Raw genomic sequence first — 117,645 nt, 5'->3', positions numbered from 1 at the left:
GCACGTCCTTACCCGCGATCATTCTAAGCACTGTGAAACTGGGGATTCCAATCAGAGGTTAATGTTGAATTTGGCAGGTGGGTGAACGATGAGGTTTGTCTTTAAATAACTTCCAAATTGATTTGTTTCTGTTTGTTTCTTTGTGAACAATCTGTGCTGCTGCTGCTCCGCGACTCATTCTTCTTTGGGAATATAACAAACTGTATTCTACAGTATACCAGCAAATGCTACATGAGCTGTCATGCTATGATTGATGCTTTCCACCTGCTAGAATAACAGCAACAGCTCCCACCTGCCTATTCACAACTTGTCTGCCTGCTCTCCACCTGCTGATGGTCTGCAACTCTCCTGCCTACTCAGTTCTTCCTTCTTGCTCTCCTCGCCCACCATAACAAGTAAGACGGAGTCAGACACTTACACAACTCACCACTACAACACTTACCTGTTGGATCTAGCTAAGTGCTGCTCTCTTCTGTGGCAGAGCTCCTGTGATCCAATTCTCATTGAGGCTCTCCTTTACTCCCAATTCCCTGCTTGATAACCGTTTCTCCTTCTCTGATGAACCCTACTGCAAACTTAGGTCTGAGTCTGCTCTTTGAGTCCTGCCTGATTCGATCCCTGGCTGTATTACTACATAACAGTAACAACTAAATATAAGCATATGTGCATGAGTGTTGGTAGGACTCAAACATGTCATAACTCACTGGATGTCCACTTTTGTGATGTTGAACGAGTTTTCACTTCAGCTCACTTCTGGACAAATTGCAGTAAATCTCTTGCATCCTGCCTCTCATTAAACACAACTAACATCCCTTGATGGTTCTTGATCTTGCATCCAACTATCTTTTCTATGGAGGTCCCTGATTCTTAATCTATAACCAAGTGGGAATAGTAAGTGGAGCTGTGTTAATGTTGGTCCCATTAGTCCCAATCCCCATCTTCTGCTCAGTGAATGTATCTTCTGACAGGGACAGCTACGCATTTTTGGAGTTTGATTGCAGCCTCTGATCTCCAGCACTAATAGTAGCCTCCATCTGTTGATATTAGAGCAGCTAAATGGTTCAGTTCAATTCAATTTTATTCATATAGCACCAAATCACAACAACAATTACCTCAAGGTGCTTTATATTGTAATGTAAAAATAGTAGAATAATACAAAGAAATCAGAACAACCCGTAAAAATCAGATGACCCCCTATGAGCAGCACTTTGGCGACGGTGGGAAGGAAAAACTCCCTTTCAACAGGAAGAAACCTCCGACAGAACAAAGGTCAGGGAGGGGCGGGGCCATCTGCTGCGACCGGTTGGGGTGAGAGAAGGAAGACAGGACGTGCATCATAGAAATCCGCAAGCAGTCTACCTAACAAGCCTAATCTTGGGGCAGAGTACAAAAAGCTCAGTTTTATCTGAAGTTACAGGAAGGGAATTATCTTTGCCTAGACCCTTATGTCTGTCTAATACATTCCTGCAGTTTAACTAATTGGTGTGTGTCATCTGGAGGCATGGATACATAAAGCTGGGTATCCTTTGCATAGCAATGAAAATGTATGATATGTTTTCTAATAATACTACCAGCACGTGTAATGTAAAAAATAATATTGGTCCTGGCACAGACCTCTGTGGAACTCCATAATTACCTTTAGTGTGTGAATATAATTCACTATTTACATGAACAAACTGGAAACTGTTGATTCTGACTGATATGATTCAAACCACTGCAGCACAGTACCTTTAATCCCTGTGACAATAGGTATTCACTCGTACTCTACCAAAAGCCCCTCCAGGGACAAATAATGATCAAGACTCCAGACTCAGATCAGCAAATTCTTCCACAGGTTAATGAACAGAATCTTTACTGCTTCACATTAAGGGGATTGTGGGTTTGAACCTGCTGACCGACTGGGGCCTTTCAGTGTGGAGTTTGCATGTTCTGTGTGTGTGCCTCCAAAGACATATACGTTGGGGTAATAGGTGATTCTAAATTGGCCATGGTGTTGTTGGTAAATGGACCGGTTCTTGTGGTTTTCTACCCTGTCTGAGCACTCAAAGCGCTTTATACAACGTGCCTCATTCACCAGCACCCATTCATACAAGCACTGTGCCTTCCAAGGCTTTGGAACATCTTACCACTCACTCTTCACACTTTAAAAAACAGCTTGAACTTCATCAGTTTGGACAAATGATGTTATTTTTGCTTAACTAAAAAGATTGCGCACTTCTTCCACCACTCACATTTTAGGAAAAAAAACTGCAGCCAAACAACAAAGCAAAGCAAAAAAGTACTTAAGCTGAAGAAGTTTGGAAAGCTTATCCAATAACCCAAAGCTGTTTCCTCATGTGGAACCATCGCAACATACTCTTGTAATTGTTCAGTATATAAACTTCCATCATGACTGTTGCTAGAGAGAACAACATTCCCTGCCCATTACACACTCAGGAAACTTGTAGACCTCCTTCTTTATGAGGTGTACCCCCATTGAGTGGGGTTTCCCTTCAGTAACAAGTGCCTGGAAGCAGTGTGGAGCTGTCCTCACAGCTGCAAGGAGCCTGAAGGACCCCACACTGGAAAATGAGATTCCACCAGGACACATACAGAGAGGAAGACACACACACACTGTTGTAAATCTAAAACAGGCTTACAGTATGGTATTTTTTTAATTCTATTTATTTATTCATTTCTGCATTTGGGAAAACCTTGACCACCAAAGTAAAAAAAATTTTTTTAAAAAAGATAGATAGATAGATAGATAGATAGATAGATAGATAGATAGATAGATAGATAGATAGATAGATAAAAAGCAGATACCCTCTGGTACGATATGATATGAGTGTTGGTGATGGATTTACTGTCAACTAAAGAACCTCATTTTTAATGGCTGACATTTTGGAACATAGTGACAGGATGTTTAGGTTGTAAACAAAGCAACCAATTCATTGAACTTATCTAAATGGATTTAGATTAAACACTGAAAAAACAACTGAGATGACACTAATAATTTATAATCACTCATTTTTTGCTTTTCCTCCAAACAACTTCTCTGACTGTATAACTTTTTGGTTTTTCCAGCAAGTGAGCCCACAGTGGGCAGGTGTAGGTGAGATGTGGGGCTGTGTGGGCTGGGCAAACCCACATTAATCCCATGGATGTCCCAAGTGGGTGTGCCCAGTAGCAGTTTTTGATACGGGCGACACGGGCGATTGCCCGGGGCGGCAGCGTGGTGGGGGCGGCATCACGGGCATCGGCAAAAAAAAATAATAAAAATTGCTCGCACTCATGCTGCCCCGACATCAGCCAGCGCATATCGGGAATGGCATAGGCACCGATCGGTTTTCTATCGCCCATTTGCTGGGAGTAAGGGCGCCCTCCGTTTGCGAGGTGCGCCTGCTGCTTGCGGCACAGGGAGGAGAGGGCGGGGCGGCGGGGAGCAGCATCTAATAACCAACTCGCAAAATAAAACAAAAGAAAAACAAACCAACAAACACAAAAACACCAGACATCATGATACAGACTGATAATTTGCACCGATGTTTTTTCAAAATTCTATGAAGTGAGCGCGAGAGCCCTCGGTGCGCGTGCTCGCTGCTGAAGTCAAAGTAAACTTTATTGTCATCTCCGCTACATACAGTCCAGCATATAGAGAGACGAGACGACGAGGCTCCAGTTACAGCAGTGCAAGGAAACAAACAATAAAGAAGAGTAAGAAAATAAATATACACTTTGGGACCAGGGGGGAAGGGATCAATAACAATTTAAAATTTACAGTTTGGTGATTTAAAGTCTCACACAACCCGTCAAAGGAGAGGGGGGCCAGCTGCTTCCAAATAGAGCACATTTCATTCATAATGTTGTAAATCCAAGCCCATCATGTATTCATGATTTGAAACCTTGGTTGTGTGAAATCCCAGAAATAAACCTTAGACAAAGTGAATCTGTGAACACAGGTGTAGGTCTATTAGGTTAAGTTGTGGTGATCCTCGGGTTGAGGGATGGGTGTTCATACTGGAGTGCAAAATTAAAACCAATGGAAGATGGACAAGAAAAGTTCAAAGCCATCAGGTGCTCAGTTTAGAAAAAATAGAAAAGAAGAGGAGGAGAAACGAGCAAAAGATCCAGGTAAGCAGATGTGTGATTGGATGATGGCAGGTCATCCTGAACCAATCAGAGTCAGAATACTTTATTAATCCCTAAGGAAATTATGTGGGTTACAGTTACTCCAAGAAGAAATGGTAAAAATAGTAACTGTAACAGACTAAACTGCAAACAATATATTATGTTACAGATTTTAATATTAATTAGTCATTGTCAGTTGTTGATTTGTCCTGTTGTCATACAATGCATACTCTCTCTCTCTTCATGTGTGTGTGTGTGTGTGTGTGTGTTTCTCTGGTGAATTTCGACAACAGTTTTATGTTAATGTACAATCCTTAATATGTTTTATGTGTCTGTTTGTGTGTGTGTGTGTGTGGGGGGGGGGGGTTCACCCGGGGCGCCAAACAGGCTAGGACCGACCCTGGGTGTGCCCACACACGGCAGTTTTGCCTTTTGTGGTCGTTATTTGGGATTTCTGATAAGAGCTGGCTTGTCCACAGAAGATCCCTGTGTGGTCAATGTAAGCTACATTTGAAATGTGTTGTTTTCTTCTCATAGACACTGTCAACAGAACCCAAGCCAACCTGAAATGATAGCTTCAATGAACACATGGTTGAACAATGCTTGAGGCCAGTATTGGGGAAGCAGCAAAATACCTTTGCAAAATTTGACTTTTTATTTCATGTTCAAGAAAACCTTATGGGATTACCAGAATTTCTCAGCATCTTATGATTTGTAACAGGAAACAGCTGCTAATAGTAAAGAGTGTTCAATGTTCACTTTTTCAAGCCTGCTCTATAACGTTATTACTCCTTCTTGTTGAACAAACACATGACCAGTACAGCTTTTTGCATGTTATTTCTTAAGTCTGATAGTGTTTGTCTACAATGGGGGGGGGAGGGCTTCAAAGCTGCTTGGAGATGAAGAGTGGCTACTACATTGCAAGGAACATCAGACCAAGTGGGAAACACATTGTTAGAGTTGTAGAGTTCGCAAGAAATAGCAAATTGAGAGAACCCTGAACATATCAGCTGCTACTGGAGTGAAAGGAAGTGAAGGTCAGTGATTAGTTGATGCCAACCAGGTATCTGAATGCAAACAGTATCAGTTCCTCCAGGAATCCATACGCACAAGAGATATGGATGAGAGGGCGTGAGAGAGAAAGCAGTAGGCTCCGACCGAAGGCATGAGCAGATGGTAAAAACAAGATAAAACAGCGCACAATCCATCCAGCTGGTCCTTGTTAACCCTGAGGCGTCTGCAGCCCAGATGGCTTATTATTCTGCACTTCCTCCAGTTCTACCTCAGAGGCAGATAGACTAGGGCCTGCATACAAACTTAGATTCATTTCAATGTTATTTATATGCTGCAGTATCAAATCACAACAACAGTGAACCGCGTTATAGTGAGGGACCGCTGTAATTTTGAAGGTAAGTCACAACATACCCTTCGTAAATACTAATGTATAGAAACCGTTACCAGCAATCGTTCATTTTTTGTGTGGCTTTTTTCACGGTTTGTTAACATGCTGTGTAGGTGTGTACTTGACTAGCTGATATCGACATAACAGGGAAGCATCTGGTTTGACTATTCTTCACCTGTAGTTTGAATGCTGAACATTTGCCTGTTTAAATCTTAATATCTGTCACTATACAGAGATGTGCTTCTGAATGTGGACGATGTGTCTTCTGCTGCAGTGATGCAGTTCTGCTTGTGTTGAGTGATGTAAACAACTGATCGATCTAAACTCTTTAAACGTCAAAATTGATCATTAGATTTTTTATGACACAACAGTGGTGAGTGTTCCCACCTTCTGCTCTTTGTAACTTAACGCGATCTTTCCGTTTTCGAGTTTTGGACATGATTGTGGAGGATATCGTCGCAGTAGCGATTGACCGCAAAGTAAAGCTACCGGAAATGTACAACCCCACATCCGGTCTCAAACCAGGAAGTTAGCATTTTCTCGTGCACAGGGTCAATTAACCCTTTAAGACCTACCATAGAACCAAGTCCACCACAGCTTATCTTTATATTTTTAGATGCTGTAGTGCCATTTTGGGAGTATTTCAAGTTTCTATACATCAAAACAATCGTTATATCCCCAATTTTAATAATATGCATGCATTAAGTCCATAGTAACTACATAAATTGCAAAAAAAAAGTGCAATAAATTACAAAAAAATTGAAAATCATCTTTGGTTTTTTACACATATTTCTAGTTAGAGAAATTTCAGAGGTAAAAAAGTTGCACAAAATAATTTCCAACCACATAAATTTATTTTGAGTGTCTTCATAGTTTTATTTTTGAGATACACCAATTTTTATATACTGCAGGAAAAACAAAAGTAAATATTATAATGCATATTTGCAAAACAAAACCAAAAAACAGCATGTGCATCTAAATAAGATATATATCTTTGTAATTGCCCTATAGGAAAAAACAACATTTTCGGCAAAAATGATGTCACGTCCAGTTTTGGTCAGGTAATGGCGGACATCAGATAGAGGTGCTGACGTTTAGTAGGAAGTGTTATGAACAGCTGATCAGATCAGAAAGCGTGTTTCTGGAATATAATATGTTTGTTGCTGCAGATGCTTTTTACACAATTTTTGCAAAGCCATATGTGGAAGGAAACTGTGACCTAGGACAAGCCGAATGCGTAAGATGTAAGTAAGATTCCTCCGGCTTCTTATGCAAAAAAAGAATTATTGCGCTAGCTCATGTGGTTGCAATTTTACTGGGCTTTAAAAATAGTTACGCTAAACCAAGAGTGTCCACTCCGATCGGCCATAAAGGGTTAAAGTGTAACTAAGGGTCAGGGTCACCACTGCGATCCCTATAATCTTTATCAAAAAGAAAAGTTTTAAGCCTTGCTTTGTCCACTAACCTTTTGGCCTCTTCCTAAAAGTGAGCTGCTCTCTCTCCCTCCCGTTCCAGATTACCACACCTGATTGCTACAGCGGAGCAGCATCAAGATCGTCTGTGGAACAGCATATAGAGCTCCAGCAACAAATGCTTTGCTCTTTCTTTTGGCGCTTGGAAGTGTGTGCCTGCCTGCTATCGCTGTTTTGCTTTGGTTACTGGAAGCCAAAGGTGGGAAATATGTGAGACCTAGTTTGTGTTGCTATGTAGTCATGGTATTTTGAAGTTGTAGGGGTTCGCTGCCATTTCTTTTTTATGTAAACCGTTTCTTTAGACTCTACAATAATACATGCAGAGAGAAACACAACAATCACACGACCCCTTAAGAGCTTGGCGACATTGGGAAGGAAAACCTCCCTTTTAACAGGAAGAAAGTAGCTGTTTATAAAGACATATCTGTGGGATATTATGAATTATTTTTTCTCTAATGGTAAAAATTCTATTACTAGTTGAGTTTAAAGGAATGCTTGGTTCAACACAACTCTTTTTTTGGACTGACCTGACGGATCCAAACGTATAGTGACTGTCATGGTTCTGAGTCTTGGATCCAGATCACAGTTTGTTTTGTATGTTGCCGATGACATTTTCCACTAGTTAATCTTGAGTTTATTCTTTCCATGTTCCTGAGTTCCCTTTGTTTCTTGTCCTTTAGGTTGCACTTGTGTTGCCTGTGTCTCTTATGTCATCTGTGATTATGTCTCTTCCTCTTTCTCTCTCCCTCCATGTTCCTCTATGTTTCTCTGTGTTCCTCGCCCTCTTGCTCCATGCCTTAGTCATGTCTGTGTCTCCCTTACTGGTACCCATGTTCTCTTCCCTGTGGTTCATCCTTTGTCTCCTCAGTCTGTCATACACTGTCTTTCCTCTGTTCAGTTGTCAAGTGTACATGTCCTTGTCTGGGTTTCAGCCACTTCCTGTTTTATTTTGACAGTCCCTTGTCTCATGTGTATTGTGTTCACCAGCTCGATAGCAGACCGGGAGGTCAAGGATCACTAGAGCCCGGCGAGAACAGCAGACTCCCGCACATCGTTTTCAAACCCCCCACGGTCTTTCACTACTCAGGTTAAACATGATATATAAGCCACTTAGATAACTTTGAAATGTTAATGTTTGGTTTGTTTCAGTGTTTATTTGTTCCTGAGTAAATCGGTTTGGCTGAGATTAGCTGACTCTGGATTAAATCTAACATTAAAAATATTTTAATTCAGGAAACATTTTCACCGGGAACAAAAACAGCATCTTAATACGTGGAGATTCTGAAGGCTGCTTCAAAAATGATCAGATTATATTTTAAATATTTTTTTCAGTTCTCTTCCCAGCAGCTGTCTGTTGTCATTTTTGAGTGTCCACTAAAATAAAATAAAAGCGTTCTAACATCTCACCTGTTTGTTTTTATTAAGACATACATGTACACTGTTTTTATTAATAGAGAGATTTTGCTACTGAGGTTAAACATGATATATAAGTCACTTAGATCACTTCTAAATCGTGTTTTGTGTTACATGTTCAGTGGATCTAATTCTGGATACAGTACGAGCAGCTGTATTTTTATTTTGTTTTTTCCTGTCCCATTTGGTTCTTTAGCCGTCAGAATTGTTGTCTGAAGACCAACAAGGAGACCCAGTGGATTTACTTTGCCAAATGGATCATTACGGCCTTGCCGTATTGGTCCATTTGATCGACCTTTGTTGTTATTGTTTATTTTATTTTATTTTCAGTTGTTACAGACGGGACAGACATGACTGAGGGATAGGAAAGGGAGAAAGAAAGAAAGAGGAAGGGAAAGAAAAACAGAAGGGAAGAGGGACAGTGAGATAGGGCACTTAAAAAGAGAAAGAAGAGAAAATCTCCTGGATCACCTGTTGAGAGAAAAAGAAGAGAAAACAAGCAAAAAAAACCAGAGCAACATACTAAACACAACACCATCACGTTAATCTAGCTCAGTGTAAACAGCAGTAAATACTAAATATTGAATGTTGTTGTGTAGCAAGCAGGACCGACAGCGCACAATGTGCTTGGAAATAGCAGCCAATAAAGGTGTAGTTTAAGTCTATGGACAGTGAACACCCGTGTGCACACCTGTGTGGATCAGCGCGCTTGTATTCAAAAGGTTTCCCCATGTAACGGTCTGCTAGAGGATGTAGAGAGCCATAGCCCCGCCCCCAGGGCATGAAGCAGGCATGGAGGAGATCCAGGCTCCAGACATCCAGAGGCCCCAGAGAGCGAGAGCCCAAGGAGGACCACCGGAGGGGCATCCGTGCCACCCTCCTGGGAAGAGCTGAGGAGAGCCCCAGATGAGGGGTCACCCAGTAGCCACGGAGCAGCAGCCAGAGGGGGTTGCAGTGGCGTGCCCGCCGGCTCTGCCGGCAGCCAGCTGTGCCAGAGTGAACCGAGCCGCAGGCCCAGAGGCCGGAGGCCCGAGGGCCCCCTTTGCCCCGGAAGAGGCCTGACCGAGCAACAGGCACCAGGCCCCGCCAAGTAGTCACCAGGAGTGAGCTGGTACATACCTGAGCGCCCAGCCCCGGACACCAAGAACCACCAACGCACCGACCCCTGAGGGCATCAGTTACCGGCAGGGAGTGTGGTGAGGGGAGATAGGCCTTTGGAGGGCCGGGGAGTTCCCAGAGAGGTGGAGTGTAAGACCCGACCTGACATATAGACACAGACAAACAGGCACACACAGACACAAACATGCATTCCCACCCTCATGCACACATATACAAATACTCAGCACTCACCCAACGTAGGGATAGACATACATGGACACTGTACACACAATCACACTCCCCAAACAAACTCTATACCCCAGGTCCAGGTACCCTCACCCCTGGAGGGGGAAACGGCACCTAGACCCAGGAGATGTTACCCTTTCCCCCGGGGTGGAGGCAAGCAGACCGCCCCAGGCTCCACAGCAGCAGGGAGGCCCCGCATCCCAGATCCCAATCGGACAGCCAACACCTCCTCCCAGCCCCCCCGCCCTGATGGCCAGTAGAGAACAGGGGTGTGTGAAGACCCCAAACCTCCCTCCTCTCGCTCATGTGTAGTGTTGCTGCGTGTTGTTCTAAGGTGCATTTAAAACACGGGAGAGCATGGTGCTGCTGCCAGAGAGCAGCAGGTGTTAGCACGGCCCCTCCCGAGAACCCTCAATGTCTACATGGATTTAAAATTGAGAGGTGGGCACCGGCGCCAGAGGTGGGGTTGAATACACAGACCGTCCTCTATATGTATGTGTTATGAGAGTGTGAGTAATGTGAATGTCTAAGTTGTGGAATAAAATTGAGGCACAGGCAGCCAGAAGGGGACAGTCTTTCATTATCATTGATAATTCTGTTGTCAAACCCTCCCCTCAGGTTAAGAGTCTTGGTGTCATCCTTGATAGCACTGTGTCCTTCACAGCACATATAAATAGAGGACGCTGTCAGTGGTTTCCTGGTAAAACGATGTGAGGATGGGAGGAGGGAGATTGGCCTTCTTCAGTTTCCTAAGAAAGTGAAGACATTGTTGGGCTTTCTTCATGATGGTGGTGGTGTTCAGGTTCAAGGAGAGGTCATCTGATCCGGAGTACGGGTTATGTGGCCTGTGATTAAAAACCATTTAGTCCTTATACAACCGTTGGAGGAGCCTGGTTCGCATTGCTAGCAATAAGTTGGACTTGTGTCCGGTGGATGTTGGACTCCACCAGGCCTGCCTTTTGTCATTGATTTTGTACATAATTTTTATGAACAGAATTTCTAGACATAGCCAAGTGGCAGAAGGCTTCAAATGTGGTTCTCTTGCCTTCATTGGGTGATTGCTTCCAGCTCACACTGGAGCGGTTTGCAGAAGGAGAATCAGCACCTCCAAGTCTGAGGCCTTGGTCCTCAGCCGGACAAGGGTGGTGTCTCGCTGGTCCAGGAACGCCTTGGTGTTCCCCCAGATAAACTAGAGGAGGTGGCTGGGGAGAGGGAGGTCTGGGCTTCTCTGCGTAGGCTGCTGCCCCTGCGACCCGGCCCCGGATAAGAAGAAGAAAATGGATGGATCAGAGAGAAAAAGGTTTCAGGGAATATTGCTAAATGTTCAGAGAGAATGCTGCAACTCTCCTTCCTGGGCCAGTAAATCAATATATTGATCACTTAGTAAATGGTTTAGTAACATGGAGTTAGAACAGAGAGACATGACATAACATAACATCACATAATCAACATTTAATTTAACAGTTTTACTCTTTGGTGCAGTGAGTCAGGTTATATTGTTATATATTTATATTAAATTGTTTTTTGATGTTTGTTTTTTGCTGGTCTGAGTTCATTTCTAGAAATAAGAGCTGCTCCATCCACAGTGGGATGGATGTTGTCTCTCCTAAAGAGACCATTTTTTCCCCAGAAAGTTTCCCAGTTATCTTTAAAGCCCACGTTGTGTTTTTGGACACCACAGGTCCCTGAGTAACCTCACAGGCCTGGCAGTCATCAGCCCCAAGGGTCTGTTACTTCAAAGGGCTGGAGTGGAAGAGCTATTCATACTAATGTAGATAAAACTCGGGTTTTTACCTTTGCTGTTTCACAGAAAGTTAAAAAAGGGAATGTCCACAATATACTTTTTAATGCAGGAGATTTTAAAAAAGTAATTTAGCAGTAGCAAGGCAAAAACAGGATCAAATATGAATAAAAACGGAGTCAAATCATCTGAATTATACTCAACATGTTTTTCGGAGTATAAGGCACACTTAAAATCCTTTAATTTTCTCAAAAATCGAAAGTAATAATAATAATAATAATGGATTGCATTTATAAAGCGCTTTTCAAGGCACCCAAAGCGCTTTACAATTCCACTATTCATTCACTCTCACATTCACACACTGGTGGAAGCAGCTACGGTTGTAGACACAGCTGGCCTGCAGACTGACAGAGGCGAGGCTGCCATATCGCGCCATCACCAGTTGCGCCTTATGTATGAATTCTGGTTGTGCTTACTGACCTCGAACTGATTTTATGTGGAACACGGCGCTCAGAAATCTGTCAAAAATGTTTTAGTAGCACTTTGGTAGCTATGAAGCCGCACCACTTGATGGACTGTCGGAGCATTACGGCTACCATAGGCAGGACCAGCACCTGTTAAGAGATGCTTACGAAGCGGATTTCAAACTCTATCAGTCACACAGTCGAACATGGGAAAAGAGCAGCTGGAGAGAATTCAACATTGATGAATCAGTGGTGCAGAAGTGGAGGAAGCAAGAAGATGACCTGCACCAAGCAAAGAAGATCAAACAGAGTTTCGGAGGGACCAAAGCGAGATGGCCACAGTTAGAGGACAACATTGAACAGTGGCTTATTGAACAGAGAACACCAGGTAGAAGCGTCTCTACAGTCTCTATTCGACTCAAGGCAACAGCGGTAGCACGTGACATGAAGATCAGTCACTTTCGAGGAGGTCCTTCTTGGGCGTAACAAGAACTACCCTCTCGCAGCAACTGCCAAAGGATTACGAAGAAAAGCTGGTCATTTTCTGCACCTACTGCAAGAATAAGATCACTGAAGAACACATCACCAACATCGACAGTAATGTGCCTTATAGTGCGAAAAATACGGTACCTAATTACTCTGAGCTGATGCTGACCTTGTTCTGATTTTGGGAGCAGAAAGGTTGGAGAGGACGAGCACACCGGGATCCAAAGGTGCACTTATCGAGTGTGCTGAGCTGATTGGAAATCCAAACCTCTCTCATTCATCATATTGATTAAACTTGATTATACGTTGATCAGTATTAAGAAATTAAGCATAATTAACTATTGTCGAAGCTGTAACATGTCCATGTACACAATATCTACATATTAAAACATTTTCATTACTCAAACTGCATTTCTCATTTAACATGTTAATCATACTTGCAGTTTCATTTATATCTCTAATTAAAAATATATTATTCACTATTAGCAAAAGCACATACAGAGAAGCTCTGTTCTAGCGCTCTGTATCATTGTAAAGATAAAAGGCTGGATGTTAAGACGTTTTACCGTCTCTCAGATGTAATGAGAGGAAATCGCACCTTTCTCATCAGAGTAAAACTTTAAGAACACTTGACTGTTGCTGCTGATTGGAGCTTTCTGAACTGTTGTGTAAGATTCACTGTGAATAAATGCACTGTCGTTCACATGTCGCCATGCGTTGGGTCTCTTTGACATTCGGATGAACACACGAAGGTTACACTATGAATATAGAAGTTTTATAAAGGTTTGTAATTGCATGAGCTACACAGATTGAACCACTGAAAACACATCTGTGCATAGAAACAGGAACAGGCAGTGATACAATACCACTGTGATCTAAAAGCAAGCCACCACCAGGAACGGTAACCTGTCAATCAAATGCAGCTGTGAGACAAATATTGTGATACACAAATTAAGTCTTAGTAGGAATAAAATAAAACATGTTTATTATGTAAATCTTGTTACGGGGAACAACAAACAGGTAAAGCAGTTGCATACACCGACTATGAGACAGGAGAAAAGCCAAAGTTATTTATTACGTATTATTGACCAAAATGGGTAAAAGCCAAGGAAAAGCCCGGGTTGTGGCTGAGCTAATGGCTGAGAGCCGGACGAGGGGGAGGATGAACTGGCTGGGGGCTTTGATGGGACAGTCTTAGCTCACTAAATATGTCACTATTTTATTACAAAAAGAAGAAAAGGGAGAGAGGACAGAGTCATGCTGCCACCTTTAAAGTCTACACAACAACTTGAAAACTAAACCACCACACCAACCACCCTGCTGCACTCTTCACCTCTCTCACCAGCTTTTAAAAATCATGGCTACCCAATGGCGAGTCCACTGAAGGATTACTCCAAGAGCGCTGAACAAGTATTCATAGGAATGATGTGACGCAGTGTGATGCGTGGGCCCTTTGTGCATTCCTCTGTCAGGTGAGCAGCATCTGAGACAGAATGAGACGTCAGATCATAAAAGGTTTGGTTTAATGGAGTTGCTTTCATTTAGTTCTCCAACCCTCTGACTCACTGTGTCGCTGACCTGAGCCTGCAGCTCTCAGAGCTTTCTTCTTGTTCTTTCATCCAACTTTGCTCAAGTGCTTGTTCATAGTGAATCTCTGCATAACTGATGGTTTATAAATACAATTAGATTGTTTTTAAAAGAATAATTGAGCAACGTTATTTGTTGTTTGTTTATGCATTTCTCTTGCAGTCGTGTCAGAGGGTGAGCATGAGCCAGTTTGTCTATATGGTCACAAGATTTTGAGGATGTTGAGCTAAAAAACAATGTTTTGTAACACAACAGTGTTAAAGTAGATTCTTAGTAAAGTGCAGTTACCATTGACTTCAATGCTAATTTTGGCTGGTATAAAATATGTTGTGGTGCTGCTGAACTGTAATATAGCTGACAGCTGCTTCACTGTCCTCAGTGTGATAAATCAGTGTCTATGTCCAGATCTGAAGGGGTTTTTTCAGAGTTGATGATTGGACCCTTAGGCACCTGACACAGGCTGAACGAGTTAAAAAACAGATACACAGATGTACTCAGAGTCTCAAGGGAGGAACTATTCCCAAAGGAGAATCCACTGCACTGTGATTGGGAATGGCTGAATTATTAATTGAATTAATTGAGATCAGTGTATAGAGAGAGACGGGCTTCAGATATTTGTCATTCATGTGATTCAGTCGACGTTTATGCTTTGCTGAGACTGTAATATTCCTAATATTGCACAGAACGCCCGTCTCACATCTAGCAGAGCTGCTTTTAGCAGTGAGGTTTTTCCTCTATATTAAATTTGGTTGGCACTGTATCAGATTTACAGACTGACTAATACAATAGCCTTTTGATGCTACATTACTCTTACAAGTGACAAGCCAAGCCATCAGCTCATAGGCATGCAACCCACACGGAGGAGAACACATTTATCTCTTCAGCTGATCTTTGCCTGTGACTGAAAAATGTGTCGCATTTGCATATGTTCAGCTCAGTATGATCCATTATTAAACCTCAGGTGAAACGACCTGGCTTTAATAAGTGATAAACCCCAACGCTTGTCATTTAAATTCATCATGTGAAGAAAAAAGACGTCAAACTCAGATATCAAAATGTCACTCAGCTTCACTATTTGTCTTTTAATAAAGCTCTTACACACATATGAAAACACACATATCTATGCAGCAGCTGCTCGTTGTGTTGTATGGTGTGTCACTGCCATCTAGTGACGGAGTCAAAGCTCTGGTTTACTTTTGTGTCAGGTCTGAATTAAATGACACTTGTACAGAGCTACACACACATACCATTACAGAGAAAGCAAACAGAAGTGCACTTGATTGGAAGCAGCGTAAGAAGGATGTGACGCTAACAACCTGCAGTCTTGATTTAGGAATCAGCGATCATGTGGTCCTGAGATTAAAGGAAGAGGATCAGTTGCAAAGGTCGGTGCTGCAGCATTGAGCCACACCAGGTGACGTAATGTAGCCCTGACACAACGCCATGTTCATGCACTGACGGAACGAAGCGCCTAGAATAATGAAACACAGAGTGTACGCTTAAAGTGAGCGTGTGAACATACTTAATGAGCAGGCATAAATTCACACATGATTTAGAGATTCATTCAATCTGTCTCAACACATTTCTTTTTTTGGTATCATTCCTTACCTTTATGCAGTATTTAAAACCCTCAAATACACATACAGCTGGGTGATCCTGGTTCATTATGGTTTTGTTTCAATCTTTTGCATTTAGCAGGTTTTCATATTCTAGCTCTGCATTAGTTTGTCTTAACTTTTGTATTTCCTAATGCATCTGAGTCATTAGATCATTTCTTATTTCAAGTTCCTGGTTTTTGTTGTGCTACGTTTAGTTTCTGGTCTGTATCTTGTTGGAGTCTAGCTAGTCTCCATGTTTTGGTATACTTTGATTCCCTGCTCATATTCCTGTCTGTCTGGTTTCCCTGTGTCTAGTTCACATATCTCAGTCTAGGTCTCAATGTGTTGTTTGTTTCCTGTTTTATTTTGATACACCAGCCTCATGTGTATGATGTTCAGTTTTGCTTTCCTTGTCTCATGTGTTCCCACGTTGCTGCAGATCTGCTCGTCTTTGCCACCATGGCCAGTCCACACCTCACCTGTCTCTTTGCTGGCAGAAAGAGGAACCTGCCCCCGCTGCCCCCTCAGTTTCCTTTGGTTCCCTCATCAAGGAGGAACCGGCACTCCCAACACCGTCAGAGCCTACAGCTCCACCTGGGTTTGACCTCAGAGCATCTAAACGCTCCTCCGGGGTGAATTAGAAGAACCTTTTCTCTTGTGCTTTCTCCAAGCCAGAGAAAATTAAAACAGGGGCTTTAAATTTGACTGAATTGTTTGTTCCTGAGTCTGTGGATTTGTCTTTTTTAATGAATCATGTGATGTTCAGCGAGCAGGAGCTGAGTCAGTATTTTGTGCTTTCAGTGTCGACCAAAGCAGAAGTTTCTTGTTTGTTTCTGAGACTTTTGTTCCAAGCTTTTACAGTTTGAGGTCTGACCTCAGTGTGGCTAAGATGGCACAATCAAACACTGTGTTTTCAACCTCAAAGCCAGCAAAAAGTAAGACTGAGGTTTTTGTTCCTGAGACTGTCGACACGGACAAAGTGCGTTCCAGAACCAGCTGAAAATAAAGGAGCAGATTTCTGTGCAATTAACGAAGCACTGTGGTTTCTGAGACAACTATAAACAAAATACTGCTCAGTACTCCTGAGCTGGTCGATAATGACAGATGCCAGCCTCTTATTTCTTTTCCCAGCCGGCCAGTATTGATAAGTGTGTGTTTTCTGCTTCTGAATCCTCGGCACTGCTAAGTGTGCTTCTACACCGGCTCTGTCTAAAACAGTTTGCTTTGCGTCTGAGTCGACTATCTGAGGACTTTGAACTTAAACACAGATAAACCAAGCTGGTTTTCTCTAACACTGTCAGCATTTCTGAGCTCGATGATTCAGGGACACTTGGTTATACAACAAAACTGGTTCCTCTGTTATGATTCAGTGTTATGGATATTTGGGGGGTTTTGTCACACCAGAGTTTGACATAGTTCGTGTCCTGTGTTATTGCTGCTATGTGAGTCTCAGGTGGAGGCTGACCATTGGTGGAGGACTGGGAGAGGCCGGCTATAAATGAGGACCCTTCTCAACCGGCACGCCCCGCCTACTTCCTGCTCCCAACAAACTGTGCGTGTGAATTTGTATTCTGGAAGCTTTTGCTGTGTTGTAAATAGTTTGTTGTAAATAGTTGTCAATATTTTTTACTCGGTAGAAGCCATTTTCTTTGGGAACCTTTTCTCCTGTCTTTGGTTGGGGAGGCAGGTAAGACACCTGTAATTCTCTTTTGGGGTTTTCCGTGTAGGTGAGCCAGTTGCATGTTTTTGTTGTTTTGGCCATGCTCACCCTGACGCCCGCCACCTTTTGGGACTTAATAAACTGACTGGCTGTGGCAAAATCCGTGGCAGTTGTTTGGTTTTTTTTGTTTTGTCTTCCTTGAGAGCAGCATTTTCCTTTTTTTATTTTCCTTGTGTTGCACGCCGGTTTCCCCTGGGCTGGGATGTAACACCTCTGACTGATGTTTGTTTTCCAAAGCTGGCAGCCGTGAGTCAGCTATGAGTCCTGCGCAGCCCCAGTCGTTGAGCATCCTCCCAATCTGCAGGTTCTCACGCTGCCACCTGTGAACTCCACATAGCTGCCACCAGCTTCCATATTGCCTTCAGCATCTGGGACAGAGCCTGGACCGGCTTCCCCAGCACCAGTGTGTGCACCCAAGCCAGGGGTCCCCGCATCGCCTTCACCCAAGTCTGATCCTGCCCCGTCTGGTCTTTAGTCAGCCTGGAGATAAACTGTCTGCGCCTACAGCCTCCCAGCCGGGCTTCCACAGCTTCCCTGTTTCTAGTCTCAGCTCCTCAGCTCCCCAACATTGGACACTTTTAAAACCCGTTTGAAACCCTACTTTTATTCCTTGGCTTTTAAATCAGAATGAGTTTGTATTACTTTTATTTATCTTATTTCTCACTCAAATCTTTTTCTAAGCTCTTATCACATCCCAATGTTTTTTTTTTCTTTTAATTATCTTAATTGGACAGCACCTTGGTCAACAGTTGTTGTTTTAAATGTGCTATATAAATAAATTGGACTTTGACTAGATTAAACATCTAAATCTACGTCTAGTTTGTCACCTTACAGTAAAGGTTGTTCCCAGTCACTTTAAGTTGTTCTGAGTGATCAGTATTATGGTGACAATCTTCTATTCTGGGAGGGATCTCTCTTTTTAATTGACTTTTTTTATTTCTTGTATGATCATTTTTCATAATTAAACAATAAGAACAAGAAGTCTGTCTTGTATTTATTATGTATGTATAGTTTGAAATACACTACTTTGTATTTAAATTTCAAACACATTTCATTTTTGTACAAAGTATCGATATCGGATCAGTATCGCTGATACCAGCCTGAAGTTTACAGCTATGGAAAGGAAATCCGTGGCATCACTATTTGAAAGGAAACTTCTTCAAGCTGGAAAAAATATTTTGATGCTACCATAGGGTACTTACTGACGCCTCGAAATATAACATCAGCACAGGCATTTTGTCCTGCCGGACAGGTCTGGATGCTTGTAGGAGTACAGAGGTCACTCTGCCATGAGAAACAAAAGTGACACCTCAGTGCCTCTCCTGGAAACCACACACACACACACATATTACAATAATGCAGATATAAGAGATCATTCTGAGCACTTATAGAGGTCTTTTTTTGTCATTCTTCTTGAATTCTTGAATTGATAAACAAATTGTATGAAAAAGAATAAAGAAACATACCCTGATACAAAGTCAGGAAGAAAAGAAGGACACCCAGTGCAGCTCTCATGTTTTGGTCTGGAAGTCAAAGAAAACAAAAGTATGTTTACACCGCGTTTCAAATTATTATGCAAATTGTGTTTAAGTGTCATAAAGATTAAATAAGTTGTTCTTCAATTAAACCCATGGATGGGATTGTGTCTCAGGACTCTTTGTTTCACTGAAATCAATCTCGGACACCTGGGATCATTAGTTTGCCAGCTGAGCCCAACATAGGAATGAAAGATGATCTCTGCTGCTGAAAAGTGTGAAATAGTTGAATTCCTTGGACACGTAATGAGATATTTCACAAATATTTCAGCGTGATCACCATCATGTTAAGAGATTTGTGAGTCAGAGCACACATGGGTCCGTGCAGGTAAAGGCACAATGATGAAGGTTTCAGACAAATACATCAGATTAAGAGAGCAGCTGCTAAAAGGCCATCACAAAGCAGCAAACACATGTTTGAAGCTGCTGGTGCCTCTGGAGCCCTGCAAACATCAAGCTGCAGGATCCTCCAGAGACCTGCAGTTGTGCATAAACCACCTCTAACCAATGCTCACAGCAGAAACTGCTGCAGTGGGCCCAGAACTACAAGAAGACTAATTTTCAAACAGTGTTGTTCACTGATGAGTGCAGCGCAACCCTGGATGGTCCAGATGGATGCAGAGGTGGATGGTTGGTGGACGGCCACCATGTCCCAACAAGGCTGCGTCGTCAGCGAGGAGGTGGAGTCACGTTTGAGCTGGAATCACGGGGAGAGAGCTGGTCGGCCCCTTTAGGGTCCCTGAAGGAGTGAAAATGACCTCTGCAAAGGATGTGGAGTTTCTGACTGACCACTTTCTTCCATGGTAGAAAGAGAAGAACTGTGCTTTCTGCAACACAACCATCTTCATGCAAGACAATGCACCACCTCATGCTACAAGGAACACCTCTGCATCATTGGCTGCTGTCGGCATAAAGGGAGAGGAACTCATGGTGTGGTCCCCATTCCTCCCTGACTTCAATCCTATTGGGAACCTTTGGAGCATCCTCAAGCAAACAAATATGAGGGTGGGAGGCCGTTCACATCCAAACAGCAGCTCGGAGGCTATTCTGACATCCTGCAAACACATTCAAGTAGAAACTTTCCAAAAACTTCCAAGTTCCATGGATGCAAGAATTGTAAAACTGCTATCAAATAAGGGTTCCTGTGTTAATGTGTAACTTGAGCTGTTAAGATGTTTCTGATTTCAGTAAATATGTCCTAATGCTGCAAATTCAACAAATGACCATTTTCAATTCTCTACAACCTATAAAACCTTTTGAAACTCTGTGTGCGTAATAATTTGGAACAGAGCGTTTCAAGTTTTGTATTTTTGAAAAACACTGTTTTCATTGGGAGTTTTGTTCAGTAACATCTGAATTATACTCTAATGGCTGATGACTCGAAAATTATGCCGACTGTCATTTGAATCGACTATTTAGGAAAAACAGAGAAAAATATCATAATAATTTGGAACGCGGTGTAAGCTCCTGTGCCCAAGAAAATTACTCGACAGGACTGATTGCCCCACTACCCACAGGAAGAGCTTGTAGGGGTTTGGTGCTTTGTAAATAAGGAGGCAATCAGGGGCGGAGCTTGTGGCAATCCAATCCTTAGCTTCCAAAACTGGCTTGTGGTACATGGAATATCAGTTCTTTGTGGAAAAGGAGTCTGAGTGAGACTGAAACACATGTAGATGTAGTCGGGCTCACCTCAGTGGACAGCTCCCGCAACCACCAAGGGTGACTTCAAAGGATTCGTTTGACTGTTGGGGTTTTCTTTGCAGCTTCTTTAGGGTCTTTACCTCACAATATAGTAGTGCCTTGAAGCAACTGCTGCTGTGATTTGGTTTTACATGAATTAAATTGAACTGAATTGAATTGAATTACACTTGCATTCCCCGGTTCGCTGTGTTTGGGTTTTCCCCAGTGGATGCCTCCATGTACCTTCTGGTCACGGAACAGGTCCTGACTGTTGTGTTGCTTATGTGCCAAGTGACAGTTCCCAGTATTCAGCCTTCTTTGAGTCACTGGACGGGGTGCTAAAGAGTGCTCCATCTGGGGACTCCATTGTTTTGCTGAAGGACTTCAACTCTCAATGGGTCAATGACAGTGTGACCTGGAGTGGTCTAATATGAAGTAGTGTTCTGTTATTGGACTGTGGAGCATAAGGATGTCAAAGTGCACTTGGCACCAGGTCATCCCAGGTCACAGATCAATGATCAATTTTGTAATTATCAGATCTAAGGATGATCAGACATCCTTAGATCAAGACGAGGAAGATCATCTAATCAAAGGCTGTTGGTAGTCCCACAAACTTGTTTTAAGACCAGAGGAGATAGATCTTTTAGAGCGGTGGCCCCGGGTTGTGGAATGCTCTGCCTCGATCATTACATTGCCTTGATTGTATTTATTCTTTAAAACAGCAGCTTAAGACTCATTTATTTAGGTTGGCTTCTACCTAGCTTTGTGCTGTATGTTCGATTGTACTCTTCAATCTATATATGCACACATACACACACACACACACATATATATCTATATATCTATATCTATATCTATCTATATATATATATTTAATTATCGTAGAAAAATAATTGATTTCTGTGCATTTGTTTTACACATGCATTAAATTCGAGACATGTTCTGGTTGTGCTGCAGGAAAAGTCCTTGAGTGTGTGCGGGAAGGGGAGCAGGAGTCTGTTATTGTTCTGGAGCAGGAGCGTGAGTTGTACCAGAGGACTCCTCGGGATTAAGGGCCCATCTTTCTGTACCTCCTCAATAAACCGTGGTGAGAACAAAACATCTGGTGCTTGAGAGGTTATAGGAACGTTACAATATGTTAAAATAGTGACATCTGTTGGTGACAAATATAAAGAACAGCTTGAATCTACAAATTAAAGTGCTTCATGATTACTGCTCACTCTACAGAGTGGAGTTGATAATTCTGTCTGATATTGGGCCACCCTTGTGTTGCTTTGAACATGTATTTTTAGCGGGTGACAAAATTATGGGATAATGACGTGGGGGTAGAATTGATTGTGAACTGGAAAGGGAAAATGCTAATGAACTTGTAAAGTAAAAACATGATGCATTAAAGGTTACCCTGTTTGGTTTTTATTTAAGAAGGGAATGTGTTCCTCTGTGCGATGGCCGAGTCTGTTTCTTTTCTAGGAGATCATTTCTCCTGCCTTAGAGAAAATCCTCACATGGAACAGAAGAGGCTGGAGCGCACAGAAACTGCAATGCAAGTTGGTAGAGATGCAGGTATACAGGCGTCCTGGGACCACAGTCTGTGGGACCCAGGACGCCTAAAAAGAAGGTCAAACAGCTGCAAATCCTTGTTGCAAACAACAGGCATACTGAATTTTACAGTATTCATGCAAAATATGTTTGTCTGTGTCATCTTTTAATAATTGCAGCTTTCTTTATGAAGTTATTCACTGACAATGCGTTTCTCACCATTACATGCACTCACAGTGCTGATAAGTTGTCTTTCTGGCCTAAAGAAAAACGTTTCTTCATTTTAGGAATAATTTGAATGTCTTCTGTCAAACAGCTGCAAATCCTTGTTGCAAACAGCAGGGATACTGAATTACCTCAGTGTGATAAATCATTGTGTCACGGTTCTGGGTCATTTTGACCCAGCATTGTGAGTTTCTTATGTTTTGGTTTATTTTTGAATGATGGATTGTTTTCTGTTCTCTGGTGCTTTGTTGATTATTATGATAAATCTGTTTCAGTTATTCTGGTATCTGTATTATGATTAATGTTCTGGTTGTATTTTGTTATTATTGCAGGTTTAGTTCAGTGTCTAGTCTGTCTCTCTCTTTGTCTAGTCCGTGTCTTAGTTAAGTGTTTCCTGTTTTACTTTGAAGGTTCATGTTCATGTCTGATGTCGGTGTTTCTGGCTTTGCTGTCTCGTTAGGTCTCATTGCTTCCTCAGTGTATTTAAGCTCAGTGTTTCTTTGTGTCAGTGTCGTGTCGAACCCTCAGAATTGCCTGTGTGTGTTCCAGTTTGTGTGTTTGCAGTTTGGTTTCTGTTTTTGTCTCGTGCCAGCAATAAAGCTGAGGTTTCCAGTTACAATTCTGTCTCAGAGTCCTGCATTTGGATCCTCATCCCCGCCTGCCCCCACACAGAGCCCTGACACATTATCTGTGTCAAGATCTGAGTTTTTTTTGCCAGAGTTGATGACTGGACTCGTAGCCACCTGCCACAGGCTGAGCGAGTTAAAAAAAAGGACAAAAGTCCAACTGCACAAAGCTTATACAGATTTATTTTACAGTCTCAGAAGGGAGGAACTATTCCCAAAGGAGAATCCACTGCACTGTGATTGGGAATGGCTGAATTATTTCCTGTTCAATAGGTATTAATTGAGATCAGTGTATAGAGATACAGGCTTCAAATATGTCATTCTCCATATGTGATTCAGTTTATGTAACAAGAAAGCGCGTGTGTGGGCTTTTTGTTTTTTTTCCTCTTTATTAAACGTGGTTGGCCCTGTATCAGATTTACAGACTGATGAGTGGCTGCTCGCGGTGCTGTATAGTGTACCACTGCCATCTAGTGTCATTCAGAGTCAAAGCTCACTGGTTTATTTTGGACCTGACACAGAAGACACCAAATACCATTACAGAGAAAGCAAACAGAAGTGCACTTGATTGGAAGCAGTGTAAGAAGGATGTGACGCTAACAACCTCCAGTCTTGATTTAGGAACCAGCAATCATTTGGTTGTAGACTTAAAGGAAGAGGATCAGTTGCAAAGGTCGGTGCTGCAGCATCGGGCAATCACACCAGGTGTTGTGATGTATCCCTGACACACCGCCATGTTCATGCACTGACGGAACGAAGACCCTACAATAATGAGACACAGACGCTTAAAGTGAGCGTGTGAACATACTTAATGAGCAGGCATATAATGATACATTAGTTTAGATCAGGGATGTCAAACTCCATTTACACTGTGGGCCACATACAGCCCCTTTTATCTATATTTTAACTGCTATTGATGATATGATGCTTACTTTGGTGTAGTGTGAATTAAAACAGTAAAAGCTACGAAAATACAGTAAAAAGTCCAAAATCAGTGCCCTCCATCAAATTTTACAAAACTGTCCAGTGGACCGGATTGGAGTCTTTTGGAGACCGATTCTGGTCCCCAGGCCATACGTTTGACATGTGTTTATATATTCACGTAAAACAATAAATAAAATAATAAAAACAATCAGATGCACATGCAGCATATGTAATTTTTGTGTGTGTTATCATTCCTTATCTTTATGCAGTGTTTAAAAGTCTCAAATACAAGTATAGACGGATGACCTGTCGAACCTCTCGGAGGATCTGTGGCTCGGTTACTGCTGTGGGTTGTTTCAAGTAACGTCCAAATTGTTCTGAGTGGTCACTGTTATCCTGTGGTGATAACTTCTATTCTGATGGGAGTAATCTCTTGTATAATTGTACTGTAAAAATAAATATTCTGGTGACACGCTACACCTTCCACAGAGTACTTACTCAGAGCGCCTTGGAATATCACAGCACCACAGGCGTTAGCCCGTCCCGAACAGGTCTGGATGCTTGTAGGAGTGCAGAGGTCACTGTCGTCTGAGAAACAAAAGTTGCATCTCAGCGCCTCTCCTGGAAACGACACACACACACACACACACACACACACACACACACACACACGTGAAAATAATGTAAGAGATCATTCTGGTTTGAGATATAAAACATTTTGCAGTATATCTAACACATTATACAGGATTTAAATAACTAATGTGGACTCTTCAATAATAATAATAAAAATAAAATGTTAAAAAGGTGAAAATGGAAAAGAGACATTTTTTACTCCCATTAAAGCTTCAAAGTCGCAATAAAAAGTTGGTACTACTTGTTTGTATTTCTTTAAATGATAATTTCTCTTGTTCTGTATTCTCTGTTTTGTAATAAATAACCTGATTACTGTTATGCTTCAGTCTTTAAGTGCAATTAATAAAATGCATAAATTGCATGTATGCCAAGAATAAAGAAACATACCCTGACACAGAGTCAGCAACAGAAGAATGGCACCCACTGCAGCTCTCATGATCTGCAAGTCAAAGAATTTATTTATAACCTCCTGTGCCCGAGGAAACGACTCTTCATCAGAGATATGACTTTTCAGATGAAAAAGAAAATCTGTTTGTTGAACAGTCGTTTTGAAACAGCTGACCTTTTGTTGTCAGAGACACACCAACACAAATCAAATACTCACTGTCTCTGTTCTCTTTAAAGCATCAACATTATTTAAGCCTTTAAGTGTCAGAGTTCTTTGCAGCTCTTTAAAGTCATTTTCATATCAGCATGTCAGATGCTTGAAATGTGCAAGTGAACTATCGTATAAACAAAACAGAGTCTACTTCACAGTTTGCAGGTAAGAACTAATCTGCTTGTGAGTTGTTACCTTGTGCTCAGACCCTCAGCTCCAAATATATGTTGGAAGGAAGTGTGCGCTGTCTTTTATAACCATAGCACAAAGCAGAAGAGCCTGTCTGTTGTGTAACGGTGCGTCAGGACAGGGTTCAACAAAACACACTTTCTAGCTGTGTTGCAAGAAAGAAATTTACAAGGAAACTACATCCCACTGATGGATCATGTACCAGAAGCTTTTTCTCAGAAGTGCAAACCTGATTTCAGATTTGATTGCTGAGTTAAAGTGAGTCTTAAAAAGAGGAAAAACAAAGAACAGCTTTCATCTATTAAATGTTCTTTTAATTATCTTCCTGTTTTTAGATGCTGCTTCCCTTTCTTTCAACAGTTGCAGCAGTAATTCTTTCTTTTGGTGGAGAGTTCATGTTGCAACAGCAGCGGCTGAAGAGTGTGCAATGATCTAAAAGTACACAGATGGATGGATGGATGATAGATCGCTCTAGCAGCACATGCTATAGTGTAGTGGGGTAAGACACTGGAAGTGTAAAGTGTAAATCAGGAACTTACTACTGGACATTATGTTGAAGCTCAAAAATTTAAGTGCAGGTACCATTTAGGTCACTTCAGCATTTTACAGGACAGCCCACTAAAGTCACCTATGTGTCGTCATGCTTGATGCATTGTGCTTTTCTGATATTTAACATGTAAAGCTTTCTTGCAGGAGTGTTGTACAGACCTTCAGGTGTCAATATCCTGAAATGAGAAGAATAATGAGGCAAGAGTTAGCACTTTGCACTATCCCAGATACCATAGGGCAGGGGTGGGGAACGTCAAGGGCCGGTGTCCTGGAGGTTTTAGATGTGTCCTTGATCCATCACAGCTGATTCAAATGGCTAAATGACTCCTCAACATGTCATAAAGTTCTCCAGAGGCCTGGGAATGAACTAATCACTCGATTCAGGTGTGTTGACCCAGGGTAAGATCTAAAACGTGCAGCACATCAGCCCTCGAGGCCTGGAGTTGGACACCCCTGCCATAGCGGTACACCTTGGACAGACTGTCAAGCTTATGCAGGGCTAACACAGAGACTCATTCACACCTATGGGCCATTTAGAAAGGCCAGTTGCCTAACCCCACTATCTGCATGTTTTTGGACTGTGGAAGGAAGCCAGAGTACCTGAGACAACCTGCACAAACAGGGACAATATGCAAACTCCACACAGAAACACTCCGGCCAGCCGGTGGAGTTAAACTCAGAACCTTCTCACTGTGATGCAACAGTGCTAACCACTGTGCCCATCAGCCATGTCTTACAGGTAAAGTGTTAAACAGGCTAGCTACTGTCGACAGTTTGAGAAGCTTTAACTGAATAGAGTCCAGTTCTGCCATTGATGTCAATGATTTTATTTCTTATTTTTAGTCATATCATTATAGGCCTAAAATGTGCTGCAAACACCCGTGGCAACGATTTATCGTACTCAATAGTTCTGGTTTTTGTTACCTGTCGACACAAACGACGCTCTTCATTTTATCCTCCCCATCACCTCATTATGACAGTCCACGTCAGACTGTGGTCCTCCTAACAAACCATCAGACAAAACTTGGTTTGTTGCTGTTCTGTCTTTTATTGCAAGGAAAATAGGAATAAAATAACTATAAACTAACAAGTTTATTGTCCCACATCTTTGCTTTTTGCATTAAAAGCAAATTAAAACAGTCACATGTGGCTGTTGTGCTGCTTTTGAAGGCAGGTGCAGCCCTGACACTCCAGTTTGTTTATGACTGATTGCAAAATAACAGACTTTTCAGCACTGACGCAAGAAAGGACTCTACCCAACGTTTTCATCACATTATTGCCACGTTAGAAAGTTCAGAGGACAGGAGAAGGTACAAAATGACAGTAAGGTCAAAGACATTATCCTTCTTTACATGCTTGTAATGGCATCGCCAACAGTTTCAGGCAGCTCTTTGGACTGTGTTTGTGTGGTTCCTGCAACAAGCTACAAAGCTGCATTTGTTTGTTCACTTTAATTCAGTTGAGTTTTATTTATGCAGCGCCAAATCAAGGTGCTTTATATTGTAAAGAGGAGACACTACAATAAAACAGAAAACCCGAACAATCAGATGACTCGTTATGAAGGAAAGGAAGGCTCAGGGTTGAGTAATCAGCATCATGGGCTCATCCAATTAGAATAAGAATAAGCAGTCATCTAATCATTCACAGGGCTCTCCTTTTATTCTCAAATCAATAAAGCAAAGAAGGAAGGAAGGAAAGACACATGGACTGCCAATGCTGAAAGAAAACAGATTTAAGTTACTCATTACCTTAAACAATACATAAAATAAAAAACCCAAACAGAACCTCACCTCAGCTGCCACCCTGTGTGGGAGTGAAGAAAGAGTGAGCCAAAAGTGAATGCAGTCCTTATATAATGTGTGACAGGTGAGTGCAATTGAGGACAAGCACCACACCCAATCAAAGGTGAGAGAACTAAACAAGGTGCATCTGGTGAAGTGAGTGGGTGTGCTGGGATGTGCTAAAAGGTGGGTCTTTACAACACTCGTCTTGGTGCATTCTCACTCATCCAGGTAAGTAAATCTCCAAAAGTTGATTCTGTTCATCTGGATGTTTTCAGTGGGAGAAACGTTTCATCATCATCAGGTGACGTCTTCAGTCTCAGCTGTCTGCAGGTTTCAATCTTATAAACAGTACATTTGCATAATGACTGAAACCAGCCCACTGAAGGAACAATGGGCTGGGAGGTCAGTTCCTTAATCTTAATTATGCAAATTCTCATGACCATTGATCAACAACCACTGATCAATAACCATGAGTCCCATTCACAGAGAGTTGGGGAATGGCTGCAATCACAGCATGTAAGATGGTGACAGATGTACCCTTAGGCCCTCTCCTCCATTCAGAGATGGTCTTTCTCTTTTCACGTAAATGGCCTCCTTGACTCCGCCCTCAAACCAGCGTTCCTCCCTGTCCAGGATGTTACATCCTCATCCTTGAAAGAGTGTCCACTGGCCTGTAGGTGTGAACAGACTGCAGAGTCCTGGCCTGACGAGGTGGCTCTGCTGTGTTGTGCCATCCGCTACGCCAGAGGTTGTTTGGTTTCCCCGATGTATAAATCCTGGCAATCCTCCTGGCACTTAACAGCGTACACTATGTTACTCTGCTTGTGTCGGGGGACCCGATCCTTGGGGTGGGCCAATTTTTGGCGCAGCGTGTTTTGGGGTTTAAAAGCCACAGAGACCTGGTGTTTAGAAAAAATGCGTCTCAGCTGCTCTGCTACTCCTGACACGTACGGGATCACTACAGGTTTTCGCTTGGACAGCGGTTGTCCTTCTCTCCTGGATCGGCTGGAGCTTTCTTTAGGCGCTGTGTCTGTGGGGATGGTGTTCGCTCTGTGCTGTAATGCTTGACCTCAGTGACGCATTCAATACTGGTAAGCATGAAATTTTGTTATAGCGATTAGAGCATGTTGTAGGACACATGGACCCTGTAGAACTGTGAAAAATCTATCTGTAATAAATATTATGGTCAATACAATTGAAAGCTGCACTGAGGTCTAGCAGGACAAGCACAGAGATGAGTCCACTGTCAGAGGCCATAAGAAGATCATTTGTAACCTTCACTAAAGCTGTTTCTGTGCTGTGATGAGCTCTGAAACCTGCAGAAGAGGATTGGGACATTTTAGGAAATGATCAGACAGGAGAGGGTTTCCAGGAAACACCGTTAAATGTTCAGTTTCTATGCCACATGTTAAAACAAGATCTAGAGTGTGATTAAAGTGGTGGGTTCTTCTACATTTTGAGAGAAGCCGATTAAGTCTAATAAAAGATTAGATGCCGTGTTGAGGCTGTCATTTTTAGCATCTACATGGATGTTAAAATCACCCACAATAATTATTTTATCTGAGCCGAGTCTCAGATCAGACAGAAACTCTGAGTAAGGGGCAGGTGGACGATAGATGATGATAGATAACAAATGGTGTTTGAGTTTTCCAATTAGGGTGGAAGAAACTAAATAAAAGCTCTGTCCAGGTGTACTGTTGACTAATAAGCCTGAGTGGAGTATTGCTGACACTCCTGCTCCTCAGCCTGTGCTCTGAGGAGCCTCACAGTTAGTATGATTCAGGGGTGTCGATTCATTGAAACTACTATAATCATCCTGCTGTAACCAGGTTTCTGTCAGGCAGAGACAAATGTTTAATAATCCAAATGTAACTGTTCTACTCTTTGGTGTTACATTGTTCTTTTTATTTAAATTTTTGTTAATTTTTGGCTCATTTATTCACGGTTTGTGAGCAGACATCGTCTCAATGGGGTTGCTGGGGATAACTACCTTGTAATATTAAGGGGGGGGGGGGGGGGGGGGCTCTGAGACACCTTCTAAAGTACCCTAGACAGCATCATTAAATGCTGGTAAGATGGCAAATGGACCGGCACTTATACAGTGCTATTCTAGTCTAACTGAGCACTCGGAGCAGTCTTTATCGACTACAAGGCACGTTCACCCAGGGGCGGTCTGCTTGTCTCCACCCCAGGGAAAAGGGTAACATCTCCTGAGTCTGGGTACCATCAACCCTGGTGGTACCTGGACCTGGGGTATAGAGTATGTTTGAGCAGTGTGAGTATGTGTACAGTGTCCATTTATGTTTGTCTCCATGTTGGGCGAGTGCTGAGTATATATATTGTATATTTGTGCACGAAGATGGGAATGCACGTTTGTGTCTGTGTCTATATATCAGGTCGAGTCTTAGACTCCACCTCTCTGGGAACATCTCAGGCCATCCCAGGTGTGGGGGCCTATCTCTCCCCTCATCGCACTCCCTCCCGGTGGCTGATGCCCTCAGGCATCAGTGCGTTGGTGGCTGGGCGCTCAGGTATGTACCAGTTCAGTCCCGGTGGCTGCTTGGCGGGGCCTGCCGCCCATAGCTCAGTTGGGTCCCTTCCAGGACATGAGGGGCCCTTAGACCTCGGGCCTGGGGATCGGTCCACTCTGGCACAGCTGGCTGCCGGCACAGCTGGCTGCCGGCAGAGCCTGCGGGCACGTCACTACAGCCCCACCTGCTGGGTGGACCCACGTCCGGGGGTTTTCCTCTGCTCTTTCCAGGAGGGTGACACGGTTGCCCCTCTGATGATCCTCTTTGGGCTCTTGTGCTCTGGGGGTCCTATGGATGTCTGGGGCCTGGATCTCCTCCATGCCTGCTTCATGCCCTGGGGGGCGGGGCTATGGCTTCCCACACCCCCTAGCACAGCCGCATGCGGCTCTTTAGTCCTTATAGTGCAGCTCCACGTGGTTTGAGAAAATAAATTATTTTTTTAAGTATTTAGCTGAAGTGTGTTTTATTTATATTAGTTCTTTTTTAACTTGTAGTTCTAAATTGGAAGATTATTGTGATATTGAAATATAAAAATAAAATTATATTCTATTATTTGTTCATCGCTCAAAATAAGCGTCACACTCGCGGAAGCCGGTGTACCCGCCGAAACGCCGTGCATTTATCGAGACTTTCAACCCCAGGTAGGCCAATTATGGCTCTTCGGATCCACATTATGTCAGCAGCTGTTCTTCACTGTGAACTATGTTAAAAACAAACACCGCTCACGCCTCACAGATGACAGCTTACAGTCCTGTAAAGATGAAAGTGACTTCGTACAGCTCCGATCTGCAGACGCTGTGCGCAGAGGTTCAGGAGCAGAAGTCCCATTGTAAACACATCACGGCAGACCCGACGATGTTTGCATGAACACGCTTTGCAGCATCTCTTTATTGACCACTTTACACACACGGTTGCTGTATGCACACAGCCGGCTGTAGCTTTGCAGCTCACAGCCCGACACACACCAACACAACAGCACAGACGTTAAGGCGGCGAGGCGTGATTGCGGGTGCCGCTCAGGTGCGTCTGACTCCCCTGCAGCGGCGCTGCAGACCACGCCCCGCCACACACATTAACCAGGTAAAATGCATATTTAGGCAGAATTTTGCAAATATCTATTTTTCATTTTTTAGCAGCATAGAGCTTTTTTCCAATAATTTCAAGTCAGGTCAACGCTCCAAAAGCCCAAAGGCGATATGAGGGGGGCGGCTCACAACAGTTTTTGTTTGCTGGATCATTTTAGTTCAGCTGGGTGTCTTTGCTTTGGTTATGTTTCTTTAAGAGTTCAAAATGTGTTAATTACATAAATAAAATGTAATTTTCTCTGTAGCACTTCATGGATTTCATAAGCAACACACCTTAGTTGTTCACACAAAGCATAAAGGTAAAAACAATATATACAGTGTTATCTTCATTTTAGATGTCAGAAAGTATTCGTGGCTCCCAGTGTTTTTGTTTGCGTGGAAACTGGGTCCAAATGGCTCTCTGGGTCTTAAAGGTCGCAGACCCCTGCTCTAGCAGATCGTTACATGGAGAAACCTTTTGAGCACGCTGAGGTGCTACAGACACAAACTACAGCTTTCTCGGCTGCTACCTCCAACAACATTGTGCGCTGTTGGTCCTGCGTGCTGCACAATAACTTTCAATATTTAGTATTTACTGTTAGTTACAGTTACAGTTACCCAGGTTATTGCTGTGGTGTCGTGTTTATTGTGTTGCTCTCCTTTGTTTGGGTTTTTTGTTCTCTCTCAGCAGGTGATCCAGATGATTTTTTTTTTTTTCGTGCCCTTCCTCACTGTCCCTTTTCCCCTCTGTTTTTCTTTCCCTCCCTCTCTTTCTTTTTCCCTTTCCTTTCCCCAGCCATGTCTGTCCCGTCTGTAACAAGTGAAAATAAAATAAAATAAAATAAAATAACAAAGGTCAGTCAAATGGACTGAACGGCAAGGCTGTGATGATCCAGTTGGTAAAGTAAATCTGTTGGGCATCTTTTTTGGCCTTCAGATAATAATTCTGACGGCAAAAGAACCAAACAGGACAGGCAAAAATAAAAAAACAGTCCTTACACACACAATTATCCTTTTGTTATCCTTTCAATCCTTTTTATTGAAATGAAAGGCCAGACAGTCAAAAGAAAATAAAACAATGGTTAAAAGTGACTCCATGTCTTCTGATATCATTGCGACATCTTCATGCAGAAGTTTCCCTCATCAGTTGCACCTGTCATCAGTACATGTGAAGACGTTATAGCTTCGAATAGACTTCAAAGCAAAGGCATCAGCTCTCCTCATGCATCTTTTGAAGTACGAGTATCCTGCAAAAGAGCAAAGTGAAAACTCAGACTGTACAGATTTGAATTAAAAGAAACACCATCATCAAAAATAACATGAAATAACAATAACAATAATAACTTGGCCTCAAATTAGGAGAATATTTACAGAATGTACAAAAGATGATGTTAATGTTTTATAAGTGTGTGTGTGCGTGTGTGCGTGCGTGCGTGTGTGTGTAACCATACTTACTGGGAAATGTGCTGATGACATAGGCACAGACCTCATCAGGTCTCTGGCAGGTCTCCACTTTGTTGGTGCAGGTGCCACCAACTGTTATTGGAACACAGCGGTTACACTGCAGAGCCTCTGATAGAAGACAAAGACAGAGATATACACATGAATATGACTGTTCATATTTAATATTAGTGAACACTGATGCCAAATCTACTGAATTAAAAACAGAAGAGAAATATGTTGAAGTCCAGCTCTTCAGTGTTACTGCCCCTAACAGAAGATTGGTGGCACTGGCTCGTTTTCAGTCACATTTTGCAGTTTTAGTTAAGTTCAACAGTTGCCTCGATGTGCTTTATACGGTAAAGTAAATATACAACTCCTCCGACTTTGAATTGAACAGAACAAAAGCAATCTGTAAATCTAACTTACCACTGCTGATGAAGATCATGAGGAGGATGACAGCAAGTGCAAAGGCTTTCATTTTCTTCTCTTGCAGGAGAGTTGGTCTCTGCAAATATTACTTGGATTACAATATACTCACTCATATGACCAAATGCTGCTGAGTGTGAATCAAAAACAAGGCTCTGAGAAAACATCAGCTTTTTTCCCCTTTCTTCAAACACAGAAATCCTTCATTTCTTATTGTGTCTTATTTTTGTTCCCATGTCCAGGCGTCTCTGTCTGTGTCGTCAGTCCAGTCCTTTCCCAGTACTTTCCCAGTCCTTTCCCAGTCCTCCTGCTGCTGATGCTGCCAAACCCTCACCACGAACAGCCCACATGTCTCAGTGATCACACGTTTGCACCAAAGAACAGTTAAAAAGGACATTTTGATTTAGAAAATGAAGAATTACCTGATGATGTTTCCTTTAGCAAAGGTACAGATTCACTAGACCGAGCGCTTCACTCAGGAATTTATAGTCTGCTGAGACGTTACACAAACACTGGATATTCCATTTTAATGAAAGCCGACTACAGAAGATTACAACATCATGTTAATGAGCTACCACTCTGCAAAGAAACAACGCAAACACACAATTTCACTCCAAGCAAAATTTCCCAGAGAGTAGAAAAGCGCTATATAAGAATCAGTCCATTTACCGTTTACCATGTAAACTGTACTTTACTTCACCAGCAGTCAAATGTGGTGAACAGTGCAGCAGGACTGTCTGAATTCTTTTAAATTCTATCATCTTCTTCTGTCACCTATGATTTCACTGCCAACTGCCCTGGAAATAAATAATGTTCAACCTGACACTGTAATAAGCAGCACATGGTAAGTCTGTGTTTCCTTGCTTGCGACCCAAACAGTGGCTTCTACATTAAAATGGTTTGTAATTTGCAGCACGTGTTGATTTATCTTTATTATTTATTATTATTAATTCTTGAATTGTTATTTCCCAGAACACAGAATGTCAATCTACAGGTTCATTTCTGCTCACCTGTAATTTGACTGTTGTTATTCTTTCATCCCTGCCCTGGTGCCACTGTAGCTGTCCTCAAATGTCATTCCTGCCTGACATGTGTTCCTAAAGCAGCCTAGTTAGTATACGTCTATGTCTCAGCCTTCTGAACTTACTTTTAATTCTCTGGTGTTTGCACCAGAGAATGTGTGAAGCTACCGTCAAGTATCTGCATGAACATCCACTGTTGTGTCCATTACTGAAGCTGTTCAGCAGCAGAAATAACACAGCTGCGTAGGACACAATGTCCTTATTTATCTAACATGCAACACAGTAAATCAGACACACTAGTCCCTCTTACACCATCACTGGTTACTGCTACTCTGAGTTTTATTTGAGTATAGTTAGGAAAATACAGCTAAACAAAGATGGTTTCCACAAATCGTCTTGTCAGGTGGGTCAGGTGAAGTATCGATCTTCACACCCTGAGTGATTCCCAGCTTCAGACGCTCCAGCATCTGTTAGCAGGACTTGAATGTGTACATCTGTATATGTATGTCATTTAGAATTTGTTCATAATTGTCCCATATTACCCAAAATGTTGAAAAGTATAATCAGTGGCATGAAATCATCTTTAAAATTTGCTATTAAAAGAGAAACGGTTTGATTGTGATGCCATTGAGAAATCTAGTAAACGAGTCATGTTAGTGAGTAAAGCAGCTGAACTAAACCAAGCATGACTCACAGGGTCACAGCAGGGAGCAGCAGGTCAGGAACTCTGCTGAGGAACGCTCACGACAGTTTCTGTGGGAGTGTCCTGCGTGTCCGTGACACATGGACTGGTTGGCTTTAGTGAGTCAGAAGTGTCTTCAGCAGAGAGCTCAAATCATCAGATGGGGACATTTGATTGGACTTTAAAAGCTCCAAATGACCATGTACCAAAATCTAAATCCATACACTAAATGACATCTGTAAAAAAACATCTGGCACCAGTCAGCATGCCTGTATTTGAGCTCTGATGACCTGACTGTTGCAATGATATTAATAATAATGTTGCATGTAGTTATAATATTAATTCTGACTGTCTTCCAGACTTTGATTCAGTTTTAACCCGATCAGTCTGACAGCACAGAGGCCGAGCAGGTTTTCTTTCTTGTGTTGGTCCAAGTGTAAATGTCTTCTATGTTCCAAAACGGCATTTTTTTCATTGCTCTAGCTCAGAGGATTTAGTCGAATTAGATTATATTTTTAATTAGGGTAAGATACAGGAACCAATGAACTGAAGCCTTTACAAATGAAGATATGCAAATCTTAGTGCATAACAAAGTGTCTAAATGTGCATTTATAGTAAATCTGCAAAGGCTGATTCTGTTCATCTGGACAATCATCCAGGTGACGTCTTCAGTATCAGCTGACTGCAGGTTTCCAGCCTTATGCAAATGTGCTGTTTATAAGACTGGGGAAACCTGCCGCTTACAGTTGAAGGCACATCGATATGGAGCACTGCCTCAAACAGGCAGTCTCATTAATGCATTTATGATACATTAATATGTATCATCTGTATAAATAAATACTAATGCAGACTGCAGTTCAGGTATTATACTGAGCTTGGCTGAGTATGAAAATGACCAAAGAGCAGAGCCCCAGCTTTCATTCATCATTTCTTTATTGTTTGCACACATTAACATTACAGGATATCACCATTTATATCATACATGTATAAGACTGAGATCCACAACATATCAAAAGAGGATGAAAAAAAAGGAGTTAAGAAAATAAGGTCACTAAGTAAAAATAAATCAGCCTGGGAACCAATGAATTTCTCCCTTAGAGAAGTTCACTGTCACCATGACAACAGTTACAGTACAAAGACCCATAGATTAGAGAGGCTGTAACGGATCAGCAGAGTTGAGAAGAATCAGCGTTTCGGGAAAGGAACACGGGACACAGCTGACAGGTTTACAGTCGGGTTAGAAAAGGAAGCAGGCGTTTCTATCCGTCTCGCTCACCTGGTGACTTTCAGCTACGTCGTCTTAAAACCTGAAAATGAAACTAAACCGAGTTTTGTGAGAAGAAGATCAGACGAGTGGGTTTACACTCGAAGCTCAGATTCAAGCTCGATTTTGTAACGAAGACAAATCCTCAAGTCTGCCGTCGCCCATTACAGCTGAGCTGTTCTCAACAAAGTCAGCGTTTGGGTGGGGGCCACGCCGCACGTGTCACAGGCTGCTCTGAACACCAGCAAACACCGGAGCTTTGTTGAACGCACCCCGTCTTATTTAATCTATGGCAGAATGATCACACTGGCACTTAGATGGCTAATCACATGACCACGCGGGGGAAACAAATAAGGCACGAGCACGCACAAACACACACAGACTATTTAAAAAGTGCATCTCCACTAGCTTTTGTGATTCAGATAAACTGCTTGGCTTGCTCTTTTTGTGTTTCACAGATATTTTGAACAGATCAAAGATGACTCACAGTCAAACAGGAAGGTCTGTCTCACTACGTCACACCATTAAAAAACGGAGATGCTACCACCTGACAACATTCACACACACAGCCCTCGTCTGCAGTGAAACCTATCTGCACTGGTACACACAAACACACACCCACATCACTGTGGCATTAACACAGGTAAACACTTGGAGTTTTTTGTTGTCGTTTTTGCTCTCAGCTTCAGTCAAACTGAAATTCTGAATGTTTTGGTGCTTTTCAGTCACATCATTACAGGAACACCACAACACCAATATTTACCCACTGATAGTTTGTTGCAATGAAAGACATCTAGTTGAACAGCATGTTTTGAGTCTTTAGAAACTGGCTGACTAAAGGAAAGAGACAACTCATCCGTGTCACGTGTCAAAGAAAACTACTGCAGGTGCTGACTGCTGTAATCATGGCATACACTGTGAGGCTGTCCTTTACACGAAGACTCTGGAAACAGACTGAGGACAAAAACTGAGACATGCAGAAATAATGTTCTTCTCAGGAATTACAGGTGATTATTATATGATAAATGCAGCAGGAAGCTTAAGGCCTCTGTGATCCAATTACGGCCACACGGTTCTCATTAAGCCACAGAAATTAAAACCCTCATTAAGGAAAGTTGTAGCTGTGCTGGAGGCTGTGAAAGCAGCGATAACAGTGAAACCTTCAACAGCAAAGACATCCCAACCAACTCCCCACAGTGTCTGTGCATCACTGCTGAACCGTGAGATAAATGAGAACACAGTGAAGCTTTTGGGAGGCCATACAGTTGCACCCGGGAACCTCTGTGAGAGCCCACAGTCACCTGTGTGCATCCAGTCCCTGCGCTCAAAAAGCCGAGGACGGGAGGTGCTGCTGTTCACCTAACAGGAGGCTGTGAGCTGCTCAAACAATCACACCGATCAACCACCGCTCACGTTGGCTGCACTCTATAAGGGACTGATTCATCTTTGGGTTTAGGAAGAACTAAATCATTTCAAAGAATTCACACTTTCCTCTCTCACTACAGAGGAGAGAGTAAAAGCCGATTCTGACGGGTTACACTCCTGCTGCGTGCTCCTCATAGGCCTGCTCCTAAAGACCTGCGGTGACTAAAAGAAAACACAATAGCTAAAAGGAATACTGGCTTGTGATTGGCCAAAGGGTGTGTTTCATCCAGGACAGCTCTGATCTAATGCGTCTATATCCTACATTAATACTCAACAAACAAATGGATGAACAGCTGGCCTGGAGCCACGGTGCCCTCTGAGGCGTGTGGGGTCTTAACTGCACTGCTCAGTGTGCATTATGTGCAACACGCCACAAACACAGAGCCAAAACCCAGCACATAACTTGGACAGACTCCTGTAGTTCAAAGCCTGAAACGGTACACAGATAGAGTAAAACTCAGTGTCAGGTACTTCTACTTAATTAAATTTGGGACAATCACAGGAACTCAGACACCCAAAATCATTCATTATGTACACTGAAGTGACGCTGCATCACGCCTGCTCGCACAATCAGTCACACAGAGGGCAACAGCAGAGACGCTGGCCTGTGGGAGTCCACCACATGCCCGACGTACCAACCTCCTCCCTGTAATCTAAACAACAACAACAGCGTCACTCCAGGGAGCGCAGTCACATCTGCACTTTGTCACTAAACCCGCAGAGTGCCGAGTGTGAAGCCGTCACTCAGCACACTTTTGTAGTGTGCCGTTTACCCGGGACACCAGCTACAGGTCCAAATGACACTGCTATTAGTAAAATTAAAGTCATATAAAGGAAAAGAAAGACTCCACGTGCACAGCTGTGGGTGGTTTCTGCCACTCCAAGTACAGCATTTCATAGATTGTCCACAAAGTTCGGTACCGAGTTCACCATTGTGACGTTACCCTGAGTCACGCCTCCACTCTCCTCATCAACCCTCTTTAGTACAGAATCAGAATCTAAAGAACATTTGGTAACACAGGTGAAACGCGTTTTTGGCACTACATAGAAAACAACACGACCAGCTGCTACTGACGGAGATAAAAGACGCAAACCAGCCGCTGTTGAAGCTGGGCAGCGATACAGGGCTGAATATAGATATGAACACGTGCAGGTAGGAGTGACGGAGGCATGGACGGAGCAGTTAGGGGTGGTAGAGAAGCACATGGCAGCAAATGACTAACCCTGCATTCACACACACGTAGTGATTTCAGATTTATGAGAGCTTTTATGTCCCCCTCCCCAGTGTTACAGCTCTTTATAGTGAGCTGGCCTGATACCCGCATGAAACGACTTCACGTCATCGTTCAGATTCATGTTGTGCTCGTGGAGACTGCTGGAAGCACTACACTGATTTAAAGGAAGGGAAACGTGCACGTTTGTATCTGTACTCATGACGTGTTTGTGGGATTTCATGATGCAAAGTGTCAAGAGTTATCACGGCTCACAGTGGAGACTTTAAGAACACAAAGTGGATCCTGGTAGATTCCTGACAGAGTGGGTGTGGCGACAGCCTGTCTGTGCCCACTCACGCAGGTGGTATCAGGGCCGCAGCGTTTCATGCTGTTATACATGAACAGCCTCAAATTTAACGCTGTAACAAAACTGGGGATCTGGATCTTTCTTGTTTACTAGCGGTTGCATTTTGTAGTGTTTGCTGTTATTTTTTGCTAATATTATTATTATTATTTGCCTGAGCTCTAACACGTGTGCTGTTTCCACTTGTTTTCATGCTTGGAGTCAAATAGAAATGCCAGAAGTTGCCAGACATAATAACAGGACGCTCAGAACGACTGGAGACACACAAATAACTTGGTCCACTGAATCTTTTTAAATGTGCGCGGCATGTAAGAGACAGTCAGGCCTGTCTGTCTGAGCGCTGTCTGAGTACTTTGATGATGCTCCTAAGGTAAGCTAAAGGCTAAATGCTGCAGGGGAAGCAGGGTCTCGGCGGCGTTTCACATTGGCAGAAAGAGCTCAGAGCAGAGGGCTGGACATTAGGCAAACACCAGATGCTGCTGGTCCAGCAGGGTTCTCGTGAAGTTATTGATTGGTCCAATGGCGCTGAGCGACATGGCGTTGTCCCGCCCCCAGAGCAGATTGGGACCAAAGACCACAGCCAGGTTACTGTTGGTCATCTTATTCACCTCACTGTTGGCTGATACCTAAACACACGCACAGGATGCTGTTGTAACAGACAGAGATGATATTTTGTGATCAGCGGGATGTGCAGACCATCAGCTGTACCTGTGCCAGAAATGTGATGAGGTATCGCAGCGATGCGTAGTTTTCCTCTGGCAGTGACTCTACCAGCGTCTTCATTACTGTCACCTGACTCTCACTGGACACAGCTGGAACAAACACAGTCATCAGGTGAACTGCTGAGACGGGCAGGTGGGGGTGTGGGCTTCACACAGTACACACAGGTACAAGCTGAGACTCCTCTAAACATACTTACAGGCAAAGTTGACAATGTCATTGTAGAGCTGATAGGTGAGCAGAGGCTCGGGGAGTTCCCTCAGGAATGTTTTCAGGATGACAGCAGCCAGGTGCACGTCTTCCATCTCTCTGAAGTTCACTGTCGCACCTGCAAACACATGAGTTCAATGAGAACAGAAGAAAACCCGAGAGAAGAGACGAGCATCCCAACCCTGCTCTAACATGGAAGAAACCAGGTCCTCTGCACATAAACACCTGCAGCCTAACTGGTGTTTACAGAACAATCCATTAGGATCATAACTGACGCCACACAGCTCGTGGAGGGGACTCCTCCATCATGAGTCTACAGCAGTGAATTTCAGCATCACAGGGCGGTCAGAGCTCATACCTGAGTTGTACCTGAGCTGGACCTCCTTCACCAGAGTCACGTTGGCAGATCGTCTGAAGATGCCCTCAATCTCCAAGCCTGACGCACACACAGACGCACACACAGACACACACACAGACACACACAGTGAAAAAGAAAGGAAAGCGTTTCTTTCAGACATAATGAGGCACAGTGTGCATCAGAGCACAGCACAGGTATAAAGTCACCTGTGTGTGTGCAGCAGGCTTTAATTACAGTGATGTGAGCCAGTAAAAGCACAGGTGAGGCAGCCGTGTGTGCTCCTTGCAGACACAGCTCAGGGAGGAGTTCGCTCAAGTCTTTTGTTTGTTACCTTGCTCTGAGAGGAAGCCAACGGTGTCTCTCATCACCACAGGAACTGGATCGCCATCTGGATCCCTCTGTCTGAGCCTGACACGCACACATTAAAACAACAAGCAGATTCAAAGGTCTATTTTTCCTTTATCTGGAAGCTTCTCTCACAGTGCCGTGTCTCTCTCCAACTACAGATAGCACAGAATCAGCACTTACAGCGTTAGTGGCACACCAAACACCTGGCTGGGCAGAGGAGGGCTGTGAGGAGGAGACATGGGGGGCTGTGTGGTGGGTTTCAGAGATGCTCTTAATTTGTTGTCATACCTGGCACAGAGACAACGGGAGATATTAAAAAGTAACACAGGGTTTCACTATTTGTGCCTGAATGTTTGCCTAAACCACAGAATGGAAGCAGCACAGCAGTGAACAAACTCCATCAGTGGCACCTTTTAAAATGCATTGTGCATGAGCAGAACAACCACAGGAAGCATTCCCAAATCAAATGAAAACATTGACAGTACCAGTGCAGAGGGCATTTCCAAAGAAGACGCACATGGAACAGGATGCAATGATGATGCTTAAAGTGACAATAATATGTGGAAACTGAGATTTGTCATTGTTTCCTGAAAAAAACAAATGCATGCTGACTTTAAATTCAGAAAGCCAAGATGGAGAGGGAAAATGTTTGAATGTAAAAATCCTGCTGGTAAGAAAAACCCAAGTGAGCGTGCTGTAAACCAGCACACCACCCAGAAATTGCTCTTTCTCACCTCCAGCTCGTTTAGCGTGGAGCACAAGGAGTCGGCACACAGCTGGGAAACCAGCAGCTGTGCCAGTGTGGGCTACATCGACGTGCACTGCACGGTAATTTGGATTGTGATGAAGCCACTTTCAGTAAGATAATACCATCCCACTTCCTGTGTTTGTTCCAACACGCCACTCTCAAGGAGTTCAACACTTTCAACACTACAACCGGCCTCCTCACTTCTCATGCACACGGATAATAAGACGGAGGCGGCATTTAACCTTCAGTGAAACGTGCTGCTGGCATCACTCAATGAGAAGACTTAATGAAAGGCACACATCTGAAGTTTGGCAGGAACACTTACTCTCTGACGCGGGAAGGAATGACCAGCTGATCACACTTGACCACATCCTCCAGCTCACTCAGATAGCTCACATAGTTGATCTTCCTGCCAAACTTAAAGCTGAGAGAGAGAAAACTCGAGTGGTTGATCTGTGAGCAGCAATGATGATGGTTCAGACTTTTTATAACCATGAAAACAGAAACGTAACAAAGTGAAAGTAGCAAATGGCACATGATGTGCGCACCTTGTTATGGACATTTTAACAATAACCTGCAACAAACCCAGTGAGCTCGTTTTGAAGTGGTTTAATTAACACGTTGCAATGTGGAGAAAACGTTCAGATCAAACAACAGTTTTCTGAGGATGGACACCTCCCTGAACTCTTATACGTTCCCAAACAAAGAACAAGCCACAACTCTCACATGCTGGCCCCTCTCACAGGGGGGCTCTCACATGCTGGCCCCTCTCACAGGGGGGCTCTCACATGCTGGCCCTCTCACAGGGCGGCTCTCACATGCTGGCCCCTCTCACAGGGCGGCTCCTCCCTCACAGAGAGAATTGTGACCTTGATCTCTGCTTGGCCGTCACCTGAATATTTACATCCCTGATAAGGGGAAGGAGTCCCACTATCTGTTTAGCGTCTCCCGTTACAATGGCCTCACTGTGTGTGTAGAGCATACTCTGTAGTGAACATGCAGTGAGAAAGTGACATTACTAATGTGAAATGATTAAATATGTGATTAATACAACAGAAAACCTCTGGTTTGGTCAGAATATTTAAAGACGTCTGTGCACTTCCTGGAACGCTTCATACGCCAAGGAAAACAGCAACAAGCGATTCACCGATGAGTCCGTCTACGGGGAATTATGTAATCATAATTCCCCCAAAATGACCGTCTATTTTTTCTGTTTTCGCTCTTGAACAGAGCCGGTCTAAAGGTTAGAGGTAGGATCAGTGTCACACTGTCTAATCAGCGACTCACATAAAAATGTTCCTGTTGGAGAGAACAAAGCTTACAAAGTTAAGTGAATGGTTCTTACTTCCAGCTGCAGCACTGTGACTCTCTGTTGGCATAGCTACAGGACGATGTGTACAGTATAAAGCACCTCGACTGTTGTTGGGATTTGTTGCCATTTAAATAAAACTGGTATCCAGTAAGAACCAAACCTGAAGCAGGAACTTCAGACACATTCATGGTTGCAGTTTTCTACTGCTGCCACTAGATGCTGCTAAAGTTCTATCAATGTTAGTTACAATGGCCCAAAATTCATATTCATTAATCATGTGCTTCCTTTTTAAATGAACATATGTCTCTTGAAAAGCGCAGGAAGGAATCGTGTAATGATATCAGCTCACATAAGCATACTGATGTGACACTACTGTACTCTTAGTTTTCTTATTAGTACAACTGATAACTGTGCTTACTGAGGGAACATCAGCATTTAGCATTAGTGGAGTCTGTATTTACCCACAATCCACAGGAGTAATGCTGGAGTACATAATGCTGCGTGGTACCCATGGCTGCCCGTTAGGCAGATTATATTAGCAGCATCTGACCCGACATCAAGCATATAAAAAAAATCCTACAAAATGTCATGAAATCAATCAGGGATTAAAAATCTGACTGACAGCAAGAGTTGCACTTTAAAACTGGTTGCTCCAAGTACAGACTGCTTTTCAATCATAGCAAGGATAATACTAAGTTCAAGTACTGGGTCACCCTCTCTGAACCTTTGAAGTCAGGCGTTTGAAGTCTCACAGCCATAGCTGCATAAAATCGAGCCGTAACCACGTGTTATAACTGTGCATCTGTCAAAGAGTGGGTCGTACTGTAACAGGACGCCACAGCTGCAACAATCAGTCGTCAGATTTCTCCCTATATCAACAGGAAGTGGATCGCAGAGTAACACAGCCCCCACCCACCCCCCTATTCAGTTTTATTTATACAGCACCAAATCCCAACAGTCGCCTCGCTTTGTAACAAAATCAGCACAAAACTGTGTGTATGTGCACTGGGGCTGCACATAACGGTCCTTTAAAAATCCCTGTCAGAGAAACCAGAAACTAACCTTATAATTGGTTTGAAGAGGATCAGCAGAGTCTTGATGAACATGGTGGGATGGACGATGTACAGGGCCTTGATGTTCTTCTTGTACCTGCAAACACATCACATGTTCTCACAAGGTGTGCTAACACACGTTTGATACAACGATTACAAGAGCATACACAGAAATGTGACAGCATCTGTGGAATCTGCTGTCCACAGGTTATACAGGCAACCAGCACTGCTGAGTGACTGAATCCTGTGCTGCCAGCGATGAGCTGGTGAAAACAATGCAAGGACATGTAACTGTAGACCTGCTTTTATCAGCCAAACTGAATGGCTGTGTGGGTGTGCTCGCCCGCTGCTGGGCTGCTGTGCAAAGTGCAAATTAACTGGGTGAAAGTGATTAAAGACAAAAGCAGGGCTCAGTCAGCTCCTTCGCCATTTTGAATAGTGGGAACATGGCTGAAGCCATCCGCACATGTTACTGTAACTGTGTGCAGTTTATGAAACACTGCACACAGTATTTGTTTCCACTGCATTCAAGAGAAAAACCAGTACCACATCACTGGATGCACACTGTGCACCTCTGCTTAAATACAGAAGTGAGGGAAAAACAAGCAGTCAGAGCTTCTCACGTGTGCAGTACGGCTCCTTTCTCCTCGACTCGTCCTGTCTGTACTTCCTCTGTGGACTATGGTGCTCACAGGAAGTACAGAGAAATTACTTTCTTACAAAAATGACATTCCCTGTTTTTCTTCATTTGTTTTGTTCAAAGAGGAGAACGCTGGCACAAGTTTAAACTTAGTAACATTTAAAAAGAAAATAAAGGTTTTTTCGCCAAATCAGTCATAATTATGCAAAGTCATGATGTTTAAAACATCCAGTGTTGGAAGTGGACTATGCCCGTCTGAAGGCTTTGGGATAAGTTTACCCTGGTGTGGAATTTTGATGTATCCGGTACAGACAGAGGTTAGTCTGCAGAAGCCATTGATCAGGTTAATAAATGCAAAGAGCAGCAGTAGGACCAACTGTAAACAGGTATAATATGATAAGTGAGACTCGTGTGCAGTGATGTGTTGGAGATTACTTTCTGTCAAACTCCCTGTATGCATCCCGCACCCAGCTGAGGGAAGGTTTGTTTTCACTGGTCAGCCCGTGATGAAAGTAGATCAGAGTGTAGTCACTCTCCACATACTGATCCAGGGTTCCTTTGAGATACCTGAAAAACATGAGCAAGTCTTTGTAAACGCAGAAATATCTTTATCTACTCAAATAACTTTGTTGGTTAGTAACTACTGCACCTGAGGGCTTCGCATCAACTATTTTCATACCAGATGAATGAGTGAATCTCTTTACGCTGTCCCTACAGGAAGGAGCCTTCACAACATTTTCTAAAAACTGCAGCTTTACGCTCACCGGATCACTCGTTACACCCAAACACAGCAAAGCAGATAGACACAGCCATGCCTTCTCCATTCATTCCAATTATGATTATCTGGGGCAGTGGTGAATACACCATTTCACAACATGGTTACTCCCTGACTGTGGAAACATCAGGCAGTTATTACAGCCTTTAAAACATATTTTTTCAAGACCACAATCATCTCCATCACAGTCTCCTCTTTGTAAAAGTAACCAGTCTGTCAGCAGGAAGGCGAGAGTGGGCGAGGGAGACCAGGTCAGACACTCGTACACCTTAGAGGCCCCACAGTGGAAGCTACAGGTAGAACAATGGTGACCACCAACCAACACTTCCAGCACCACTGACACCTGACTGCTCAGCCACGGCTCTAATGCTTGCTCTGCTGATCCTTCAGCAGCAGCTGTCAGTCTTTGGGACTAATCTTCTCTCAGTGTCACTGATGCAAATCTTGTTCTTGTACTTAACAACAATGGATCGCATTTATACAGCGCTTTTCAAGAACCTCAAAGCGCTGTACAATTCCACTATTCATTCACTCTCACATTCACACACAGGTGGAGGCAGCTACACTTCCTGTCTTTAGATACAGCGTGATGACCAAAGACCAGCATCTACACTAAACATCAGAGCCATTTGGCTTAGCTAACATCAGCTGGTGTTAGCTAAGGCCGCGGTGTTATCAGTGTCTAATAAATGTGCCACAGATGTAGATGTAGTCTGGGCTTTTAAAAAGATCACAGTGCTGTAGAGCAGCGGTCCCCAACCCCCGGGCCTCGGACCGGTACCGGTCCGTGAGTCGTTTGGTACCGGGCCGCGAGAGTTGAGGCTCAGGTGTGAAATGTATAGTTTTCAGGGTTTTTATCGGTTTTCAGCGTTATTTTGTTATCGTTTTTATCGTTAACTCGGTTTCCCTGGGTCTTTTCACGTGTGTTATGAATAAATCTTCTTTTTTTCGGTACCGGTACCAGTTTTATTTTGTTGTATTTATCCGCGACACCTTAAAGGCCGGTCCGTGAAAATATTGTCGGGCATAAACCGGTCCGTGGCGCAAAAAAGGTTGGAGACCGCTGCTGTGAAATTGGGTCAAGTGCCCAAAAGACAGCGCAGTGACAGAACAACACTACAAGTCTACAACTCCCACTAAAGTGTCTGTGAATCCCACTTCTCCTTAAATCATGTCACATGACAAAAACGCTGGCAAAGCCTAAAGGTTTGTGGTCACATTACTACTTACATCAGCAGCTTATGATGGTCCAGCTGGTGCTGCGGCGGCATCCTGCAGGCATTAAACACGATCACCTTCCTGCCAAAGTTGTCATCACCTACGGACGCAGACATGGACTCGGCGTTACTTCCACTACAAGATTTTACTTTCCAAAAAAATATATTTCCAGACTGAAAGGTCAGCTGTGACTGAAGAACCGACCGGCCACTTCGATGATCTGATGTCTGGCAATGTCATAGAAAGGGTGGTCCCAGGGCAGGTGTGGAGAGCTGGCATCAAACTGCTGGGAAACATCTGTCTCTGAAACACACACACAGTTAATACAAGACAACAATCACAGCATTACATCACCATGAAGTCCTTCATATGTAAATGTGTGTTTGTATGTAACATTTTAAGATTAACCCGAGCCAGTCAGAGCTCTTACAGTCCTCCGTTTGAAACATGACATCATGAGCAGGTGTGGACAGACATCCCTCTCACCTGACTTGCTGAGGAAAGACTCATCAGCGGGCCACTGCTGGTCCTCTATGGTAGTCAGCTTCAGCTGTCCTAGCTGCGCCGTTGCAGAGTCGTCGCCCACATCTACCAGCAGTTCTGAAGACATCGCACACACGTGCGCTCTCACATACACACAGACTGCACAGCGATGTCTTTGTTCAGCTCACTCAAACATACACACACAAGCTGCAAGAGACAAAAACGCTTCAGGTCAGCACATCTCAGCCAAACTGTGTTTCAACCTGATGCTGTGACATTATATAAAACAGACCCAGATCAAATCAAACATGGACATTTCTGCACAACTGATCCATCAAAAGCAACATGAAGTCACGCCCGTGACGTTTCTAAGAAACACGAGACATCTGAACTTCCATAGAATACACTGTCCCTTTATCACTCATTGTTACCCAACTCGACTGAGTTTAAAAGATGAAAGAATGAAATTCATTAGTGATTGATGCTGCTGCAGTGGGTGACATGCTGCATCAGCACCATCTAAATAACATCAGACAACAGCAGTAATCTTCAGGCTAATGCTGTGCGATCCCTTTCTCACAGCCTCTAATTATTCCGATCACACCTCCATAAATAAACAGTGTGCACAGTTACACAGAACATCTTAGCGATGCTGAGGTGGTGGTACAGTTTCCTTTGGCTTATTAGATCTGCTTCAGCCAAGTGACGTTAACCAAGGACAAACCATAAGCAAAGACTACTACAGATCTGCACTGCAGAGTAACACAACTAACTTCTTCAGCCCTATAGAAACATACCACAAACTGCAGCATGACGAATGCATGAAAGACAAGAAAAACGACATAATGTGTGCTGACATGAATCGCCCAACATCAACTTGATCAACTCGTCTGAGCTGACGATGGACAAGAATGTACAGCATCCTGTGCAGGAAGACACACTAAAATCACCAACACCTGCATCATATCAGGAGAAATGCACCGGGATCTCACAACTGTGTGAGTTTCACCTCACGTAACCAATGAATGAAGTACTTTAGATTTGGCATCTTGATAAATAAATACAAGGTGAAAAAACAACTTGTTTGTCTGCAAAGATGAATTTGCAGGTAGCTGTGGCAGAGTGTAAAGATAAAAGCAGCGCTGATATGATTTCATTTTGTGTGAAGCTTTGGTACTTTTTTACTTCCAAGAGGTGCACTGAGTTTAGCTGGCGAGCTGTCCAGGGTGTACCCCGATTCTCTCGCCATGGTAACTGAGGTAGGCTCCAGATGTTTTATTCATATAAATAAAACATCCGCTGGCATATTGACTGATGCACAAACCTCTCCCAGTGACAGCTCCCACAGCTGAAGGAGATGTTAATGAGAAAAATAGACCACTCACCACAGAAAGAGTACGTGATACAAAGAGCCTGTGTGACACTGGATTTTATTGTCACTGGTGTGCCAACCCTCAGTGGATTTTTGTTACTCTGAGTAGTTTTAGTTCAAGAAAAATGAAGACACCTTTTCACCCCCAGGAGCTTTGGCCATGCACCAGGTGGTGACTTACCATCAGTTACTGCATGCTTTCTGTTTCTGTGCTGCAGGAAACAGCAGAGTCACATGGAGCTATGGATCTGTGTACAAGAACAGTATCGGGGACACATTTTTTGAGATTATTAAAATTCTGTTTTATTTCTTTTTCTAACCTTCATTTCACCAGGAAGTAAAACTCTAGAAGCTAAGATTCTCTTCTGAGAGAGTTTCTTAGTGTGGCTAGGGTTAACCCAGCAGGCAGTTTCACTGGTGACAAACCAGAAAAGCTCAGGCCTGAACCCGAGTAACCAGTGAGCCTCACAGGATGTGTGAACATCATTTGCTGAGTTTTCTTCTCAAGCAAGAAGAAAGCAATGAAAAGAATAACTCTGACGCTGAACAGTGGCCTGAGATGTGCTGTGCAGCAGCAGCAGAGAGAGACTGATCAGTCTCAGAGTGCCACCACAGTTTGGTCCTGCTTTTTTGTTTTTTTAGCTTCAGCAAACAGAAAAAAAGCTTTATATCTGATATATCTGAAGAAAGGATTCATCATCACTCCCTGTGGAACTTCTCTTTAGTCTGATGACTTTCAAATGGAGCTCCAACAATAAAGGTTCAAACACAGCATGAGCCACTTCCTCGGTTTAATGACTGCATCACTCCTCTCCTCACTTATTAACTGCCCATATTTTCTACATGCTTCCTTTTTATCTACCATCCCCCACCTATTTACTCCACTCTTACTCTCATGCCCACACACGTACACACACACAGCTGTGATGTTATGCTAGCTGACAGCATGTAGCTTTAAATAAATATCGCTACTAACCAGCAGACACAGTCGGCCAATTGCTGCAGCCAAATACACACACAGACAAACTGAGTGAAAAGCAACTGTTTGCACACTATCTGCATGTCAGTCAGTAACCATGCAGCTGTCGGGGAGGATGTTGGTTAACATTTATGATGATGTGAACAGTAACAGGTTCCTCATTTCCTTTCTCTTCATTCAGTTCCTAAACTGAACAGACCAATGGAGGTCACAGCAGTGGGTCAGGGGCACAAAACCTGACTGTGAGTTTATTTCTATGACAAAGTTTCACACGCTACATTCATACTGAAACAGCTAAGCTCTGACAGCTCTGGATTCAAAACACAAGAACACTGTTTACTTTCATGGCATTCAGTCCTATTGTCTGCACTGGATGATCTGTTGCTATTTGCCTAATTTATTGTGCCTATTTGGCTTTTTTGTTTTTTAAGTTGAGAAGCACTGAAAAGATGTAATGCTAAAGTTTCAGGATCATCACTCTGATGGTGGAGGAGACGCCCAAGTGTAAATAGTCAGAGGTCAGGAGAAGAGAAACCAGAACGCAAAGCATGCAGAGTTTCACTGGGAGACAACCGGGAGGACGGCAAGGACTACGGTTTGTGAGCAGGGTATAAGGGTTAGCCTTGAAAGCTGATTTCCACCTCTCTGCTCAGTTTAAAGTAGGTTTCTTTGCGTTTGCTTGGTTTTTTAAACCAGATAGTTGCATCCTTAGTGTCGACAACGTTAGTTCAGGATTGGATCTGATAGGGCATGGGTGTCAAACTCAAGTCCTAGAGGGCTGGTGTCCTGAAACTTTTAAATATGCCACTGCTGCAACACAACTGAGAAAGAATTAGTAGGTCATTAGCAAGACCTACTAGCTATAGAACGTACGGTTACTCTGTAACCTTGGATCTCTGTTACATATGTTACAAATGATGACAATGTTGAATCTTGTGTATCTTTACCCATGCAGTGTATCCAGCCACAACACCATGTATGCAATGCATGAGGCATTGTTTGTGGATCGTGTTGCACTACCCACATGTGTGCGTGTGCATGCGCGCGCACACACACATACATACATACATACATATATATATATATATATATATATATATACACATATATATATATATATATATATACACATATATATATATATATATATATATATATATATATATATATATATATATATATATACACACACACACACACACACACACACACACACAGAAAAAGCCACTTTGTGTACATATGAGCATCTAACAGAAGCATCCAGCGAGCACAGTACCCTGCCCCCTCTATTCCTCTTCTCTCTCAGCACTGCAGAGCAGCTGAGGAGGGCAGTTTAGTCAAAGCATGCTCCAGGGGCTCAGGAAATGATTCCTAGCAAAGCTCTAGTGCAGAAAAAAGCCATGGAGTAACACAGTATTATTACTGAGCATTTCTACATGTGAAACACTGCTCTACTTATTTTATGCTTTTATGGCATTTCAGCTTCAGTGGTCTAAATACTACCAAAGGGTTCATCCCTAACAGCAGCATGCACCATCAAATATGCAAAAGAAAAAACATAATACTGGCATGTACATGCAAGCAGCAGCAACATTCGCTCTCTCCATTTCTCCCACACACGCACGTACCTGCAGTAACATTTCTGCACCACAACACACTCCACAGTTTCTAATGCCGACCAGAGACTGACACTGAGCTTAAACTCCAATCACCTCTAGCTGGGGAAGTTCATTTTATGTTTTTTTACCTGAGGGACGCCACAAAAAGAAGAAGAAGCTGAACAATGGGAACCAAAAATCCCACAAAAAAGCAACCACTGTTTCTGACATGACATATATGTAAGGAACAGCTCATTTCATCTTCCTGCATGCAACTCACTGATGTTTGAAATCACTGCTACAGCTTTCATTTCAACGCAGCTTTCGCTCCAGTCTTCTTGGTGGGTTACATTTATTTATAAAATGTATTTTAAGATGTTTATACTTTAGAGGCCTTTTCAGTCATGATCACCTAACACTGCTGGCTGCTTGAATCAGTCAAAATGATGACACTGTGCAATTCAGGCAAGGGTCACTTTTACATTCAGGTTTGGTAAATATCACAGACGTAGAGTTGCTGTGACAAAGGCATGAGGCTGAACTTTGCAGCTAGTAATAATAATATAACTGAGGTCACAACTATACTTAAAAACATTTGGTGGCTGAACGTTGTAAAACTGTATGTGTCTGTCTGTCAATGTGACTGCACACATTCACACAAGTACCAGACCAATCGGTGTGATCAGGTCCAGCATAGGAGCAGTGCACTCCAGAGTTTTAAGGAAAATCACCACGATGCTTTTCAGATATGAAGCACGCAGTCAGGCTGTGACTGGTTCAAAGTACTGAGGTTACTTTTAATATTTCTAAAATCCTTTCTAAAGCCCAGAGATGATCCAATCCAAATAATTAGCTCAACCGGAGGAAAGAAGGCACAACTATAAAAGGACTGTTGGCGCGTCATTTTTTGATCACCTCTATTTTAAACAGAACAGTTTCGCATTTTGTTTGCCATTCAGAACCTCCGCCTGCCACCAGGGCAGTTTACTGCAGAGGGTGTAGCTCACAGACACCATCAGCCTGATTCTGTAACCTCTGCGTCAGTATGAAACTACACCCAGAGGCTGTCTCATTATTTTCAATGTCTAATGTAAAGTTTTCCAGTAAATACCAATCATAACTGATAAACTACAAAATACAGTGTAGTGTGTAAGTGGAAGGGACATCACTGCAAGCTATGAACACACTGATGCACTACCATAACATGATAATGTGTGATATATGCACATTTTTGAAGTGAGACGTCATCTTTGGGGAAATGCTACGAATGATTTTGGGGGAAGGAGAGAAGAGCATTAAACCCGAACGGAGTTTGGCGGGCTGAGCAGACACCTTCACTGCTGGCAGTCCAGTGATAAAAGCAACAAGTGAGCAGCTGACCTCTTTTACTTTTGCCAAACAGCTCAGCAGGAGAAACATTTCAGTGTCAGTAGCTGCGGATTCAGAAAAGCTGAACAGGCTAACGCAGCCACACTCGCTGGTCATTACCACACAGCGAAACGCATTAGCAAACCGCCTAGCAAGCTGGCTCGGCTACATTCACCATATTCGGCACACGGATGCACATTTTATAAGCAGCCTTTCATACGCTGTGAGGCTTCAGTAACTGAAATGACGCTTAGCTGGGCTAAACCAGAACACCGCAGTGTTAACAAATGACCTCATCACAACAAATTAGCCCCACAACACCCGACTAACAACGCACGAGCATCACAGCGCGTGAGCCCCGCGTGCTTCTAACATGTTCCGTTTCTACCAAACACAGCATCATAAAATTTGTTTTACCGTAATAATGCAGCTGCTCTGTTACAACCGATTCACTTTGTGGCGTCTGAAGTCAACGTAGACCGTTGTCAGCAACAACCCTGCGTCAGCACCTCTTCCGGTTTGTTGTTTTCAAAATAAATCTATCAATTCAGTGTTTGTTTACTATACCTGTCAAAATAAAAGTGCTAAAAAAAGAAAGCGTCCCCGTAGTGTTTTAGTAAAAGGTCTGAGTCCGCCTGTGGCGACTCAGACCTTTTACTAAAAGTATGACAAGCTGATTCTATTGTGTCTATCTATATCTATTATTCTAATGATAATATTCTATTTTACACACCGACCAATGGCGTGAATTGTAACTAATCCCTGCGATGCCGCTCAGCCAATTAAATAATTTATTCAGAGCGCGTGAGAAAACAAAATTGTGGGAGGAGACAGAAGAGGGTTAAAGTACACCTTTTTATGATTTTTTTTAATTAATTTAAAAAATATTACTGTTTTAATTAAGTACTTTATTTAAAGACAACTAATTCAACAGTTCTTTTTTATTTTTGAAAGCATACTTGAAACAAGAGCATCCAATCATTACTGTTATTAATATTATAATAGAGTACCTTTCAGACCATTATGAAAATGATTCACGGTATTGCTGTGGACTCACGGATACAACTGTGGCTACTTCAAAATATACTGCTTATGATGCATGAGGAGCTTTATAATCTTTGGGACATTTGTTTGAGGAAACTCTATTAAATAAAAGAGAAAGCATTCGGTTTAGAATAAAAATATTAAAATGTTGATTGTTGGAGCAATTCAGCAGATAAAACAGGCCAACACGTATCAACATACAATCAGTGCAGATCAATGACTGTCGGCGCTTTCTACAGTCATTGGTGCAGATTAATATCAGCCAATCAATCATACAAATTTCCATCCATTCTCTTCCGCTTATCCAGTTCAGGTTCGCCGGTGGGCTGGGGCCTATCCCAGCTGTCTTAGGAGAGGCTCACACGGATTTTGAGGCACAAAATCTTTGCAACACCTGTGAAGAGTGAAACACGGTAAACTGCTCTTTCTGCCTGATACTTTACCATAACTGAATTTAAAAGAAACATACATAAAAAAACATTTAAAAGACTGTGAGTGGCCTAGCTAAGCTTGTTTCCACATATTTAACTGTGGCAGTTTAAACTACACCAACGGAACCCCCTCGGGGACAATTTTGTGTGCGGAAGCGAAAAGTTCAAACATGTAATCAGCAGTTCCTGGTACAAGTTAAAAGCAGTCGGGTCGTCACTGTGAGCATGTCATCGGTCTGTATATTCACAAACTGTCCCTCTGTGTATAAGAAAGCTTTGTTCTGCTGAGCGCGGCTGTGAAAAGGTTTGATTTGCAGACATTTTCATTTGTTCATTTGCGTGAGCAGCGTTACATGTTCGGACAGGAGCCCGCCAGGAGCGCGAGGCGGAACGGCCCCAAACCATGGCCCGTGGTCGCGCTGTCGGTGCTGGGCTCGGCCGGAGCAGTGGCCGCGGTCGGGTTTCTCTGCGCCCTCATCTACCCCATACTCAAAGGTAAGCGCGCGGCCCTGTACCGCACGCGCAAATCAGGATCAGATCAGTGGGATCAGAAAAGGAAAAAACAGTTTTTACTGTAGGATGATCGGTCAGTCCAAAGGGATATTTATAATACAGTCATCACCAGCAAATGCTTTTCTACAAAGTATTTAATACATTTGTTCAATAATTTTTCATTATTACACATAATAATGAATAAATGCACATCTGTGGATGATTTCTTTGCATGTGTGGACTGGATGGGTTGTTGCCGACAGCTGGTGAGAATCTCATGTCAGTAACACCTTATAACATGTTAAGAAATATATTTACTTAGAAAACTGCTGACATGTCAAATATTTATTATATCATTATGATATATTAAATTATATATATGTGTGTGTATGTATATATGTGTGTGTGTGTGTGTGTGTGTGTATATATATATACATATATATATATACATATATATATATATATAACTTGTTTTTATTTCCGAGCTCTGTTAAAGTGCTTGTCTGGCACAGGACCAGATGGGATCTGGCTTTTTAACAAGTGTTGGTCAGCATAAGTTGTGATTGTTTCAGAGCTGCGGGCAGAGAGGGTGACAGGAGAGGATGGCACTGAGGAGAAGATGCTCGGTAAGTATAAGCTCTGTATTTACTGCTCCGTCCAGATACTTGTGTTCACCATCATGCTCGGTTTACACTTTCTTTGGTTCCATGTGCAGCACATATACTTAGAGAAAGCTCTAATACCATGTTTCAACATTTCTGAAAAGTACTGTACAAAGTAACTGGTGTAAATATCTGAGGGCTGCAGCTTTCATTACTTATTATTCTGCAGAATCTTAGAAACGACTCTTTACTAAAGTAACAAAAGAGATCCACATAACAACAACTTTGCCATAGACATGTTTATTTAGACTGTGGGTCACCTGCTGTCCAAAAGTTCTGTGTTTTTGTATATATTGTTTTTATTGTAACACCAAAACAAAAACGAATCATGTTTTATCAGTACGGAGTGGAAGCAGTCAAACTCAGTGTGATAAGGATGATGCTGTTGCTACAACAGTGGTTTCTCCCTTATTGTGTAAAACAAGGGAAGAGATCCAGGCTGTAGAAACTGTAAACCTGATCCTGCACTGTGTGTAATCAGGTTTCTGGAGTCTCCTGGTCCTGTCAGTATTAGTAGGATGCATCTGCTGCGTCTTCTCGTGGATGCTCACCTACCTTGACTCGTTCCAGCCTGGTATGGATTTCCCGACACTGCGGACAGTGGCCCACGTCAGGTAACACGCTGGGATACGCTTCGTATGAGTAGAAGAATCAGGAATTCTCCCTTATAATGCTGATTTCTTACACATGCTTTTTCTCTTCTGTTCTTCAGATCAAACAAATTTGAATATCACACAAAGAAAACCTGAGTAAATACCAAGTGCAGTTTTCATTTATTAAGACAATCTATCCTAATCTACCTGGTCCCTGAACTCTTCTAAAGTAACTGGCCCTTGTTCCAGCATGAACAGCCTGTTTAAGGCCAAACAGTCTCAATCTGGTTTCAGTCTGGACTTTGACTGGGTCACTGCCAAACCTTCATTTATTTATTGAGCCATTCAGAGGTGGACTTGCTGCTGTTTTTGGAGACTTCACACTCCAACAGATGCATTAGAGAGTAACTTGGGGTTCAGTATTTCACCTGAGGATATTTCACACGTAGATCTAAACAGTGAGGAATCAAACCACCAACCTCCTGAGTTACAGACACCCGCTGTTCCCGAAGCAGCGAGCCTTTGTGTTCTTTCATCCCCTTAATGAATGAAATAATGATTTAAAAACTGCATTTGTATTTATTCGATTGGCTATTTAAGAAACATTTAAGTCTAACAAATATGAAAAAGGGAAATACTTTTATACTCTATATTATACTTAAATGTACAGTACTGTAAAACAGTTTTACAGTACTGTACATTTAATTTCTTGATATTAAAATAACACTAATCAATAATATCTCTCTTCTTCTAGAGACGCTTCTGACCATGGCTTCCACGTGGGATATGGAGTTGCTGTTCTTAATGGCATCATGGCCATGCTCACCATCATCTGGAGTCTCTGCTGACACACACACACACACACACACACACACACACACACACACACACACACACACACACAGTCATCCAAGCCCAGGGAAATAACCACAGGAGTTTTAATGTGCTGTTATTGCTGCTAAAACATGTGATCACACAGCTGTGCACTAACTGAAGACACCTTCTGTAAACACTGGTGATGAAGCTGCAGCTTTCACACACAGCCTGTGTTTACCTACAGTTGGATGGAGACAGCAGCTTCCAGACTGCAGCCCTGGATTAAAGCTCTGTATGTGGGGCTGTAAGCAGTTCAAACTCTGACACACTGTATGTCTTCAGATGAGACTGTGAACAGTGTTGATTAACCACCCAAACAGGAATGTTACATGCTCAGGTCTAACATGGCAGCTTTGGTCAAATTTGAAAAAACAAAAGAATTAAACTTCTTACTGCTGATGAATTGTTTTCGTCTTTATTTCCCCGGGTCGGCTCTCTTCACCTGAAGGCTGAACAAGGCTTTGAAAGTTGTTAAAAAGACAGAACAATTCTTCAATGTCTTTAAAAAGCTTTAAAGGGTTTTAATTGCATTAACAATTTATAGCAAAGTGCATTCTGCAGTTTTAATATTTAATAAGATTTGTGGTTTAAATGCCAAACTCTCATTTTATCAGATTAAACTCAGTGGCCTTTCCACTTGTAAATGCTTTGGTAGATTAAAGGTTTTGGGACATGTTAATAATAATCAGCTTATGAAGAAAGTGTAAGTTTTCACATTTTCCCTCCAGTGGGTCAGAGCCGCTTCATGGCATGACAGGGACCTATAGAACTTTATATATGTGGTTTTTATGTTCTAGCTGAAGTGTGTTAATAAAGGGAGCTTATGAATGCTTTCATATTATTTACATTTTCATGGTATGGGACGATGATCTGATCATCTGACCACCACCTGATCCAAAGAGCAATTTAGATGGCCCCTGTGACAGATTTGTATTTAACAACAAATCCTATCACTGAGCTCCACCACTGAGTCTAGGGAGGGTGCCTGATGACCTGGTGCAGCCTAAACAAACAACATGGGCCCCGCTTCCTGTGGGCTCTCCAAGCGTCAGATGGGATGTCGAGGGCAGAAGCAGTCCGATGCACTGGTGCTGAGGCCGGCCATTGGGGCGCAGAAACTCAGATGTTTGAAAGAGCCTGAGTGAGTGTGTGAGGTTGATGTAGTCACAACAGATGATTCATCCATCAGACTCCCAGAGGGAGAGAACATGCCTTCACTGCTCTGGAGTCTAGTGGCGGCGTGCTTTACACCACTACATCTGATGCTTTGCATTGGGCTTGGTGATGTAAGGCTGGGATGAAGCACCCTTCCTGAGTTTATCTGAAGGCCACATGAAGTTTGGAGGTCTGTACTGAAAGTTGGCCACTAAATACTTCAGCATCTGTGTTTTACGGTGGCTGAGTTGCTGTCCTTCCCCATCGCTCCCACTTTGTTGTTCTCTTCCACTCACAGCTCACTGTGGAGTATTTAGTAACGAGGGAATGTCAAAACTCACCTTATTGCAGAAGGTGCATCCCATCACCGTAAAACGCTGGAATTCACGGAGCTCCTGAGAGCAACGCGCTCTTCCACAAATGTTTGCAGAAGCAGTCTGCACAGGTGCTTGAGTTTACACACCTGTGGCCATGGAAGTGACACCTGAATTCGCTGATTTGGATGGGTGAGTGAATACTTTTGGCGCTTTCACTTTCCAGTCACAAAAGTCATATTTAAACCTTAAAGAAAGAAGCCCTGAAGACCCTCGTCGGGTACTTTGTGTAGACCTTTTCAGCGGTGATGGCCAAACAAAGCTTTCTGAAGCTTGTCAACACAGTCCTCTCTGGTGACATCTGGTGGCCAACAGTATGAAGAACAGCTCTACAACGTGTACTGCTTCATTGTGAGGCTATCACGCCTCGACACAGTGCTTCTGATGCAGTGTGTTGTTGTATTTTGAAACACGCACCAGTTTTTATTGTCTTTGCAAAGATGAGAGAAAAAACTTTTTGCATCATTGTTTAATAAATGAATTGGCCTCCAGTGATCCAGATGTAATTGATCCTTGTTCCCCATTATCGTCTAATCCCTGAAACACAGCAGGCAGAAACAGAGCTGTAAAATGACATGTCTTTCTACATCTACACTCTCCTTCTAATTCATCATTGCCTGGTCATTTGTCATCTTTTCAGGCAGGCTGAAGGCACCGTCGCGTTTCTTTGAATTCCTGATATTGTCTTGGAATTTCTCAAAGAAATGTTAGATGAGGGATACAGTTTTTGAAAAAAAAACAGGCCAAATAGGAAAAGAACTGTGATGAACTATTAATGGGAGTCTTATTAATTATCGTTTCAAGGAAATACTTTGAAATATTGAAGAACAAATGTCTCCTTCTGCGAGCCAGTTCCCTCTGGATCTGAAAAACGCCACCCCGGCCTTATCCTCTCTGTCACTGTTACATTGTTAGAGGTCAGTCATGAACCAGAATAAACTGTATGGGATTTATATTGATATTAAGATTACCCATCAATATGAATTGACGGCTGACCACAGAACATTCCTTATAAAATTGCGACACCTGCTGATTGGTTTGTGCCAAAGGAGACTCAGATATCAGGTTCCTGTTGGCTGTGCGTGGCCTTCCTGAATCAAATACAATTCAGCACATTTTTCTGTACAGTAAAGAAACAGAAGCTTTCTTTAACACTTAAGCAGGAACAGTGAAGTGGACACTATGTGAAAAACATCCCCAGTTCCACCCAGTGATGTTTTCAATCACAAGTAAAGTCTAGTCCTCAGCTCTGCCATATGCTTCCTGCCAGTAAAAGATTGGTTCATGACTTTTATTTTGAAAATTATTCATATAGAACAAAAATCGTTTTTTATGTGTTTAAAACCAGAATAACAGTGGGAACAATGCTGGGCCTAATCTTTTTAAGATGTCCAGCTCCTTTCCAGCACAAACCTCAGTCTTAGTCTCCCAGATTATCACTAATCACAGAAACCAGAAAGCACAGGTGTCATGCTCTCAGTGAGTCTGCTGCTTGTGTCACTGGAAATCCACTAAAAGTTCAGTAATGCTGGGATATCAGCTAGAAGGTCCTAAATGTGCTGCAAGACAGTGTGGAAATAATGCAGGAAAGGTGGCTGAAAACAGACAGTCGCCTCAAGGTGCTTTATATTATAAAGTACAATAATTCATACAAAAGAAGCTGCTTGAAGGCACAATCCTCACATTGTGTAATTATTTAACAAAAACGGTGTGCACCACGTTTGGTGAAATTCAACTTTGTAAAGAAAAGTGAGTCTGAATTTCTGAGTTGAAGCTGATAAGTTACTGTTGCCAAAGGAGGTTCTACACGCTGTTGCATAATGGGGGTGGGGAGGGATTACATTTTGACACACTGCTTCTGCATTTTGGACGAGTTATTGTGAACTAAACAATAGCACAGTCTGAGAGGTCATGCTGTTCACCTGAGGTTGTATTTACTTCATATTAGAACCTGGTAATAACCAGATGACTCATCTTATGATGTCTAGACAGATAAAACCTTGGATGTGGCAGAGGATGATCCTGGTATGTGAAGATGTGAAGTCTGTACTTGAGTTTAAAACTTTAAAGGACGCTGATGCCACCAGCAGTGATGGCAGACCACTGGGTTTTGATTTGATGACCTCAGGCTAAGAGAAGGGCGCATATATACATACATGTATATACATACATACATTGTTGGGATTTAAATATATATTTTAATGCTTATTTTGCTGATTATATTGTATTATGTATAAGAGAGGGCCAGGAAACTGCATGTTTTTGCAGAGCATGGTCACTGCAGGCAGAAAGTGAAACTAAGCAGAGTGTTTGATCGAAACTTAAAGTGTGTGTGACGTCTATATGAATAACTAAGCTTCCTGTTTGTGCTTCAGACCTGAGCTTGTGTGTTCGGGTCTCCATATTCCGGAATATTGTTAAATCCTCCCAATTCTTTCGATCGTTGGGCTGAAGGAAGGACAATAGTCGGTGTATAAATGCTCAATCAACAATTACTTTATTACATACAATTCAACACTTTTGAGCATAAACCATCCAGATGGGGACACATGCATGCAGAGGGTCACAGCAAATCTCAAGATGGTGCAGGGTGACTCAACCTCTTATAGCCTCTGTTGGTGGGGGCCAACAGAGGCTATTGTAAAAACCCAAACATCCACATTCTTTCTCTCTCTCAGTGAGCCTGAGTTATGACCTTGGCTTCCTGTGCAGTATGTTCTGTTCTTTTCTAATCAGACAAGTAAGGCGATGACTCTCTGAAAACAGTATTTCTTATGACTCAGCAGTATAATGCATCATAAAACAATATCATTCATTCACCATAAATCAGCAGTCTGATGTAATACAAATCAATTTAACAAATGTAATAGTTATCACCTTCTTCTACTTCAGTAGAATAATGCAAACTAAAACTACACAATAATTTCACAATCTTTAATTAGGGGTATAACATGGCATAAGATAATATTATAATCCCACAATATGGAAAATGAGAGATCATTTTTTAAGTTAGACCACTTTGAGCTGTGTCTTTCTTTGCCGTAGGGAATACAAAGAACTGAGATTTAATAACATGTATATACATACGTATATATGTATATACATATATGTATATACATATACATATATATACACATATATGTATATATGTATGTATATATGTATATACATACGTATATACATATATACATACGTATATACATATATACATACATACATACATATACATATATACATATATGTATATATATACACATATATGTATATATATGTATATATATATATATATATATATATATATATATATATATATATGTATATATATATATATATATATATATGTATATATATATATATATATATATATATATATATATATATATATATATATGTATATACAGGGAGTGCAGAATTATTAGGCAAATGAGTATTTTGTCCACATCATCCTCTTCATGCATGTTGTCTTACTCCAAGCTGTATAGGCTCGAAAGCCTACTACCAATTAAGCATATTAGGTGATGTGCATCTCTGTAATGAGAAGGGGTGTGGTCTAATGACATCAACACCCTATATCAGGTGTGCATAATTATTAGGCAACGTCCTTTCCTTTGGCAAAATGGGTCAAAAGAAGGACTTGACAGGCTCAGAAAAGTCAAAAATAGTGAGATATCTTGCAGAGGGATGCAGCAGTCTCAAAATTGCAAAGCTTCTGAAGCGTGATCATCGAACAATCAAGCGTTTCATTCAAAATAGTCAACAGGGTCGCAAGAAGCGTGTGGAAAAACCAAGGCGCAAAATAACTGCCCATGAACTGAGAAAAGTCAAGCGTGCAGCTGCCAAGATGCCACTTGCCACCAGTTTGGCCATATTTCAGAGCTGCAACATCACTGGAGTGCCCAAAAGCACAAGGTGTGCAATACTCAGAGACATGGCCAAGGTAAGAAAGGCTGAAAGACGACCACCACTGAACAAGACACACAAGCTGAAACGTCAAGACTGGGCCAAGAAATATCTCAAGACTGATTTTTCTAAGGTTTTATGGACTGATGAAATGAGAGTGAATCTTGATGGGCCAGATGGATGGGCCCGTGGCTGGATTGGTAAAGGGCAGAGAGCTCCAGTCCGACTCAGACGCCAGCAAGGTGGAGGTGGAGTACTGGTTTGGGCTGGTATCATCAAAGATGAGCTTGTGGGGCCTTTTCGGGTTGAGGATGGAGTCAAGCTCAACTCCCAGTCCTACTGCCAGTTTCTGGAAGACACCTTCTTCAAGCAGTGGTACAGGAAGAAGTCTGCATCCTTCAAGAAAAACATGATTTTCATGCAGGACAATGCTCCATCACACGCGTCCAAGTACTCCACAGCGTGGCTGGCAAGAAAGGGTATAAAAGAAGACAAACTAATGACATGGCCTCCTTGTTCACCTGATCTGGACCCCATTGAGAACCTGTGGTCCATCATCAAATGTGAGATTTACAAGGAGGGAAAACAGTACACCTCTCTGAACAGTGTCTGGGAGGCTGTGGTTGCTGCTGCACGCAATGTTGATGGTGAACAGATCAAAACACTGACAGAATCCATGGATGGCAGGCTTTTGAGTGTCCTTGCAAAGAAAGGTGGCTATATTGGTCGCTGATTTGTTTTTGTTTTGTTTTTGAATGTCAGAAATGTATATTTGTGAATGTGGAGATGTTATATTGGTTTCACTGGTAAAAATAAATCATTGAAATGGGTATATATTTGTTTTTTGTTAAGTTGCCTAATAATTATGCACAGTAATAGTCACCTGCACACACAGATATCCCCCTAAAATAGCTCAAACTAAAAACAAACTAAAAACTACTTCCAAAAACATTCAGCTTTGATATTAATGAGTTTTTTGGGTTCATTGAGAACATGGTTGTTGTTCAATAATAACATTATTCCTCAAAAATACAACTTGCCTAATAATTCTGCACTCCCTGTGTGTGTGTGTGTGTGTGTGTGTGTGTGTGTGTGTGTGTGTATATATACACACACACACACACATATATATATATACACACACACACACACACACACACACACATATATATATATATATATATATATATATATATATGTGTGTGTGTGTGTGTGTGTGTATATATATATACACACACACACACACATATATACATGTGTATATATATATGTGTGTGTGTGTGTGTGTATGTGTATATATATATATATGTGTGTGTGTGTGTGTGTGTATATATATACACACACACACACACACACACATATATATATGTGTATATATATATATGTGTGTGTGTGTGTGTGTGTGTGTGTGTGTGTGTGTGTGTGTATGTGTACACACACACACACACACACACACACACACACACATATATATATGTATATATATCCTCAATGTTAAAACTACAATGTTACAATGTTACCTAGATCTGATTGGTAGCCAGTGTAGCGACTTTAAAACAAGAGTTATAGGAGCTCCTCTGTTTGAGCGACTCATATAACCCGTCTGTCCTGTTGAGCTGGAGCACCGTCTTCAGGCTTCCACCTGCCTAGACATAGTTCACTCGTTAAACAGGAACTTGGCAACTTAACTATCCTGCTGTTGTTGTTAAGTCAGGTGATTGGGCCAGCTTCCAGTGATGGAAAGACGAGCCTGTGTGAAGCCTGAACAAGCTGACAAGATCCCAACAACAACAAAAAGCCATCCATCCCAAACTTCAGGGACCCAATCCCAGCGGCCCGAGGCTGAGTCGTGTTCCAATGTACAAGGTAGATGTATTAAAAAAAATACATCTTTAGACATGTATGACATACAGAGAGGGTTTCACAGCATAACCAACCATGGACTTCTGCTGTTGTGTATGTCACTAGTATGGCTGTAGGCCCTTATTCTGAACACAAAGACTGGAAAAGAAATAAATAACAGTACAGTTAAAGTTTATTTTAGGCTGAACGTGAATCAGAGAAACACCAATAAAAGGCAAACACTTACAAAAGATGTTTGTTGTTATTATTGCATAGACCAGCTAAGAATCCCACGTGTCTTTGTGGGGGAGAAGCAGTCGAGTCGGACACCTTCAGTTTAGGCAGGCGAACGCACACATCACATGTAGACAAACACATTCATGAATCGTTGAGTGCACACTGATCACTTCATGTCAGATGTTGGAGGATCTCCAGCTTCTGTAACACTGACCGTCTCCATGGGAAAGTTAGAAACGGTCACAGGAAAAAGGCACAGTTCATCCAGACCAATGTTTCAAGTCACTCTGATTGGCTCCTCCGGTTTGCAGCCGTCTGTAATGTAGACGTGTTCTCTACTCGTCTGCATGACAGAGTAACTGCAATGTTTCAAATTATTTTATAGTTTAAAAATAAATAAATAAATAAATCCTTTATAATGTACATCCACATTTATACCCCCCCACCCACCAAAGCAGTGGAATGAATATTAATTTAAAGTGTGAGCTTGAGTTACAGCACACAGCTGCCTGTGGAAGCAGCAGTGTGCTCGTTTGCTTGCTGAATCCGCTCACAGCTACTGCAGACAGCCTTGGAAGAACAGTGTGTCACCCGGGCATTTATGTCTTACGTATTGATTTGCTCACGATTCATTTTGGTTGGTGCAACACAATTTAATGGCCACATTTAGACAAAGCTTTCTGCTGTTGGAGGACACTCTTCTTTCCTGTCAGTAACTCTCAGATCCAAGGCAGCAGTAATGTGTTTCAAAGCCTGGGCTGGTGGAAATCTATAGTCTGTGTGATGATTTCATTCAGTGGGTAAAAAGGCAGCCATCAGGTCAGCCAGCTCCTCTGTACTCAAACATCTCGTGTCAATCATCTGTATGAAGGCACACACACACACACACACACACACACACACACACACACACACACACACGTCTGGTATAATCAGTCACACTGATACTGATACAAAATAAATGCTCATCTCAAAAAAACAGTCCAAGTGCTGATGGATGATAGTGAAATATGCTCATTTTCTTTAAGTTTTCAATACATGTGTTTAGTTTAAATGTGAAGCAGATGGACAATGAAACATCTGATCTGCTGGATTCAAATGTTTACCTCCAGTCTCTGCTGAACTACTCTCTGCTCAATCACATATAGAAGCTCCACTCAGGGTGAACTAATCGATCAGCTGCTCGGACTGAACATTTAGTTTCTCCATCTCACTGCTCGTCAGCACACACGCACGCACGCACAGTTTGCTATCCTCGTGGGGACATCCCATTGACATAATGCTTTTCCTAGCTGTATAGCCTAACCCTTTACACTGGTATCATTAAATTAAATTACAAGACTACTTTGAAGACGATGACTTTCGTAGGGAGCCCCTTGTCTTACCATCGGTTTGGGAGCTGGAGTGGGAAGCGCTGAGTGACCCGCTCAAGGGATTAATAAAGACAGACATTCGTGTTTTTCACTCGTTTCGGCCGCCTGTGGGAAGGGAAGTTAGCCTTACGGTGGCGGAAGAACATGCGCTTAGGGAATTGAGGGGTAACAAGTAGATCGTGATTAAGCCGGCGGAAAAGGCTCTAAAATTGTAATTAATACAATAAGCAGCAGTACAGGTTGGAAGCTCAAAGGCAATCGGGGAAATAAAAATATTACAAACGCATCCCAAATTCAATCCAATCTGAGGTGCAGTTGGAAAACAGTGTGGGATTATAATATTATCTTATGCCATGTTATACCCCTAATTAAGATTGTGAAATTATTATGTAGTTTTAGTTTGCATTATTCTCCTGAATTAGAAGAAGGTGATAACTATTACAGTTATTAGACTGATTTGTATCACATTAGACTGCTGATTCAGTGTGAATGAATGATATTGTTTATGATGCATTATACTGCTGAGTCATAAGAAATCCTGTTTTCAGAGTCAGGACCTTGCTGTTCTGATAGCAGAGGAGACAGAGCACATTCCACGGGAGCTTCACTCCCACTGTTGTTGAAGGCAGACAAAATAGGGAGCCAAGGCCATAAGTCAGGCTCGCTAGGAGTTAGAAAGAATGTGAATGTTTGGGTTTTTACGACTAGGTGGGGGCCACTAGAGGCTAGAAGAGTTTGAGTCACCCTTCACCAGTTTGAGATTTGCTGTGACCCTCTTCATGCATGTCTCCCCATCCGGATGGTTCGTGCTCTTAAAGTGTTGAATTGTATGGAGTAAAGGATTGTTGATTGAGCATTTATACACCGAGTATTGTCCTTCCTTCAGCCCAAAGACCAAAAGCAAAATGAACTGAAGGCCTATGAGAAAAACATTACTCTGAGTGCTCCATGTGAGACTGAAAATAAACACTAAGAGAGCCCTGAACAGACTTGTTGAATGTCACCCCAAATAAATAAATAAATAAATAAAGGTTAAAGGTTAGCATAAGTGATAGAAAGTAAACACAGGCTTTCTCCATGGAAACTGCATGGCAGCATGGGATTGACAAATACGGTTATGAATTAGGGCTGCCACAAACGATTATTTTGATAGTCGACTAGTCACCGATTATTTTTGCGATTAGTCGACTAATCAGATCATCATCCATTGGACATAAAACGTACAGCTTATTGCACCAGCAGCATCTGCTCTTATATAACTATCATTAGCTTACAGCTTTAAGTGTTTAAGGTATGTGCTAACTAAAAATAAAGACAAGATGATAGTTTATTAAATTTTAATGACATTTGCAGATTGTTTCGGTGAAGTTTAATAAACTCCTTGCTATCTAAAATATAACAGGACACCGGAGTAAATTCTCGAGCATCTCACACTTCTGATAATCAGCTGTCTGCCTGACGTTTATTCAGCTGTGTAAAAACTATAACTTTAATCTCAGCCAAACCGATTTACTCAGGAACAAATAAAATACTGAAAAAAGCCAAACAATAACATTTTTAAGTTATCTAAGTGACTTATATATGTTTAACCTGAGTAGCGAAAGACGGCGGTGGGTTTGAAGCCGGGAGTCCGGTGTTCTCACGGCTCTAGTGAGCCTTGCCCCCGGCGAGCTATCGAGCTAGTGGGTAACAGACGTCTCCGAAAACGTCGGAGTGCTTTTGAAAATATGTGGTGTCTTGATAAACTGAGCAGATATTTGAGGTTTACACAGCTACATTCTCGCCTGAAAATATGTTAAACGTTTATTTTGTGACCCAGAAAGAATAATAAGAGTAATATTAAAACTAACTAGCTGCCGCCATTGTTGACAACTGAGCTGGGCCGCGCTATGAATTCTGGGACAGAGCTACTTCTTCTTCGGGGTTTAACGGCAGCTGGCATCCTTGTACATGCAGTGCTGCCATCTTCTGTTTCAGTCCGTTATTACACTCTTAAATCCTGCTACTTATTCCTGCGTCTTTCGGGATCTTACAAAGCTTCAAACGATGCGTCGACGATTTTGATAGTCGACGTAATCGTGACTAGTCGACTAATCGTGGCAGCCCTATTATGAATACTAATCATATGTTGCAATTTCTGATGATTTACTAGCTGCATGGTCTTAAAATTGTATACTGATATGAAAAAGTCAAATTGAAACTATAAAAATGATCCCCTGGAGGCTGAATCCCCTCCAGAGTGGTGTTGGGAGACCTGACTTTCAAGGAGAAAATAGAAAAATAAAGGTAGAATATAAGCGGGTGAGATTTGACTGTTTGTTGTAGCAGACTTTGATTAGAGACCACAGCAGGTCTTATATGGGGGGGGGGGGGAAGAAAAAAAAAAAAAAAAAAAAAAAAATGGGGGTGATGGAAAATATCAGCAATATATAAGAATGGCATTCATAAGAAACAACGAAGAAGAAGAGGAGCATGTTAACAGGAGGAAGAAGAACCGGTGGGAATCAGGATGCTGCAGCCGATCCCTAGGACGGTGCGCCTACGTTTTAAGGAAAAACTGAGTCATAACTAAATAACCAACCATAACCGAACTGTAACACTCACACTAAAACCACATTTTGTGAAAAATGCCCTCAAACTTGTGGGGATTTTGGTCCCTATAAGGGCTGTTGGTTCACACACACACACACACACACACACACACACACACACACACACACACACACACACACGGTCTTTGACATGTCTCGTCAACAAAATCAGCAGGTTCTGACCTTTTCACAGGCTTCCAAACATCCCTCAGATCTTAGTATGCAGGTGAACATTGATTCTGATGATAGTTTAGTTGCACTGTGTGGACATGTCAGTGACGTGTGCAGTTACCAGAAGAAACACAAACACATTTAATACTTGCTCTGCAGCACAGAGGGAGAAGGACTAATAACGTACCATTGCTACTGATTGTTCAGCAGTTTATATCAAGTCTAAGGAGCAGCCTGTGTGCGTATTGTACATTTATAGGAACAAACATCAGCAAAGATGGTCTATTAAAGCCAGACTGGCTAACATGGCTAACTTCTTTGATGGTCAACCCACCAAAGAAGAACGCATCTCACAGGTATAAATGTACCTATTTCGATATGCTCGTATAGATATTTCACACCTCATCAGCTGTGTGTCTGCTTGTCAGAGCTCTTCAATAATAAGTCATTGTGCGAGGTGAGTGCAGGCAGTCTGACATCTACCTTCTACTTACAGTCTACTCTGGCACATAAAAAAGCGAGTGGACATTACTGAGCTCAGCCTGTGGATCCACACGCCTGCGTGTGAGGCTCTAATCGCTGTGGTGTGTCCTGGAGTCTAAGGAGCTTGGAAAGAAAAGCGTCTGGACTTCTTTGAGTTGCTGGAAGACGTTTCACCTCTCATCTGAGAAGCTTCTTCAGCGAGGGAGGATAAGAAGGACAGACGGAGCAACATTGTCATCCCCTATGTAGCCGGTGTATCAGAGAAACTCAGGAGAGTTTTCTCCAAGCAGGACATCCCGATGTACTTCAGACCCAGCAACACACTCAGACAAACTGGTTCATCACAAAGACAAAACTCCAAAACACAGACTTAACAATGTGGTGTTTGCTGTACAGTGCAGCGAGGAATGCCCAGACCTCTACAGAGAGACCAAACAGCCACTTCACAAGCGCATGGCACAACATAGAAGAGCCACCTCCACAGGACAAGACTCAGCAGTCCATCTGCATCTAAAGGTCAAAGGTCACTCTTTCGAGGATGCCAATGTTCACATTTTGGACAGAGAGGACAGATGGTTTGAAAGAGGAGTGAAAGAAGCATCTATGTCCACTGTGAGCGACCATCTTTGAACAGAGGCGGGGTTTACGACACCAACTGTCTGCCACCTATAATCCAGTTTTGAGATCCTCCCCAGACGCCTTAACGCCCACTCACATCCTGGGCCATCTGACCTCAGGAAATCACATGATAAGGTGGGGCCAGGTTACACAATGAGCTCACCTGAAACCCTGGCTGATTGGGACCCACACCCAGTTTCACACCTTGGCTCATGTGATTAGAGGATCATCAGGGGGTCCTTTTGTCCCTCTGTGGGGGGAAACTCCCACTAGGTTTAAATCTGGGACTCTCCACCATTTGACCTTAGAACTGAAGAAGCTTCTCGGATGAGAGGTGAAACGTCTTTAAGCAACTTAAAGAAGTCCAGACGCTTTCTTTGCAAGCTCCTTAGACTACGATGACCTGGATGACTGAGAACCTTCACAAACATATGTCCTGGAGTCTGTGGCACCGATCGGCGGAGAGTCCGTCTCCGATTGCGCTCGGCTGCCGGGCAGAGCCTTCTGCTCCGAGTGCCGCCTGGAGGCCAGTTTATAAAGCCCAGCAAAGAGGAAGATCGCAGAAATGACAGCAAAGTAGGCACCGTAGATGAAGAACTAAGGAAGGAAACAAAGAAGTTATCACATCTACATTGTGGAAGCTAAATAAGCACAACACAAGTTCTACATTTGTTATATTTCCTCACCTGAGTGAAGACTTTAAGGCCCAGGACAGAGGAGTCCACCACCACCAGCGTGAGCAGAGACTGCAGCAGCAGAGCCACAAAGGTGTTCACTCCAAACACCAGCGCATACCGCTGCATGTTCAGGCTGGCCGCAACCTGATACCTGAGGGAGACAGATGAGTTTGAACGTAGCACAGGTGACGTGAACAGATAAGCAGTCACAGCGTGTGAGCAGTAACAGGAAGTCAGATGGAGAACAGAGTCTCCTCGTGTTTGCACACATGCACTTCTACACTTCAGCAGTGTTCCCACGCATTCAGCTCAATGTGCTCCTTATTTTAAAAAAAACAATCTTCTAATGTCCTGTTAATCCCTCACATGGATTCAATTTCTGCTTTTAAATTTCCTGTAAGCTGTGCCAGAACTGCTTCATGGAATAACACTAATGTTTGCATTTCTGCCTGAAATGAGCCATGGAAGTGCTGCTGTCCCGGCCTGGTTTGACTTCTGGATCATCGTCACGCGTGCACTGGACGTCGATACAGCATCTCATATGTGGCTGGTGATTGGGTACTCACGTGGCCACAGTGATGAGCAGCATGTAAGTGGTTCTAAAGAGAATGGAGAAGCTGTATGACAGCCAGATGTTTTCCGTGTTCATGACAAACACACACACAGCCATGAGCAGGGAGAGCACACACAGAGCCAACTCCCCCCACAGAGCCCAGGTCACAGGCAGGCAGCCCACCAGCAGCGCCGCCAGAGCCCCTGTCGACGAGAGGAACACAGAGCTGCTGTCAAACGTCACAGTCACGCTGGGAGAGTGCGCTCACAGCTTTACACAGTCTGCTGTGACCGGCCACATACTGAAGGTAACAAATGCAACCTCCACTTTAGTATCATCGTTTAAATATATTTCAATGAGGAACAGCAGCAACCAGAGCAGCCTCACCGAGGAGCGTGGACAGGGTCTCTACATAGCCGTTGTAGATGATGTTTTCCTTGGATGGAAGAATGTGCTCCCACAGCGGCTGAGAATAGTTGATGATCTGGAAGTAGCCACAGGTGGCCAGAGCCCACCACAGCGACCAGGCCAGCAGGGTGCGACACCTGTAGCACTGCACAAAGTCATCAAACAGCATCCGCAGGACCGCCACGAGCCCCCTGCTGCCACTTCCTGCCTCAGAGGACCTGGATGCCTGCACAGACAAATGCAGACGTGTGACCTCTTCACACAATCGTACAAACTCAGAATCTCTCATCACAGCCGTGGCCAGATACAGCAGCTTCACTCACCCTGGAGATATCCGGCCTGTTCAGCGGCACCCTGCTGTCCGAATCCTCCGCCTTCTCCATCCTGGTGGCGGTTCTGCTGCAGCTGCTGCTGCTGCGGGGCCTAGCCTCCTCTGCTCCTGCACGCCTGTGGAAGAACAAGCTCCTCTTGGGCATGGGGAGAAAGCAGGGCACCAGAAAAGCCACAGAGGCTGACGCCAGTGTAATGATGACGAGGTAGACCATGTCAACTTCGGCCACGGATACCAGCAACTGACCGGTCAAAGATCCAGCCGCTGATCCGAACAAAGTCACGCTGCGGCAGTAAGCAGTCACTCTCTGGTAGTGCTCCGGCTCCACCACGCTGTAGATGTAGGAATAGTAGGCCACCTCTGAAGCTGTGGACAGACCGAAGAAAAACTCCACCAGCTGCATGGCCAGCATGCCCTGTGCCCTCCACAGCATGACATAGGTGACCACTAAGCTGCTGGCCTGGAGCACCAACACCGGCTTATAACAGAGGAAGTCAGTGGCCAGGAAGATGGGGAACAGCAGGAACAGATAGGAATACGTCCATACTGGAAAGATTTCATTGACAACCTGCAGACAGAAACAGTCACCGCATGGATTAGAGCTCCTTTCACTTTCCTTTGTATCAATAAATGACAAGGATGCTGTGCATTTGAAACCTGTCAGTGATCTTGCTGATCCAGAGCAGAACATGCTGATCTCAGGATGAATACTGTGCAGCTATCCTGCTCAGCACCATACGGACGTGTGGCTCTGTTTTGTGAACATTAAACCTAACGTTAACGTTTTAGTTGAGGAATTACAGAGAGGTAAACTTACCTTGCAGAAACAAAAAAGTCTGCTCACTAATCGGCGTTATTTAAATAGCTAAGCCAGGCTCGGGGTACGACACGGTCGTCCCAGCCTTTGGACAGCGCAACAGTGGGCACATCCAAGCAGATTCAAGGTTTACTTTCTGAAGGCCTGCTGAAAGCCTCAGCATTGTACAAGTAATTATTTAAGGATTAGCCAGAAATTCTGGTCATTTTTCAGGGAGATTACTCCGTCTACAGCGAGAGTCTCTGGGATTACTGCTCCAACACTGAGTCTTTCCTGCCTGACGCTGTACACTGCGGCACAATGCAACATCCCTGCGACAGCACCATACGACTGGTATTTTGTAATAACTGTCATACTGCAAATGCAACAGTTCTTACAAAAACCAAACTGTGACACATAAACCACACGTACATGCAATAAAACCAAGTATTTTCACTTTAATCTGACACCAGGACACGGTAAACTTTCAGAATCAGTCTCCCAGGACCCAAAAAACCTTCAAAACAATGCTAAAAGTAAGTAGTTTCTTATTATTTAAAGGTCCAGTTGCTGCCAACAACCAGCCCAGGCTCTCTCTTGCTGGGCTGACCCCAGCTCCACTATCTAGGACTTCAGCAGGAGCCAGCGGTCTTTGTTCTGCTCTCCAGGACATTTGATGTGATCCTGATATTTGATGATGGAGTCAGAGTGTGTCTAACAGCGGGATGAAGCAGCTACGTGACTCCATCCTTCAGACTGAGACAAACAAGCAGGCTGAGCAGCTGATTAAAAGCATGTTACATCACATGTCTTGACCCCCATGCCAGCAGCCCCCGCACGCAGACTGGGGTGAGCTGGTCTGGGACGCCCTTTGTCAGAGCGCCATCTGTATCTCTGCTGCTTTAATAAACTTTAGTTTCTGCTTTGCTGATCTTTGCTGTTTATCAGCCAAATGATACTAAATGACGGAATCCTGATTAAAGCGGGTTGCTGTGTGAGGAAGTTTTGGGGGTCCTCTGCGCGTGCCCGGCACCGCCTGTCCACAGCTTAGCTCCAACTTACTTCACGTGAACACTAACAGAGTGTAAACGCACGCTGATGTTACAGTGTGACGACACAACTAAGATGCGACTCAAAGTCGCTGTTGCTAACACCGAGCTAGCTCACCTGAGTCTCCGTCAGGTTCTTGTCTGGTCCCATCAGGTAGGCGGTGAAGAAGGGCTCGCACGGCCGCAGGCTGGTAAAGAAGCCGTAGACACAGAGCAGCACAGTGGGGAAAAACACCGACATGTCTGAAGCAGCATGACCTACGCCGGTCCTACTTCTACTTGTTCTTCTTCTTCTTCTATCTTTTTATGGCGGTGCCAAACAACTTCAGGTACATTACCGCCACCTTCTGGACTGGAGTGTGAATCTGAACGCTGCGTTTATATGGACAGCTACTGCCCCCTGCCGGCCTGAAACAGGCTTTTCACACAGCTGTGTGACGAACGTTAAAGATGCAGGTCAAACTCGGAAAATCAGAATATCATTTATTTCAGCAATCCAACTTAAAAGGCCGAACTTATCTATGATATGAGACTCATTACATGCAAAGTGAGATATTTCAAGCCTTTATTTGTTATCATTTTGATGATTATGGCTTAAAGATTATGAAAAGCCCAAATTCAAAAGCTCAGAAAATTAGAATATGGTGAAAAGGTTCAATATTGTAGGCTTAAAGTGTCATTCTTTAATCAGCCAATTAATCCATAACACCTGCAAAGAGTTGCTGAACCTTTAAATGGTCTCTCGGTCTGGTTCAGTAGGAATCACAATCATGACTGCTGACAGTTCTGCAGAAAACCATCATTGGCACGCTCCATATGGTGGGAAAGCCTCAAAAGGTCAGCTCAAAAGAAGTTGGGTGTTCCCAAAGCGCTGTACAAAGCACACTAATAGAAAGCTGTGTGGAAGAAAAACTTCCACTGAAAAGAGAAAGATGAGAGACATGAGACCGAACAATGCCTAACACCTCAGCAGTGCCACAGGCTGCACTGACGCAGTACTGAGTACATATGCAGGATTAGACTTTCCAGAGGTCTGACATTTCTCTATTTAAGATCCTTGTTTTATTGATCTCATGTAATATTCTAACTATGACTTCACCACAGTGAGGCGCAGATGGGCCAGTGATGTAAAATCTTAGATGCTAGACAGTTAGCAGATGCTGCTATGGCAACAAAGGAGTGGCTTAAGCACGTTGAGGTCATGCAGAGAGCAAACGTACAAGCTGTAGGGAGGGAACGCCATCAGCTGTTAGGCCTCAGAACTATGACCAGGACGCTTTATGCTGGCTTTTCCTTCACCTGTAACCTTGCCCCCTGCAGCATAACGTATATCATGAAGGAACATTTTTAGGTTTGAGATGTTTTACTTGAAGACCCCCACCGCCCCTCCACAGCACCAATAAATACATCCATAAACAGCATTTTGCTTGCAATATTTGGGAAACTCTTTATTGATAAATGTACATCTTTCTGAAACGGTGAAGCCTCACCACCAAGCAACTTAAATTAGAAGACTGGACCAACAGGCACAGATACAAAGAGAATATTTGATCAACCAACACACGAGGAAAGCAAACTGTGGATTACTGAAGCAGATGCTTTGTATGGATGAGTGCTGCCATTGTAATGAGCCAAACATGACAGGTTATAGGAAACATGGACTTGTAGTTAAACTGCGTCAGTGAGGCTGCTCTGCAGAGGTCACAGCAAACCTATGGAAACTTCTTCAAAGGTCAGTAATACATTAGACACAGAGTTACATCTGACAACAAATCCTCTGAAGCATCAATTAGAAACCTGCTCACAACTGAAGACAGACACAGAAGCCAAGCCCCAGAAACGGGATCAGCACATTCACAACAAACTGAGGTTCAGCCTCGATTCCCGCAGAGAGCGTTGGGATGGAAGCGAGGACAGCTGACGGGAAACATCCGTGCTCTACGAGCTTCCCTCGACTCCGCCGTCGGCCCAGTCGAGATAAGGCTGCTTTATTATTTGTAGCCATCCAGAAGTTGTTGGGATCCTGCTTCAGTTTTCCTGTTTCTCAGCACCCACTGAGCTGAGACCGATGTGGGCAGACATGAGCACGAGTGGATGCAGCCGAAGCTGCTAAACACAGAGTTTTTTCCACAGGACTGGTGGAGCCAGAGAGCAGAGCAGAGTGAATACTGGACTGATGGAATCGTCTACCACAAACTCACACCAAGAAGCAGTGATTTCAAGCTTGAATGTGACAGTTTTAAGTTCCTAACTGTAGGATCGCCTCCATGATGAAGTGGAGGATTCGTTTTGTTTCTCTAAGGTAGGGGCTAAGCAGCGCAGCGCTGTGGGAGCAGCAGCAAACCTGATATTACACGAACACATGAATGACTGTCAGACTGGGAACTAAAGCAGCACACATCAATCCTTCCTTACAGCAGGACATTGCTGAGCTTCTGTTTAAACACTCCTAATTACACTAACCATCAATAAGCTTCACTGTCCCACTGAGAGACATTACAGGTGCAGTCCAACTCTTGGGTGATGAGGACCTTGGTTACCGAGGGTTAGACGACTAGTCCGACACAGATTCTCACCTCTGATGTGTTTAGCCAGCTTATCACAGACAGAACTACACACAATAAACAATGTATCTGAATTTATGCAACAGACCAGGATAGGTGTGCCGTTTGCAAGATAGCATCCTACCTCTGTGCTGCATACACACAGATCAAACTGATGCTGATCGAGTTTCTCTGGGTTCAGCAGAAAACAAGCACGTGTCCTAATACGTCAGCCCGTTCTTTTAAGAGACAGCGTTTCATATCCTTGACGCTTCCACACAAAGCATCTTAGAGTAACACAAACATTCAGCAGACCAGTTGTATTGAGAGCGGAGCGGAGACCATCTCTGGTATTTCCCGTGTGCACGTGGTGTTGCAGCAGAGGCACCTACATGGTAAAATGTCTCGTGTAGTCGTATTCTATCGTGGGAATGACGGCCTGCACAAACTTGAGGAAAATCAGAAGATACCTGAAAGCATCAGTTAAGGAAACAGAGGTGGGGTAGAGTGACCACCTGCCTGACCACGAACACTCGCTGCCTTCCAGCCGCCGAGTGCTGCTCTTCCTGCCTGGCTGCAGCCGGCTCCTATAAAATATCGAAGTGCTGATACATCAATGAGCTGTTGGTGTACAGAGGTCTGTAGGTAAAAACATCCATCTCTGCTGCTTATCCTGGTAAGCCTGGCACCTCCTCAGGCAGCTTCCTGGCTGGTCTGGAGAGATGCTGTTAGGAGCCAGCAGAGCGATACAGGCTCCCTGTGCTCTGTCTGCCCTTTGGCTCTGCTGCTGACCGGAGCTTCCCCTGCTGGGTGCTGCCGTAGCGCCCACACCTCCAACAGCTCTGACACTTTCCTTTGGCAACTACTTACTTTTGCAAATAGCCGAAAATACACAACATGCACAAATTCAAAGAACAAAAGTTAAGCTTCTCAATGGAGCCACTTTCCTTTCATTGCGTCGCTGTGGTGACGCGTGACATCGTCAAAGGATACATATGCACTCCCAGCTCTCCTCCTCCTTCTGCCACAGTCTCAATGATCTTTTTCATCACTTCAGCATGCCTGAAAGCAAAGGTCACATGAGTTCAAAGGTTAAAGGTTCTTGTCAAAATGTTTGTGACACAGACATCCTTAAACAAACACGACCACGGGCTCCTTTATCTCAGCGGAGACGCAGAAGAATGCCACTCGATACCAGCACCAGCTGACTCGCTATTAACGGTCATGTGATCACTCAGTACTGTTGCAGGGGCTCTGCCTCACAATAACACATCTGTTGTTGGTATAGAAATCAAGTTGAATTGAACACTGAGAAGTGAGTTGAACGTGTGAAACAGGTTTTGGGCTGGATCAGCAGCTTCTAGTGAAAACAGGAAGTTAGTGTGTAACAACGTTTGGCTTCTTAGAGCGCAGTGAAAAAGTCTACAGTGCAAATCAGCATCACTGAACCCATCACACGGTGTCATCCATCTTTTCCTGATTCATTCAGCACAATAAGCCTCGACACCAACAACATCCACTCTGACATCACAGCTGCAGCTATGTGGTGGATCTCCTCCATCTTTCAATGCGACAAACGAAACCCTCTCACCTGCAGGGGTGAACCGAGCACATGGCAGGTGGAGGAAGGTGGGGGTGGTTCTCGATGGTGACCGTCTTCTTCACGTGGTCCTGACTGATGTCCTCGTACATCTGCTCTACAGTGAGCGGCTGCCTGTCCTGGGAGACAAAGCAACAAAGCTGGTCTCATTTTTGGTTGCGCTCCTTCTCAACGCCAACAAGCAGCAGCAGACTGCAGCTGTGAGCACAACAATGTTCACGCTCGGAGTTTTCCGACTGCTACAAAGTCATACGACTGCTTATCTCTATCACAGTTTCCCCACCACGAAGAATAAAGTGCATACTTCATCATATCCAAAGAGCCAGAGTCGAGGGGTCTGGTAGTATTTATCGTATGTGATGTACAGGTCATATGTTCTTGTCTGAAGAATGGCGTCTTCGCTCCCAGGTTCTGCTTTGGTTTTAGTTTCTGCTATTTTGCTGGTGTCCAGGGTTGCCTAGAGACAGAAAACAAGAGTCAGGCCGGAGTCGGGCGGATGATGGCCGAGGTCAGACAGCGCTGCGAGCGTACCTCGTCTGTTTCCAACAGCCCGCTTTCTTCATATTCTGAAAAGACAGCAGAGTGTGAGGGCCGATCTGGGAGCACATCCAAAACCACAGAAAGACACTGATCAATACCTTCCATATCTGCCGCTTCTCCGTCTTCATCATCCTCATCATCACAGCATGCTGCAGACGGGGCATTCATATTCTTATCCTAGAAGAGTTCAGATTAAAAGCACAGATATGTAGCTGCACAATCAGACACTGGAGATGCAATCGATGGCATCGAGGCTTTTGTGATGGTCCACCAATCGCAAGGAGCGAAACTGAGCAAACGAACCGTTTCATTCAAATCTGAGCAGTAATCTGGGAGGAAACATCCCTCCGTCACGTACGCCCTCGGTCCTTCAGCCGAGGGATCAAACTATTAGAGCGGTGGATGATTTTACATTCATATTAATTAGAAATCAAACCTTGTTGTTGTCCAGTGAGATTTCCTGTACAGCATCTGTGACTCCTAACACACCTGCACAGACACATTCAGGGGATCTTTACTGACACCTGCACAGTCATCAGGAAATACTCGGCACACATCTGATATCACGGTCACGTCATCAGAATGAGATTGATCACCGCGTGATCTTATGTGAAGCATGTAACCCACTCCGGTATGTGACAGTGAACCATGATGAACAGTTAGCTGTGTGTGGGTATCACACCTGTGTTGTGGTAGGTGTCCACCCAGCCCCCGTCTCCATCGTCCTCCTCGATGATGGCTTCCAGCTCATCTGAATACTCCATCTGCTTACAGCGCTTGTAACAGGGCACTGCACACACACACACGCACACACACACAGCAATGACACTTTGAAACACACAGAATTATTTGTTCACATTATCATCTTTAAAAACTTCAGTCCTGTCCTGAACTTTAAGGCACTTGAGGTTCAGTCTGACTTGTGTCACTAAACACTGAAGCAGTTTTTAAGAATGAAGCAGTGAGTCAGACTTGCTGACTGAAATTCCTGAAGTCTGCCTCTCACCATTGCGTGTCAGGAGAAACTGTTTGTCCTGTGGCAAATATGGCTTCACCTTTGCTTCTTCTCCAGTGGCCCTGATGGGAGAGAAAAACAGATCATTTACTGCTGTTTTAGCCCGGCTCAGGTCCTGAGACCTCCACCCTGGTTACAAACCACAGTTTATTACAGTTGTTTTCATCTTTCTGACAGTAAAGAACATGGACTGAGCTTCTGGCTTGGAAAAATGAAGTCTAACGAGGTCCTTCAGTCTAAAGAGCACTAGATGTGGACAGCTGTGGACAGCTGTGGCTTTGGCTCTTGTGTGAAACGGCTTTGTGTCCTCAGTTTGGGTCTAAGTCGTGGTGATGCTGCATTTCACAATGGAAGATTATCTGTGGCATGAACTCACATTAACTAACAAGCTGTCAATCACAAGCCATTATCACTGACAGTTAACCGATATAGCAAATGTGGAAACATCAACTTCATGGCTTCAAATCAAGCCTCCAACAGGTGAGGTCACAGTAACTACATCCAGCTTTTATATTTGTCCTGCATTCGACATGCAAAACATAAAAAACTACCTTTGTTCTGTGGCAGCAGCTTTCAGTGTGTGATAATGTGCCACAATGACACAAGCTGGGTTTCTCCGTGTTGCATCACACCAGCTTCTTCCATTATGCTGTGAAATCCAAGAAGTAAAAACGAGAAACGCGCTCGGACACATTCAACACTCATACAAGCTCTGAGAGGCCACATCCTCATTTTCCACACAAACGTCCCTGTGAAAGCTGTCAGCACAGGCAACATTAATCATCACAACTGTCCATGAGAAAGACCTCACCCACGCTGCAGCAGGACGGACAATGTTGGCGACACAGTGGTGCAGCGGTAACACTGCTGCCTCCCATCAAGAAGCTCTGGGTTTGAACCTGCCAGCTGGTGGCTAATAAAGACCGAGTCAGAGAGGCGGAACAACATTTCATCAGCAGAGTAAGTCCACAGATGATCAACACTTTGTGACTAAAGCAAAGGGGCAGAAAGCTCTGTCATTACTACTGAAGACGAGGACTGCAGCCAAACTGCAGAACCGTAAACAAGGTTATGACAGCGCCCCCCATCAGAGCAGCACCTGGGTTTCATTGTCTTAGTGGAGGGTGGGGGTGACGTTGCACTGTGTGGTGCAATCTCACAGTTTCAGCTCCACTCTGTGCATAGAAAACTTGTTTGGACAGATTGATAAAGACTGCTGACTCTTCGCTCTTTGAAAACTGCTCGATGGACTGCATGGGACCCGTGTACCACACGGTTTCCAGGAGCTCTAACAATCGAACCCGCACATGTAAGGATATCGCACATACGTGTTCTTTGTATGATCTTTCCCTCAAGTTAGATGCTTGTACCCTTTAATGTACGCTGATGGTTTGGTCATTTTGTCCCCCTACAGTGCTGGTTTGCAGCAGTTACTTGGAGTTTGTGTTAGTTATGGTGCCCAGTATGATATTTCCTTTAACCCTTTGTGGTGATGATGATGTGAAGCATGTAAGCATGAGCACAGATGATGGTAAAGCGGCCCCTTTTCAAGCTCTTTGTATATACGGCTCATTTGTGGTGTTACTACAGTAAAAAAAATTTAAAAAAAATAAAAAAAAGTGCAGGTGGCGTTTTTTACATTTTCCATCTGCAAGTCAAACGTTTGTCACAGGAACGATATGTATAAATGTGCCGTTTGAATGAGTGGAGAAACTGAGCTTTGACAGTTGGAACACATGGAGACACAAGCTTCCAGAAACACGGGATCAAGCGTCTGTATATTTTGCGATAGTTTCGACTTTCGTGTTTCTTTTTTAATGACACGGACTCATCGTGTTTGACATGAATTAAGCCTCTCACCATTTCCATGTGGGGCAGTGATGAACCAGGTGATCTCCAGCTGCTACAAACTGAAAGACAGACAGAGGAGCGGACAGGTGAGGCCCTGAGCAGAGCCGCGGGAGGAACAGTGTATGCGGCTGAGGCGGTTCTCACCTCCTCCGGTGTGAGGACTCCCGTCTCTTTGAATCTCGATTCCTGTCATTAACAACAAAGCGAAAGCTGTTAGTGCTCCGCTTCACTTCCGGTGAAGCAGCTGCGTGTCAAACATTTCACACCGAGAGCACAAACGAAGCCCCGATGTCCGAGCGGCTACAGCTACCAACAGCTAGCTGCCGCGCTTACCTTTAATACCGGGGTGAATAACTCGGCCACCCCGAGGGCCGTGCCCTTCACCGTGTTGATCACGTTCTGCATATCGGAGAATCCTCTGGGATCTGAACCTTCCTGTCAGAGCTCCGACTATTTTGGCATAGCTGTTGACACTGCCAGCTACACCAAGTCACATGAGTTGCCTATAAACTTCCGCTATACAACTCTCGCGAGAAGTGTGAGAGTGGCTTAAACGTGAGTGAAGAGCGAAACAACCGCGTTTAGATCGGTTTGTTTTAGCGTCGGAACCGCTGCGGTGAGCTGTGCGTGAGCTCCGGTGCGTGACACCGCAGACTGCGCCTTCTAACCACGGCGGCTCGCGCTATGTGGAAACAGGTGAGCTCGCGGCTGTGGAGGGCACCGGTCCCCGGACTTTCACCGGCAGTCACGGTCCGATCCACGTCCCACGGACCCAGCTGCAGTGTGTCCGGGAGGGAGTGGGTGAGGCCTAGCGGCTTTGATACGGGCTTGAAGACTTTTAACAGCCTGAGCAAACAGAAGGAGCCCCTGATCCTGACAAGAGAGGGGGTCGCGACCTGGTACGGACTCTGATCACTGTGCTGCTCATGCCGGCACACGGCGGCCTAATAACCCACTTATGTGTTACATCTCAGGTACAGCTGTGGACCCACCGTGTACGATCACGCTCACCTGGGTCATGCAAGGTAACTATGGCAACAGTAGGTGTGGCTATGGCGTGCAGGTAAACGGTGTGTGTGTGAGCTCTGTGGGTTTGTTCCGTCACAGCTCATACGTGAGGTTTGACATCCTGCAGAGGATCCTCAGCAGACTGTTTGGGATCACCGTGGTCCATGCCATGGTCATCACTGACATCGATGACAAAATCATCAGAAGAAGCTGGGAGGTGAGACCGTCCTGCACCTGCTGGCTGCTGCTCTGTTCTCACCTGCTGACGTCATGTGTTTCATGTGGTCCAACAGGAAAACGTTTCCCCAGCCGCCATCAGCGCAGTGTACGAGGACGAGTTCAAGAGGGACATGCTGTCACTGAAGGTGTGAGCTTAGACCTGCAGCAGATCAGCATGCGTTACAACATGCACAGGATAAAAGGATAGCTTTATTTCATGAAGCACTGCACAATTTTACCTCCACTCTGTGAGTTTCAGCGTTTGTACAACCACACTGTGGATGCTGTTCATGTATAAACACGTCTTCATGTTGTTGTGTTGAGGTGGTTCCTCCTGCAGTGTATTTAAGGGTCACAGAGAATGTGCATCATATCGTTGCCTTTATTGAGAAGATCATCAGAAATGGACACGCTTATGCCACAAAAGAAGGTAAATAACGAGGAGCTTGTGCTTGTTTTGTTTGGTGTTTTTGGTCGTCTGAAATGCTGGAGGTGTCACTTGTGCACTGCTTTGGTTGCAGGCGACGTGTATTTTGACATTCAGTCCATTGGTGGCAGGTACGGCAGGTTTGTGGGAGCTGTGGATGCTCAGGGAGAGCCCGGTGAGTGTTGGTGTGAGTTAATGACACGGAAAACATCCTTTCTTATTATTTCTGTTTCCATGTCGATGTTAGTGAGACGCCCGAGTTTACTGACCGCAAACTCTACGGCTCTGCAGGCTCCTCAAACAAACGGGACCCGAGGGACTTTGCTCTGTGGAAACCGTCGAAACCTCGAGAACCATACTGGGAGTCCCCGTGGGGCAGAGGAAGACCGGGCTGGCATATTGAATGTTCTACCATTGCTAGGTTTGTTCTGTTTAGTCATGAATCCCATTAATGCTTGGGGATTCTTATCTTTGCCCAGTTACAGACAGACCTCAGTAAATGAGGCGACTTTTACTGCGGTGATTTTTTTCCTCCGTGGCATCATGAAGTGGGCGACTGAACAACCTGTGATTTCTGCATTTCCTCAGTTTGTAGACACTTTTTCTTGTTGTGGGTTGATTACAATTTTAAACTGGAAGCCAGTGTAGAGCGGCCAACAGCGGGGACGTGTGCTCCTTCCGTTTCGTACCGGCCAGCAGACGAGCAGCTGCAGTAAAGAGAGGCCTGGTCCAAACCAAAGAACTGCAGCAGTCCAGTCTGCAAGTACTGAACAGATGAACAACACGTTCAAAGACATTAGCTGGAAGGTTTGGCTTTACCTCAGCCAGCTGTCTCAGATGGAAGAAGTCAGATTGAACTTGTGCGCTCACCTGCCTACACAGTGTAAAGGACAGAATAAGGTACACAACAAGGTTTTTAGCACTTGTCTTACAATGACAGGATAAAGGACCCACAGCAAATTTAAATCCTTAAAACTGTAAGGATATCTGCTGTCCTCAGGGGACGTACTAACAGCTGAGATGAGTCTGCGCCTGCTTTAAAAGGCAAACCTGCAAAAGTGAAATGAAAGGTTATACTGTGAAAAAATAGACCCCAGTGTTAGCAACTGTTAGCAACACTGACTTCATGTTAGTCCAGCAGTGATGTTTGTTTCTTTAGTCAAACAGTTGGAATGCAGGATTTAATTTGCCTGAGTTTGTTATCAGACTGAGCGCTGATGAGTTTCCTGTTTGTGTGCATGCTTTCAGCTCCATGTTTGGGAGACAGTTAGATATCCACTCTGGAGGGATTGACCTGGCTTTTCCTCACCACGAGAATGAGATCGCTCAGAGTGAGGCGTATCACCAGTGTGGACAATGGGCAAACTACTTCCTGCACTCAGGTAAAAGCCAGACGTGGCTCGTGCACGTTCTCTGGAAAGCAGACGTTGTCTGAAAGTGTTTGGAAGTCATTCGTGTTGCAGAGCTGAGTTCGGGAGCAGCTGCGTGTCGTGCTCTGTTAAGCGTGTTGTTGCTGTTTTTAGGGCACTTACACCTGAAGGGCAGTCCAGAGAAAATGTCTAAATCCTTAAAGAACTACATCAGCATCAAGGTACAGTCCTGCTGACTTCTTGTCTTATTTGTGTTATTGCATTAATACCTGAATGTGCTATGCTGTGTGGAGTGGGTGAAAATGATCACGTCTTCGTCCCCGTCAGGATTTTCTGCAGTCTTATTCTGCCAATGAATTCCGGATGTTTTGTCTTTTGAGCAAATACAGATCAGGTGAGGCACATGATTGGGTCTTGGTTTTGCCAGTCTGATACATGAATGCATTCGTTATTGGAGTTCGAGTCGCATAGCTGCGATGTTAAACTGCACTTCCTGTAATGTCTCCACAGCTATCGACTACAGCGACAGCAGCGTGCTGGAGGCTCGCAGCACTCTGGACACCATCTCCACCTTCTGCCACGATGCTCAGGCCTACATGAAGGGTCAGCTGCAGTGTTCACACGTGCAGGAGGATTTGCTCTGGCGCAGGTGCCCACTTTCTCCTCCGCCCATGGCCGAGTGTCCTCTTCATATTTCTGTCTCTCCTGTACCTCGCACAGCTGTAATTAGCTGAAGCAGTGAGGACAGGACAGATGCCAGTGCCGGCAGCAGTCAGGCATTCTGAGACGTTTGCCTGCTACATTCAGCTGATGCCTGAGAGGTTCTGCTCCGTCTACAAACTGTCTTCCTGTGTTTTTGTACTTTTTCAGGCTGGCTGAGACTAAATCCACTGTGATGACCACTCTAGCAGATGACTTTGATACACCGAGAGCCATGAGTGCTCTGATGAATCTGGTTTATCACGGAAACTGCCAGCTTCAGCCTGTTTCTACGGTAACCGTCTGACAGGTTTGATGTTAGTGGAAAGTCCCAGTTAGCAGCTGGGTCTCCACCAGGTCTGGCAGTATTAGCGCTCTGGGATCATGTTAGGTTACACGTTGGTCTGAAGAGCTTTGAGTGGTCAGACTAGACAAGCTTCAGTTCCACCTCTGTCCCAACAGCTGGCCAGTCCCACTGTTGTGAAATCTGAACTGCTGCCAGCAGACGTCGGGTTAGGTCAGGGGTGGGGAGCTCCAGGCCTTGAAGGCTGGGCTCCTGCAGGTTTTAGATGTGTCCTTGATCCAGCACAGCTGATTTAAATGGATAAATGACCTCCTCAACATGTCTTTAAGTTCTCCAGAGGCCTGGTAATGACCTGGTCATGTGATTCAGCTGTGTTGATCCAGGGTGAGATCTAAAACCTGCAGGACAGCGGCCCTGGAGGCCTGGAGTTGCCCACCCCTGCACTAGAGATCAGGAACAGGAGCTATGACAGGAGTGGGCAATCTCAGTCCACGAGGGCCGGTGTCCTGCAGGTTTTAGATCTCAGCTTGGGTCAACACAGCTGAATCACATGATTAGTTCGTTACCAGGCCTCTGGAGAACTGCAGGACATGTTGAGGAGCTAATTTAGCCATTTAAATCTGCTGTGTTGGTTCGAGGACACATCTAAAACCTGCAGGGACACCGGCCCTCGTGGACCGAGATTGCCCACCCCTGAGCTATGACAACAGTGTGGTCAGTGAGCAGGAGTGATACTTGTTCTAAGCGTATTGCACATTCAGACACGAGCCTGTTTCTGTTCAGCCTGCTGGAGCGGCCCGCAGCCCCGCCGTGTTCGGAGCAATGGTCACCTACGTCAGAGATGTCTTGGATGTGTTTGGCATCGACCTGCACACTAAGGTCAGCACTTTTTCACTGTGATGTCCCTTCAGCGGGCAGCATGACACTGAGGCGTCTGTCAGTGAATCATGATAATAATCCTTGATTGAAGAGGTCTCCCGTGTGTCTCCCGTGTGTCTCCCGTCCTCTGAAGGAGGCTGAGGTGCTGAGCAGCCGTGGCAGTCTGCAGCCGGTTGTGGAACAGCTGACTCAGTTCAGGAGCAAAGTTCGAGAGTTTGCGCTCGCTCGTCAGGACGGTTCATCCACAGGCTCCCCGAGCAGAGCTGGACTGTACCCTGACAGAATCCCTCTGCTTAAAGCCTGCGATGCCCTCAGAGATGACCTGGCGCCCCTGGGTGTGCTGATAAAGGTACGACGCACAGAAGGTTAGCTCAGTGCATTTCCTGTTTCGGGCCACACTGGTGGGATTGTCTTGTGTTTTCAGGATAGAGGAGCCACCTCCACGTGGGAGATCAAAATGAGCGCGAGAGGACAAGGACCGGAGGACAAAGGCGAGGAGACGTCCAGCTAAAGGTTTTTTCCTTTCTGACAATGATTTGAGCTTTGTGGACTCGACGGAAAGACTTGGAATAACAAGAAAACAGCACGATGCCATAAAACAGAAGCTCAGGGTGCTGGACTTAGTTTGTTTCGTAAGCCACGTGCTGTACCTGCCTGTCCCAGTGGCTCCACCTCTCAGTCATGTTACAGGGCTCCTTTATTGTTAAACCCGATGGTTATCCAGTACTGGACTAAATCTGAGCTGCTGTAATGCTCACAGTTGGCTGTACCTGCAGTATCATCAAGGTTTGATACCCACCTCACCTTATTCACCCCCCAAGGCTGATCCTCACCATCCTACTGCACCAGGAGCTGCAGAGGTCTGGCAGCATACTCCACCACTATCACTGTATTTGGCATTGATACATTAAAGTTTTGCTGAAAGTACTGCATTGATCCTTAAACTGCGCAGTCTCTTTATGGATTCATCTCAGAGTACAAGGTCTGAGAATAACGAGAACTTCCTTCATGAGTAGCACACGAAGCTTCTGGGTAGTTTAACCATTACCAGTCAAAGCTGACACAAATGTGTGGAACAAACTGAATGCAGCACACGTAGAAAGCCCACCATAAATATACCCAAGTGTGGGTCTAAGGAGCTTGGAAAGAAAAGCGTCTGGACTTCGTTGAGTTGCTTGAAGACGTTTCACCTCTCATCTGAGAAGCTTCTTCGGTTCTACGGTCAAAGAGGAGTAAAATAAACCATCTGTGTCCACTGTGAGTGACCATCTTTGAACAGAGGGCGGGGCTTAACACACCAACTGTCTGCCATCTATAATCCAGTTTTGAGATCCTTCCCAGACACCTTAACGCCCACTCACATCCTGGGCCATCTGACCTCAGGACATCACATGATAGGGTGGGGCCAGGTTTCACAATGAGCTCACCTGAAACCCTGGCTGATTGGGACCCACACCCGCTTTCACACCTTGGCCCGTGTGATTAGGTAGAGGATCATCAGGGGGTCCATGACCCTCTTTTGGGGGGAAACCCCCACCAGGCTTAAATCTGGGACTCCCCACCATTTGACCTTAGAACTGAAGAAGCTTCTCGGATGAGGTGAAACGTCTTCAAGCAACTTAAAGAAGTCCAGACGCTTTTCTCTCCAAGCTCCTTAGACCACGATGACCTGGATGACTGAGAACCTTCACAGACATAAGTGTGGGGTGTTACTTTGAGCCACTGAGTTGCTTCACGACTCCAGTAAAGAAGAAACGCCGTTGTGCAAATGCAAAAATACACAGGTCACTGATAAAACTCAGGATTTGTTTATTCCAGTTTGGCTGAAATCCTCATACTGGGAGGTCAACTGTAACCTGACGTCTGCTGTGATTAAGAGTACTGAGCCACACAGGAAGAGTCCAGCTGTGTGTCAACAGCCACTCAAGGATGTGTCCACAGTTAGAGTGTCAGGCAGCACTGCGACTCTCAGGCATCAGGTTGATCAGAGAGTTGCTGGCCTGAGCCAGCTCTGTGATGGACACTCGGCCTCGCTGCCTGATGAACTGAGCCACCGAGTCCAGCTCTCCTGGAGTGATGGAGATAAACTTCCCTCTGTCATCAATCACACCTGCAGACAACAAGTAAACAGTGAATGCACCGTTTCTTATACAGCACTGTTCTACTCAGTCTGAGCACTCAAAGCGCTCTGCACATTCACACATTCAAGGACTTTTTTCTAAGCATTTCCCATCTAACATTCACTCAGCAGACTGGGAATGAACCAGAAGGATCTGCCTTCTAGATACTGCATCAGCACTTCATAATAGCAACCAGAACCAATGCTCAGACAGTTACTTGGACATCTGGTGGCAGCATCGAGCACAGAAGCTCTGTGCTTACTGCCAGGAACGAGCTGAAGTCGTCCATGAACATGTGGAAGGATGTGCAGTCGGGCTTAGCCTGGCTCACTCAGGACGAATGAGATCCTTCACAACAGCAACTGTCAGCCTGATTTTCCTCATTAATTATGTAATTAATTCATCTTCTGGCCTCCTGGCATATTGGATCTGACATGTTCAATGTTCAGTGTATTTGAACAGTCTTGACGCGCTAACCTGTGAGGGAGCCTTCAGCCAGCAGGTCCTGCAGTCTGCTGATGGCATCTTGTGTCCTCATCCCAAAATGAGAAGCCAGATCCTCCAGGAGAACCACCTTAGAGGTCTGCAGCAGAGGAGACGGTTAGAAAGACGCTGACTGATGTCAGCAGGGGAGCAGCGGCGGAGTGGGCGGCCTTACCTCGATGTACTGGATGAATTCTTGCAGCAGGTTGCGTGACTGAGAATACACAAGTAAAGGTTTACTCCAAATAAAACAGGAATGTTTAACATAATGTCACCAGTCTGACCTGGTCCTCAGAGAGCTGCTCCTCCTCTCCCTGCTCTTCTACGATAAAGGAAGCCTTGAGTCTCAGGTACTCTTCCTCCTCGCGCTTTTCCTGCTCCTCTTTAGCTCGGCGCTCCTGCTCCTCCTGAGTGGAGAGCAGCACAGAGCATCAGCATCTGATCACGTGAGCGCCCGAGGAAAGCTGCTGAGGAGACTCGGTGACACCTGTTTCTGTTCCAGCAGCCGCTCCTTCTCCTCTGCCTGCTGCCTCTCCTGTTCTCTGAGCTCCTGCATCCTCCTCCTTTCCTCCCTTTCTTCCATCTCAGCCTGAAAATAGTAAACTGTAAAGTGACTCTGAAGACACTGCAGTAGAACAGAGTTCATTAAAAACCAGTAGATCGAAATGAGCCCTGAGTGGACAGTGGAGCGTGTCTCACCTCCCTCTGGGCTTTCTTGGCTTGTTTCTCCTCCAACTTCCGCTGCTTCTTGGCTCCGACCTTTGCAGTCGGCTGGAAGCTCTGCTGCTCCGCCTCGTCTTCCTCCACAGGCTCCTCCTCTGAAACCAGCAGGACACACTCATTCTCATGTATAAACATCACCTTTACTGTGTGTTTTGCATTTGATCAGCAGAAGTGGAAACAGAAAAAAGGGGGAGTGAAATCAAATAATGTGACACGTTATAAATACTCAGCAAAAACTGTGGGAAAAGCCAATGTTTAATGTTGAAATTCATCTTTGTGTGATGATCATGCAGGGACATTATGAGGGACAGTTGGCCCACACGGGAAACCTGTGCTTCTGCTCGGAGAGGCCCTCATGAAACATCCGCTCCGAGAGCTCAACCACGAGCTGAGCAGACTCTTCCAGCACACTAAACGTGTTTATTTCAGGGGTTTTACCGCGTTCCACAGCTTCTCTCTGAGGTCGTCTGTTTGCCATCACACTGGCCAGGTTCCTTCTCCGGCGAGGCATGCCGGCTCCTCGCTCCTCTGCTGCTCGCTGAGGGGGCCCCGCTGCACGCACAACATCCCTGCGCTGGTCCTCATCGGCTGAGCACACAGCACAAGGAAACTATGAGCCATGCACTGCACACACTTTGTCAATTAAGTAAATATTTAAACTGGGGGGTAACCACATAAAACCGGGGTTTTGTGTCTGTTTCAGTGAGTTTAAACGCCATCAGATACAGATTCAGGCCAAGGCTGGTGTAAGTCTGCCGTGTCCTGATGACACGTTCAGGCCCACATCAGCTCTGCACAGCTGCACGCTGACAGCACGTCTTTACCAAGCGTGACGTTTACATTCCCACTGCCCGACGAGCTTTAACACAAACATCTGATGAACTTATTTACAACCGGCTGTCAGCGCGCTATGAGCCGGATCGACACATTTTAGGGCTTCGCCAAAACACAGCACAGATCCAAGCTGTCAGAGCTACAGGTGCTACTCAGCGTGTGTGAGCTGCTCATCTACCAAACAGCGTCTGAAACGAGCAGCCTGGACTGCGGCATGTCGGCATCCAGGCAGCGGGCCCACCGCCGCAGCCGAGCGCAGTGAAGCGGTCCTACCTGCCCGTGTCTGCCTCCGCACCTTCACGGCAAACAGTATGAGGACGACGAGGACAGCGGCAGCTATCACATACAGCGCTACGTCCATAGCTGCCCGGAAAATACACCGAACGGAATCTGTTCCTTTATCCCGTCTATTCAACTATGTGACAGCTCAGTACTAACGCTCCTTCTTCTTCCGTCTTCTGCTTCTTCTTCGCGTGTTTTGGTGAACCGATAGAAAAGGGACATAGCGCCACCTGCTGTGTTGGAGTTCTCAGTACAGCTGCTGTATGGTGACCACAGAAAACAATGAAGTCAATTCATTTATTTGGTTTTCTGGAAATCTGTTTGCAGGCTCTGTTGTCTTCGTCTTTATCCGGGTATCCACCAACCTGAACACCGGAGATCAGATCTGATCTGGGTACAGCTGTTCACACGAAAGGGATTGCACTGGTTGTACTGGTCACTCTGGCATGAACCGCACACCTGAGCCGATCCCACAAGTTAGTGATGGATACACGAAGCGCACTGAAGCTTGTATTTAAAAGAAGTTTTCAACACTGTCCTCTTTGGTAGCGACATATGAAGAGCAGCTTAAATCCATGCATCCATGCTCCGCTTATCCTCAGGGTTGAGATAAACTGGTCATTGTGATTGCCCACCAATGTTCCCTCTAAGCTACGCGTGAGCAGTTGTGCACTGCTGGCACGGTCTCTGCGCACAGAAACTCTGCGTTGCGCACAAAACAAATCTAACCTGAATTGAAATTAAAATGAAAACTTTAACAATTCTGTTCTGCAGTGTTAGTCAGTGACTGGCTGCTCCCGTATGGGATCAGAACGACGCCACCTTATCCCATAGTCCAGCCAATGATGCGATTCACATTCGTATATACGCAGCTGATCAACGTTGCTGACAGGCTATGACGGCGTCCTTATGTGCGACACCGGTGTTTTAGCAAAGCGGCTGATGTGGAGCGAAGCCACGTTAATGACAACGTGTACAACCATTGGAGATGTGAGCAGGACAGACGAACAACTGACGGACAAAGTGTGGACTTTATACCAGTTTTTAAATTAGAGTTTAAAAGTTTTAGGAGTGACGGCGTGTTTGAGATGTGAGAGATTTGCGACGTTTAGCGCAAATCTTGTGTAGTTAGTGTGTAGTTAGTGTGTAGTGTAGTCAACAGTTTTGTTGTGTGTGTCAGAACAGTGAGGCGACTGCTGAGTGTTACAGGTGTTACAGCAGTGATACATCTGCTGCTGTCAGGCCTGCAGGTATCAGGCTGTTGTTCTCCTTCATCTCATAGTGGACAGAAATTATTTTTTGTTGTGGCACAAATAATTTGTGTGGCATCAAATTTGATGCAGAACAGCTGATTGTTCTGTAAATAGTTTGAAATGTTTGTTTTTATGTAAACAGCTGCAAAAAACTTTGTTGTTTGCAAAACTCAGTAACTTTTTTGAAGAAGTAACTATATAATTAATTGCCCAACATTGGTCTTTATTTACTGTATTTTGCAGACAGAGTTACAGACTCTCTCCCAGACCACAGACTCAGACTCATAATTAGAGATGGACCGATCCGATACTTATCGGTATCGATCCGATACTGACCTAAATTACTGGATCGGATATCAGCGAGAAATAAAAAATGTAATCAGATCCATTAAATATCACAAAGGCACCTCACAAAACTTGCGACACGACATAACTCGGCTCATAACCGTAGCACGTTGGAGCAGTGTGCTCACGGCTGTGTGTATTTGAAGCCTCTACCAAACCAGCATTTCAACTCCGAAGTTTTCCCAGAGAGAAGTAAAGCAAGTGTGTAAGTTCATCTCTGAATGTTTGTAAAGCATTCCCACGTTAAGCTTAACAACCGATATATGGAGCGACTGCCTCTCTCTCTCTCTCTCTCTCCTGCTGCTACTTCAATCGTGAAACTGATCAATGATCAGCTGATCGGCTTTTCTGTCGCGAGTCCGTCTCTCTTCTTTGTTTTTGGTCCACTTTGCACCAGAAAGAGGAAACCAGCGGCTGAACAACAGCAGCACGTTTAAGCTTGATAAGCTGTTGTTAGAATTTATTTAATATTACTTTCTACACCAGGATCTTTTTCTACGCAGCTGACGGCTGGTAACTGTGCAGGGGCGGATCTAGCAAAGTTTAGCCAGGGGGGCCGATAGGGCATGAACAGGGAAAAGGGGGCACAAAGACATACTTTTCTTTCTTATTCTCATTTAAAATATCTAGCTTTTAATTATTTAATAATTATCTGAATCTTACACTCAAAGTTTTAATCTGATGTAAAATATATAGAAGTCCATTACTGTATATAGTAACTGTTAAGTCTAATATACCCTAGTAAGCTGTAGTACTTTTTCCTTTGGGAAAGTACCATCTGTGAATTCTGCAATTCTGTTGAAGAAAGATGTTGAATCTGTTTAATTATTCTTGAAAAATAATTTATTTCTGTGCATTTTTTTTTCACACTGCATCAAATTAAAGTTGATTACATTGATTAAGCATCATGAGGTGGAGGGTGGTTCCCTATTTTCTTTTGCTGGGAGTTTGCAACCCTATTAGTTAGGTTGCTTAATATTTCTGCTAAGTGCTCTTTAAAATACCAGAATAGGGAGGATGGTGCAGGTTTAAGTTTATTAGATTGATCAGTGTTGCTGAACTATGAAATATTTTGGGTGCAGTGTATTTTTTGCATACAGGTATAACAGAATAGCTTTAGTGTTGTTGTTTATTTAAACTTGAGTATGAACTTATAAAAAAATGCAGCAAGATATTAAAAAAACAGTTTTATTGATTAAAAAAACACACTATATCGGATTCATATCGGTATCGGCAGATATCCAAATTTCTGATATCGGTATCGGACATAAAAAAGTGGTATCTGCCATCTCTACTCATAATACAAGTCAGAGCTTTATATAAAAATAAAAAAAGAAAGTTGTGTTTTCAAAATGGGAGTTGAAGTTATTTTTCCTTCCAATAGTGTTAACATGCTACAGGTCATGAACAAGATTGTTTTAAATATTCATTGTAAGTGGGCTAAAGCAGTTAATTAAAAGTAGTCTAACATAAATGCTGTAATTTGATTCTTTTAATAAACATGTAACTTGGATGCTGGCGTGACCACAGCGCACACGTCTGCTGTCGCTCACAGTGGTCCAAGGGACGCTCAGGGAGTTTGTGTGTTCAGACACATGAAACATTAGAGGGAACATTGTTGCCCACGTGACAATAATTAACGTCATGTGACAAAACTGTGTAATATCGGGCTACCGTTATGGTGCTTTGAATATGTTTTGTCGGGGTGTGTGTGTGTGTGTGTGTGTGTGTGTGTTTTAGGGGTGAATAGTAAATAATTTCGATGAACAAACCTTTCTTGTTTAAACGTGTGTGGTCTCTGTTTACTTGTGACTTGTGTACTCAGTGCTGAGGTGAGGGGACGGTCTCCTTGTGGCATCATCTCCTTGAAGCCCACCTCATGGCCTGTCTCTGACGTCCTGTTATATTTGGCCTTCAATTTTGAGATGTTCGAGGCCTCACTCCAATAATGCTGGTGTCACAGAACACCACACCGAAGATGTCCTGTGGTACGTGCCCCAACCACATCAGTCAGATGCAGCATGCTTGGAGCAGACACATACTACACACTACTGACTGCTGTAGCAGGGTCCATGCTCACAGATGATGCTGATCAGGTACCTGACTGTCAGCACCTGGTGTCACAGGATACTGTTTCATGGTGTAATCAACCTGCGACTGATTGTCCACAAATAGCTCTTCTAATTTATATATTAATGCTTGATGAACAAAACAAAACTGCTAAATGGCCTGCATTTGTATAGCGCTTTTCTAGTCCTTAAGGACCCCAAAGCGCTTCACACTACATTCAGTCATCCACCCATTCACACACACATTCACACACTGGTGATGGCAGCTACATTGTAGCCACAGCTGCCCTGGGGCGCACTGACAGAGGCGAGGCTGCCGGACACTGGCGCCACCGGGCCCTCTGACCACCACCAGTAGGCAAACATGGGGTTAGTATCTTGCCCAAGGATATTTGGGCAAGGGGGGCAGGGGGCAGCCTGGGATCGAACCACCGACCTTCTGATTAGTGGCTGACCTGCTCAGCCACCCCGTAAAATGTTTTGCTGCTAAAAGGTTAAAAAAATCAAGGAATCCAGCTGCGTGTTTAGGAACCTGTATTTCTTCCTGATGCTCATCTTACTGTCTACACACAGAGCTCAGAGACGAGGCTGTTTCTGAAGACTTGATTGGTCAGTGATGGTGAATCCATTCCTGCATTTGTTGATCTGTCACAGCAGAAGGTTAGCAAAAGTCACATGTTAGAAGACAGCCAATTAAAAAGCTGAGTGACTTGTGTGTTTATTCTTCAGTGCTTAGAGCAAAACTTCAAAAACTTCAAGACTTCTCAGCCGGACTGAAATACACACACACACACACACACACACGCAATCATGCCTACGTGATGACAGATATGTTTTAGAGTACAGTGAGGAAGCGTTTTACATACAAGCATTGGTGCAAAAACATAGGAAGTGCATTTTGGTTCTACACAAGCATTTATATGAAGCTCCTGGTACTGAAAACTGCACTGTGGTCGGATTAAACCAGCCTGCAACACCTCGGCAGCAGCTGTACAGGTGTAACATGCAGAGGCTGCTGATCACCACTAGGTGGCAGAAACACTGCGGACTAGATCACTTTGAAGGCACACATGCACACACACATGCACACACACATGCACACAAGCAGCCCTTGCTTATCTGATGAACTGTCGGTAATAAAGTGCACCTGAAACATCATCATCTACTATTGGACTGATTGCTCCAGTCACACCTGGAAACTGACTTTGAGATTGTGGAAACATTGTGGCCTTTGATTATGTTACATAATCAGTCCACAGGCTCTGTTTTAGACCTTGAAATGAAGAAGCCTTCAGCTTTTATGATGAGTGAAGGTGCAGACGGAGGAGACTCGAGTGCTGATAGGTCTCTGTGAATCCCTCCCTGACAGCTGATACTGGATTGTGTCTCTAGTATTTGGTGCAGAGAGCTGTCACAATTCAATAAAGAAATGTTTTACCCACTGTTATCAAGAAGCAGTCATACACTGCACTGATGAACAGTTGTGTAAATGGGAGGTTTCTGATCCTCTGGGTTCTTGACATTCCCCTGTGAGAGTTCAGCTCTATCTGATGGGACCAAAACCCTGGTTAACCAGCACAAACTGAGAGGTGTGGGTGCTGAGTATGGACTCTTCAGATGTTCACTTTAGATTGAACCAGTTTGACATGAGGAGGAGCAGTTTTGGTTCTTCTCCAGGGAAGCTCCGCTAAACAACCCTGACAATGTCACTGTGATGTTAGCAGCTCAGCTCTGCTTCAGACCACAACACACAGTCTGTGTGGACGTGAAAACAGAAAGACATGGCCGGTGTGAGCTGCATGATGAGAGCTGTAGCATCGTGGAGGATGTCTGACTCACAGTGCTTGCAGTTTAATTAAAGCGATGTCTCAGAAGAGACAAATGGTCCTGGTGCGTTTGATGAGACGGCTCCTCTGGCAGCCAGCGTGACTGAAGGAACAAGCCTGCAAACACACCGCCGGGTCCTTCTCTGCTACACAGCAGCTGAAACAATGTCAGCACTTTTTCCTTTGGGCAGAGAGAGCAGAGAACAGCAGAGCAGATAGCAAAGTGAAATGAGGACAGGTTCATCGTTTAATCCCTTCTCCCGCAGAAGGATGTGAGGCTCGGCCGGGCGCGACTGTACTTTTCCATCGCCGGTGACATCTGGAGGGCACATCCTCTTTCTTGAACACCCACTGCAATGTGATATTGTGTCTCTTACCTGCCTTAGCACTGTGTGTGCTCCATCTGTACACGGAAATGTTTTGTTGCTACTAACAACACTTTTGATGCTGGTAAAAAATGGCCCGTGTGTGTCTTTACTACAGTGATTACACTGATAGTACACACTGTACTCAGACTTAATGCCACAGCAGATGATGAATTTCACTCCACTGCGTTGTGCTCTGTGCTCTCTTTCAGTTGTGCGTCTGCTCGCACACAAACAACACTGCGTTTGGCAGAGAATCGACCTATCAGACGCTCTCCTGTGCAAAGAATGTAGTGTCACAGAGCTGAGACGATCTAAAGTTGAAGGTGATGGAAGGACACTTGACTTGCTGCAGTCTTTATTTCCTGTTTCACTGCTCAGGTGATCTGAGGGGGCGGGGTTTACTGCAGCTCCACTTCTGGTAAGACCGGCAGGGAAAAGTGGCTCGTGGCTGATGTTCCACGGTACGTCTAACCTCCAGAGGTCAGTGCAACCTACATGGAAAGTGCTGAGCCAAGAGGAGTTGAGCCAGTCAGCAGACGGTGCAGGTGTAGCAGCTCTGTGTGTGCGTGATGTAACAAGGAGGTAGTAGTAAGAAGGGGCTGGACAGAGAGAGACAGGAAGAGGAAGACAGGAAGAGATGCAATGTCCTGCAGGCCCAAGGTGACTCCTGTGCAGCACAGGGTTACTATGAGGAAACACCACCTAAGTCAGAGGGCGTGCTCACACTACGCTTTATTTAGCTGTGAGAAAACACTGCAGAGCACCAAATCAGATTAATCCCATGCTTACACAGTGGGAATGAGCTGAGTTACAGACAGGCCAGGAAGGTCAGAAATCCACCAAGGATGTCATTACCTGTGGATTCAAGGGCAAAGTTAGCACAGTTTAGCATAAAGACCAAGGAGACTGATCGGGTCCAAAGTTCAAAAGTGAACCTACAAGAAGTTTGCTGATTAACACGCTGTGATTAAGAGTACGCGAAGCCTTTGTGGTGTTTCTGAATTCTGGACACACACAGAGCCCAGCAGCCTCGCACACAGCTGTGCTAAGCAGACACTCACTGGCTTGATGCACATTCGTGACTTCCACTTCTGACTGAGCAGACAGAAACAAATAATAGAATAATCCTTTAATTGTCCCACAAGGGGAAATTTGGTTGTAACAGCAGCCAAAAAGACACATATACAAACAAACAGTACACAGGACAGAAACATACACGATTTTTCTTACATATTTACATTAAGGACAATGGTTGCTATATACAGAGAGTACTGTACAGTTATTAAATTAAATAAAAATAGCTACAGATAAGAGGCAAAGCAGGTTGTAGTGCGAATCGAATCGAATGGGACTATTTGCATTCACTGAAAAACACACTTTGCATTTCTCATATCTCCCAAACACAGAGCTGTGGGGCAGCTAAAGGAAAGAGTCCAGAGGCGCCGATGTGATGCTTTAGCACTGAACGGAGGATCACCTGCTGTGATGTGGATGCAGCTGCGTGTCCTGTCACTGACAGAGGTGTTACAAACCTAAGCAACACAAGTTGCTCAGATAACACACAGCTGCGATGACACATTTGTGAAGGCCTGCAGTCTCACTGTTAGCACTGCAGAGAGCTGCTGAACCGCCTGCTGTAATTTTCCTTTTAAATGCAATGGCACAGACTTATGCATGAGCAGGCGGCCACAGCTGGGGTCACTGACTCGCTAACCAGAGCAGTCTGCTGGAAAGCAGTAACACAACCTGCCAAACACAGTTCTCACTGCGAGGTGAAGCACAAGCAGTAAAAATTACAAATAAAAGAATCAATAAAAAGCTGAGCAGTAAAGGCTCTTTATGAGCTTCACTCAGTGGAAGCACAGACTAAGCTTTAAACTCCTGCCTCTCCAATAGACCTCTGATATATATACTCTGTGCATTTTGCTCATTTCAAGCTGGCAGGTCCAAACGTGGAGGCAGACAGTCCTGTGTCCGTTTCTGCTGTGTCGTATCACTCGGTGTCACGCTGCCTCTCGAGCACAGGCTCGAGGCTGAAGGTTACTGCAGTGTGATGGAGAAATCTGCACACACTGATGGATCCAGTATGAAGACTGTTATGTATGTATGGTGCATGTGTAGACTAACCCAAACATCTCCGTCGGTCGCACTCTGCAAGGTTTTGCAGAGACTGCTGACCCTCTGATGTGTGTCAGTATTCTGCCGACTGCTGCAGGACATTGTTGTGTTGGCGTGCTGTAACTAACGGGTTGTCCAGCCTCATGTTGTGTATTTGTTTACAGCCTAGCAGTGTGCTGTGGACTGCACATGTTCCACATGCTGATGGATGCTCTAACTGAAGATAGCATCCAGTTGCATTATGGGAGATGATAAATTCGTGCTTGTTGACCTCACGCCAGGTAACAGACATTATGACATCGCAGCCTCTGCGACGTCTTTTATTGGTTTCTATTTAAATCCCTAAATAACATCTTGTCCTCATGCAGCACAGCCTATTAAAGTCCCACAATCATTATCGGACCTGAACAGGACAGCATGTAAGTGGCTGCTGCTGCCTGTTCTAGTGCAAACGCAGTCAAGATGTCTGCACTGGAGCAAACTGCACCTGAACACTACAGAGCATTTAAGGCATTGATCAGTGGTCATGACAAACTGGATATTAACGATCAAGAAAGAGACCTCCCAGCCCAGTGTTCCTTCAGTGGGCTGGTTTCAGTCATTATGCAAATGTCCTGTTTATAATACTGGAAAGCTGCAGTCAGCTGAGACTGAAGACGTCACCTGATGATGACGAAACGCTTCTCCCACTGAAAACGTCCAGATGAACAGAATCAGCCTTCTGGGATTTAAAGCTGACGTAGTAAATTATACTGATATCGATCCATCGTTTAGAGATGAAAATTGAAGCATGAGAGTGTTTGAACCCTTGTGCAGCAATGAGTGCAGCAGAGTTTCAGTCCTGCACCTTACAGGGAGGACGTCAGAGCATCCACTGATGGGCGGAGCTCTGCTGGATCATTAACTTTACTGTTCTATCGAATTTGGCATTTTCCTCCTTTTGTTTGTGTAAAATAATTCTGAATTCATTTCTCTGAAGGCTGCAGTAAAAAGGCCGAACCACTGTGCCCGTCTAAGGCTTCTGAGCATCCCGCGGGTGAAGGGCAGGCCGCAGGCAGATTGTCCACCTCTAAAAACACTCTTTGTTGACACTATGTGCGACTGAGTTGTGATCCGTGACAGTGAGTTTGTTGTCGTCACAATAGAAACTGATGACGTCCACGTCGCCTCTGATTCATGTTGCAGTCCTCTGTTGGTCAAACAGATCCAGCGCGTGCTACATTTCATCATCGCTGTTGGAGTTTATAAAGTGGATAAAAACCACGTCCCGTTCTTGGGACTTGACTTTGACAGGATCACACTGCTATAGAAGGAAATCCTTGCAACCTGTTCTTCACTGAGCTAAATAGCAGTGAGTCGGTAAAATGAGTAAACTGGTGCCGGAGAGCAGCAAGTAATGACTTTGCTGCTCTCTGATTTACAGCATAATCTTCCTTATCAAGCCGCCGGGCAGTCTGTTAATGGTTGTGTGTTTTATATGACTGCAGCTCGGAGCAGGGTGTGTTAGTTCACCTTTCTCTTCAAGGGCATTATGGCTTCACTCGCTGCTTCCTTTGTCTCTCATGTTTGGCCAGATATTCTGTGCCTTTCAGCAGGTGTTAATCTGAGGCCACAGTGCTCACAGGTGGAGCCTTTACCTGTGTGCGAGGAAACGAGCAATGAGCTTAGGACACGTGAGCTCGCTCAGCCGTCTCGCTTCTTTATGCATCGGCCCACACGTGCAGCTCTCGGTCCTCAGTCACACATTACCATTTATAGGCTGTTTGTCAGTTAGTTATGGCGGTGTGGTCACAGGGAGAAAGTTAGCAGAGTGGAGAGTTTAATAAGCTCTCTGATTCTGAACTTTAATGGAGATCTGAAAAGTCTGCACATTTTTTACTCTAATGCACTTTAAGAAGTTCTGTTTAGTTGAGAACAACTTATTTTTCAGCACGTCTCAGCCTGTCGAGGGAACAAACATTTGAAGGTGGAGATAAAACTTGACAAACACTATCAGGATGCTTCCTGCAGGAGCTCCTGTCTGTGCTAAACCACAGTTAGGGGACATTAGACCAGATTGCATGCATGCAGATTTTCCAAAATGCTGCAGCGTTCCCTTGAAAAGGAATTTCCTCCTTGAAAAACAGCACTGAGCTGAGGTTAAGCATAACTTCTGTATGTGCCTGCTTAACGCTGAATTGTTCCCAGTTCAAAGAGCTTCGGTCTAATTCTGGACATCAGGTTATCTATTCGGCTCAAATATTAACCAGCTCATGAATTATTGGGAGGAATGAGAGCTAAACTTTGTACTGGGGTAAGCAGCAACTAAATATTGTGAGACGTAGATTAATTTGTAACCAGTTCAAAGTTTCGCAAGAGTGTATGTTTCACCACGGCATCAAAAGAGTGGTTGGGAAGGGACAGAGGGGAACGCAATCAAAGTTTAATGGAGAGGGTGTTTGTTACACAGCAGCTTCCTTTATGGGCAGCACTAACTGACTTCTTGTTTGCATACGCAGTCGTTCCTCCACATCTCATTTATTTCCAAGTATCCTTAAAATAGTGAACTGAAGGAACCAGTGAAACGTAAGCAGCCATATCCAATTCCCACCTCCGCTATGTCGTGACATCATTTCCTGGCTTGAAGGGATTGGGTATCAAAGTCCCACAAAGTAAAACATTGACTCGACTCCACTCAGAGAGCACAGTGCTGTTACTGAGAGGCTCACATGTTTGGAGCAGTCCAATACTGCTTCATCAGTCCAGTCAAAATACTTTTTTACGCTGTTTTGATGCATAAGGCACACACAGACCTGTTTTAATAACAACGTGAGATAAACAGAACAATATCTGATGCAGTGTTCTTAACAAAGAGCCCAGTACCTAAATAAAACATATGTGTTTGTAGGGAGGCATCATCTGTGCTACAGTGTACATTTATGACATATTTCAGCCAAGGCTGCTTACAGTCTAACTGAAAGTCACATAAGTGTGTTTCTGAACAAACTGAGCATGTCGAAGCTTCAAACATGATCGACTTGCCAGTGTGGGATGAAAGTGGAGGTTAGTTTCTCAGCACTTGTGAAAAGCGGCCTCTTAAAAGTGACAGAGCAGCCCAAAACCCTCGTTTCCCCCGTGCTAACAGAGTCACAGGTGTCTCTATTCTAGACCGCACAGCAGGTTGGCCCTGCTCCTGCTCCTGCTCCTGCTCCTGCTCCTGCTCCTGCCGGGCTCAGACTGGGTCCTATGACAAGCAGAAGCAGCAGCAGCTTCACCCCCAGCCTGAGGTGTCCTTCATGCTTCAGACTGTGAGCGTGTGCATGAATGTTAGACAAAGTCCTTAAGTAGAGAATTGTAGTAATCCAACATCTAGCCAAGAGAGATTTCTGATGTGCGTTCCAAACTAGACCGTCCTTGCAGATGGTTTAACAGAGACAGGACACCGAATGCTTCCAAACACAAACAGGTGTAAAACACACGAGCGTGGGTATCTGGTTTCACCGTGGTTACTGATGTGTTTACCAGCAGATAAAATCAAATACTGCACACATACACATTATGTTTTTATTTATTGTGAACTCTGTGTGTGACGAGCCAAACGTGCAGTATGACCACACGGGTGCTTGTTAACCTGCCACCAGAGATCGTTTCACCAGCAGCATCTCAGCTTCAGCCTCTCTCAGTGAAAAGCATCAGAGTTGCAGGTTTTACTGAACCTCACACACAAACGTGTCACATCCACAGCAGTGCTTTGTAGTCCTAACCTTTCCTTATTTCATTATTCCCACCATCTCGTATCCCTTTCCTGTTATTCCAGTGTTATATAGCTTCGGCTAAACCAGCAGTTTCACATTCCCAGGAAGCAGCACACGGTACGCTGACATTTTCATGGGAATGGATGGTGAGAGCATAGCTGCTGAGGATGAACAAGTGAAACCTAACTACAGGTTCTTTTTACAACGCTCCACCACACATTAACCCAGAGGACATTTAAACTTTCCACTATGATCCTCTGTCAGTTATTGACCTCTGAACCATAACTGTGTGGCCTTGGGTGGTGACTAACAAAAGGACTTCAGACATGGCAAAGTTAAGGAGAAGCACAGCGAGGTTTACCATCACATTTCAGTTTTACTGCTGTGCCCCCATCACCCTGCTGCACATGCAGCCAGTGACACTCACACATACACATCCAGATCACTTACACTTCCCGTTACAGGGAAAAGCATCTAATGTGTAGATTTAGCATCAAATCACAGCAACAATCAGTGCTTTGTATTGTAGGATACAGACCCTACAATGACACAGAGAAACCCCATCAATCACACGAGTCCCTCTGAGCATGCACTTGGCGACAGTGGAAAGGAAAAACCTCCAGCAGAGCCGGGCTGAGGGAGGGCGGCCATCTGCGTAAAAGGATGCGAGAAACACCGTCCCTTAAAGGGGTTGAAAACTAAAAAGTAATCACACTGATATTGCAGCTGTAGGTCAGGAGGTAGAGCAGGTAGAACATCTGTTAATCAGAAGGTTGGTGGTTTGATCGCTCGCTGCTCCGATCTGCGTGCAAAAGTGTCCGTAAGCAACAAACTAAACCCCAAGTTGTTCTGAGATAATCTCATCACACTGTGAATGTTCCATAAAAAGCACGTCGGTGCAGAAAAAGTGCTTGTGTGAAAGAGGCATGTGGTACCAACCCTCTGATGCAGAGTGGTCACTGGAGTGGACAGCTGCTACAACGTGCATATCTCTTTAAGAACCGTGAGGGAACTGTTGTTGTGATTTGGCGCTATGCTAATAAAACTGCACTGAATAAAATGCTCAGTAGGACAGTATAAGAACTAGCATTCATCATATTTCATCAAGAAACTTTGCTACTGTGCTACACTTGCCTTTAACATGAAATGCATTCAGTGATCGTGCTGCAGTAGCTACCATATAAACTGACCGTCTTATTCAACTAAGCCAAAGAAGTTTAAATAAGTCACTGTGAGCTTTTAAAAACAAATTCTACATTTGTGTGACATTCTGTTCAAAGGAGGACGAAAGCTATGAAAAGGAGTTTATACTGTTAGACTGAGAATGAGTTAACTCCAGGATATTAGACAGCGAAGAGAAAAGCACAGGAGGGCTATTATCTGACTCCCTGCAGTCTATCAAGTCCTGTACTTAAACCTTTCATTTCAAACCCACATCCAGCTTCATATGAAAATGTAAAATAACGATGTCCTTTTCCAGATATAATTTAGCCAAACCAGAACAGCTGCTCATCAACAGAACAATAGCCTTTGTTCTGTTCTGCTGTCTAAACACAATACCCTTTCAGCTTCAGGCTCTGGTGTAGTTATCGAAGGTGTGTGAGGTTACGACATGACTTCTTTAAGCAAATATAGATATTAGATTAAATCACATTAACTGAGATACAAGGATACTTCTCAGGTGAATGTTGTACTGCAACTTACAAGGTAAAACACAATAGTGCAGCACTGTCAGAGACTTCCATGCTCCAGTTAACTGAAAACACTGTGAGTAAATCCAGTTCCATACGGTACCTGTGAATGAAGGTAAAGAGAGAAAGGAACATTCCTGTCAGTGTTTGGCCTGTAAACAGCAGCATAGTGCGATCAAGGTCGGGAGCTCTGCCTATGGACAGTGATGGCCTGAAACACCGTCCTGTAGTATTCACCCAAAATGTGTGACTCTCTACTATTTCACTTACCAGCATTAGCCTCACAGTTTGCTGTCGCTACCATTACAGCTGTTTGATATTAACAAAGTTATCTGCTGCAGTGCACCCAAGTTCAAACTGGGAAGTACACAAAAGCAACAGACCAATGGGATTTGTTTAGTGCGCTCGTTAGTATCTGCTCTGCATCAGAGTACGGCAGAAACGAAAGACCGAGGCGCCGGGAGACAGCTCAGCAGTTCAGTTTTACTTATACAGCGCCAAACAACAGTCGCCTCAAGGCTAGGCGAGGCTGCCATATCGCGCCATCGGCCCCTCTGACCACCACCAGTAATGTGCTTGTATTTCCTGTCTTACTGATGAGGTGCATAGTAACTATACTTGCCTTATACACTCACAGATAATGTAGTCCTCCCACAAGGCCCAGAGGAGAGCCACACAAGAGAGAACAGAAAGGGCCCAGGCAAGGTTCAACTTTAGATGTTGTTGCTGCGAGGCACCAGCGCTAACCACTGCAGCACCACCCTGTCCTGAAACACAGTTACTTCCTGCCATGTTCCTCAGAACAGGACACATTATCCCGATGAAGGTGCCACTGCAAACAGGGAACGCTGCTGCTGTGATTGACAGGGTCTGTGAGGAACATCGTCCTGAACGCAGAGCGACGTTCTGTGTAGCAGCAAAGTGTTCACGTTGTGCTGCAGCTAATCTCCGTTGGCTGCGAGGAGGCCTTTGCTCCCTCGGGGAGCCTTCAGGACCCTTGACCCTCACACCAGTTTGCCAGCTGTCCTGCATATTTTCAACCTCTGCTCTCATCCAAATATATTCATACCTTTATCAGGCGCCATGGTAACATAATGATGTGGTATTAATCTCATGTTGTGGGTATTTCTGTGTTGCCACAGCATAGATTTGGTTTTATTTTGGAGTTGGTTGGTGTGCTGTTGTCTGTGGTCTGGTCAGTCACACATCAGCACCCTTTGGTTCCGTGTTTGCAGTTTGGTTTGTTTGTGAAGTTACTGTGACCTCTGACCTTTTGTGGGACCAGAGCCTCACAGATGTTTTCTAAAATATTCTTTCTTATTTGGGGGTAAATAAAGCCCACTGCCTGCAGCTCGGCCCCTCACAGAGACTAGAACAAACATATTCCCACTGCTTCTAAAGCTGACTAATTATTATTTTGTATCCTGGTGGTAAGATCCACTTTCAGACACAAATGAAGCTAAAACAAGAAGCTGTTGCTTTTAGAAGTATCTGTCTGCCCAGGACGTCTGCAGCTCCAGCAGCATTTAACTGCTAATTTTTGAGAAGGAGACCGACTTCAGCCTCGTCACACTGTACCTCAGTCAGTCCCACTCCTTTCATTTGCTTATGAAACACGAAGAAGGCAAAACACAGACAGCAGTAATCCACAGCGCTGACTCAACGAATCAGTAATGAACCTCTCTGAGCATGTCAGGCAAAGCAACAGGTCATATTTACCCTCATATCTGACATTCACTGCCTTAATCTTCTCGTGTGTGTAGGAAGCCTTCATGCGTCATTACTGTTTGGATGTGCCGAACTGTCGCAGGTAACTACAACTAAGTTATAAGCATGACAGACAGCAGACAGGATCATGTGTGCCGGAAAGGCTTTCAGGTGAATCCTACAAAATCACGCCTGATAAAGACGGTGTCTGTTTGTCCTCCGTTAGGCTTCATGATGAACAACAATCACCAACATATTTTCTTGATTTTTACTTTGTCATTTAAAACTTTAGCCTCAGCAAGTAAGATGAGCTGCCGAGAATCACGCTGTCTACTTCAACAGACATGCTCATAATTTGCTCAACAGCGATGCTCATTTCCTGTGTTTATGCGGTGGAGCTGGTGTGAGAGTGAGGCTGAAATCAGAGAAGCCGGGCTTGATGGTTTTCTAATGATAGAGCCGGCTGTCTGACAGCGACCACGCCTAGATTTCTGTCAGCTTGTGTACACAGTAAACATGTGGTGTAGTAGTCGGAAGGGTGGAATCAAGGTGAAGCGAGTCTTTCCGACTCGAGCCCACACTGGTCCCGTTTCTGTGATATGCATGAAAGCACCATAAGACGTGAGGCACCTGCTACATGTCAAACCTACACAATGTGAACTCGTTTCCATGATCAGACTAAGAGGTTCGGGTCAGGGTTCAGATGAAGCACGTAAAGCAGGATTTAGGAGGACCTGATGTTTTATTCACATGTCATGATAGCACGCTGCACAAATACCAGCTTCAAGCCCAACGACATTTCCACCTCCTCCTTTGTTTGGACTCTTGTGGTGTTCGTTGCTCCTTTCTGTTAATCTGAGGGGATGTGGACGTGTCGGCTTTCTTTTAGATTGTTCTGTCTTCTTCCTGCTTAGCTCTCAGCTGTCATAAAGACATTCGCTGCGCTCACTCTTAAACAGCCAGCAACACGTCGCACCGGTCCCACTGTCACAGGCTTCAGGTGTGCACCGTGTAAAAGTCTCGACTGCAGTCATACTGAGACGAACCAGGTAACGTTTGTTTGGTTTCCGCCACCACTCAAGTCCACACATGAATGAATAGGCCTGCACGGGACGTGACTGGGTGTGTCTCTCGTGCACCTTGTGTTGCCCGGCTTACTGTGCCCAGTGTGAACATCACATGTGCCTTCAGCTCATGGACAGTCACCCAAAATCACCAAAGGCTTTTACAGTGGTGCAACACAAAAAGCAGTTTAAATGATGATTTTATTGATAAAGGGAGAAAAGCTCTGCAAATCATGAATGAACTGTGATCAACCACATTTGTTGGAAGGCTGATATCAGCAGATATTGAAACTTGAGAGCCATAATTCACAAATGGGGAAAACTTGGAACAGTGGTGAACCTTCCCAGGATTGGCCGGCCTACCAAAATTACTCCAAGAGCACATCAATCTCTCATCCAGGAGGTCATGAAAAAGCCCAGAACAGCATCTAAAGAAGTGCAGGTTCACATGTAAAGGTCAGAGTTCATGATTGAACAATAAGAAAGAGACTGGGCAAAAATAACCTCCATGGGAGAGTTCAAGGAGAAACTACTGCTGACCAAAAGGCTTTTCTCACATTCTAGATGATCCCCAAAACAAGAATATTCTGTGGGGTGACGACACAGAAGCTCATCAGCCTGACTCAGCCCCCACCTCCCTCCCCCACTGGCACCAGAGCCCCACAGGGCTGCGTTCTCAGCCCCTACTTTACACCCTGAACACACATGACTGTACACCAACCCATGCAACCAACATCATCGTCAAGCCCATAGCACCACCGTGGTTGGGCTCATCTGTGATGGAGATGAAACAGAGCAGAGGGGGAGAACTTGTCCCACTGGAGCTCAGAAAACAACCTGAAGTTGAACATTCTTAAAACAAGAGGCCTCATGACGGACTTCAGGAGGCACAGACAGCTCCACTCCCTTCTTTTTATAAATGGAAAACGGGTGGAATCTGTCTCCACCTTCAGGTTTCTGGGCACCCAGATCTCCATCAATCTCACCTGGACCCACAACACCGTCCTGGTAAAGAAGGCACAGCAGTTACTGCACTTCCTCTGTGTCCTGAGGAAGAACAACCTGTACCGGCAGCAGCTGCTGGCTTTCTACCGCTCCTCAGTGGAGAGCGGCTGTCCTTCTGCCCGGGTGTTTGGTATGCAGGCGCCACTACTGAGAACAGGAAGGCTGCACAGAGGGTAATTTGCCATCCCTGGAGGCCATCGCCAGATCCTCCATTCTCAGAAAAACCAGGATCATCACAGCTGACCCCTTGATCCGCTGCCCTCTGGTTGCCCTCTCAGATCAGTTAGGTCCCACACCTCCAGACTCACTGACAGCTTCTTCTAACAGTGGAGTACCCATAATTTAGTTGTACATATACACTGACAATAAAGGGCTATTCTATTCTATTCTATTCTATGTATTGGAAGTGCTTGATTCACTTCCCTCTATCACAGCGATGCCTGTAGACATGAGGTTTGAATACCTGCCAGTGGTCCATACGGAAACAACTAAACGTTGGCTGTGACAGCTGACTTTAAAGGATAAAGCGCTTTCGTTCCATGTTTTAGTCCTGCCCTAAATCCATGCGGTGACTCAACATTAGAACATATGCTGTCCGCTGTCTGACTGAAAGCTAGCTTTAAGACATGCAAGTTTTAGTAGCTTTTCCCTTACAAATAGAACCTGGCTGGTGCAGCACATTGGTAACATCTCCTCCTGATCGCTCCCTGCACATCTGCCAAATGTTTCATACAATTATGACATAAAAATCTGGGACCAAGATGTCCTCATAGCAGCATCCCGAACATCCCGTTACAGTCTCCGTGCAGTCTGTGACTCCACATCAATCTGATAATCACTGCACAGAAAAATCGTCGAGCTTTAGACACACGAGACCGATTAAAAGCAAATATTTTTCTTCTTGTCTTGTGACGGGTTGCACTGAAGCAACTCTTTTACTAGCTAGCATCATGCTGGGAAATACGTGAATATAAGGATGAAGTTTGCATTTTGAATGGGTTTTACTTTGAAATATGACTTTATGTACTCTGTCACTGTGTGTTTGCGCGCCACTTTTGTAATTATTGTTGATCTCTGGCTCTTTTTCACAGCTTTGTGTTTGTCCTGTCTTCCTCCCACAGCAGCCTGGCTGGTGACAGTGGGAAGTTTTTCCTTCCCACTGTCACCAAGTGCACACTAATTGTTGGGGTTTCTCTGTATTATTGTAGAGTCTTTTATAAATATATAAGGTAATGACTGATAATTAATATTGAAGTCCTACTTTTTAGGACTGGCTCATATTGTTTATACATATTTGTCAGCGAGCATCACCAGTTCCTGCCAGGTTACAGCTGATTGAGCAGATTTTAAAAACAAATCTAATATAAGGAGGAGTCCAGCAAGACTGTAGCTTTATCATCTCTTAAGGAAAATAGGCTAAATGATGAAAGAGTTCTCCACTCCTCTTACTTAAGATAAATATCACGCTCAGCATTGGCAGGCATTCAGATTTCTTTGCTCCAGTGGACTCAGGCCAAAGCTCTCCTCTTCCCATATTTCCTTGATCCATTGATCGTGGCTTTTTATTAGTTTGTATTATTATTTCAGAGGTGTTTGAACTCTGAACTCTGATTACTTTGAGTTTTCTACATCAAAGTTTAGGCTTAAAGCCAGAGTTTGTTAAAGCCCTGATCATCTCTGTGCTACGCGGTGGTTAGCATTGATTAACCATGAGGAGGTTTTGTTGTCCAAAGCAGGCTTACCTCCCCATCAGCCCTCCATAAACATCAGTGTGTGGACAGGGTGATAGTGTCGGGACAAGGAGAAAGGGTAAGGGACTTGACTTTGAGCAAGAGGTCAGGCAGGTCTTTCCATCGTGATAGTGTCACAGAGCCGGACAGTGTTGGTGGCTCAATATGACTCATCTTGTCCTTGAGGTGATATTTAAAGGTCAAAACCAGCATGTGCACAATCCTGACCAATCATACCTACACACAAATGTTTATATTCAAACAAATGCACATAGCTGAAGAAAGCCAGAGGGCAGCACACTGCTGAGTGATTTCACACACACACGACGTAAATATGCAGAAGGCTGGTGAGCTAATGGTTTCAGGTTCAAACTGACTCATATTTTTACTGTTTCCTAACTGAATTCACATCCATGCTGTATTATTCTAAAAGGTCTGAAATGAATGCTTCATACTTTGATCTTAGGGAGAACATCAGATTACTATGACCCTGGCTCTGAAACGCCCTTGAAGGCAGCCTCAGAGGGCAGGATATGGTATGTACAATGCTAAGTTACTAGAGCCTATTATCCCCGAGGTGTGTGTGAGAAGGGGTTCACTGCACACAACAGGACACCCACCAAGTTAAAGTGGGAACAGGCCTGAGAGCGAGGCCCACAAGCTTCCCCTGAATGCGCTCTGTTTCGCTGGTGAAGGGGATGAAATGACTGTATTGTTTGCACCATAATGACTGTTTAGAGGAGCCAGCGTGTTTGAGAATTGCAGGTTGCTGCACTGTAATCTCGCATTAAGGATGTGACTTGTTCCCATGCAGTGACTTCATGTGAACATGGTGAAATGGAAATCCTCAGAACATCGCTGAAGTGTTGAGTGTGTGTGTGTGTGTGTGTGTGTGTGTGTGTGTGTGTGAGGGAGGGAGGGGCTAAGCAGGCTATGGTTTTTGTAGAGTATGTACAGAACTATATGTCCACTTTTTTTTTAACTTTGAGCCCTTTCTGTCGGTCTGTCTCACGTCAGAGTTACGCACACTCGGTGTGCGGCCTTTAATTGGTCAGCGCCGCTCCTCCCTCCTCCTAGGTAAACTGCTGGAGTTTCGGGCGGAGTCAGGGGCGAACGCTTATATTGGGGAGCCTGAGGGAGGACTGCGCTGGGTGCCTCTCGGACAGGCTGGGAATTGGTTACAGCACGCGGAGTGTTCTTCCCCAGGACGACTAAAGGAACTATAGCAACATGCCCTCCGATAAGAAGGACGATGGTGGATGGAAGAAGTTCCTGTGGAATTCGGAGACAGGGGAGCTGCTCGGCCGTACCGGGGGCAGCTGGTGTGAGTATTGGGCAGACTGGGGAAACGCGCGTTCACGGCCGTCTGTGTTTCCAAGCACCTGTTTGAGCCGACTTTCTCTGGGTGTCTGTAACTAACACACGGCACACAACTCCCGAGCTGCCGCTGAGCTCATTCAGTGAAGCAGGCTCGTGATGTTTGTGCTCGTGCTGTCCGTTCAGGGAGCGCGTGCGCGCTGCAGTGAGAAGAGCCGGTGCTGCGCGCGCTGTTTGGAGCTTAGAGTCGTCCGCACTGGCTGATTGTTGTCGGGTAAAACGGTCAAGGTGTCTTTCGGCAGGTGCGAAGCGGGCAGGCAAAGGGTTAAAAATGCATCAGAGTCCAAGGTGAGCCAAGGTGAAGGAGCCAGGCTCCGGGCTCCGCTCAGGTGTCGCTGTAGTCTGAGGAACAATGCGGTCATTAAGTTGTCGACCTTTCTTCTCCCGTTTCTCGGCAGCGGCAGTGCGCATGTCTTTGCCCCTCGTGTGAATGTCACCGCTTCATCTCTGTGGACTCCCGGTACAGTCCGGTGTGTGCTCGGTTTGGACCCGAGCTGAGCGGGGACTACGGTTCGTCCTTCTCAGGTCATCGCAAAGTGCTGATGCGTTTGAGTGTGTCATGCGCAGTGCTGCGATAGCGGCACCCGTGAGTGTGCACGTGAGCGTGCACGGTTTAATTAAGGAGTTTAAATCGCTAGAATCAGAGTTTTCCAGCCTCGGCTGATTCTTCCATAAGAGGTGTGTGTGTGTGGTAACTGAAGTGTGTGTCCTACAGATGTCCTGGCGCTGAGGGCCGTAGTGCCCGGAGGATGCTGGAGTTTAAGATGCCCTTGCGGGTAACGAGTTCCGGTAAAATGTCACATAACGGGTCCAGGTGACCTTGTGACACCGTGAGGACAGACGCGTGCACCTACACCCTGCAAGCAGCGAGGTGAATCGTGGCTGTGGGGTTTGCATGACTTTGAGCTGCTGGGAATAAACTTCACAGTAGGATAAATGGATTCATTCGGGGTTTGAGTTGCAGTGTGTGCTGATGAGAAGGCTGAAGTCCTGTGAGGACAGTGACCGCTACAGACAGACTTTACAGGATCGTGTTTCTGTGTTACTGATACAGGAATGTAGTTGGGAAACTTTTGTGAGCCTCATTCCGAGTTCACTCAAACTCCTTAAGTGTGTTTTACATTGATGTTTCTATAGAAGTGTTGGCATGTCAGATTTAAAGCACTCATTCAGTGGCTGGGGAAGTGTTTCCCCCCCTCAGAGTGACGCATGGCTCTGCAGTCATTTTGTCTCATCTGTGCACACACAGCAGCTCCAGCCACTCATTAATCTAAATGAATCTGGAGACTCTATTATCAGCCGGCTTACTGCAGCTCTGTCAGGTCAAAGGTGCTCTTGAAGCTGAGGTTCTGCTGTCACTCGGCTCAACTGAGTTTTTTATAACAGCTAATTTTAGTGAAGTCTTGTGAAAGTCTCCTTAGACGGAGACAAAGTGTCTAATGCCGTAGCTTTGCTGTTACCACGTAACAGTGAGACGTTCGCGCGCTGTCTTACTGTGACCTTCCTCACCAGCACTCGTGTGTCCTGCAGGTTTTGAGGCTGTTCTTGTTGTGTTGCTTATTCATTATGTGCTGCGTCTCATTAATTCTACCAACAGTGGAAACCAGTCGCCTGTGCTGACTCAGCTTCTGACCTTTTCCTTTTTGGTGACCTTGTGTCTGTTTTCTCATTAGCACTGTAGTTTCATTCTGAGTCATAGCTGTACAGTCCATATGATTAGTCTGAAGATCATGTAACATATCATCTGCACCACCTCTAAAATATTGATTCCAGTCAGCAGTAACTAACACCATTTCCTCCATGTTCTCAGCAGTTTTAACTTTCTCTGTGCTGACACTCTTTTTCCTTTTTCCCCCCACAGTCAAAATTACGCTGTTCTATGTTATATTCTACGGCTGCCTGGCTGGGATCTTCATTGGCACCATCCAAGCAATGCTGCTCACTCTGAGTGAATACAAGCCCACCTGGCAGGACAGAGTTGCACCCCCTGGTAAGAGATGGAAGTCTGCTGATCTTCTTCACAGGATGGCCAGTTAATCTTTATTAAGGGTCACATGATAAACTGGGACTGTTGTGGAGGCAGCAGCAATGAGCTGAACTCGCTGTCTTTATAAAGTGCTGCTGGTAAGAAGAGATGTTACAATGTTACAGTTTTCACATGTGAGACTTGCACAGTAAGAACTCCAACATTTTATCACGATTTAGTCAACATTCCCAAAAACCCTTTGACAAAATTCCCACTTATTATTCCAACATTTCAGGGTTTAACTTTGAATAGAGAGATTGTTATGTTGCTTGTAGTTTAATGACGTCATCTGAAGTTTTTCTGTTGTTTTCTTGATCAGCGAGCGATATCTAAGGTGTCTGAGGTGCAGATGTGAAGCACATTCACATACAGTAACCACAAAGCTGGACATCACTTGTTTGACTGCTTATGGCACACATAAAAAGACTTTTCCAAATCTGAAAGTAGCCTTTAAAGCACCTGTGCTCAGTCTGGCCTGCCTGACGTTGTTGTGGAGATGAACTCGCCGCATAATGGCCCCGCTGCCTCTGCTGTGTACACACCACGGCTTGGTTTCCATGACAGAGAGGGCCAGCTGTGTGTGTGAGACTGTGTGACAGACTGAAGCTGGGGGCAGTTTGCTTCTTTGCATCCTCATCGGTCTTCAGCTTAAGTCGTGTAGCGAGCAGGTGATGTTACACACGAAGCACACACTGCTGTGCGGCCCTGCGTTTAGCTTTAAAATCACTTATCAGCTTTCATATCCAGTCATCATCGCTTTCATCCGAGTCCCAGTTCAGACTGTATTCAGCCCATCTTAGCACAATGACCGAAAGCCGAGGGAAACACTATCTGTCCCTCGGATGCGCTGCCGTGAGATCGATGTTGCACTGATTCTGCACAAGTTGGCAGCAGTGTGTGTTTTCACTGTAACTCTGAATGTCCGGTAGCTTTAAAGGTGGTGCTACTGCCAGGATGCCTGTGAGCTTCTGTGACAGCAGGACTGTCTGTATAACAAGAGTTTATTGTGCTGGTGTCACTGATGATGAGCAGCACTGAAAGTGCAAAACTGCAGTTCCTTCAATGGCCACCTGAGGCTGTAAAAGCAAGTCAGTCCTATAAACACGTACAGTCTGTGCACACAGTCTCATACAGCACTGGAGGCACCAGGCGGGGCAGCTTTGGCTTCAGTGCCATTAGTCCGGTTAGCCGACACCCAGCTCCACCTGTTGAGCCACTCGTCTCCGCACTCACCTGATCTATCTATAAGCATTATGTGAATATGGCGTCTGCCTCCAAAGTCATTGGATTTGAAAACCGTACTGGGTGACATCACAATAGTTGTTAATGTTGGCGATAACAAAGGGCTGTGATTGTGCACCTGCAGGCCTTACACACACCCCACGGTCAGATAAAGCTGAGATTGCCTTCAACCCCAGAGCCGTGGAGACCTTCCTGCCTCACACGAAGGCTCTGAGGGAGTTCCTGGACAAGTACGATGAGAGTAAACAGAAAGACCAGATGAAGTTTGAAGACTGTGGAGGTAAGCGTCACTTGAACTAGTTTCTACTGGAAAATAACAGAAATGTGATTGCAAACATGAAGTACTGTTGTCCTACACATCTGTGCATTACCACTCCGCTGAGCTTGTACGTGATGGTTTGGGATCCTTTCTATCACTATGATAGATGCCATGTTGGACCTGGAAGAACCCAACTTTAGGAAACGTAACCCTTTACTTGTTCCTCTAGATCAACCTGCAGACTACAAGAACAGGGGTGACTTGGACAGTGATGTGGGTGTCCGAAAGGCCTGTCGCTTCACCAGGGCCTTGCTGGGACCCTGCTCTGGCTTGGAGGACACCGAGTTTGGTTTCAAGGAGGGCAAACCCTGTCTGATTGTGAAGCTGAACAGAATTGTCAACTACCGCCCGCGGGTAACTTTAGCCTTCTTTTGTTTACTTGGAGACCAAAGCAGTGCAATACTTAGTAGAAAAGTGAAAATGTCACCTTAGTTGTTAAAGCCCAGCAGCGGTCGGCGCTCATACGGTTTGGCTAACTGGTCTTCTTTCTTTAGCCTCCTACCTCTAATGAGAGTATTCCTGAGGAGGCTCAACCCAAGGTGCAGCCCAACGTGATCCCCATTTACTGCACCAGCAAGGTACGCACAGCCCGCACAGCCCGCACGCAGCATGTAGCATGGCGTCGTTCCTGCTGTCGTCTGACAACAAATTCATGTATGCACGTTCTTTCTTCCAGAAAGAGGAGGACGCTGATAAGATCGGAGAGATTAAGTACTACGGCATCGGTGAAGGGTTCCCCCTGCAGTATTACCCCTATTACGGCAAGAAGCTGCACCCGCAGTACCTGCAGCCGCTGGTGGCGCTGCAGTTCACCAACCTGACCCGGAACACTGACCTCCGCATCGAGTGCAAAGTGTTCGGAGATAACATCGACTACAGCGAGAAGGACCGCTACCAGGGACGCTTTGAGATCAAGATCCAGGTTGAAGAATCATGACCGCCATCAGGCCCATAGCACTCCCCCGCCCCGTACCCCTGTAGTATCAATCAGTTGTATGAGATGAGAGGGGCAGGCTGTAGCTATTAGCTCGTGTTGGCTGAGTGAAGGGGAAACGCTGTTAGGGACTGTTGTGTAATCTGTCTGCTTTCATCACTTGCTTCTGTATTTCTGTCTTAGCCTTAGAATCAAATTTAGGGGAAAGTAGCAATAGGGCCAATGAAAATATTTAGTGTGCTGTAAATGATACCTCTAAACAAGCCATGGGACATTTCCACGGAGTCTGTGAGCGCTGCATAGCGAGCTGTCTGTCCCCTCTGTGTATCGCTGCCTGTGTGGTTTTAGCAGCTAGTTTTTTGGAGTGTACAGATCTGGTCCTTCCAACCTCGTCTTACTGTATGAGCAAGCTTCAGCAGTGCCGGCCATGAGTCTCAGACATGTCCTTAATAATAACATTAATAATAAAATGGTTCATAGCTGTGATCTATGTAAGGAAAACGCTGCACTCCAGGAAACCTCTCCTCTTTATTTCTTTTACAGCTGATCATGGGAGACCTTAAATCGTTCAAATGTGTGATTGGGTTTTATTTGTTTCATGCCTTTAACTTTTGATTCTGCCTTGAATGTAGACTCGTGTTCAGTGTGTTAGACCCTGGCCTGTTATAAGGGCGACGGTGCTAACTAAAGGGTTTGTTTTTGTTTTGTTGGCAACTCTCTGAATGTTTGAAACCATGAAACATGTTGGAAGAATTTTATATTTATGCAGTTGTACATTTTATTTCTTTGCAAAATATTGTAATGTATAATGCAATACCAAAGTGATGAGTGTAAGAGAGTCTTTATCAGAAGCAATGCAGTATGCCTTTGTAGGGTGTCAGCGTCTTGCCTTGCGACCTTTAACGGTTAACTCTGAGTTTATGTTCTGGCCGTGAATGTAGGCGAGTGTGTAACGAAGAGCTAACAGGCGGCTAACTTCCACAGTCCTGATGTCCATGCATTTGTCCAAAAACATCGAGTTCACGCAGAGCTCTGTGGCTTAGATGAATGATGATGTTGGCTTTAATATTCTGTAGGATCTCATGTTGATGTGAAACATTCGACCATAAATTTACCTCCAGTCAACTTTTCATCTGTTCATTTAATCAGATAGAAACCAATAAAGTCCGACTGGACCTTCCTCTGGTGTCGTGCTCTTTTTGTCTGTTCTCGTGCCGGCGTCAGATTTGCATCATGTGTTTGCCCGCCATCCCCAACGAGGGGCTCTGTCCTTCCTGTCTGGAGTCCACGTCCTGCAGCTCAGTATAAAACCCTTTATACTTCGTATCATGCTCGTAATGCAGTAGAGCGTTTACATACTACAGGGGACAGAGACTGATAGTTAATGATTAAACAGAGTGAAGGAGAAACGGCCAGTGCATCATGGGAATCCCCCTAGCAGCCTAGAGCTATTGCAGCTAGCTAAGGGAGGATCCAGGGTCGCCTGGTCCAGCTCGAACTATCGGCTCTATAAAACAGGAAACTCTTGTCTGTGTTATTCACTTCAACTCTGCGTCTAAGCAGACATTCAGCACTGGTGAACTGGGAGCCATCCTGTTTTCAGAGTGCATGTGTGCAGGACCTTTCATGTTCAGTCACATGACGAGAAAAAGACTACAAAGGAAGCTTTAAGCGTGCTTGTGTAAATCCAGGCTGAACTTCATGTTTAACTCCTTTTCGAGCTCTTTCAGAGCTTCCAGATGCTCACACAGCTTCATCTCACGCTTCATGGAAACAGGTCTGAAGCTGCTTTCAGTGGAACAAAGTCTTTCTCAACACTGAAAGTACAGTGTCTCCGAACTCTGTCCGGCTCTCCTGTCTGTGTGACAGAGGACAGGGCCCTCCCCCTCTTCCCGTTTGGCCTCAGTGATGAATGAACTGTTGTTGGCTGAGGGGCAGAGCACCGTGACTGGACGGTTTCTGTTCCTGTTCAGTTATTGAGTGTCCAGTGTTGAGTTTCTGTAATTACAGGAGGAAGCTGCTGTGTGCAGGCTAACACAGGGATGTTGTTTCAGGCACGCGAGGGGGCAAAGCGCCCTTTACTTGAGGCTTTTTTTGTTTTAATGTGTGTGTGTAAAATTATTCATCACCATTTTTCCTTAATAAAACGATCTGGCTTTCATGCGTCACATGATGACCGTTAACCAGCGATCGCCCTTGACGCCACAGCGCGCTGGCTATGAGCAGGAACGAGCTCGCCAAGGGGACACGCAGCTTTTGCACTAAAAGCATCACTAAAAACGATCTGTTATGCATATCTGCATGAATATGGATTATTACAATTACAATATTAAAAAACCTCACTGTACATTAACCTCCTAGGACCTGCGTCCACATATGTGGACATCACATTTTGGGTTATTTAGACCAAAATACTTAATTTTGCTCTACAAGGGCCTGATGTCCACTTACGAGGACGTTATAATTTTAAACAAATATCCTCATATGTGGCTCTCATTTTTCATAAAAACAAAAATAAGGTAAAAAAAAATGTGGTAATTCTTTGTTTTTACATTCATCAGGCCCCAATCAGCCCAAATATCAAAGAGAGATTAAAAATGCTGCTGTGGAAGAGTTCGGGTCTTAGGAGTATATTAGAGATTATTTCAAATATGATAAGATGATATATATAAGAAATGCTGATTATACAGCAGCAAAATGATTGTATCTACAGTGTGTGAATGTGTGAAGCACTGTACAAATACAGGCCATTTACCATTTACAGTGTAAACGTTTAATGAGCTTTCTACCTGCACAGAGTGGATATACAAGCAAACTGAATCATCATAATACATAATTTTATATTGATTACTTTATTTTTATTCTCATTACTTTATTATTAGAGCACCAGGAATAAATAACAAGGAAGGATTCTGGATCAGCACCATGATGCAAACTTGTGGCCACAGTATGTACAGTACAGTATTCTGGAGAAGCTATAAAATGTTACTGTATGTGTGCGTGTTTTATGGGTTAGGTGTGAGAGTTGTGAAGCGATTAGATTCTTGAT

The 117,645-nt window shown here is 44.3% G+C and overlaps 7 protein-coding genes and 2 long non-coding RNA genes across 16 annotated transcripts; 3 read left to right on the top strand and 6 right to left on the bottom strand.

Moving 5' to 3' along the window:
* Positions 1–23,111: 23,111 nt before the first annotated feature.
* On the bottom strand, positions 23,112–27,642 carry LOC146360732 (uncharacterized). 4 transcript variants are annotated; one of them, XR_014799498.1, is made up of 5 exons: positions 26,760–26,775; positions 25,995–26,011; positions 24,887–24,938; positions 24,365–24,487; positions 23,112–23,704 (listed from the first exon to the last, which is right to left on the bottom strand). It is a non-coding gene; the product is annotated as an uncharacterized LOC146360732 (long non-coding RNA). The 4 variants fall into 4 exon arrangements; XR_014799497.1 differs by lacking the exons at positions 25,995–26,011; positions 26,760–26,775 and adding an exon at positions 27,626–27,642; XR_014799499.1 differs by lacking the exon at positions 25,995–26,011 and having other exon boundaries at positions 26,760–26,839.
* Positions 27,643–32,202: 4,560 nt separating this feature from the next.
* On the bottom strand, positions 32,203–33,618 carry LOC146360731 (uncharacterized). 2 transcript variants are annotated; one of them, XR_014799424.1, is made up of 4 exons: positions 33,506–33,618; positions 33,084–33,162; positions 32,670–32,786; positions 32,203–32,461 (listed from the first exon to the last, which is right to left on the bottom strand). It is a non-coding gene; the product is annotated as an uncharacterized LOC146360731 (long non-coding RNA). The 2 variants fall into 2 exon arrangements; XR_014799425.1 differs by lacking the exon at positions 33,506–33,618 and having other exon boundaries at positions 33,084–33,493.
* A 2,084-nt stretch (positions 33,619–35,702) lies between these two features.
* Positions 35,703–52,772, bottom strand: arhgap1 (Rho GTPase activating protein 1). Of its 2 annotated transcripts, none has more exons than XM_084921406.1 (13): positions 52,653–52,772; positions 46,922–47,125; positions 46,640–46,738; positions 46,448–46,535; positions 44,878–45,009; positions 43,813–43,899; positions 41,764–41,862; positions 40,871–40,978; positions 40,674–40,750; positions 40,343–40,420; positions 39,974–40,102; positions 39,763–39,866; positions 35,703–39,680 (listed from the first exon to the last, which is right to left on the bottom strand). In XM_084921406.1, exons 2-13 carry the CDS (start codon positions 47,043–47,045, stop codon positions 39,513–39,515), a joined length of 1,293 nt encoding a protein of 430 aa, XP_084777532.1. In that variant the 5' UTR covers positions 47,046–47,125; positions 52,653–52,772; the 3' UTR covers positions 35,703–39,512. The 2 variants fall into 2 exon arrangements, with proteins under 2 accessions (XP_084777532.1, XP_084777533.1); XM_084921407.1 differs by having other exon boundaries at positions 46,640–46,732.
* Positions 52,773–53,574: 802 nt separating this feature from the next.
* arl6ip6 (ADP-ribosylation factor-like 6 interacting protein 6) lies at positions 53,575–56,732 on the top strand. 2 transcript variants are annotated; one of them, XM_084922677.1, is made up of 5 exons: positions 53,575–53,692; positions 54,058–54,205; positions 54,775–54,828; positions 55,346–55,478; positions 56,212–56,732. In XM_084922677.1, the coding sequence occupies exons 2-5, from the start codon at positions 54,064–54,066 to the stop codon at positions 56,303–56,305; spliced, it is 423 nt and encodes a 140-aa protein (XP_084778803.1). In that variant the 5' UTR covers positions 53,575–53,692; positions 54,058–54,063; the 3' UTR covers positions 56,306–56,732. The 2 variants fall into 2 exon arrangements, with proteins under 2 accessions (XP_084778803.1, XP_084778802.1); XM_084922676.1 differs by lacking the exon at positions 53,575–53,692 and adding an exon at positions 53,735–53,944.
* A 7,047-nt stretch (positions 56,733–63,779) lies between these two features.
* slc19a2 (solute carrier family 19 member 2) lies at positions 63,780–74,209 on the bottom strand. The gene is made up of 6 exons (XM_084920890.1): positions 73,010–74,209; positions 71,039–71,614; positions 70,695–70,941; positions 70,321–70,510; positions 69,764–69,905; positions 63,780–69,674 (listed from the first exon to the last, which is right to left on the bottom strand). Exons 1-6 carry the CDS (start codon positions 73,130–73,132, stop codon positions 69,471–69,473), a joined length of 1,482 nt encoding a protein of 493 aa, XP_084777016.1. The 5' UTR covers positions 73,133–74,209; the 3' UTR covers positions 63,780–69,470.
* A 103-nt stretch (positions 74,210–74,312) lies between these two features.
* On the bottom strand, positions 74,313–80,949 carry atg3 (autophagy related 3). Its single transcript, XM_084920891.1, has 12 exons — positions 80,774–80,949; positions 80,585–80,626; positions 80,450–80,499; positions 78,581–78,651; positions 78,257–78,364; positions 78,011–78,063; positions 77,673–77,751; positions 77,566–77,600; positions 77,339–77,491; positions 77,026–77,153; positions 76,428–76,496; positions 74,313–75,904 (listed from the first exon to the last, which is right to left on the bottom strand). Exons 1-12 carry the CDS (start codon positions 80,843–80,845, stop codon positions 75,823–75,825), a joined length of 942 nt encoding a protein of 313 aa, XP_084777017.1. The 5' UTR covers positions 80,846–80,949; the 3' UTR covers positions 74,313–75,822.
* Positions 80,950–80,992: 43 nt separating this feature from the next.
* Positions 80,993–86,273, top strand: cars2 (cysteinyl-tRNA synthetase 2, mitochondrial). 2 transcript variants are annotated; one of them, XM_084920888.1, is made up of 15 exons: positions 80,993–81,339; positions 81,415–81,465; positions 81,548–81,665; positions 81,742–81,813; positions 81,992–82,097; positions 82,189–82,269; positions 82,386–82,515; positions 83,343–83,476; positions 83,618–83,685; positions 83,792–83,858; positions 83,975–84,113; positions 84,335–84,458; positions 85,251–85,346; positions 85,438–85,695; positions 85,771–86,273. In XM_084920888.1, the coding sequence occupies exons 1-15, from the start codon at positions 81,125–81,127 to the stop codon at positions 85,855–85,857; spliced, it is 1,746 nt and encodes a 581-aa protein (XP_084777014.1). In that variant the 5' UTR covers positions 80,993–81,124; the 3' UTR covers positions 85,858–86,273. The 2 variants fall into 2 exon arrangements, with proteins under 2 accessions (XP_084777014.1, XP_084777015.1); XM_084920889.1 differs by having other exon boundaries at positions 80,995–81,339; positions 85,480–85,695.
* Positions 86,274–87,138: 865 nt separating this feature from the next.
* Positions 87,139–89,988, bottom strand: ddrgk1 (DDRGK domain containing 1). Its single transcript, XM_084920892.1, has 8 exons — positions 89,780–89,988; positions 89,111–89,260; positions 88,649–88,767; positions 88,437–88,538; positions 88,234–88,356; positions 88,125–88,163; positions 87,944–88,049; positions 87,139–87,456 (listed from the first exon to the last, which is right to left on the bottom strand). Exons 1-8 carry the CDS (start codon positions 89,865–89,867, stop codon positions 87,296–87,298), a joined length of 888 nt encoding a protein of 295 aa, XP_084777018.1. The 5' UTR covers positions 89,868–89,988; the 3' UTR covers positions 87,139–87,295.
* Positions 89,989–109,799: 19,811 nt separating this feature from the next.
* atp1b1b (ATPase Na+/K+ transporting subunit beta 1b) lies at positions 109,800–115,776 on the top strand. Its single transcript, XM_084921773.1, has 6 exons — positions 109,800–110,022; positions 111,937–112,065; positions 113,468–113,623; positions 113,832–114,016; positions 114,157–114,240; positions 114,339–115,776. The coding sequence occupies exons 1-6, from the start codon at positions 109,929–109,931 to the stop codon at positions 114,597–114,599; spliced, it is 909 nt and encodes a 302-aa protein (XP_084777899.1). The 5' UTR covers positions 109,800–109,928; the 3' UTR covers positions 114,600–115,776.
* Positions 115,777–117,645: the final 1,869 nt, after the last annotated feature.

The sequence above is a fragment of the Perissodus microlepis genome, chromosome 23 (genome assembly GCF_051167445.1).
Source record: "Perissodus microlepis isolate ML-2025 ecotype Zambia chromosome 23, ASM5116744v1, whole genome shotgun sequence".
Lineage (NCBI taxonomy): Eukaryota > Metazoa > Chordata > Actinopteri > Cichliformes > Cichlidae > Perissodus > Perissodus microlepis.
The sequence above is the reverse complement of the archived record's forward strand: the minus strand, read 5'-3'. Positions and strand labels throughout refer to the sequence as shown.

What these genes read in the sequence shown, in the direction of transcription:
- arl6ip6 (XM_084922676.1), top strand. An exon ending in CACTGAGGAGAAGATGCTCG is followed by an intron (nt 54,829 to 55,345) that starts GTAAGTATAAGC and finishes GTGTGTAATCAG; the next exon opens with GTTTCTGGAGTCTCCTGGTC. An exon ending in CGGACAGTGGCCCACGTCAG is followed by an intron (nt 55,479 to 56,211) that starts GTAACACGCTGG and finishes CTCTTCTTCTAG; the next exon opens with AGACGCTTCTGACCATGGCT.
- arhgap1 (XM_084921406.1), bottom strand. Translation starts at nt 47,045, where the DNA reads ATGTCTTCAGAACTGCTGGTAGATGTGGGCGACGACTCTGCAACGGCG. An exon ending in TCAGATCATCGAAGTGGCCG is followed by an intron (nt 46,536 to 46,639) that starts GTCGGTTCTTCA and finishes CTGCGTCCGTAG; the next exon opens with GTGATGACAACTTTGGCAGG. An exon ending in TTTGGTGTGCCACTAACGCT is followed by an intron (nt 40,751 to 40,870) that starts GTAAGTGCTGAT and finishes TGTGCGTGTCAG; the next exon opens with GCTCAGACAGAGGGATCCAG.
- atp1b1b (XM_084921773.1), top strand. Translation starts at nt 109,929, where the DNA reads ATGCCCTCCGATAAGAAGGACGATGGTGGATGGAAGAAGTTCCTGTGG. An exon ending in GGACAGAGTTGCACCCCCTG is followed by an intron (nt 112,066 to 113,467) that starts GTAAGAGATGGA and finishes GTGCACCTGCAG; the next exon opens with GCCTTACACACACCCCACGG. An exon ending in TTGTCAACTACCGCCCGCGG is followed by an intron (nt 114,017 to 114,156) that starts GTAACTTTAGCC and finishes TTCTTTCTTTAG; the next exon opens with CCTCCTACCTCTAATGAGAG.
- slc19a2 (XM_084920890.1), bottom strand. Translation starts at nt 73,132, where the DNA reads ATGTCGGTGTTTTTCCCCACTGTGCTGCTCTGTGTCTACGGCTTCTTT. An exon ending in AGAACCTGACGGAGACTCAG is followed by an intron (nt 71,615 to 73,009) that starts GTGAGCTAGCTC and finishes TTCTGTCTGCAG; the next exon opens with GTTGTCAATGAAATCTTTCC. An exon ending in GCCTTAAAGTCTTCACTCAG is followed by an intron (nt 69,675 to 69,763) that starts GTGAGGAAATAT and finishes TTCCTTCCTTAG; the next exon opens with TTCTTCATCTACGGTGCCTA.
- ddrgk1 (XM_084920892.1), bottom strand. Translation starts at nt 89,867, where the DNA reads ATGGACGTAGCGCTGTATGTGATAGCTGCCGCTGTCCTCGTCGTCCTC. An exon ending in GGCTGCTGGAACAGAAACAG is followed by an intron (nt 88,357 to 88,436) that starts GTGTCACCGAGT and finishes CTCTCCACTCAG; the next exon opens with GAGGAGCAGGAGCGCCGAGC. An exon ending in GGCTGAAGGCTCCCTCACAG is followed by an intron (nt 87,457 to 87,943) that starts GTTAGCGCGTCA and finishes TGTTGTCTGCAG; the next exon opens with GTGTGATTGATGACAGAGGG.
- atg3 (XM_084920891.1), bottom strand. Translation starts at nt 80,845, where the DNA reads ATGCAGAACGTGATCAACACGGTGAAGGGCACGGCCCTCGGGGTGGCC. An exon ending in GAGTCCTCACACCGGAGGAG is followed by an intron (nt 80,500 to 80,584) that starts GTGAGAACCGCC and finishes TCTGTCTTTCAG; the next exon opens with TTTGTAGCAGCTGGAGATCA. An exon ending in CACTGCCCCACATGGAAATG is followed by an intron (nt 78,652 to 80,449) that starts GTGAGAGGCTTA and finishes CTCTCCCATCAG; the next exon opens with GGCCACTGGAGAAGAAGCAA.
- cars2 (XM_084920888.1), top strand. Translation starts at nt 81,125, where the DNA reads ATGTGGAAACAGGTGAGCTCGCGGCTGTGGAGGGCACCGGTCCCCGGA. An exon ending in AGAGAGGGGGTCGCGACCTG is followed by an intron (nt 81,340 to 81,414) that starts GTACGGACTCTG and finishes GTTACATCTCAG; the next exon opens with GTACAGCTGTGGACCCACCG. An exon ending in GGATGCTCAGGGAGAGCCCG is followed by an intron (nt 82,270 to 82,385) that starts GTGAGTGTTGGT and finishes ACGGCTCTGCAG; the next exon opens with GCTCCTCAAACAAACGGGAC.